The sequence below is a fragment of the Choloepus didactylus genome, chromosome 10, assembly GCF_015220235.1.
Source record: "Choloepus didactylus isolate mChoDid1 chromosome 10, mChoDid1.pri, whole genome shotgun sequence".
Taxonomy (NCBI): domain Eukaryota; kingdom Metazoa; phylum Chordata; class Mammalia; order Pilosa; family Megalonychidae; genus Choloepus; species Choloepus didactylus.
In genome coordinates this window covers 1,981,052-2,102,947 of record NC_051316.1, presented here as the reverse complement: position 1 = coordinate 2,102,947, position 121,896 = coordinate 1,981,052, and the positions used below count along the sequence as shown (strand labels likewise).

General features: G+C 36.6%; 1 pseudogene; it reads left to right on the top strand.

Moving 5' to 3' along the window:
* Positions 1–9,076: 9,076 nt before the first annotated feature.
* LOC119505588 lies at positions 9,077–83,999 on the top strand (annotated as a pseudogene).
* Positions 84,000–121,896: the final 37,897 nt, after the last annotated feature.

Sequence of the window (121,896 nt, the reverse complement as noted above, 5' to 3'; positions counted from 1 at the left end):
CTTAATTATCCTCAGGGTAGCATACATAAATAAATATCATTTGCCTGGTGCTTTAAATCCAAAGCGGAGATTTCAATGAGTTGAGTGAAATCTATTAAAAGAGAAAAAGTTTTAAGTTGGACCCTAGGGGAGCTAGTTAACTTCATGTAATAACAAAAACAAAAATAATTTAAGTTCCATGTATTGCTAATGGCAACTAGTTCATCAACACAACCTATCATTTCCTATTTATGTTGATATTTGTTAACCCCATTACATCTGGTAGAAACAAATAAAACTGGAAGTTCTCAAGTTAATGTATCAGGAGCACCATATTTTTTCATTAAATACGAATTCTCTTAAATGAAATTTTGGAAAATAAGTTGAATTCAACCATATTATTCACAGTTGTCTGCTTATACCTCACTCAATTTGAAGACATAATATTTATTCTGATAATATAAAAGTGAGTTTTATCAAAATGTGCCTAAATGTATATAAATTAATGCTATTTTGACAATGTCCACACTGGTAAAATTACTTTCAGTGTGTTTTGCTCACACATTTCTGTCATTGGAATAGTACTACAGCATAGTTCTGCACTTCAAATGATGATTTTCATGGATTTTCCAGTCAAAATTTCACACCATGCTCTCACTTCTTTGGGAATTGCTCATCATGAAGTATTGGGTGTGTTTTCTATGATTAAGTCATTATACATTTTAGGTGTGGATAATTCTTTTGTGAAAAATGTATGGCACAGTGAAAGTTAAGTGCATTAACAACTAGAGATAATTACATCTCAAAAGTTATTTCTGTCTGTGTACACACATGCCCTAAAACAATGTATCCCAGAGACTACAGTGACCTCCACAGACCTTGGATAATTTATTAGGCATTGAAATTTAAGCCTTGTCTTTATTAATGGCTATTTTACTGTTTTTACATATAATTTTGGCATATTGAGAAAAGTTTCAACAATTTGCAAATTAAGGCATAAATTGAATTTTCTTTCTATCTATTCCATTTCAAAATAGGAGTTTTGAGCATCTGTTTTGCTCCAGCCACACCTAGAGGGAGTGTAAATATAGTAATCACACTTTACTACAAAATGCTCATGAATTTTACATTCTAAGAGGGAAAAATACCTAATAAATACATACATTTATTGTAATTATATTACAATGTAATGATGTATCATACGAAGTCCCTTTGAGTTGAATGTAGTTGAGTGATTGTAGATGCCATCACTTACTGATGAAGTGAATCCATGAAATATCCCCACAGTAACAACCAGGCCAGTGTTTGCTTGACCGAACAACTGGATACCATTATTACCCACAATGACACATGAACTTAACCTTTACAGTTGGGGTATATATTGACCTTATCTAGCTTTTTATCTTTCATACATCTATATCTATGTATTGCACCTAGGGATACATTTATGTGTGTGTCTTTGGTTATAGGTATTTTAATGGAGGCTTTTCATTTATTCTTCCTTATTTGAAATTTTATAGTAACCTTTCAGGTTAGTAGTGGAGAAAACAGCTAGCCCTATTCTTAAGATATATAATTTAAAAGATCTATGGGTGAGACACTCAAAAGCTTGTCAGAAGATAGAGGTGCTAAATGAGTCTCAGCATGGCCATTGAATAAATGGAAAAATCCATTAGAGAACAACTCTCCATACCTGCAAGTGGGTATCAGGCATGTATTCCTAATCCAAAGATAACCAGAAATAACCCTAAAGAAAGAGAAAAGGAAAATAGAATAGTAAGGTATTTATAATTCTTTTTCATAAATTTATGGAATTTATGGGACTCTCAGATGCTCTCTTGAGCCTTAACATCAAACAAATTCTGTTTACTAGTTTCACAGGTAACATTTTTGAAGACATGAGCTCTTTATAAATACTGCTAATCACAGGAAACCTATAATGACTGTTTCCAAAGGCAATGAAGGTTGTGTGCTAAGGTTAGGCATCAAAGGGGAAAGGAGGGGTAAATAGACTTTTGTATACCTTTTAGATACAGGCAGCATTATAAGGGAAGGTGAAACTATTCTTTCAGGTTTCAGAACATTTGCCCAAACTCAACTATTTGTGGGTCCTTTTGGGCCACTAAAATCTTCATTGTATGTCCCCTATGACTTAATGTATAAATGATAATGAATTATCTGCTAGACTTTGCCTAAAATCCCTATGAGGAATTGCTGCAGGTGGAGCCATTTTAGTGGACAAAAGAAAGATTATGAACTTACCCAGCTATGTTTTCAGTGACCCATGGATAATCACATCAACCTGGCTATTTTTTAAGCTGACTGGAAAGCCTCTGAGTGGCATAAAAAATAAGGTCCCCTGTGGGGACAAGATGTATGGATGAACGTAATTTCTTCTCTTTAATAAACTTTTGGTTATCCATGTGAATACTCAACAGAAAGAAACCTATGCTGATGAGCAGAATATAACTGACAGACCATGCTTCTCAGCTAAATGCAGAGACAGAATTGCCATCCACCATAGAGCAAGTTGATGTGCAAGTGGATGTACAATCTGTCATCTCCTGGATCCACAAGAGGACATCCATGATCCCAACCTGAGCCTGCATGCATGGACTGTCATTATCATCAGAAGATCTGGAACAGAATGAAAAAATCTGTCTCATCTGCCAGACCCTGCCCAGGGACAGATTCCTTATCCAATGGGCTAGGACAATCTTAGTAGATAGACTACATTAGGCCTCTCATCACATCCAGAGTGTAAAACTGACTGCAATTGACACTTTCTCCAGGTTTGGTTTAGTTGTTTCCATGAATTCAAATTATTGAGGCCTTACTATCCAGGCTTCAGGATGATACTTGTTTCCTGTTTGGATTTTCTAAAATGTTGCATATAAAAATGGCCAAAAATTCGAGATCCAAGCTATATATATAGTGACCCAGTCAATGGACATCCAATGAACTTTCCTTTTTCCACATTACCTACATGCTACAGGTGTGATTTTCTTCTTTTAGAATTAAAGACAGGTTTCAGTGACTGATTGATGGAGACAAGATAACCCCAGTCTGGATTACCCATCTCAGGTGATCAGTCTAGGGTCTCACTGCAGTACTTCCCTAAAAGGGCACTTACTATGTGTGCCTATTTTTGATCAGAATGTCTGTCTTCCTAATTTAAATGTACAGCTTTCTTTACAGTTATTGACAAACTGGTCTTCATGGGGGCCCTGCAAGGGCCTTCCTTCCCATCCAATATAGCAAGAAAGACTTAAATAGATGGGAGACTAAGATAAATAATAACTTTCAAGATGTGAGAAATCTCAGTCCTGGTTTACACACAATTTTTCATTATATGTAGGTACCACCTGAAAGTAGACAGCTGTAGCATTGCAGCCTCTTTCTGTATCATCCATGAAAGACCATAGTGAAGATAATTTATCTGCATGAGCAGAACAAAGTATTGCATTAGCATGGTTATATAATAATTTATACTCATCTGTAATACTACATCAACTCTCAACACTTGGTGGTTCCCTAAAAGTAGTTGCAACGTGAAATCTGCAATCCTATTGAAGAATTTTCACATTCTGCTAAATTTAAAACCATTGATCTATTTAACATTTGAAATGGTCTCCTAACCATCATTGAATTTGTAACAGCAAGAATTGTTCATCTGGAGAATATTGATTCAAAGAGTGATACAGATCTTATGATTATGACATATTTCATTATATAGTACCAAAATAAATCACATGCATTAATATGACAAACAATGTGATAAGGGAATTCTTCAAGTATTTGGAAGGTGACATGCAAATGTGGAGAATGCAAAAATTCTAAAGTTTTAATTTTCATTTAAATTTCAAATATTTCCTTAACAACTAATTCTGTTACTTCTTTCCATTATATTGATTTTGGAGACAATATTTGCCAAGAAGCAGTTTGAATTAACTGTAGTCCATGTCTAAGTATTAATATATTTCATTCTTTTTTTGCACAACCTCCATATTTGATTCTTGATATTGGTCAATGTATTTACTGTATTTGCATTCTTTTATGTTCATGATTAGTATAGGTAGGAATTAGCCAAATTGGATGATCATGTCAAAGATACTCTTCTGGGATTTTTTTCCTTCACTTTTTCTTTCTGTTTTCCTATTTTGTCTTATTATTGAATTTTATTCTTTTCTTTCTATTTTATACCTTCTACTGTTTGTAGAATCACTTTTATCTGTTTTCATTTTCTTTTGACATTCCTCCTTTTCTAGTTTAAGCAGTTATAAATTTCAGCCTTGCAATGATTTATTTTAATTTAAAAATGTTGATGTATTGTATTCTGATTATAATTCAATCCAAAAATGCATTTAAATTTTTTTTCTTTGATTGCTTTTCTGACTCCCAGATTGTTTAAATGTGGTAAAATAATACATGCTGCAAAATTAAGTCATTTATATTCATGTAGAATTGTTTAATGGCTCAGAATGTGTCCCATGGGAAATCCTAATTAAAACTACATCTATATTGACTGAATACCTCCAGAATGTCTAAAATTAACAAGTCTGACAACAGCAAATGATGGTCTGCATTGCTTAACTTAAACTCCCATGCATTTGTATGATCATGTGAGATGTTATATCATTTTATATGTGTCAGTTTAGTCAAGATGATGGAAAATTTATGTCCAAAAATAATTTTTTGAGTACCAATAATAATTTTTCTCATAACTTATAAGTGGATATAGTGCAGACATCCATGAAGGAAAATTGGCAAATATATTGTGAGTATATATAAAATACAATATCACACCGAATTTTTAAGGAACATGCAAAAACATTAATTTCAGTTTGAATAAAGGGCCATGCATGAAAGAGTAAACTTTACATGACATAATTTATACAAACATGTAGAGGATAAATGAACCTATGGCAAAATAAATGAATAAATGCACAGACTGCTAGTTGCCTTTGGGAAGGGGATGTCAGAGAATGTACTATAGAATGGGCCAAGAAGTCACTCTGGGTTGATGGTAATATGACATACCATTTAATGTTTTGGGTTACACTGGTTTTATATTTGTGAAATAGTATTAATTTAAATTTCATCCTTTTAACAGTTTGTAAATGACAAAATGAAAGGACAGTTAATATGCATATTGAATAAATGGAAAAATCCATTAGCAGTAGATTCCTCATCCAAGCATGTGGGCCAAGAATGAGTATTTATTCACCATCAAAACAATACAAGATATCATGAAAGGAAACTAAAAAACAACAACAACAACAAAAAACAAAAGCAAAAACAAAATTATACTGAGAGTATTCCTGAGTGGGCATTTATGAGCATTTCTCACTTGGCTTTATTGTAACTCTCAAAAGTTTTCTCTACCCTTATCCTAATGCCAATTTTTCTAATTTACAATTCTGTGTATGTTGCACCAGACATAGGTCCTTCCAAATACCACAAATTACCGTAGACCAATAATCCCACCACAATCTTTTTGTTTTCATAACAAAAGACTAGGCTAACTAAATAGATAACTAAGAAGTTTTAGAATATGAACACAGGATGTCATCCATGATGGCATAAGAAATCCATGAGAATGTTTCTCCTTAAAGAGAGTTAATTAAAAGGACAGATTCAACTAACTTGGAACATTGGGAGATGACCAAGACTGGAGAAAGATCCACAAATGCAGAATCAAAGGAAAAAAACCCATACATAGGTAGGAGAGTGGGGCAGCCCAGGCATGCCAATCCAGACTTTTACCGTATGCATGGTCCACACAGCTTGAGTTACACAGCACTTGCCTGGTAGCTCAGTTTAACACAGTCATTGACCACAGAGCCATCCACTTCTGTTACTCAGAAACCTGTGTACATGCAGGCACAGGGTCCAAAAGCCACAGAGAAACAATGTGTGTCCCTTGCAGTTGACCAGTGCACATGCAAAGTGTTTCCCCAGATACAACTGACCCCTGGAGGATCTATTGCCAAACTCTGAGCACTTACAGGCTAGAGTTGCACCTAAATGAAAGATCAAGTGTTTCTGGACACTAATACCATGTGGTTCTGAGGGGGAGGATTTCTTAATATAGACATTACCAGTGGTGTAAAACAACAGGCAAAAAAAGAGGGGGGGGACTGAACTTTTGTAAGGCAGAGAGGAACAAGAATTGAAATCTGTAGTGAAAATGCAGCCTTGAGCTTTGGAGATAATGATAAAATAATAGCTTCTAGAGAAGAAAAACTGCATACAAACAAAGAGAATAGCCCTTGAAGAGAGGAAAATAAATCCTCTCCTGAAGGGGAAACAGTCACACATACTAGGGTAATAATAAAAGTTGCTGTGCATACCCAAGGAGTGAGGCAGGTGAAGAAAGACCTGAGAGAGTCTGAACTGGTAAACAACAGCTGCTCTAAGGTTCAGTATAAACTGGCCCAAGGGTTGAAGAAGAGCCTAAATGCACATCCTAGCTACAATAAATCCCTAGGCAAGAGAAGAACACTGATATCCAGAGTTAGCACATCAACATAACCAAATTACCAAATTCCCAAACATCAACTAGAGATCACAAATCATACAAAGAAACAGGAAGAGGTGGCTCAGCAAATGAAAGAAATTAAAAATTTGATTGTGTTAGTGAATACAAACTGGCATGAATGTATCATCATGCATAACAAATGGACATTACAAGACATGTGATTTTTCTAACTCCACCTTACATATGTTGGCAACCACTTTACATCTAGAAAGTGCAGATGTGGTAAAAGTTTTCTTTTAAAAGGTTGTGGGGGGGGGTGGTAACCTGAGAGCAGCATTTTCATTTTATATACATAGGCCTCCTACAAAGGGCCAATAAATCCTTCCAAAGGGTTGTGGGCCCTTCTAATTGGACAAATGTAGCATGTTATTCTACTGGCTTTCTCTTCTACTACCAAGCAAGTCTGGCTAGAACAAAGACTAATGAGCTGATGGCCTGCTAACAGTTTCACCCGGGGTCTTCCAGGGCTCTGCTCACCTTCAAGGCCCCTTAAGGCCTTTTCCATGGCTGTCAGGACAAGTTGGCATCTCTCGCCGGAGTAGCCACCCAAGGTCTTGGATCTGCATGGCTCCATGGCCTGCAGGGGTGGCTATGCTGGAGTACACGCAGACGCGTCTTCTGAGCCCTTGTCAAGTCCTTTAAGGGCCCTCCGTGGCCTCCAGTAACTGCCATTCTCCTCTCCCTGCCACACCCCCAGCCTGCAGGTTTGCACAGGGAAACTCCGCAGCCGGCTGGTCCAAGCTCTGCGAGGCTGCTGCTACCGCCACTGTCAGGACACCGTGGGGGGATGGGAGAGCAGGCTTCTGCCGCTGCCTCCGGGCCTTAACCCAGCCAGTGTGGGGAGGACTCTGGGTCTCTGCAGGGCAGGGTGCCACGTGCTGCCCGCTACCCCACACCCTCCCCTTCTTGGTAACCTGCCGCCTGGGCGGTGGGCCTAGTTGGTCGAAGGAACGCAGGCCAAGGTCAGCTGCCACGCTTGGTATAATTTTATAATTGTGTATGAGATAACGTGCTAATTACTGTTTGAGTTATTGGAAACAATATCCCATTGGATGCTGGAAGGTATGTTTTCTAAGCATTTAAAATTTCATCCGTTTTAATTTTAATTTTTATCTTTGGTAAAGTACATAACATAATAATATGCTGGTATGATATATGTAATTTATAAACAAATAATATTTTGGGATTCTTGCTCAATTTTTTTTTAATGCTGAGTGTGATGTCTATATTTTGGAGACCACTGACATAGAGGGTGGCATTTTAGTGTTTTGTGATTTACAGTGGTGAAAGGAGTCATAAATCTCACTGCCTGTCAGATCCCCACAATTCATTGTGTTGTATTTCAACATTATGAATGCAGTTTCATCATTATTGTGGTTTTCACTAGCAGCAGAGTTATATTTTAAGTGTTTCTGCCCCAATCTTTCTTTCAGGGTTAATTGAAACAGGAAGCAAGATGAAGCATTTCCTTGTGTCACTGATACTAACTGGGAAAAATTTATTTCCCTCTGTTTGGGGAATGAAAGAAATGCATAAGATTCAAACTTTGTTCCTTGAAAGAAGAATATCCAGAGAGCAATGGAGAATAGCCACAAGATTGGGGGCATGTAAACTGATACCAGGCTTCAGAAACTGGTGGGAGGGAGTGAGGTGTGAATGTGTATTTATATAGTTGGACCAATATTCAGGGCTCCCAGTGTTTGGCAGGATCTTCACACTGGAAATTTAACATCCATTTTCACCCTTGTATAAGATAAGGGAGAAAGAGAATTACTTAACCTTCTCATTGTGAATACTTTTAACAAATAAAGAAGGGTTAAGATGTAAAGTTAAGGTCCTGTTCTGCCCCACATTGACCTCACCCCCAATGTAGACTCCCACTCCTCAGACTATCAGCATTTTGTGAGTACTTAGAGAAATTTCTATAGCTATACAAGTACATATATGTAAAAGTGTGTGTGTGTGTGTGTGTGTGTATATACATATATGTGTATATATATATATCCTTTTCTTAAACAGATGGGAATCATAGGTATTGTATTATTCATTATGCTTTTCTTTACTTTGCAATGTTATTTGAATATTTTCAATATAAGAGAAAGTTTTATCTCATTCTTTCTAGATACTTCATGACATTCCATTATATAGATTTACTATAATTAATTTAGCTATTTCCTTGTTCAACATTGTGATATCCTTATGCATGTATCCTTGTACACATATAAGGGACATGTTTATAGAAATGGTATTACTGGTTCAAATGTATGCATGTTCAAATAGATGGTAGAGCCAAAGAAAAGTGCATCAACTTATCCTCTCATCAGTGAGAAATTTTCCTATTTCTTTCAAATCCTTATATTGTTTGGATTTTATGGCTAAACCTGGCATTTGATTTTTCTTCCAATTTGTTTTTCTTCAATGATAACTGAGGTTGAGCATCTTTTCTATAGCCCGTTGGCTATATGTATCTTCTGAAAGTAGGTAATTTTTAAACTATTACCTAGGGTAGGATCCTTTCCATTGTACTGATTGCACCTGTAACTGTTACTATACTTAGGGTCACCAAAGAAGTGGAGGTGGTGAGGAATTCATGCTTGAGTGAACTTTGGCTGTTCCATCAGTCTGATTATTGAGGAAACTTGAAAAGCTTCAATTGTGTGACGTGCCACCCAAACCTAACAGAGGTAATGGAATCGTAACATTGCACAGCCTTTCAGCTATTTAGTCAGCTGTTCCAAGATCTAAAGTGCCCTCTTTCTTCCCAGGATTTTACTTTGGGAAAGTGATTTGACTAGATCTCACATAACGCAGCCAGGAGTTTTAGGACCTGATTCCCAATGTGCAGAAAGAGACAATTATTTAACATTCTGACCTCAGGTTACAATAGTTATATCAGTGTGTTTAAGCAGGCATCAAATTGTCTGGGGATATACTACTGTTCACTATATTAACTTTCATGTTGTTTCATTATTTTCTAAGATTTTTCTTTGTATTGGATGGTGTAAATCTTGTGGCTTAAGATAGACAAACATGCAATATGGAGAAGTACTTGAAATAAAAATGTGACTGGTCGGCATATAAATTATTAAATGCAATATGTATAATATAGCTTTATCTATGTAGTGTTATCTAGATTGGGCCCATGTGCTATTTCTATGACTTTGAAACATCTTATATTTTTAAGACATTCAAATGGTCTGACTAGTTTGTATTCTGAGAAAATTTCTTTACTCTTTCCATCAGATTCTACTCTTAAAATTCACTGCATGGTCTCTATGGACAAGAAGCCAAACTTCTCTACTGCTACAGTCTTTTAGTTGAATGACAGAGAATCCACATTTCCTCTCATTTTATTCTGAGGCAGCTAGTATATTTTACAGTCTCCCAAATTCTTTTCTTCTTTTAAAGGCATTCAAGTTTAATATTTTTTAAAAGTCCAATAATTTTCAGGTGATAAAAATCTGAAATCCTGCAGACCTTAAAAAGAAATACAAATAATTTTTTAAAAAAAACTCACAGAGAAATTTACCATGTGTATCTAAAAATTTCAGCTATGCATTTGTTGGTTGCATTATTGTAAAATTGCTAATATTACCTACTATTCAAAAGCATTGAAATAAACATATTTAGAAATAATGCTCTTTACTAAAAAATGAGAGAGGATGAAGCATATATCTCTTTATGTTGGATTAATATTGATTAGTTATATTTTGTGGAAACTGAGATGTTTTAAAGATTAATTTTAACAGGGAAATCTTTTCCTACCTTTTAACTTCACACTGTATAATACTGAAGTTTTGCCTTATAATCTGTGGTTTTGAAACCTATATATCTGAGTTAAAATTTATTCATTTGAAGATTTCTTAGTTTTTGTTATAAGGGTACACTGACCAAAAAAAAATGTTTCATGGTTCTTTTCTTAGGGTACCCTCTCTGGTCAAATGGAATCATCTACTTTAAAAGTTATTATAAAAGAAAACTAATAAAAATAAATTGCATGCAATTATGGTAAATGATAAACTTACTGATCAGTTAGAAACTACAAAAGGCATAATTGCTTTCTGTGTCTGTGTAGTCAATGATGAGTTAGTATTGCTCTTTTGTTTATGAAAGAATATTTTTAAATGTATTAAGTTGTTCTTTACTGAATGCCATAAGAGAATTGAGTAATCTTGAATTCTTGCCAGAGAGAGACTTTGGCACTGAGAAGAATCATTTTTATTGCCATTTCATTTATTCACCAGCATTTACTGAAGCTCTGTTCTTCTTATGTACTCTGTTAGGCACAGAGTTTGTGGTGGTCCATGTTAGAAGTAAAATGATCAATAAAGCATACTGCCTTAAGTATTTTGCAAGCTTGGGGATGGGAGGGTATGGAGAGGCAGTCATGTAAACAGCACAGGATAATTCAAAGAAGAATGAGTAGTCATTAATGGTACAAATGATACAGTAGTAAGTGTGAACTTTAGAATGGTGTTTATTAATTGCCCATCTTCAGCTAAGGGCTTGACTACCCATAGTTGATCTAACATCATCTCCCCAATGTCTATCACCTCCTTCCCCATCTCATACTTCTCTTTATAGGGGTACTGATATTTTCCAACACCCCCTCCCCTACACTACAGTGACTGATCCATATAAGCAATTAGCACATGGAATTCCTCTCTCAGCACTGGTTCAGGAAAGGGCTTGCTTTTACGTCTGGGTGAGAGGACAGGAAGAGAGGTTTCCTGAGGGTTTATGGAAAGGTTTTTCCTTACTCTTCTGGGAAAACTTATCTAAATGCTCATTTCATTCACTCTTGTTTTGTATGAGGAAGCCTCATGGATCCGTGTGGAAGAACCAGCCTTAGACTGAATCTGACACTTCAGAAGGCACAGCGCAATGAGAGAAGGAAGCCAGGTCCAAGCCTGAAGCCTGTGTTTCCTCTGGACTTCAAGGTAACTGAGTCAACAAAACACTTTTGTATTTATGCCAGTCTGAATGGGGATTTCTCTTGCCTTCAACCAGTCTAAATTATACTCATGGGTTTTCTCTTTTAATCTTCACAATGAGCCTAAAAATGGATGACGCTACTGTCACCATTTTATGGTTGAGGCAACTGAGGCCTAGAATACTTAAGTAATTTGCCCCAAATTACTGTAGCAGTAAGTGATAAAGCCTGGACAATAGTAGTTTAATTCCAGGGACCACACTCCTAATCACCACATCCTACTCTTCCATATGCTTTGGGTACACAGAGCAAATGTTGGTAAAACTTAAAGAAGTGGTATGGTGGGAGCATTTGATCTGGGCCTATAAGGTAAAATATAAATCAACAAAGAATGGAACAGACACAATAGCTTTGGTGTAGAGGAGATAACGCAGCTGAAGCCAGGGTTTAGGCTATGTGTAATCCCTCAGGGGGATGACAGGGAACGAGAATAACAGGAAAGCTCCAGGGCACCTCAGATGTTAGAAGATGAAAAAGACAATGGTGTATGACAAATGGAGGAGTTAAAAGGAGGGAGGAGTTGCTGAAAGAAAATGGTGAAACAGTGGAAGAAGCAGAACAATTGAGTCTAATACTGACCTACTACTATTTCATTAGATATTGGGATGATGGTACTAGCAATTGTTGGACTGAAAAATAACATCACATTGATCTGTGTAGACTTCAGAATTGTCATTAATTATCAGGGAAAATCCAGGTTTCAATTTAGGAGAGAAGGTGGAGGAAGTGTTCACAAAAAGGTTGGTTGAGAATGTGTGTCTAAGAATTCAAATGAGCACAGCGAAGGTTTGGCAGGGGTATCCATGGGTGAGGATAATGGTGTTGCCTAGAACACAGGTGTGAGAGGGATAATGGACTGGAAGCATGTGCATCTGGATCAATGTACCAAAATGAGCAAGAAAAAGAATTGCAGGGGTAAAGAGACCATTGTCTGATATAACTGCATCCAAGATTTCATTTATATATGTGGACTCCTTCACAATTCTGATTTCCAGTGCATCAAATCCTGCTGGAAGAAGGAAGCTGAGGTGGCTATGGTAACCTGACAAACCTAAAAAAATACTGATATTCACAAACAGATGGTGGGTGTAGTCCTTCAAAAACAACAATAACATCAACAGGGACAGCCTCAACAGCAACAACCACAGTAATTTTAACTCCAGCCTCTGCAGAAGAACAGAGCTGCATATATTTTTTAATAATCAGTCACAAATTAACTAATTGCTACAATCCCTAATCCTGTTTTCTCTCTAGCTTGCCATTATCTGCAGATGTCAAAATAAGTAAAATAAATGGACTAGATTTCCTTCAGATGTTTGTCGATATTTACTCCTCTAAGAAAAAGGAAATCTGACAGCAAATCTCCTCCCTGGGTCATTACTTTGAAAACTCTTTTTATATTTGAATATCTGATGGAGACTTTTATTTTCTCCATTTTTCCTTTTCTGAGTCATTAAGTTCAGTGATTCCCCTGCAGAACTGACTAAAACTTCACTATGGGGACTTGATTAAAAATGCACATTCCTGGTCTCTACCCTAGATAGGTAGATTTATTTAGTCTGTAGTAGGAACCAGGAATCTACATTTTAAATGAGCTCCTCTCCTGATTGGTGTCAAGCCAGGCTTGAGAAATACAATGCTGGGTCCAGGATCATCCCCGGGAGTTGTGTCCTCCATGGCCAGGGACATGCCACATTTACACCCCCAGGAGTCAGGTCCCACATAGTGGGGAGGACAGTGAGTTTACCTGCTGAGGGCAGTGAGTTTACCTATTGAGTTGGTATGGCAAGAGATGCCACATCTGAACAACAAAGGAGGTTCTCTGGGGTGACCCTCAGGGACAATTACTAGAAGACTTAGCTTCTCCTTTGCAGTAACAAGCTTCATAAGGGGAAGCCCCAAGATTGAGGTCTTGGCCTGCTTACCTTGATTTTTATTTTGCATTATCTTCTCACACCTGCCTGTAGGTTTGTTAGCACCAGAGTTTTTGCTTATGGAGGATTACATGAGATCTGCATACCTGAGGGGATTTTTCCTTTCCCATTTCCCTTTCTCTTTGGCCCCAAATTCAGGACCCACAATCAGGAAATGACCCTAGTGATGAGGTGAAGAATGGGATGTGCTACTGGATGTGGGGCACTAGAGCAAAGACTGGGAATGCACTGAGATTCTCAGAAACCTCAGTAGTGTGTTAAACTACAAGGCAGGATAAAGCTTTAGTGTCTATCTGCATTGTGTTGCCTATTGTGCATACCACAAAACCTGTTTTCATGCAGTGTTTTGGTGTTGTAGAAGTTTCTAGTTTCATAATTATCATTGATTAGGGATTCATCAATAAAGGTAGACATTTCAACTTCTGACTTGGATCATAGTTTCCAAAAAGAATTTCTTGGAAAGTCTGGGTGGTCTTTCTTGATGAAACAATGCCAGGAAGCTTTAATTGTTTGGTCATATATTGCACACTGGCAGTTTGTGGGCTGAATTCACTCTTTAAATTGTTTACTTAAATTTGCTTCTTTAAATTTTTGATTCTTACCAGCACTGTGTTTTAAAAAAAAATGGATTATGGTAAAACAAACAAACAAAACAACCAAGAAAAGTCACCTAAAAATCCAAATTTCTGGATTTTCTTGCAAAATCCAAAGGCATGACAATTATTGTCCCAGTAGCAGAGAACAAAACACCAGTGTGTCATCATCCACACCACCACCTGGTCTCTTTCACTCATTGTTTCCTTCCAGGCTCTCCTTGGCATTGGAGCTTATGACCACAAACTTAAGATTATAAGCCATAAATTCAGACTGCCTGGGTTTAAGTACCCACTTCTCAGGTTATCCTGTGTATGCTGGTTTGAATCTGTTATGTACCCCATAAAAGACTGTTCTTTCAATCCACTCTTGTGAGAGACCTATTGTGGGTGGAACCTTTTCATTAGATTATTTCCATAGAGATGTCACCCACCCATTCAAGGTGGGTCTTAATCCTTTACTGAAGTCCTTTAAGAGGCCTGGGAGAGAGAGAGAGAGAGAAAGAGAGAGAGAGAGAGAGCTCAGAGAAGCTGAGAGATAGAAGTTGATAGCCATGCAAGGAAGCCATGGAAACCAGAAGTTAACTCCAGGAGTAGACAAGCAGACTCCTGCCATGTGCATTCCCATGTGACAGAGGGACTATGCCATGACCCTTTCTTCAGAGAAGGTATAGTCCTGTGATGCCTTAATTGGGACATTTTCATGGCCTTAGAAATGTAAATTTGTGGACTAATAAACCCCCATTGTAAAAGTCAATCCATTTCTGGCATGTTGCATTTTGGCTACTTTAGCAAACTGGAACACTGTACAACTCTGGGCAAGTTAATCTCTTTGTGTTGATTTGACATCTGCAAATATGGATGATGATAACAATATCTGTAACACTGGACTGTTAAGAGAGTTACATGAGAACAATACTTGTAAAGACTATGGGGCATAGTGTTAGTAGTAGGGGAGATGATGATGATGATGATGATGATGATGATGATAGATCAACTAGAATAGCTGCTTCATTATCAGCTTGAGTTGTTGTCTATGGAATGATCCCAGCCACTCAGAGAACAAATATTCACCAATTAAATGATTGGATGTTTCATGGCTTTCATTTTCTACTATGTAGGAGGATATTTAAAAGACATTCCTACTGAGTATTGTTATGTGTTGAATGAAGACAACAGTAAAATGAAGGATAATAAAGGGATATATTAACTTATTTTTCCCAATCCTTTTATGAAAAACTTCATGAATACAAAAAGAGAAAAAAAAAAAAAATAGTGGGCTGAACATTTATATACCCTCAACCTAAATTCAGTGTTAGCATTGTACCATCTTTACTTTATCTGTGTGTGTGTATGTGTGTTTTTCTTTTATTTGATTCCATGATTGCATTTTTGGTAATGGACCTTTCACCCTATATTCTTTTTCATGCCTCTTTTAAGAAATACATTTCCCTACAATACTGTTACAACCAGAGAAAAATAACCAGAATTCCATATTACTTATCCAATCACATGTAAATTTCCTCAATTGTCCTGTGATTATATTTTGTAAATTTCTTTAAGAAGGGTTCAATGAATGTTCTCACATTTCAATGAATTTTTAATCTAGAAGAAGCCTGCCATCTATGTTTTTGATTGGAGAAGGTGTGGGTTTACAGAACAATCATGCATAAAATACAGTATTCTCATCCTATTATTAACATCTTGCATTGGTGTGGAACATTTATTGCAATTTGATAGCACATTTTTACAATTGTTCTTTCCCATCTCTTTTTAAATTGTGGCATAATTGACATACACTGCACATATTTAAAATGTTCAACTTTATAAGTTCAGGCATTTATATACCCATGAAACTACCACCACAATCGAGATAGAAAAACATACACTACCACCAAAACTTTGTAATCCTTCTCTTTGGACCCCTTCCTATCTCATTCCTCATCCTCAGGTAAGCACTGATCTTCTTTCTGTCACTAAAGTTTAGTTTGCATTTTCTACAATTTCATATAAATGGAATCATAAAGTCTGTACTATATTGTGACTGATTTCTTTCCCTCAGCATAATTATTCTGAGTTTACTCCATGTTTTTGCACCTATCAATTATTTTTATTACCAAGTAGCATTCCAGTTAATGGATAGGTCACAGTGTATCCATGTTGATTGAGCCTCTGGGTTGTTTCCATTTTTTGGCTAATATGAATAAAGCTGCTATGAATATTTGTGTACAAGTCTATGTGGACATATGTTTTCTTTTGTCTTGGATATATTTCTAGGACTGGAATACCTGAATCATATAGTAGATTTGTGTTTAACATTTTAAGAAACTACCAAACTGTTTTCCAGTATGCTTATAACATTTTATATTACCAGCAGCGTCTGAGACTTCCAGTTTCTCCTTGCCAATACTTGGTAAGCTATGTTTTAAAAATTTTAACCATATTAATAATTGTTGCCTTTATTTTTAGTTTTTGTTTTTATTTTGTTTGATTATGTTTTTCATGACATTGACTTTTTTAAAGTTTTTAAAGTTTTAGCATTATTTCTTCTTACATTTTTAAATTGTGAAATATAACATATATACAGGACAGTAATAACTTTCAAAATATGATTTAAGAAGTAGTAAATTTCAAAGAATGTTATGGGTTACAGATCCACAATTTCAGTTATTTCCTTTTTGTGAAATACAGCATATATACAGAAAGGTGATAACTTTCAAAGTATAATTTAAAAGTAGTTATATAGATAATTTCATAGAATGTTATAGCTTGCAGTTCCACAGTTTCAGTTATTTACTTACTATGAAATATAAGATATATACAGAAAGGTGATAACTTTGAAAGTACAATTTAATGAGAAGCTATTGAGCAAATTTCAAAGAATGTTATGGGTTACAGACCCAACATTTCAGTACTTCCTTCTAGCTATTCTAATTCCCTTGCTTATATATGTATATAAATTTATATATTCAGTGTTCATAATCTTTGTTGAATCCTATCTTGCTACCCCTTCATCTTATTTAATCAATTTCTCAGTCTCCAGGGATGTCTAGGCAGTGACCACACTAACATGTTCATGTTGAAAAGGGATGTCAACATTATGAAGAAGGGGCTGCATCTGGATGATGTTCTTGAAGAGGCTGTTGCTTCTGGGTTTTGGGACTTATCAGGCATAGGAACAATTTGGAAGATTTAAGTTGCTGAAAAGTAAACTTAGTGTGTGAAACTTTTATGGAGTCTCAAATGGGGACCTAGGTATTTTGGGACTACCATTGGTTAGGGCTTGGCATACTGTTGCCCTTTGGGATATTTAGCTGGAGCTTGCATAAGAGTAACATGTAGGATAGCCTCTTGACTCTATTTGAAAACTCTTAGCCACTGTAACCTTATTTTGTTACCTTTATTTTTCCCCTTTTGATCAAGGAGGTATTTTCAATCCCTCAAAGACCAGGCCAAACTCATTTCTGGGAGTCATGTCCCAGATTGCTAGAGAGATTCAGTTCCCTGGGAGTCATGTTCCATGAAGGAGGGATGTTAAGGAATTTATTTTCAGAGTTGGATTTAGAGAAAGGCCACATCTGAGCAACTAAAGAGATTTCCTGGAGGTATCTCTTAGGCATAACTATAAATAGTCTTAGCTTCCCTTTTGTAGCTGTAAGTTTTATAAGAGCAAGCCTCAGGATCAAGGACTTGACTTATTAAGTAGGGGGTCTAATTTCACATAGCATATGTTTTGTCCAAGATAAACAGTATCTCACATTATCTTCACTTAGTTGTACAATCATCACTCTCAATTTTAAACAATTATCATAACATAAAATACCCCAAAGTTCTTATCAGCCCCTAATTATTCATCCCTGGTAAGGTATTCTTATTAAATATAGTATATAATATGCAATTGGTAGTTTTTTCCATATGTCATGCTGTTGCTAACTCTTTGTACCAATGTCATGCCTTAGAAGTATATCATGCTAACATTTATATTTGTAGTGCTAAACTGTGGGATACATAGCTTTCAGCAACAATTTTTGATCATGTTTGCTTCAATGTGGCAGTGATACTTATAATCCCATTAATGAGCAATCATCACTCCTGTTCATTTCCATACCTTTAAGTTCATACTCATTAACATGTCTGTACATATTAGGTTATCATTCCCCTTTCACTAGCTTCTATCTATAATTCCCCTATAGTCTACATTATAAGACACTGATTTTACATTGTCCAGAGAGTTCATAGCAGTGGTAACATACAATATCTCACCTATTGTGCCTCTCACCTTTATGTCTTAAAGTTTCATCCATGTTTTCAAATGTTTCATGACCTTGTTCCTTCTTACTGCTGCATTGTATTCTATCACATGTATGTACCACATTTTGTTTACCCACTTGTCTGTTGAAGGACACTTGGATTGCATTCATCTCTTGACAATTGTGAAGAATGCCACTATGAACATCAGTGTGCAAATTTCTGTTTGTGTCACTGCTTTCAGACATTCTGGGTACATTCTGAGAAGTGGAATTGTCTGATCATACAGTATCACGCTATCTAGTTTTGTGAGGAACTGCCAAAATGCCTTCCACAGCAGCTGTATCATTATACATTCCCACCAGCAATGAAAACTTTTTCAATTTTTCCACATCCTTTCCAGCATTTGGATTTCCTCTTTGTTTCATGGCAGCCATTCTTACTGGGGTGAGATGATATCTCATTGTTGTTTTGACTTACATTTCCCTAATACCTAGTGAAGATGAAAAATGTTTCATGTGCTTTTTGGCCATTTGTATTTCCTTCTTTGGAAAAATGTCTATTCATTAGTTTTGCCCATTTTATAATTGGTCTGTTTGTATTATTGACATTGAGTTGTAGGATTTCTTTATATATGTTGGATATCAGTCTCTTATCAAAAATATGGTTTCCAAATATTTTCTCCCATTGAGTTGGCTGCTTCTTTACTTTTTGACAAATTCCTTTGAGGTACAGAAGTTTTTGATTTTGAGGTGTTCCCATTTATCTGTTGATTTTTTCACTGCTTGTGCTTTGGGTGTAAAGTCTAAGAAGCTGACTCCTAATACTAGGTCTTGAAGATGTTTCCCTACATATCTTCTAGCAGTTTTATGGTACCTTCTCTTTTATTGAGGTATATGATCCATTTTGAGTTAATTTTTGTATTGGGGGTGAGGTAAGGTTACTTTTTCAATCTTTTGGATATGGATATCCAGTTCTCCCAGCCCCATTTGTTGAAGAAACTGTTCCATCCCAGTTCAGTGGATTCAGGGGCCTTATCAAAAAATCAGTTGACCATAGACCTGAGGGTCTATTTCTAAATTCTTCATTCAATTCCATTGATCAATATGTCTATCTTTGTTCTTTGACTAATGTGACATTGTATTAAGGTTCATAGTCAGTAAGTATAAGTTCTCCCACTTCATTCTTCTTTTCTAGAATGTTTTTGGCAATTTGAGGCCCCTTTCCCTTCCAAATAAATTTGATGACTAGTTTTTCAAAGTCTGTAAAGTAGGTTTTTGGAAGTTTGATTGGAATTGCATTGAATCTGTAGATCAGCATGGGAAGAATTCACATCTTAACAACATTTAGCCTTCCTATCCGTGAACAAGGAGTATCTTTCCCCCTATTTAGGTTCTCTTTGATTTCTTTTAGTAAAGTTTTTTCATTTTCTGTATAAAGGTCTTTTACATCCTTGGTTAAGTTTATTCTTAGGTCCTTGATATTTTTAGTTGTTATTGTTAATGGAACGTTTTTCTTGAGTTTTTCTTCAGTTAGGTCATTTTGAGTGTATAGGAACATTACTGATTTTTATGCATTAATCTTGTATCCTGCCACTTTGCTGAATTTATTAGCTGACGCTTACTTGTCAATTTCTCATGATTTTCCAAAAATATGATCATATCATCTGCAAATAATGACAGTTTTACTTCTTCCTTTCCAAAATGGATGCCTTTTATTTCTTAGTGTTGCTGAACTACTCTGGCTAGAACTTCTACCACAATGTTGAATAATAGTGGTAACATTGGGCATCCTTGTCTTATTCCCAACCTTAGGGAGAAGGCTTTCAGTCTATCACCATTGAGTACTATGCTGGCTATGGGTTTTTAGTATATGTCACTTATCATATTGTGGGATTTTCCTTCAATTCCTACCTTTTGAAGTGTTTTTTTTAATCAAAAAAGGATGCTGAATTTTGTTGAATGCCTTTTTTTAGCATCTATCAGATGATCATTTGATTTTTCCCTTTCAATATGTTAATGTGTTGTATTGCATTGGTTAATATTTTAATGTACCATCCTTGCATGCCTGGAATGAACCCCACTAGGTCATGGTGTAAGATTCTTTTAATGTGTCTTTGGATTTGATTTGCAAGAATTTTGATGAGAATTTTTGCATCTATACTCATTAGAGAGATTGGCCTGTAGTTTTCCTTTCTTGTAGTATCTGCATCTGATTTTGGTATTAATTTGATATTAGCTTCATAAAGTAAGTAAGGTAGTGTTCCATTTTCCTCAGGTTTTTGAAAGAGTTTGAGCAGGTATGCTGTGAGTTCTTTTCAGGAAGTTTGGTAAAATTCCCCTGTGAATCCATCTGGCCCTGCACTTTAATTTGTAGAAAGCTTTCTTTTTAAATTCAGTTTTATTGAGATATATTCCCATACCATACAGTTATCCATGGTGTACAATCAGCTGTTCACAGTACCATCATATAGTTGTGAATTCATCAACCCAGTCTATATTTGGACATTCCCTTATACCAGAAAGAATCAGAATGAGAATAAAAAATAAAAATAAAAAAGAACATCAGAATCATCCCCCCATCACACCCTATTTTTCATTTAGTTTTTTGTCCCCATTTTTCTACTTATCCATCCATACACTGGATAAAGGGAATGCAAACCACAAGGTTTTCACAATCACACTGTCACCCCTTGTAATCTACATTGTTATACAATCATCTTCAAGAGTCAAGGCTACTGGATTGGAGTTTGGTAGTTTCAGGTATTTACTTCTAGCTATTCCAATACATTAAAACCTAGAAATTGTTATCTGTATAGTGTGTAAGAATGTCCACCAGAGTGACCTCTTGACTCCATTTGAAATCTCTCAGCCACTGAAGCTTTATTTTGTTTCATTTCCCATCTACCTTTTGGTCAAGATGTTCTTAATCCCATGATGCTGGCTCCAGATATCCCTGGGAGTCATATCCTGCATTGCCATGGAGATTTACATCCCTGGGAGTTAGGTCCCACTCAGGGGGGAAGGCAGCAAGAGCACCTGCCAAGGTGGCTTACTTAGAGAGAGAGGGCCACAACTGAGCAACAATGAGGCAGTCAGGGGGAGACACTTAGGCACAATTATAGGCAGGTTTAGCCTCTCCTTTTTAGTAACTAGCTTCATAGGGGCAAGCCTCAAGACAGAGACCTCAGCATATCAAGCTGTCAGACCCTAATATTTGTGAGAACATCAGCAACAATCCAGGTGAGGAAGTCCAACCCCTCCACATCTTCCCCCAGCTCCTCAGAAATGCCCTGAATATATATTTTCATTCTCCACCCAAATCAGTTTGGGATGTGTTTCTATTTCACTGTAACCTATACAGACCTACCATACTTCACTCCCTATTCAAAGTTCCATGTAGTTGTGGTGTTTGAACAAACTGACTGTAGAAGTTATATTGTTTAGAAAATACAGATTGTGCACTAGATAAATGTTTCTTCCCTTGTTCTCACATGGAAGTTGAAGTTTTAACACGTAGTTTCAAACTTTACGCTTTGGCCCATTTTGCCCTAGTTTTAACCAGATCTGCTTCATTCATATCTCTAATTGAAATCTGGGCTCTTTTTCAGCTTTTTCTTTCTTTTTTAACAGTTTCTGTATGCAGTCATACTGACATTCATATCTGCCAAGCTCTAGCTCTGAGTTTCATGTGTCACACAGATACCCAATGTTCCAGGGACCAATCAGGTTATACACCAAGGGCACAACATCTCAGAGTTTGGAGATAGCCATTACAATTCAGTAATAGATTTGACTGCTATAAGAGCTTACAATCTAGGGACCATTGAATAATCATTTACATGTTGGACTGTGCGCTAAGATTCAATTCTGAGTTTACACATTGTAGTTAGTCCACATCAGTGAGACATTACAGTGTTTGCCTTTTCTCTGGCATACTTCACTCAGAATGCTGTCTACAGGATCCATCCCCCTCCTTGCATGTCTCACAACTTCAGTCCTTCTCGTAGTAACTCAATATTCCATTGCATGCATACACCACAGTTCACCATTCTGTTCCTCATTCAGTGTACCCTTAGGGCACCTCCACCCACTGTAAATCATGAATTCTGCCTCCATAAAAACCAATGTGCAAATGTCCATTCGTGTCTCAGCTCTCAGATCTTCCACATACATACCCTATAATGAGGTTGCAGTACCTTATGGCCCCCACAAACTTAGCTTCTTGTGGAAACACCACAGTGACCTCCAGAAAGGCTGCACCATTCTGCCTCCTCATCAACAGTAAATAGTTACATCCCTCTCTCCATGTTTTCTCCAGCACTTTTACCTCTATTTACATTTTTCCTACAATTTTATAGAGATACATTCACATAACATACAATTATTCACAGTGTACAAACATTTGTTCATGGTATCATTATATAGTTGTACGTTTATCGCCAGTCAGCAATTGAACACATTGATTACTATGATAAAGTGAGGTATTTTGGTGAATAATAAAAAAAATAAAACGATAGTATCATACAATACAATATATTAGTAAGGACAAAAAAAAGCCACTGACAAGAATCCCATATCCCTGCCTTATATCCCCCTCTCATACACATTAAACTTTGGTATATTGCCTTTGTTACATTTAATGGAAGCATATTGCAATTTTACTGTTGACAATATACTCCAGTTTGCTTTGATTATATTTTTTCCCAAATACCATCCCTTTTTCAACACTCTGCATGGTTGACATTCATTTGTTCTCCAACATGTGATAACATTTTTATTTTTGTACATTTAGCAACAGTCATTGGCCCCTCCAGTTTTTGCCAAGTTAGACAGTCCCTGTCTTTAATATCTGTCTTTACCTCTGGTGTCATACATTCCCCTACCCCACCTCTTTCAGCCTTATTCACAGACATCTTTGTTCCATATACTTACAATATTGTGTTACCATCACACAGTATTATGCTATGTATTTGTGGTTCTATACAATCAATCCTGCTGAACATTCTGTAGTCCTTCACCATTAAATGCCTGATCACTACCCTTGTTCTATCTCCTGGTAGCCTGTGTTATCAGCTCTGAACTCTCAAATATTGCTCACTAATGTTAGTTCATATCAGTGAGGCCATACAGTATTTGTCATTTTGTTTCTGGCTAACTTTGCTCAACATAATGTCCTCAAGGTTCAGCCACATTATTATATGTTCCATGTCTTTGTTCTGTCTTATAGCTGCATAATATTCCATCATGTGTATAGACCACAGTTTGTTTTCCATTCATCTGTTGATGGAGATTTGGGCTATTTCCATCTCTTGGCAATCATGAATAATGCTGCAATCAACATTGGCTTACAAATGTTTGTGTCTTAACTTTCAGTACCTATGAGTATATACCTAGCAATGGAATAGCTGGGTCATATGGCAAATCTATATTTAGCTTCCTGAGGAAACTCCACACTGTCCTTCAGAGTGGTTGCACCATTCTACGTTCCTACCAGCAATGAATAAGGGAGCCTCTTTCTCCACATCTTCTCCACACTTGTAATTTTCTGTTTCTTTTTCCTTTTTTTGTATAATGGCCATTCTGGTAGGTGTGAGATGATATCTTATGGTGGTTTTGATTTGCATTTCCCTAATAGCCAGTGAAGTTGAGCATTTGTTCATACATTTTTGAGCCATTTGTATTTCCTCTTCCAAAAATTGTCCATCCATGACTTTTGTCCATTTTTTAATTGGGTTGCTTTATATATTTGGGATATTAAATCCTTGTCTGATATATGGTTTCCAAATATTGACTCCCATTGTATAGGCTGCCTTTTTCATTTTTTAACAAACCCTTTGGGAAAAAAAAGTGTTTGATTATGAGGAGATCCCATTTGTCTATTTGTTCTCTCGTTGCTCATGCTTTGGGTGTAAGGTCTAGAAAACCACCTCCTATCACAAGATCTTTAAGTTACTGCCCTATGGTTTCTTCTAAGAGTCTTATGGTCTTAGAACTAATGTTTAGGACTCTGATCAACTTGGATTTAATTTTTTATAAGTTGTGAGGTAGGATAATTCTTTCATTCTTTGGGAAATGGATGTCCAGTTCTCCAAACACCATTTGTTGAATAGGTTGCTCTGTCCCAGTTACTTTGGCTTCACTGCCTTATCAAAGATCAAATGCCCATAGATGCCAGAGTCTGTTTCTGAACCCCCATTTCACTTCCATTCATTGGTATCTCTGGCCTTATGCCAGTGCCATGCTGTTTTGAGAACTGTAGCTTTGTAATATGCTTAAAAGTCAGGTAGTGTGAAACCTCCCACTTTGTTCCTCTTTCACAAGATATTTTTCATTATTCAGGGCACCTTGCCCTTCCAAATAAATTTGATTATTGGCTTTTCTATTTCTATCAAGTAAATTGTTGGGATTTTAATTGTATTGCATTGAATCTATAAATCAGTTTAGGTAGAGTTGACATCTTAATTATATTTAGTCTTCCAATCCATGAACATGGTATGTTCTTCCATTTTTTAGGTCCTGTTTGATTTCTTTTATTTTTTTTTAATCATCATTTTATTGAGATATATTCACATACCACGCAGTCATACAAAACAAATCGTACTTTCGATTGTTTACAGTACCATTACATAGTTGTACATTCATCACCTAAATCAATCCCTGACACCTTCATTAGCACACACACAAAAATAACAAGAATAATAATTAGGGTGAAAAAGAGCAATTGAAGTAAAAAAGAACACTGGGTACCTTTGTCTGTTTGTTTCCTTCCCCTATTTTTCTACTCATCCATCCATAAACTAGACAAAGTGGAGTGTGGTCCTTATGGCTTTCCCAATCCCATTGTCACCCCTCATAAGCTACATTTTTATACAACTGTCTTCAAGATTCATGGGTTCTGGGTTGTAGTTTGATAGTTTCAGGTATCCACCACCAGCTACCCCAATTCTTTAGAACCTAAAAAGGGTTGTCTAAAGTGTGCATAAGAGTGCCCTCCAGAGTGACCTCTCGGCTCGTTTTGGAATCTCTCTGCCACTAGAGCTTATTTCATTTCCTTTCACATCCCCCTTTTGGTCAAGAAGATGTTCTCCGTCCCACGATGCCGGGTCTACATTCCTCCCCGGGAGTCATATTCTACGTTGCCAGGGAGATTCACTCCCCTGGGTGTCTGATCCCACGTAGTGGGGAGGGCAGTGATTTCACCTTTCAAGTTGGCTTAGCCAGAGAGAGAGAGCCACATCTGAGCAACAAAGAGGCATTCAGGAGGAGACTCTTAGGCACAAATATAGGGAGGCCTAGCCTCTCCTTTGCAGCAACCACCTTCCCAAGGGTAAAACTTATGGTAGAGGGCTCAACCCATCAAACCACCAGTGCCCTATGTCTGTGGTCATGTTAGCAAACATGGAGGTGAGTTAGGCGAATACACCTGCATTCTCCACAGGCTCCTCAAGGGGGCACTACATCTTTTTTTTTTTCCCTTGTTTTTCTTTTTTTTTTTTTTAACTTTCCTTTCTTTTTTAAATCAACTGTATGAAAAAAAAAAGTTAAAAAGAAAACAAACATACAATAAAAGAACATTTCAAAGAGACCATAACAAGGGAGTAAGAAAAAGACAACTAACCTAAGATAACTGCTTAACTTCCAACATGTTCCTACTTTACCCCAAGAAAGTTACATAATATAGCAACATTTCTGAGAACTTGTTCCTACTATATCCATCAGAATTTAACAGACCATAGTCATTTCTGGGCATCCCCAGAACGTTAAATAGCTTATCTGTTCTTCTTGGATTATTTTTCCCCCTTCCTTAATTGCTCTCTACTGCTAGTTCCCCTACATTCTACATTATAAACCATTTGTTTTACATTTTTCAAAGTTCACATTAGTGGTAGCACATAATATTTCTCTTTTTGTGCCTGGCTTATTTCACTCAGCATTATGTCTTCAAGGTTCATCCATGTTGTCATATGTTTCACGAGATCGTTCCTTCTTACTGCCGCGTAGTATTCCATCATGTGTATATACCACATTTTATTTATCCACTCATCTGTTGAAGGACATTTGGGTTGTTTCCATCTCTTGGCAATTGTGAATAATGCTGCTATGAACATTGGCGTGCAGATATCTGTTCGTGTCACTGCTTTCCGATCTTCCGGGTATATACCGAGAAGTGCAATCGCTGGATCGAATGGTAGCTCTATATCTAGTTTTCTAAGGAACTGCCAGACTGACTTCCAGAGTGGCTGAACCATTATACAGTCCCACCAACAATGAATAAGAGTTCCAATTTCTCCACATCCCCTCCAGCATTTGTAGTTTCCTGTTTGTTTAATGGCAGCCATTCTAATTGGTGTGAGATGGTATCTCATTGTGGTTTTAATTTGCATCTCTCTAATAGCTAGTGAAGCTGAACATTTTTTCATGTGTTTCTTGGCCATTTGTATTTCCTCTTCAGAGAACTGTCTTTTCATATCTTTTGCCCATTTTATAATTGGGCTGTCTGTACTATTGTCATTGAGTTGTAGGATTTCTTTGTATATGCAAGATATCAGTCTTTTGTCAGATACATGGTTTCCAAAAATTTTTTCCCATTGAGTTGGCTGCCTCTTTACCTTTTTGAGAAATTCCTTTGAGGTGCAGAAACTTCTAAGCTTGAGGAGTTCCCATTTATCTATTTTCTCTTTTGTTGCTTGTGCTTTGGGTGTAAAGTCTAGGAAGTGGCCGCCTAGTACAAGGTCTTGAAGATGTTTTCCTACATTATCTTCTAGGAGTTTTATGGTACTTTCTTCTATATTGAGATCTTTGGTCCATTTTGAGTTAATTTTTGTGTAGGGGGTGAGGTATGGGTCCTCTTTCATTCTTTTGGATATGGATATCCAACTCTCCCAGCCCCATTTGTTGAAAAGACCATTATGGCTCAGTTCAGTGACTTTGGGGGCCTTATCAAAGATCAGTCGGCCATAGATCTGAGGGTCTATCTCTGAATTCTCAATTCGATTCCATTGATCTATGTCTATCTTTGTGCCAGTACCATGCTGTTTTGGCAACTGTGGCTTTATAATAAGCTTCAAAGTCAGGGAGTGTAAGTCCTCCCACTTCGTTTTTCTTTTTTAGAGTGTCTTTAGCAATTGGAGGCATCTTCCCTTTCCAAATAAATTTGATAACTAGCTTTTCCAAGTCTGCAAAGTAGGTTGTTGGAATTTTGATTGGGATTGCATTGAATCTGTAGATGAGTTTGGGTAGAATTGACATCTTAATGACATTTAGCCTTCCTATCCATGAACATGGAATATTTTTCCATCTTTTAAGGTCCCCTTCTATTTCTTTTAGTAGAGTTATGTAGTTTTCTTTGTATAGGTCTTTTACATCTTTGGTTAAGTTTATTCCTAGGTACTTGATTTTTTTAGTTGCTATTGAAAATGGTATCTTTTTCTTGAGTGTCTCTTCAGTTTGTTCATTTCTAGCATATAGAAACATTACTGACTTATGTGCATTAATCTTGTATCCCGCTACTCTGCTAAATTTGTTTATTAGCTCTAGTAGCTGTATCATCGATTTCTCAGGGTTTTCTAGATATAAGATCATATCATCTGCAAACGATGACAGTTTTACTTCTTCTTTTCCAATTTGGATGCCTTTTATTTCTTTGTCTTGCTGGATTGCCCTGGCTAGCACTTCTAGCACAATGTTGAATAACAGTGGTGACAGCGGGCATCCTTGTCTTGTTCCTGATCTTAGAGGGAAGGCTTTCAGTCTCTCACTATTGAGTACTATGCTGGCTGTGGGTTTTTCATATATAATCTTTATCATGTTGAGGAATTTTCCTTCAATTCCTACCTTTTGAAGTGTTTTTATCAAAAAGGGATGTTGGATTTTGTCAAATGCTTTTTCAGCATCTATTGAGATGATCAATTGATTTTTCCCTTTCGAGTTTTTAATGTGTTGTAATACATTGATTGTTTTTCTTATGTTGAACCATCCTTGCATGCCTGGAATGAACCCCACTTGGTCATGGTGTATGATTTTTTTAATGTGTCTTTGGATTCGATTTGCAAGTATTTTGTTGAGGATTTTTGCATCTATATTCATTAGGGAGATTGGCCGGTAGTTTTCCTTTTTTGTAGCATCTTTGCCTGGTTTTGGTATTAGATTGATGTTAGCTTCATAAAATGAGTTAGGTAGTGTTCCATTTTCTTCAATGTTTTGAAAGAGTTTGAGTAAGATTGGTGTCAGTTCTTTCTGGAAAGTTTGGTAGAATTCCCCTGTGAAGCCATCTTGCCCTGGGCATTTATTTGTGGGAAGATTTTTGATGACTGATTGGATCTCTTTGCTTGTGATGGGTTGGTTGAGGTCTTCTATTTCTTCTCTCGTCAGTCTAGGTTGTTCATATGTTTCCAGGAAATTGTCCATTTCTTCTACATTGTTCAGTTTGTTGCCATACAGTTGTTCATAATATCCTCTTATAATTTTTTTAATTTCTTCAGGATCTGCAGTTATGTCACCTTTTTCATTCATTATTTTGTTTATATGGGTCTTCTCTCTTTTTGATTTTGTCAGTCTAGCTACGGGCTTGTCAATCTTGCTGATCTTCTCAAAGAACCAACTTTTGGTGATATTTGTCCTCTCTATTGTTTTTTTGTTCTCTATGTCATTTATTTCTGCTTTAATTCTTGTTATTTCTTTTCTTCTACTTGGTTTAGGATTGGTTTGCTGTTCATTTTCTAGCTTCTTCAGTTGATCCATTAGTTCTTTGATTTTGGTTCTTTCTTCCTTTTTAATATATGTGTTTAGTGCTATAAATTTCCCCCTTAGCACTGCTTTTGCTGCATCCCATAGGTTTTGATATGTTGTGTTCTCATTTTCATTCGTCTCTATATATTTAGCAATTTCTCTTGCTATTTCTTCTTTAACCCACTGATTGTTTAGGAGTGTGTTGTTTAACCTCCAGGTATTTGTGAATTTTCTAACTCTCTGATGGTTATTGACTTCTAATTGTATTCCATTGTGGTCAGAGAATGTGCTTTGAATAATTTCAATCTTTTTAAATTTATTGAGACTTGTTTTATGTCCCAGCATATGATCTATTCTGGAGAAAGTTCCGTGAGCACTAGAAAAGTATGTGTATCCTGGTGATTTGGGATGTATTGTCCTGTATATGTCTGTTAAATCTAATTCATTTATCAGATTGTTTAGGTTTTCAATTTCCTTATTGGTCTTCTGTCTGGATTGATCTATCTATAGGAGAGAGTGATGTGTTGAAGTCTCCCACAATTATTGTGGAAACATCAATTGCTTCCTTTAGTTTTGCCAGTGTTTCTCTCACGTATTTTTTGGCACCTTGATTGGGTGCATAGACATTTACGATTGTTATTTCTTCTTGCTGAATTGCCCCTTTTATTAGTATGTAGTGGCCTTCTTTGTCTCTCAAAACTTCCCTGCATTTGAAGTCTATTTTATCTGAGATTAATATTGCTACACCTGCTTTCTTTTGGCTGTAGCTTGCATGAAATATTTTTTTCCATCCTTTCACTTTCAGTTTCTTTGTGTCCCTGTGTCTAAGATGAGTCTCTTGTATGCAACATATTGATGGTTCATTTTTTTTGATCCATTCTGCGAATCTATATCTTTTAATTGGGGAGTTTAATCCATTTACATTCAATGTTATAACCGTGAAGGCATTTCTTGAATTGGCCATCTTATCCATTGGTTTATGTTTGCCATATTTTTCCCTCTCTCTATTAATATCCTTTATTGTACCAATACCGAATCTCTTTAGTATTGAACCTTTCTCCAAGTCTCTCTGTCCTGTCTTTGTTTCTCTGTCTGTAGGGCTCCCTTTAGTATCTCCAGTAGGGCAGGTCTCTTGTTAGCAAATTCTCTCAGCATTTGTTTGTCTGTGAAAAATTTAAGCTCTCCCTCAAATTTGAAGGAGAGCTTTGCTGGATAAAGTATTCTTGTCTGGAAATTTTTCTCACTCAGAATTTTAAATATATTCGTGCCACTGCCTTCTCGCCTCCATGGTGGCTGCTGAGTAGTCACTACTTAGTCTTATGCTGTTTCCTTTGTATGTGGTGAATTGCTTTTCTCTTGCTGCTTTCAGAACTTGCTCCTTCTCTTCTGTGTTTGACAGTGTGATCAGTATATGTCTCGGAGTGGGTTTATTTGGATTTATTCTATTTGGAGTTCGCTGAGCATTTATGATTTGTGTATTTATGTTGTTTAGAAGATTTGGGAAGTTTTCCCCAACAATTTCTTTGAATACTCTTCCTAGACCTTTACCCTTTTCTTCCCCTTCTGGGACACCAATGAGTCTTATATTTGGACGTTTCATATTATCTATCATATCCCTGAGGTCCATTTCGATTTTTTCAATTTTTTTCCCCATTCTTTCTTTTATGCTTTCATTTTCAATTCTGTCATCTTCCAGGTCACTGATTCGTTGTTCAACTTCCTCTAGTCTTGTACTATGAGAGTCCAGAGTCTTTTTAATTTGGTCAACAGTTTCTTTAATTTCCATAAGATCATCCATTTTTTTATTTAGTCCTGCAATGTCTTCTTTATGCTCTTCTAGAGTCTTCTTGATTTCCTTTATATCCCGTACTATGGTCTCATTGTTCATCTTTAGTTCTTTGAGTAGCTGCTCTAGGTGCTGTGTCTCTTCTGGTCTTTTTATTTGGGTGCTTGGACTTGGGTTATCCATATCGTCTGGTTTTTTCATATGCTTTATAATTTTCTGTTGTTTTTGGCCTCGTGGCATTTGCTGAACTTGATAGGGTTCTTTTAGGGTTTGTAGACCTATTGAAGTCCTTATCTCTAATTTATCAGATCTACAGCTTCGTGGAGTACACTTTCTCTAACTAACCAGCAGGTGGCATCCACGAGCCACCTGTTCTCCACAAGCCAGTTCTCCCCTGCTTAGCCTTTTTGGTGAGTGGGGGAATGAGTGTTGTGGGGCCCAATTGGTGTACCAAGCTTGCGTGTGTAGTTGGTGTTGCCTGCCCTGTATGTGGGGCGTGTTTCTGGGCAGTCGGGGAGGGGGGGTGGCCCTAACAATCAAATCTCCCTGATGATCCTAGAGTTTTAAAGCTGCTGCAATAGTCTAATCCTTCAGTTCAGTCCTGCCACAGTTTGTCTCTGCCACTGACCCACAAGTCTTTGGTATTGGCGTATGGCTCCTGAGACTTGCAAGTGGGCCCCTCTTCCAGGCTGTGCACCCCAGGTCCTCTGTTGAGGGATGACTGTGCTATGTCACAGGTGAGTGCCGTCCCCCCAGGGCAGTTCTGGGCTGCTGGGCTGTGTAGGGAGGCTCCCAGTCTGCTCAAATGATGGCTGAGTGGGGCTTTGTTAATTCACACTGCTCCACCTTCCCAACTCTGGGACAATCAGCTGAGGTTGCAGGGAAGGCTAATGTCCATGCCCAGTTTTGTGGTGTGTGCCTGTTATTTGAAGCACTTCCGTCACACTGGGTTGTCTGGGGCAGCTCTGGGCTATGGGGCTGGCGATGGGCAGGAGTGTTTCCTGTCCACCATGATGGTGGCTGTGAGCGGACACCCCCCTTTTCTTGGGAAGTTGTGGTGTTTAGTGAATTTTCTCAGCCACTGGATTATTGCCTTTTGTCTCAGAGCTCTCTTAGTTCTGCTCTTGACTTGACGTGCCCAAATTGAAAGTCTTTGAAGCTTTCTGTATTGGGCTTCTTAGAGTAATTGTTTTAGAAAAAGAAAAAAGGATTAAAAAAAACAAAAACAAACAAACAAAAAAAAAGGGCCCTCCTCAGAGATCTAATGGGTTATTGAAATGCTAATAGACAAAGCAACCAGGGCCATTAAGGAAAGGTCCACAGGGCAGAGAGATCAGCTTTTCTTCAGGATTTGCATATGCGCCTCAAGGCCTGAGCTCCGCCCTTCCCCTTTCTGTGTTCACCAGAACTCCAAAAATCCTCTGCTTTTATTTTGGAGTTTTTCGTGTTTTTTTTTTTTTCTATGCCTGTCTCCTCTCTGCTGGGCTGGCTGCTCTCAGATTCTCTGATGTCTGGTCTCAGTCTATCTATGGTTGGAGTTTGGATCAGTAGAATGAGTTTCCGATAAGGGCTGCCACTGCAGTTCTCCCTTCTCCTTCCCGGAGCTGACAGCCCCTCCTCCCACGGGACTGAGCCTGGCAGGGAGGGGCGCGGGTCCCCTGGCTGCAAAAGCTTACAGATTTCGCTGATCTCAGCAGTTTGACATTTTCATGAGTGTTGTATGAAGTATGCCCAAAGACAGATTGCTCTGTGGTGTCTAGTCCACGCAGTTCCTGGCTTTCTACCTACTTTCCTGGAGGAGTAACTAAAACATACATCTCACCAGTCTGCCATCTTGCCCCGCCCCCCCGATTTCTTTTAGAAGTTTCTTGTAGTTTTCTTTGTATAGGTCTTTTGTGGCCTTCTTTATGTTTATTCCTAAATAACTGATTCTTTTGGTTGCTATTTTAAATGGAATTTTCTTTTAATTTTTTCCTTTTGTTGCACATTACTTGTGTATAAGAACACTATAGATTTTTCCATCTTGATCTTGTAGCCTGCCACTTTGCTGTATTCATTGATTAGCTCTAATAGCTCTGCTGTAGATTTTTCTGGATTTTCTACATATGTAATCTCCAAAGAGTGAAAGTTTTACTTCTTCCTATCTAACTTGGGTTCCTTTTATTTCTTTTTCTTGTCTAATTGCTCTAGCTAGAACTTCCACCACAATGTTGAATAACAATGGTGACAGTGGGCATCCCTGTCTTGTTCCTGATATTAAAGGGAAAGCTTTCACTCTCTCCTCATTGAGTACAATGTTAGCTGTGGGTTTTTCATATATTGCCTTTATCATATTGAGAAAATTTCCTTCTATTCCTATCCCCTTTGAAGTATTTTCATCAAGAAAGGGTGTTCAACTTTGTGAAATGCCTTTTCTGCATTGATTGAGGTAATCACATGGTTCTTTTGCTTTGATTGATTGATGTGATGTGTTACATTAATTGGTTTTCTCATGTTGAACCAGCCTTGCATACCTGGAATAAACCCCACTTGGTCATGGTTTATAATTCTTTTAATGTGCTGCTGGATTCTATTTGCAAGTATTTTGGGAGTATATTTGCATCTATAGTCATTAAAGAGTTTGGTCATTAATTTTATTTTTTGTAGTGTCTTTGTCTGATTTTGTTATTAAGGGGATGTTGGCTTCACAGAATGAGTTGGGTACCTTTCCCTCCTCTTCAAGTTTTTGAAGAATTTGAGCAGGATTGACATTAATTATTTCTTGAATGCTTGCTAGAATTCACATTTGAAGCCATCTGTTCCTGGGTTTTTCTTTTGGGGGAGCTTTTTGATGACTGACTCAATCCCTTTGCTTGTGATTAATTTGTTGAGGTCATCCATTTCTTCTTGGGTCAATGTTGGTTGTTTATGCTTTTCTAGAAAGTTGTCCATTTTGTGTAAATTTTCCAGTTTATTAGTATGTAGTTGTTGGTAATATCTTCTCATTATTTCCCTTATTTCTGCAGGGTCAGTAGTTATGTTTCATTTCTGTTTCTGATTGCATTTATTTGTATCCACACTTTTTTTTTTTTTTTTTGGTAGCCTTGCTAGGGGTCTGTAATGGTTAGGTTCATGTGACAAATTGGCAGGTGGTGGTACCTAGGTGTCTGGTCAAGCAAGCACTGGCCTAACTGTTGCTGTGTCAATGTTTGTGGCTGGTTAATAAACCAACAGACTGGTTTATTAAATCATCAGTCCATTGGCTGCAGCTGTGACTGATGACTTCAATGAAGGGTGTATCTTCCACAATGAGAGAATGCAGTCATCTGGCTTCAATCCAATCAGTTGAAGACTTTTAAGTGAGACAGAGAGAAGACCTTCACTTCTTCTTCAGCTGACCAATGAAGCATTTCCCAAGAAGTTCATCAAAGTTGCCAGTTCATTTCCTGAGGAGTTCGTTGAACACATTCATCAGCATTGCCATTTTGTTGCCTGAGGATTTTGTCAGACATCTTCATTGGAGTTGCCAGTTTGCTGCCTGCCCTAAGGAATATGGACTCATGCACACACACAGTTGCATGAGACACTTTTATAAATCTTATATTTATAGATATCTCTTGTTGATTCTGCTTCACTAGAGAACCCTAACTAATACAACTTGGTACCAGGAGTGTTTCTTGAGAACCATAATCTTAAAATGGACCTTTATAATTTGTTTTCTACTCTGATTAGATTCAAAGGCACTAATGACTCCATTTTCATTAATCAAGGGGGCACTGACAGTCCATGGGTGAGTTGACAAAGGAGATGTGCAAAATAGCACCATTTGGTTCTCCTAATCATACTCTTGTATGAAGCAACACTTTGACTGACAGTGTTTTTGACACCTTCACAGAGTTTTGCAGTTAGGAAGTATAATGATGTTGGCTGGTTGCCCTTAGACATGCTGGAAAAGTTGTAAGAGAAAGGAAGGAACTAAAGGCTTCAAATTCAAAACTTAAGCCTTGTATGACAGATGCAAAGGTTTTTAAGTGTGTCCTGAAAGAAAATCTTATTTCCTGTGGCCACAGACTTCAAATTTCTGAAAACCAGACCCAAAGTCTCATTGTGAAAGTAGCTGATTTACAATGTAAATGTAAATCTCAATCTCCTAGGATGTCTGCTTTTAAAGTAAAGGTATTGATTGGAAAAGAATGGGCTCCTGAAACTTGGGTTGGGGACATATGGATTGATAATAATGTCAGTGAGGACACTGGAAACATGGATTATGCTGAGTCATTGTTAGATATACCTGTAGTGGTCTGCCTTGAGGAAACAACCCACACACCTCCAGTATGCCCTGAGGAAACAGCTTTCCCACCCTCATTCTGCCATAAGAAGCCTGCCTTTGAACCTCCACCAAAAAAGATTAACCCTTCAGTGCCTGCTAATCCTGTAATCACCTCCCCTGAGGAAGCAGCCTTCACTTCTCTGGAGAGATTAATCCTGTTTTAGGAGATGAAAATGCAACAGAATGTCCTGAGGTAAAAGGCTGGAGGGATTCTTCTAATTCTTTTCATGACCCACCCCCACCACCAGTCTTTGATTCAAGACATGTAACTAAAGTCCCAACAGGCCCTGAAGGGTGAGATACAAAGTGTGACCCATGAGGAAGTATACTATAATCCAAAAGAACTGTATGAATTTTCCAACTTATACAGAAGAAACCAGGGGATTATGTGTGGGAATGAATAGTAAGGGTGTGGGAAATGGTGGAAGGAATATAAGGTTGGGTGAGGCTTATTTTACTGATATGGGCCCACTAAGCAGAGATTCTGCATTCAGTGTTGTAGCTCAATGGGTTCAAAAGGGCATTAACAGTTTGGGTGGTTGGCCAAAACATGCATTAAAAGGTGGCTGGCATTACCAGAGGTTGAAATGCTGGAATTGCCCTGGTATAATGTGGAGGAAGGCACTCAGAGGCTGAGAGAGACTGGAATGTTAGAGTGGATTTTCATGGAAGACCTGCTCACACACTCCTGGAATATCCAGAGGACACACCATTTACTATGACTGTTAAGAATAAATTTGTGAGGCCAGCTCCATCATCCCTGAAGAATTCTGTAGTCACCCTTCTCTGTAGGTCAGATATTACTGTAGGAACTGCTGTCACTGAGCTGGAATTCTTAAACACAATGGGAATAATTGGATGCCCAGTCAGCAGAAGCCACATGGCTGCAGTTAATCACCACATACAAGGTGGGCATGGCTACCATAATGGAAAACAGGCTCAAAGCATCAATCAAAATAATCTGACTCTCAGAGACTTATGGCATTTGCTAGTAGATCATGGAGTACCAAGTAGTAAAATAGATGGGCAATTGACTAAATTCTTGTTTGAACTATATAAGCAGAATTCTAGTTCAAGTGAACATGTTCTTTGAATTACAAAAACAGAGTCATGGCCCCTTAATTCTCAGACTTGAGACAGTTTACTTATCCAGAGCCCCTTGAATGAAAGGAAGGCTGGGTACTCTTGGGGAAGGACCCTGTTACATTGCCAAATATTTATACAGTTCATCTTCCTCCCCACCTTCCCCAGGGGGATGTATGGCCTTTCACCAAGGTAACTGTGCATTGGGGAAAAGGAAGTGATCAGATATTTTGGGGATTATTAGACACTGGTTCAGAAGTGACATTAATTCTAGGAGACCCAAAATGTCACTCTGGTCTACCACTCAGAGTTGGGGCTTATGGAGGTCAGCTGATCAATGGAGTTTTAGCTCAAGTCCATCTTACAATGGGTCCAGTGGGTCCCCAGACCCATTCTGTGGTTATTTCCCCAGTGCCAGAATGCATAATTGGAATAGACATATGCAGCAACTGACAGAATCCTCACATTGGTTCCCTGACTCATTGACTGAGGGCTATTATGGTTGGAAAGACTAAGTGGAAGCCACTAGAACTGCCCCTGCCTAACAAAATAGTAAATGAAGCAATACCTGATTCCTGGAGGGATTGCAGAGATTAATGCCACTCTTAAGGACTTGAAGGATGCAGGGGTGGTGATTCCCAAAACATCCCCATTCAACTCTCCTATTTGGCCTGTGCAGAAAACAGTTGGGTCTTGGAGGATGACAGTAGATTATTGTAAGCTTAACCAGGTGGTGACTCCAATTGCAGCTGTGGTTCCCAATGTGGTGTCATTGTGCAAATCAGCACATCCCCTGGTACCTAGTATGCAGCTATTAATCTGGCAAATGCTTTATTTCTCAATAGATGTTAGGACCACCAGAAACAGTTTGCATTCAGCTGGCAAGGCCAGCAGTTTACATTCACTGTGCTACCTCAGTGTTATATCAAATCTCAGGCCTATGGCATAATATTGTTCACAGGGATCTTGATCATTTCTCCCTCCCACAAGACATTGATAATATTCTGTTGATTGGACCTAGTGATCAAGAAGTAGCAACTGCTCTAGATTTGTTGGTAAGGTATTTGTGTGGTAGAGGATGGGAGATAAATCCAACAAAAATACAGGGGTCTTCCACATCAGTAAAATTTCTTGGTGTCCAGTGGTATGGGGCCTGTTGAGATATCCCATCCAATGTGATGGAGAAGGTGTAGTATCTGGCCCCTCCTACAACCAAAAAAGAGGCACAATGTTAAATTGGCCTCTTTGGATTTTGGAGACAACATATTCCTCATTTGGATGTGCTACTCCAGCCCATTTACTGAGTGACCAGAAAATCTTCTAGTTTTGAGTGGGGACCAGAACAAGATGAGGGTCTGCAACAGGCCCAGGCTGCTGTGCAAGCTGCTCTGCCACTTGGATCATATGATCCAGCTGACCCAATGGTGCTGGAAGGGTCAGTGGCAAATAGAGATGCTGTTTAAAGCCTTTGGGTAGGCTCCTATTGGAGAATCACAACACAGGCCATTAGGATTTTGGAGTAAAGCTTTACCATCCTCTGCAGATAACTACTCTCCATTTCAGAAACAACTGTTGACTTGCTACTGGGCCTTAGTAGAGACAGAACACTTAACCCTGGGCCATGAAGTTACCATGAGACCTGAGTTACCTATCATGAGCTGAGTGTTGCCCAACCTGTCAAGCCATAAAGTTGGGCATACACAGCAGCACTCCATCATAAAATGGAAATGGTATATATGAGACAGAGCTTGAGTGGGTCCTGAAGGCACAATTAAGTTACATGAGGAGGTGGCTCAAATGCCCATGGCCCCCACTCCTTCCACCTTACCTTCTCTTTCCCAGCCCACATCTGTGGCACATTGGGGAGTTCCTTAAATCAGGTGACTGAGGAAGAGAAAACTCTGGCCTGGTTTACAGATGGTTCTGAACTTTAGGCAGGCACAACCTGAAAGTGGACAGCTGCAGCACTCCAGCCACTTTCTGGGATGTCCCTGAAGGACAGTGGTGAGGGGAAATACTCCCAGTGGAAAGAACGTTGAGCAGTGTACCTGGTTGTTCACTTTGCTTGGAAGGAGAGCTGGTCAGAGCTGTGTTCATGTACTGATCCATTTTGCTAGTGGTTTGGCTGGTCAGGGACTTGGAAGGGACATGATTGGAAGATTGGTTACAAAGAAGTCTGGGGAAGGGATATAGGGATAGACCTTCCCGAGTGGCAAAAGTCATGAAGATATTTGTGTCTCATGACATTTTGTGGATACCAATCAACATCTTTCCACAGCAATGTCTCTCATGACCAATTGGCTCATGAACAAAGTGATCATGGTGGTAGGGATGGAGGTTATGCATGGGCTCAGCAACATGTACTTCCATTCACCAAGGCTGACCTGGCCACAGACACTGCTGAGTGCCCAATCTTCCAGCAGCAGAGGCCCACCCTCAGTCCCCAATATGGCAACATTCCCTGAGTTGATAAGCCTAGTACCTGGTGGCAGGTTGATTACATTGGAACACTTCCATCTTGGAGGGGGCAGCAATTTGTTCATACTGGAATAGACACATACTCTGGATATGGGTTTGCCTTCCCTGCATGAAATGTTTCTGCCAAAACTACCATCTGTGGACTTACAGAATGCCTTATCTGCCATCATGGTATTCCACACAGCATTGTTTCTGACTGGGGAACCCATTTCACAGCAAATGAAGTGAAGGAATGGGTATGTGCTCATGGAATGCCCTGGTCTTACCATATTCCCCAATACCCAGAGGCAGCTGGGTTGATAGAATGGTGGAATGGCCTCTTGAAGACTCACTTATTAAACCAACTAGGTGGCAATACGTTGTCGGACTGGAGCAGTGTTCTCCAGGAGGTTGTGTATGCTCTGAATCAGCATCCACTCTATGGTGCTATTTCTTCCATAGCCAGGGTTCATGGGTTCAGGAATCAAGGGGTGGAAAGAGGAGTGGCACAACTCACTATCACTCCTACTGATCTACTAGGTAAATTTTTGCTTCCTGGCCCTGCAAGCTTAAGCTCTGCTGGTTTACAAGTCTTTGTTCCAAAAGGGAGAACTGCTTCCACCAGGAAACATGATAATCCCATTGAACTGAAAGACTGCTACCTGGCCACTTTGGGTTCTTATGTCTCTGAATCAACAGGCAAGTAAGAGGATTACTGTACTGGCCTGGGTGATTGATCTTGACTACCTAGGGGAAATATCACTGCAACTACACAATGGAGGTAAAGAAGAGCTTTTCTGGAATACAGGAGATCCCCTAGGGCAGCTCTTAGTACTACCATGCCCTATGAGTATAGTCAATGGAAAACTGCAACAACCTAATCCAGGCAGGACTACCAATGGCCAAGAAACTTCAGGAACGAAGGTTTGGGTCACCCCATCAGGTAAAGAACCATGGCCAGCTGAAGTACTTACTGAGGGTAAATGGAATACGGAATAGGTAGTGGAAGAAGGTAGTGATAAATATTAACTACAGCCACATGACCCGTTAGAGAAATGAGGACCATGATGGCATGAATATTTCCTCCTTGTTTTGTTTTAGTACATTTGCATTTGTAAAGCAAATATCTTTGTTTTCTTCTCTGTCTTATCACCTTATCATATGGCATAAGCTGTACTGTTCATTTTGCTATACTTAAGCTAAAGGAAATCAATTTTAAGAGTTAATATCACCCAAGAACTTGCATCCTATTCTGGAGAGATTTAGTACATTTCTGGTTGTGTGATGCACAGTGGAGTATATGTCTGTTATTGTTCTCTACTTAGAGATTAAGTATGTTTTTAGGTGATGTGTATAAGTGTCAAATTGACAAGGGGTGGACTGTGATGGTTAGGTTCATGTGTCAACTTGGCCAAGTGATGTTACCCAGGTGGCTGGTCAGGCAAACACTGGCCTAACCATTGCTGCAAGGATGTTTGTGGCAGGTTAATAAAACAACAGGCTTGTTTATTAAATCATCAGTCAATTGACTGCATCTGTGACTGATTACATCAACAAAGGATGTGTCTTCCACAATGATTGAATGCAGTCAGCTGGATTTAATCCAATCAGTTGAAGACTTTTAAGTGAGACAGGTAGAGGACCTTTACTTCTTCAACTGACCAGCAAAGCACTTCCTGAGGAGTTCATCAAAGTTGCCGGTTCAAATTCTGAGGGGTTCATTGAACACCTTCATCAAAGTTCCCTGTTGGTTGCCTGAGGCGTTCATTGAACATCTTCATTGTAGATACCAGTTTGCTTCCTGCCCTATGGAATTTGAACTCATGCATACCCACAGTTGCATGAGACACTTTTATAAATCTTATAGATATCTCTTGCTGATTCTGTTTCACTAGAGAACCCTAACTAATAAAGGGTACATCAATTTTGTTGATTTTCTCAAAGAACCAGCTTCTAGTTTTGTTAATTCTCTCTCTTGTTTTCCTGTTATCATTTTCATTTATTTCAGCTCTAATTGTTTTTTATTTCTTTCTTTCTGTTTGCTTTGGGGTTTATTTGCTGTTCTTTCTCTAGTTCCTCCTGGTGGAAAGTTAATTCCTTAATTTTTGCTCTCTCTTCTCTTTTAATGTAGGCATTCAGGGCAATAAATTTCCTTCTCATCACCACCTTTGCTGCATCCCATAAGCTTTGATATATTGTGTTTTCATAGTCATTTCCCTCTAGGTATTTACTAATTTCTCTTTTAATTTCTTCCTTTACCCACTGGTTTTCCAAAAGTGCTGTTTAGTCTCCATATATTTGTGAATTTTACAATCTTCTGCCTGTTATTTGTTTCCAACTTCATTCCATTATGAGCTGAGATAGTGTTTTTCATAATATCAATATTATTGAATTTGTTGAGACTTGCTTTATGACCCAGCATATGGTCTATTCTAGAGAATGTTCCATGAGCACTTGAGAAAAACATGTATCCTGCTGTTGTAGGGTGTAGGGTTCTATCAATATCTGTCAAGTCTAGTTCATTTATCATACAATTTAACATCTCCATTTCCTTGTTGATTCTCTGTCTAGATGTTCTATCCATTGATGAAAGCGGTATATTGAAGTCTCCAACTATTACTATGCAGTTATCTACTTCTCTTTCAGTGTTCTCAATGTCTGCCTCATGAATTTTGGGGCACTATGGCTTGGTGCATAAATGTTTATGATTGTTAATTTTCTTGATGAATTGATGCTTTTATTAATATATAGTGCCCTTCTTTGTCTCTTTTAATTATTTTACTTTTGATGTCTGCTTTGATATTAATATAGCTACTCCTGCTTTATTCTGGTTGCTGTTTGCATGAAATATCTTTTTCCAACCTTTCACTTTCAGCCTACTTTTGTCCTTGTGTCTAAGGTGAGTTTCTTGTAGACAGCATATAGATGGGTCCTGTTTTCTAATCCATTATGCCAGTCTGTGCCTGTTTATTGGGGAGTTTAATTCATTAACATTTATGTTATTACTCTAAGGGCAGTACTTTCTTCTATCATTTTGTCTTTTGGATTTTATATGTCATGTCTTATTTTATCTGTGCTCTCTTTTTACCCTTCCTGAAAATCTTCACTTCTACACTATTCTCTAAACATTTTTCCCCTGTCTTCTCCTATCAGGCTGTAGCACTCTGCTATTTCTTGTAGCACCAGTCTCTTATTCACAAACTCTCTCAGTGTCTGTTTGTCTGAAAGTATTTTAACATCTCCCTCATTTTTGAAGGACAGTTTTGCCAGATATAGAATTCTTGGTTGGCAGTTCTTCTCTTTCAGTATCTTAAATGTATCATACCCCTGTCTTCTTGCCTCCATGGTTTCTGAGGAGAAATCTGTACATGGTCTTATGGAGCTTCCCTTTAATGTGATGGATTGCTTTTCTCTTGTGGCTTTAAGAATTCTCTCTTTGTCTTTGATATTGGACAATCTTATCAGTAAGATTTTTGGAGTAGGTCTATTGGGGTCTATTCTGTTTGGGGTGTGCTGTACTTCAAAATCTCTAATTTTCTATCTTTCATAAGAGTTGAGAAACTTTCAATGACTATTTCTTATATTATTCTTTCTGCCCCTTTCCCCCTCTTTTCTCCCTCTAGGACACCCATAACACTTGTATTTGTGCATTTCATGTTGTCACTCAGCTCCCTATGACCCTCCTCATATTTTTCCATTCTTTTCACCATCTGTTCTTTCATTTGTGTGAATTCAATTGTCTGGTCTTCCAATGCACTGATATTTTCTTCTGCCTGTTCAAATCTACTGTTGTATCCCTCCGTTGTCATTTTTGTCTCCTCCATTATGCCCTTCATTCCCATAAATTCTGCCATTTCATTTTTCAACTTTATGCGTTCTTCCTTATGGTCATCCAGTTTCCTCCTTATATCCTTCATCTCTTTTGCTATGTCTTTCCTCAGTTCATTGACTTGATTTTTGAATTGATTTAGCTTTATTTGAACATCTCCAATTAGTTCTTCCTTCAGCTCACTTAATTGGCTTAGCAATAGTTTCTTCAACTTCTTTGTCTCAGTTGAAGTATTAGTTTTTTCCTTTGGCTGGTCCATATTTTCCTGTTTCCTATAATGGCTCATTAACTTAAGCTGTCTAGGCATCTGCTTTTCTTAATTAGTGTATTCTGGAGGTTGTTTTCATTCTTTTGCCTAGGGTTTTCTTGTTGGTTGGCTTTGTTCTCTAACCCTTGGTGTTCAGTTCAGCCTATTCTAGATGTTTAACTTAGATTCTGGTTAGTTGATCAAAGTTTTTCACCTCTTGTTTTTCACTTTCTTGCCATGCTGTATGTAGCCTTCTTTTGTGGTGATCTCCTCAGATACGGTCAATCCCAGTCACATTTTCCCAGTCCAGAGAGGCCCAGGTCTCGGGAGGAGGGTATGGATTTTCCTTGAGAAGCAGACCCTCCTGTGAGGCCTTTAGAGTCTGTGCTTATCCTATGCTGTCCAGCAGGTGGTGCTTGCCAGCCTGTAGTTACCCCACCAGTGTAAGGGGGCATGGAGCCTTTAGTTCTTCCTGTGACTCTGACCCTGTCAGGGGCATGGCTTACTGAAGGTGTTTTCTGGATTCTAGCCCCTGGGCTCAGAGTTCCCAAAAGGAGGGCTACCGCTGGAGCTGGTCCATGCTCCCCTTTTCTTGGGAAGTTATGGTGTTTAGCAGTTTTTCTCCACCACTAGACTTATTGCTTTGTCTCTCAGAGCTATCTTAGCTCTGCTCTTACCTGGGCCCAAATTGAAAATCTGTTAGGCTTTCTGTAATGGGCTTCTTAGAATAATTGTTTTAGAAAAAGAAAAAGATAAACACAAAAAAATAAAAAGAAAAAGAAGGGCCCAGTATGGACTATTTACAGTCCTTCCAGATCTAATGGGCTATTGAAATGGTAAAAGACAAGGAGTTGAGGGTGATTAAGGAACAATCAAGAAAGCAGAGAAACTGGCTTTTCAGACAAGTGTCCTCACCCCCTGGTTTTGCATATGTGCCTGATACTGTTTGAGCCCTACCTTTCTCTGTATTATGTTCATCTGAACTCCAAAAATATCTGTTTTTATTTTTGGTTTTTTGTTTGTTTTTGCTTTTCCTAGCCCTATCTCCTCTCTGCTGGGCTGACTGCTCCCAGATTCTCCCATGTCTGGTCTCAGTCTATCTGTGGTTGGAGTTTTTGATCAGCAGTCTGAGTTTTCAATCAGAGCTGCAACTGCAAGTCTCCTTCCTGGTTCCAAGCACCAATGGCCCCTCCTGCCATGGGACTGTGCCTGACAGGGAGGGGTGCAGGCCCTGTGGCTGTGAGAACTTACAGATGTTACTGATCTCAGCTGTTCAACACATTTTTGAGTGTTGTATGACATACAACTGCTCTGTGGTGTCTGGTCCATGCAGTTCCTGGCTTTCTACCAATTGCCCTGGAGGAGTAACTAAAAAATGTAGGAAGCTTTTTGATGCCTGATTGGATCTCTTCTTCTTTTCTCAGTCTAGCCTATTCATGTATTTCCAGGAAATTATTCATTTCCTGTAAATTGCCTAGTTTGTTACTATGCAGTTGTTCATAGTATCCTCCTATGATTTTTTTATTTCTTTGTTATCCACATTAATATCCCCCCTCTCATTTCTGATTTTATTTTGGTCTTCTCTATTTTTTTACTTTGTCAGTCTAGCTATGTGTCAGTCTAACTGATCTCAAAGATACAACTTTGGGTTTTATTTATTCTATTCTTTTTTGTTCTGCATATCATTTATTTTTGCTTTAATCCTTGTCATTTCTTTTCTTCTACTTGCTTTAGGGGTAATTTGCTGATCATTCTCCAGCTTCTTCAGTTGTTCAGTTAGATCTTTGATTTTAGCTTTCTTCCTTTTCAATGTATCCATTTAGAGCTATAAATTTCCCTCTCAGCACCACCTTTGCTGCATCCCATATGTTTTGATATGCTGTGTTTTGACTTCATTTTCTCTAGATATTTACTGATTTCTCTTGCAACTTTTTCTTTGACCCACTAATTGTTTAGGAGTTTGTTTAACCTCCACATATTTGTGAAGGTTCTCGTTCTTTGGTAGTTATTGACTTCTAGTTGCATTCCATTACAGTTAGAGAATGTGTTCTGAATAATTTCAATCTTTTTCAATTTTTGATGCTTGTGTTTTGCCCCAGCATATGATCTATCACAGAGAATGTTCCATGAGTACTAGAGAACAATGTACATCCTAGTAATTGGGGATATAATGCTCTATTTTATTTCTATTAAGTCTCACTCATTTATCACATTGTTTAGGTTCTCAATTTCCTTATTTGTCCTCTGTGTTCTATCTATAGAAGTGAGGTCTCCCACACTTATTGTAGAAACATCTATTGCTTCCTTCTTTTTGTCTTATGACATCTTTGCATTTAACATCTATTTTGTCTAATATTACTATTGCTACCCTGCATTCTTTTGGTTGCAGCTTGCATGCAATATTTTTTTTTCAGTCCTTTTATTTTCTGTCTATTTTGGTCTTTGGGTTTAAGATAAGTCTGTTATAAACATCATGTTGATGGATAATACTTTTAAATCCATTCTGCCAATCTGTATCTTTTAATTAGGGAGTTTAATCCATTTTTATTCAATGTTATTACTGTGAAGACAGTTCTTGAATCAATCATCTTATCCTTTGGTGTTTTTTGTCAGATGTTTTAGAGATTTGTGTTTTCATGTTTCATTAATTGCTCCAAGTTCTATATCTCCTCTGGCTTTTTAATTTGGCTGTTTGGCTTCTCTATCTCTTCTTGTTTGTTCATGTGCTTTATAATTTTCTGTTGGTCTCAGGGCATTTGCTTTTCTTCCTAAAGTTATTTTGGGAAATGCAGGATTATTGAAAATTTATATGTATATATTATGTTATTTTGTGGCAGAACCACAGCATGCTGGAGGGTACTTTTCCTGCCTTCCCAGCAGATGGTGCTCTTGAGTCACTGCTCACCTGCAAGATAGCTTTCTACCAAGCTCAGTGGTTTTCTGAGTGGGGCCCAAACTGTGTAGAAATCCAGTCAGTGCATCTGTTATCTGCATACATTGGAGAGTGCCAGCCCAGTGAGTGGGAGTAGACCATTTGAAGTTTGGCAGGGTATTTGCTCCAGGGCACAGTGGGTCCTGCAATTACCAGGGCTCAGATTGGACCACTTGGGTTGTGGGATTGCCTCTTTTACCTTCCATTTCAAATGGACTGCTGTGGAGGAAGAGAAAATGCAGCCACCATAGGACTGCTGAATACCAACTTTCCTAATGGGAACTCCTGTTAAGGGTTATCCCCCCAGCCAGTGGCCAAGATAGGTGCATGGGGTGTGGCAAACTGCACCATCTCATGCTTGGCAGCTGGCTCAAGCCTCCAGTTTCTGGCAGCAGTCCTAGCCAAACACACCAAAAGCATTCACCCTATCCTTGCATGCCCTATCTGTCTGCGTGTCTATACAGGTGCCCACTATGGGTTGTAGAAGTCCTTGATCAGTTGATTGCACCCTGGAACTGCTATTCTAGGGTGCTTTCTGCCCTTTATCAATTTTTTTTCATAGAGGAGAAGATTGCTCTGCCTCTCCTAATCCACCATCTTCTGGGAGCTTCAACATTGGCTTTTTTTTTTCACTTGTATGTGTAATTTTATTTTTATTATTTTTTGTTGAGATTTTTATTGAGATTGTTCACAAACCAAGGATCTAAAGTGTACAGTCAATTGCCATGGAACCATCATACAGCTGTGCATCCATTGCAATTATTTTTTTCAATTTTTAGAACATTTTCATTACTCCAGAAAAGAAATAAAGACAAAAAAGGAACCTCAAATCCTCCCCTACCCTTAACCACTTCCCTCCATTATTGATTCATAGGATTCATAGTATTGGTATAGAACATTTCTTACTGTTAATGAAAGAATGTTAAAATACACTAACTGTAGTATATAGTTTGCAATAAGTATATATTTTTTACTATATGCCCCTCTATTTTTAACTTCTAGTTATAGTGTCATACATCTGTTCTGGTTCATGGAAGAGATTTGTAATATTTGTATATTTAATCACAGACATTGTACACCACAAGATTCACTGTTTTATACGTCCCCATTTTTAACTTCCAACTTTCCTTCTGGTGACTTACATGACTCTGAACTTAGATTTCTACCACATTCACAGACCATTCAGCACTGTTAGTCATTCTCACAATGTGCTGTCATCACCTCTGTTGACTTCCAGATATTTAAGTTCAACTTAGTTGAACATTCTGCTCATAATAAGCAACTGCTCCCCATTCTTTAGCCTTGTTCTATATCCTGGTAATATATTTCATGTCTATGTGTTTCCATATTATAACTAGTTGATATCAGTGAGACCCTGTAATATTTGTCCCTATATGTCTGTCTTATTTCATTCAATATAGTGCCTTCAAGGTTTCTTCATCAACCCATTTTTTAAAGATGGTTTTCTTCACACATCATACATTAAATCTTAAGTAAACAATTGTTGGTTCCCTGTATTGTCATGTATTTAAACATTCACCACAATCATGACTATCTCTAAAAGGACATCTCCATTTCTTCCACAAAGAAGGAGGAAGAGTCAAAGAAGGTAGAGAGAAAAAAATAAAAGAAAGAAAAACCAAACATGACATCTAGGAAGTGGCAAAAGGAAAGACAGCATTAAACCTAAGTAGAATAAAGAGTCAGAAAACATCACCAATGCCAAGAGTCCCACACCCCTCCCCTATGCCCCCATATGCATTTAGCTTTGATATATTGCCTTTGTTACATTAAAGGAAGGATAATACGTTTTCTGTTAATTATAGTCTGTTTGCATTGATCGTGTTTTTCAACCAATCCCACTCTATTCTTAACACCTTGCAATGTTGACATTCATTTCTCCTCCCTCATGTAAAAACATATTTGTACCTTTTATCACAGTCATTGAGCACCCTAGGTTTCACTGAGTTATACAGCCCCAGCCATTTCTTTCCTTTTTCCTTCTGGTGTTCCACATGCTCCTAATCTTCTTTCATTCATACTCACAGTCATCTTTGTTCAATGTACTTACATTGCTGTGCTACTATTTTCCAAAATTGTGTTTCAAACCTCTCACTCCTATCTTTTCCTTTCTGTCTGTAGTGCTCCCTTTAGTGTTTTCTGTACTGCAGGTATCTTGTTCACAAACTCTGTCATTTTCTTTTGTCAGAGAATATTTTAAACTCTCCCCCATATTTGAATGACAGTTTTGCTGGACATAGAATACATGGTTGGTGTTTTTTCTTTTTCAGTATCTGAAATATCACACCACTTCCTTCTTGCCTCCATGGTTTCTGCTGATAAATCAACTTAGGTTGAATGGTCCTTCTACTCTCTTAAGATAATATAGCATCATTTAATTTCTGAAGCACTAATTCTTAATTTTGTTTTAAGACTTCAATCTTCTTTCCAATGTAAATTAAACCACGAATATTTTTAAAGAGATAGCCTTTCTTTTGCTTAATTCCTTGCATCGTATGTCCTAAGTACATAGAAAGTGTATTGTGAAATGTTTGACACGTGTTCCCCCTCTCTATTTTAATAATGCACCTTGGAGTTATGAATACCTATCAGAAAACTCAGAAACCTCAAAACATGAATAATAACTTCTTTTCTGGCTTACTTTTTCCTTTTTCCTTTAACTTATAAATTCAGCAACTAAAATGAATTTCTGAACTAAATTAGTAGATATTTAAGGTTTGGCATTTATAACCTGGTCTCTTTGGGCTTTCCTGACTAATTGGGGGTAGAATACACCCTAGTTTCATTGTATTCTAGACTGTCATGATCCAAAAATCAGAAAAGGCTGCTGTGACTATGGTATGGAATTGTTTTTTCACTTTTTATTAATTTTATCAAAAAATGAAAAAAAAATAAATGTTTATAGTTAAAATAAAATAAAGGAAGAGGAAAACAAATCTCCCAAAATAAATTCATTGCTTCCAATAAGCCAGTGATCCTCACTGGCACACACATGTCCTGGGAACTGAAAATTATCAAATCTTTTTGGGGTAAAAATGGTTATAGAAAAGCTTTAACTTTAAAGAGTGGGGTATATAACAATAGGAATAATACCTTTCTCTTGCAGGATGCCAGATTTTCCCACTGGAAGTGGGCCACCATACTTCATAACTTGACTGGATATCAGATATCCTAATAATAAAACATCTATTTACTGAATGTTTTCCTATGTATCAATCATTGTACTTTGTATGCATTATTACATTTAATTTGTCAGCAGCAATTGCCTTAGGTTACTATTATTTTCTCCATTTTGATGAAGGGACTAAAACCTAGAGATGTTAAGAAACTTGATGAAGGACAAATAATCCATGTGTTCTACACTCTTGTCTTGGAAAAATGGAATGAATAGGTGTCTTTCAAGGTTTAAGTGTATATAACAATTTATTAGAAATTATTTTTGGACATTGTAAAAAGCTAAAAATTCCATTTTGCATGGCTATAATTGTTGGTTTGCAGATTTTTCACAATTTAATTTGCCTACTGAGAAATCCTTTTCCTACTGCTAAGGCTCATAATATCTGCAAACTCTAGAGCCTGGATTGAATTCTCTGTAAGATGCTTATTGACTAAGCCATATTAAACTCTGTGTTATTAAGAAAAATTCAGTGAGTTATGTTACTAAGTCTCATGTTGCTGAGGTAGAGGCTTAATGCTTGTTAATATTTTTCAGCTCTCTGTATAGTCACATCCATGTCTAATGTGGCAGCAGGAAAGAAAATGAAAAAGAGAGGATGTATAGGCAGAACAAATAATCTGTCAAGCCAACTTCCTTTAAGCATAAAAAGTAATTAATTAAAATTAATTATATTAAGTGTCCTGCATTTAATATGAGAACATCATTCAGAGTAATAAAGCTTTGATTAGCTTTCCCTCTAAAGAGAATGTTCTGTAGGCAAAACACAGGATGTCTCTTGGCCTTTGTTCATGTTGCTTTTGGAGTCTGTTGTGCACTAATCCATTCTCCTTAATGCAAAATTCCCATAGGCTCCTGAGGGTTGCATATGGTCAAGTTTCAAGAAGCTTCTGACAATGAGAACATCAAAAAAGGATTTTGATAAAGAGTTATCGTAATAGCTTATTATTATTACCACAACCCTGTAAGTTGGTTACAATGTAAATGATGATTATTTGACAAGTGAGGAACACAAATTTTACAGAAGTTAAGTAACTTGGCCAAGTAATTGTTACTATGTGTAGAGATGGGATTAAAATCTAGGACTGCCTAAAAGACTGAATAACTACACTTTAGTGTGCCTTTGCCTTTATAGGGCATTAAATAAGACATAGTGTTTTTATTTAAATGTTCTCTTTTTAAAATGAAAGTTTGTTCAAATCTAAGTTATAATTAAGCTGTTATGTATATTGAAAATTAAAAGTTTCAGAAAAATTAAAGACTCAAAAAGTTGAAAATTAAAAATGCATGTATTACATTAGTGTAAGGATCTCAGCAGGAAAGACACAGCACAATCATATTGGGTAATTTGAAAGAAGTTTAATAAAAGGATTATTATAAGAATGATAGGCAGGGTTAGGTAAACCACAAGGGATAGCACAGTACCCAAGGTTTAGAAATATTAGGGAATTACCACTCTTGGGATTGAAGGGTTGAGGAGGGTGTGGTTACTGCCCTAGAGAGAGAGAGATCCAATTTTGATATGGTGAGGTCTACCTCATAGGTGTTACATCTTTGGTTGGGAATGCAGCCAGCTAGCAGCAATTCTATGGGAATGGAAGAGAATGGGGATCTCATTCTCCTGCCTCTTGTGATTCTCGTTTGTGAAACCCAACTGGAAGCCAGAGGGAAAATGAGCACACTGATGCAGTTCATACAGGTCACCTTCTGAAGGCACAGAGCAGGGTTGAGAAGGAAAGGAGAGTGGACCTTGGAGGGACAATGTGAAGATAACAAAATATACCTGTTTTCCACTTTATCTTATCACTAACCACTTGTTCTGGTTTGCTAATGCTGCCAGAATGCAAAACACCAGAAATGGATTGGCTTTTATAAAAGGGCATTTATTTCATTACACAATTACAGTCTTAAGGCCATAAAATGCCCAAGGTAAGTCATCAACAATCAGGTACCTTCACTGGAGGATGGCCAATGGAGTCTGGAAAACCTCTGTTAGCTGAGAAGGCATGTGGCTGGTGTCTACCCAAAGTTCTGGTTTCAAAATGGCTTTCTTCCAGGACATTCTTCTCTAGGCTGCAGTTCCTCAAAAATGTCACTCTTAGTTGCACTTGGGGTGTTTGTCCTCTCTTAGCTTCTCCAGAGCAAATGTCTGCTTTCAATGGCCATCTTCAAACTGTCTCTCATCTGCAGCTCCTGTTCTTTCTTCAAAGTGTCCCTCTTGGCTATAGCAAGCTTGCTTCTTCTATCTGAGCTTATATAGTGCTCCAGTAATTTAATTCAGACCCACCCTGAATGGGTGGGGCACCACCTCCATGGAAATTATCCAACCAAAGGTCTTGTCCACAGTTTATTGAATCACATCTCCATGGAAACACCCAAAGGATTCCAAAATCTATTCAACACTAATATGTCTGCCCACACAAGATTGCATCAAAGATAATGGTTTTGGGGGACATAATACATCAAACTGGCACACTGCTTTATGTAAAGTACACCTTCTTACCCATTCTCTCCTCACATTACTATGTACTACGTCATTATCTTCTCCAAACTCTTTTCTACCATGGGAAAAAACCTCCTGTATTTATTTGTATATTTTGTAATTGTGTGTTTCCCTTCATTATAATATAAATTTCTAAAGGCAGGGACTTCTGTTGTGCCCATCTTCTTTTCCTTTAGGTATCTGGAGAGATTGTACTTCCTGGTCCTAGGTTAGGTGGAATCATCTGATTTTTTTTTTTTTTTTTTTTTTTTTTGTCCTTCTATGTCTGGCTTGTTTAGCTTAGCATACTGTTTTCAAAGTTTATCCACTTTGTAGCATGTATTAAAACTTTATTCCTTTTCATGGCTGAATAATATTCTATTACATGTATGTACCACATTTAATTTATTCATCTGTTGATGAACACTTGAGTTATTTCCACCTTTTGGCTATAAAATAATGCTATGAACATTGGTGTACAAATATCTGGGTCCCTGCATTCTTTTCTTTCGGGTATTTATGTAGAAGTAAGATTGCTGGGTCTTATGGTAATTCTATATTTAACTTTTTGAGGAACAACCAGACTGTTTTCCACAGTGTCTACATCATTTTTTTTTATCATCATTTTATTGAGCTATATTCACATACCACACAGTCATACAAAACAAATTGTACTTTCGATTGTTTACAGTACCATTACATAGTTGTACATTCATCACCTAAATCAATCCCTGACACCTTCATTAGCACACACACAAAAATAACAAGAATAATAATTAGAGTGAAAAAGAGCAATTGAAGTAAAAAAGAACACTGGGTACCTTTGTCTGTTTGTTTCTTCCCCTATTTTTCTACATATCCATCCATAAACTAGACAAAGTGGAGTGTGGTCCTTATGGCTTTCCCAATCCCATTGTCACCCCTCATAAGCTACATTTTTATACAACTGTCTTCGAGATTCATGGGTGGAATCATCTGATTTTAAAAGAAGTTTTAAAAGTGACTGAGTCATATCTAGGCAGAAACAGTTCATCAATGGTATAAAATCTTATAGAGCTATTTTCCTCATTATCATCATCACCAACATCATTCAAAATGGTTGCTGCTGTGTCAGCTGGTACCAGGAGTAAAAAGACCTGGAAGAGAGATCTAGTTGGCCATGTGGTTTGAGAGAGAAATAAACCTTTGTTTTTATAAGTCACTGAGATTTTGGTATTGTTTGTTATGAAAGTATAACATAGCCCTTCCTGACAGATCCATATGTGTGGAAAAAAATGAACAATTTTGTCCCTTTTAATATGAGAAGAGCCCTTGTGTAGCCTGTGATTATCTAAGTAGTTATTTTACATTGTTTTTAAACTTTAGCTAGTCAGTATGTCCTCTTCATGACCTGAAAATTCACAAAGTTTTGTATTCTATTTCAAGTTGAATGATGTCTGAATGTAACTCTCATTAATGGCAACACTCTGCATATTGGAAAGACACTATCCCTTGAAATGCTAAGTTTGAGTGAGAACAACACAAGAAAGATCAGAATCATGCAGGCAGCCTCTTCTTGGAGGACAGAAACTAATTTTGAATTTTGGATTTATCATTTTGATTTTTTATTCTCAAAAATAGTAAGTTATTTTAAGACAGAGAATGGAAGCTACATAGGCCTGTCTGGTCTCCTCTTGTTATTCAAGCGTGACTCTCATTCATGACTTTTATTTCTTGATAAATAGGGCTATAGATATGCACATTGCTTTGTCCTGAATGTTAAATAGGAAAACAGGTTCTTAGCATAGGAAATTTACAAAAAGTGTGAGAAAATTAGAAACTGAGTACATCAAAAGCCAAGACCTTGCTTTGATTGCCGATTTTACCTCAATTTCCTTTTAGCAAAAATATTTTTGATAAGTTTAAAGTTAAACAAAATTAATAAAAGTATTCTCCACCACAAATGTTAACCACTTTTGATGGGAGGGGGTTCCTTTGGGGACAAAAATAAGGATATAAGCTTCATCTGTCAGTTTAAATGAACAATTTACAAGCCCACTGCTTATCCCACACTGGGGAATTGTGGGATCAGACATGAATGTGGATTGATAAGTTCCCTATCTTGTGCAATGTGTCTAAAGACCATGTTTTATTATCCAGCTCAAGAATCATATATCCAAGTAGCCAGTGATTTTTAGGATAGGGTATTGGATGTAAGAAATATAGAAGACCTTTTCTAAGTGAAGTTACCATTGAGGATTCATTGGATGTATTCCTCTAAAGAAGAGGATTGAAAGCAATTAGAATCATACTGACTCCTGGCTAGGGCAATAAGACAATCAAATGAAATTGGAATAGAAGGGTTGTAAATAATACAGGGTGAAATATGTGTGCTGTGTAAGAAAATTAAAAAGACTTCATGTATGTTTTCTTTGGTGGAGATAAAGTGTCTTTTGGAGAAGGTGGTGGTCTTTGATTTTTAATGTAATATTATTGAAATATATTTGCATACCATACAATCATCCACAGTGTGCAGTTATTCACAGTTTCATCATAGAGTTGTGTATTCAACACCACAATCAATTTTTTTTAATATTTTCATTACTTCAAAAAGTAAAAACTAAAATAATAATAAAAATAAAATTAAAAGAGAACACTCAAAACATCCCATACCACTCCTCACTCATTATTTACATTTTAAAATTGAACTATATTAACATATTTTACAATCATCCAGAATATAAAACAGTTGTTCAGAGTATCATCATATAGTTGTGCATTCTTCACCACATTCAATTTTGTAACATTTTCATTACTCCAAAAAATAAAAATAAGAATAAAAATAAAAGTTGAAAGAACATTCAAAGTGTTCCACATCTCCCTCCTCCGTATTATTCATTTACTTTTTGTCCCAATTTTTTTCTACTCATTTGTTGATATACTGGGTATGGGATGTCTGAGCCATAAGGTTTTCACAATTGCACAGTCACACCATTTAAGCTGTATAGTTATATGCTCACATTCAAGAATCAAGGATTCTGGATTGCAATTTAACTATTTCAGATATTTCCTTCTAACTATTCAATAAACTAAAAACTAAAAAGGGATATCTAAATATCATATGAGTCACCTCCCAAATGACCTTTCCAGTCTGTTTGAAATCTCAGCTATTGAAACTTTATTTTATTTCAATTGTCCTCTCCCTTTTGATCCAAAAGTCTTTCTCAATCACATGATACAGAGTCTGGGCTCATTCCTGGGAGTCACATTCCACATTGCCAGGGAGATTTATAATACTGTGAGTCATGTCCCATGCAGAGGGGAGGGTAGTGAGTTTACCTGAGTTGGCTTAGAGAGAGTGGTCACACCTGAGCAACAAAAGAGGCTCTCTGGGGGTGATTCCTAGGCACAAATATAAGTAGAATTAGCCTTTCCTTTGTAATATCAAGCTTTATAAGGGCAAACCCCAAGATCAAGTGCTCATCCCCCCAAGCTGGTGGTTCCCAATGCTTGCAAGGATGTCAGGAATTCCCCAGCTGGGGAAGTTTAGTATTTCCATATTTTTTCTTCAGTCCCTCCAGGGGGCTTTGGAAATACTTTTTGTTCTCTGCTCAAATTACTCTGGTTTATATTGGGGCATCATGCTAACCAGAACAAACAACAAGGTCACACTCCCTAGTCAAGTTTCCATGCAACCATGGCATTTGAGTACCCTGAGCATACAAGTCAAATTCTGTATTATGCTACAGAAAATATAGATTTTGCACCATATTACCCTCACTTTCCTTGGTCCCACACAGAAGTCAACATTCCAAAACATGGTTAGTAACATCCTGTACCCTTTAGTGGGATCTATTCCAATTTCAACCAAGTCCAATTAATTCATATCTCTATTCAAAGTCTCATCTCCTTTCAGCCTCTCTAGTAGTTGATTCATGGGACATTGCCAGCACTCATGGTTGTCGAGCTCTGACCCTGAGTCCCACACAGACAACCGGAGCCCTAGGGACTGACCCCATCACACACAAACAGCTCATGAATAACTATGACTGCTATAGGAGCTTACAATCTAGGAACCTTCACACAAGCCTTCACCTTATAGCCCATGCTACCATATTCAATTCTCAGAATTTACAAACTGTTATTAGTCCATAGTAGTGAGGCTTTATAATGATTGTCCTTTCAATTATGGTTTACTTCACTCAACCTCCTGCCCCCATGGTCCATTAATATCACTGCACACCCCATAGCTTCATTCTTTCTTACTGCTCCCTCATGCAAAAGCATTCTTATATTTGTACATTAAATCACACATGTTGACTACTATAAGTTTCACTAAGTCATAAACTCCCAGTCTTTATCCTCCATTTTCCCCTCTAGTGTCACACAAACCCCTAACCTTCCTCTTTTAACTGGGCTAGAAACATGTCTCTGTCCACATTTTCTCAGTCTCTTCATCCCTCAGTGATCTGGACCTTGAAATTTCTCCCCTGTCTACCAGGTCTTCAAACAATAAGTGTATTTTTCACTGTTGTGAGATTTCAAAATCTGTGTCCCTGGCAGGAGGTGTTTTGTCTGTCAATTCTGTTCCTTTCCTACAGGGAGACTGAGTAAGGACATGGGGAGAGGGCCAGCTGGTCTGGGTTGGAAAAATCCTCCCTGATATTTCTTCTCATTCTTTAATTTGGCATTTCCAGTGTCTTAATCAAGTATATGTACTCCACAGTTTTAAACAATTCAGAATTGTCCCTTTTATTTCACTGAATCTCTTGAAAGAAGTTTTCAGTAGCTGTTTACATCACATTACATCACAAATCCTTATAATCCCACTTTCTCTTTCTCTTTCTCTCTCTTTTCCTTCTCCTCTCTCTCTCTCTCTCTCTACACACACACACACACACACAGAGAGAGAGAGAGAAGCACATACATCCTTTTCTGATTCTTTGAACACTGACTAATACAAATACTATAGTACATATTGATAATCTGACTCTGAAAGCAGTGTTCTTGACAGTGTCATGTGTAAGGAACCCAGTTAAGTTGATTCCTGTGCACTAATTTCCATTTTATCCCAACATGATGGTGTAAACTCAATAAATCCATTTTCCTGCTGTACACAGAGCCATCTTTTGAGAAAGCCACCCCAGCTCTTCACTTTTCTACCCAAGTTTCAGTCATTCTGTCATAATGCTCTATTATGGAGGTAGAACCATTTATTAAAACAGCAGATTGGACAAGGGATTAGAAAACATAAATGGGATGAATATGAAAGGCATCTGGCACTTCCCAGGTAACTCTTGCTTAGAAGTTAGTTGGAGTTTAATGCAAACATTTCATATTGAATATCATTAATCAAACTCTCACTTTTGCAAAGTATAAAAAGGAAGAAAATTTAAGTCTTTTAGTCAACGTTGTTATCTTTCAACACTGAACAACTCTTTGCATTTACTACTAAAGCCTTCTGAATAATCTGTAGTTGGAAGGACCAAAGTCAGTATGACTGTATTATTATGAATAATTTCACCTTCTTCTTTAGGATATTATGCATATTTGCAATTAGCTTTTGTCATTCTAGCTAACAGATTATTTTTGTTGCTGTTCTGTTTTTAGTGACCCTGAAGCTCTTTATTGGCTGGACTTGCACAAGTTCTTTATCAGTCTGTATTTCATCCACTTAATGGAGGGCTCTAAATTATTTCTGTATCTCATTTTCAGAAGACAAAAACACACAAAGCTACTCTTTGACATGCACAAGACAAATCAATGTTCACTATCTGCATTTATAGTATTATATATTGCTGATCAAAGTCTTCTTGAAGGTTTGTAAGACCCTTAAGAACAAAAAAAAAAAAGATTAAATTAGGCAATTTAGCAGTATTAGGAGTAAAATGTGCATGTGTGTATATGTCTGTAGTGTGTGTTTCTGTATTCAGAAAATATTTAAAGTATCTTCTGCCTTAATATTTAACTAACCAGACAATTCAGTTTACCATAATTTCTCAATGCTTAAGCATTCTGCATAATGTGGAAGATGTTTATATTAGCTCATAAAATATCCACTTAAAGTACAAAATGAAATATAATACTAGAATGGTTAATTTCATGTGTCAAAATGCCTAGATTATTGTGTACATGTGTTTAGTCAAGCACTGGCCTGCAACTTAATGTGACGGTACTTCAAGTTAGGATTTGCATTTATAGTCAATTGATTATATCTGATCAACAAAGGAAATTTTCCTTGGCAATGTGGGGAGTCTGCTCATCCAATCAATTGGAGGTCTTAAATAAGCAGAATTGAGGATTTCAGAGGTCAGAATTGGAATCTGCACTCAACTTCAACTTTGGTTCTAGTCAGAATTTCCAGTTAGCCTGTTTCCCCTGGGAAATTCAGTCCAAGGACTTATCATAAGGACTTACCTTCATTTTTATGAGTTTACAGCTTGAGGACTGCACTACCTAGTATGGACTTGCCGACCCCCACTGTCACATGAGACAAATCCTTATAATAAATCTCACTTTCTCTTTCTGTCTCTTTCCCTCTCCCTCTCTCTCTCTACACACACACACACACACACACACACACACACACACACACAGACAGAGAGAAGCACACACATCCTTTTCTGATTCTCTGAACACTGACTAATACAAATACTGTAGTACAAGAAGTGCATATCTAAATGTTTTCTTAGTATTGTTAAATCTATGTGTAAAAACAGTTTTAAATATATTTTTGTGCTTTTGTGATTTTAATTCTTGAGCAAGAAGGCAGTCTTGCACTTAATGTACTAGAAATAACCTTGCCTAAGAGAGTACATAATCTTGAATCTCTGAGTCTGTTAGTTATCTTACTACACTGATATTAGTAATTTAAGCATCAAAGTTCTTCAATGCTTCTTAGGAATTTAAAGCAAGTGTTGTTTCTGTTCTGATGCTTTTTGAAATGTGGTGATCCTGTGGCAAGGGTTTAATGGCATGTATTTTGTCAAAGCTTACCTTGGTGGTGTAGTTGGAACCTGTGATGGTTGTGTAGATGGGTTATTGTGACTTTGACACATAGTTTGTGGAGGATGTATGCAGTGGAATCTTTAAAAACTGTTTGAAATAGTATTTGGAATAAATCTAGTTTTAGTGAGGAATGTGAAACTATCCTTGGTGATTGGGCTGTTCGTTGCTTTTGGATAAGTCTATCTTATATTAACTCTAAAAGGGAATAATTTCATCATGGGAAGAAGACTTTAGCTAAATAGAGGCAGAAGGATGTTGTCATCCAATAATACTTATTCCGCATATGGTGAATGTTTGGAAAAACAACTCAGACAACTTTTTGTCTACATTTCACATACACACACAATGATTTTTTTTTTTTATTGTTGGATTGAGTAGACAAATCCTCCAATATGGGTTGTGCTGGTTTGGAGCTGTTATGTACCCCAGAAAAGGCCATGTTCTTTCAATCCATTCTTGTGGGTGCAGACCTATTGTTGGTGGGACTTTTTGATTAGGTTTTTTCAATTGAGATTGACTCAGCCCATTCAAGGTGGTCCTTAATTCTCTACTGGAGTCCTTTATGAGAGGACAGAGGGCAGAGATATCTATAGAGAGCTTAGAAAAATGCCCCAGAAATGCTGAGAGAACCCACAGACACTCAGAGGGAAAGCTGCATGAAATCAGAAGCTGAAAGCAAGGAAACTTGGGAGTGAAGGACCAGCAAAGGATTAGCAGATGCCTGCCACATGCCTTGCTGTCTGTCAGAGGAACCTGGTAGTGAAAGACCAGCAGACACCAACCATGTGCCTTGCTGTCTTACAGAGGAAGTCTGGATGCCAGCAGCCTTTCTTCAGAGAAGGTATCCTCTTGTTGATGTCTTAGTTTCACACTTTCACATCCTTAGAATTGTTACTTTTTACTTAATAAACTCCAATTGTTAAAAGCCAACCTATTTTTGATATTTTGCATTCTGGCAGCTTTATAAATCGAAACAGATTTTGGTACCAGGAGTGGGATGCTACAATTTGCAAATACCAAAAATGCTGGAATTGCTTTATAAATGGATATGGGGAAGATTCTGGAAAAATTGTGAGGAGTTTTATAGAAAACACCTAGATTGGTTTGAAGAGACTGTTGGTAGATGTATGTATGGCAAAAAGTACTTTTCATGAGGCTTTAAACAGATGATGAATGTGTCATTGCCAACTAGAAGAAAGGTGATCCTTATTTTAAAGTGGCAGAGAATTTGGCAAAATTGAGTCTTGATATCAGATGGAAGAGAGAATTTAACAGTGAAGATCTTGGATTTCTAGTTGATGAAATTTCCAAACTAAATATAGAAAATGCAACCTGGCTTCTCCTTGCAGCTTATATTAAAATGTGAGAGGAAAGAAATAAGCTGAGAACTGAACTCTTGGTACAGTGAAACCAGAAATTGTTAGTTTGGAAAACTCTGAGAATTTGGAAAATAAGTCTCCAGAGGATAGTGCCCCATGTGAGGATTTAACCAAACATGGAACCAGTCAGCCATTTCAGGGCAAAACAGTATTGTAGATGGAGTTACCAAGAAAGGATTTGTGGGAAGTCCTATTGTCTGGCAATTGGGACCCTTATGTGCTGCATGCTAAACCACCAAGTTTGTTGTGGGATCTGTATAATTGGAACCACAACCAGCCTGGCCTAAAAGGGAAAGAAAAGGGACAGACTGAAGGAAAAATGACTTCAAAGGCAGAACAATGGAAGATGAGGTTTGGAGTTTGGAAACCTTGGGCTAGGAGAGCAGATCCACCCAAGCAAGTGGAGAGAATGAGTTTGATCTGGAATCTGTGGAGGGTGGACATTCCACCCTGTTGATTAGGAAGAGTGTTACTATCCCAGGGATCTCAGATGCCTGGCAGTTTGAGGGGACTTGACCACCCCATTGTTCAGGAATAATGCTGCTGCCCCAGGCCACAGAGAAGTTGGAACATATCCCCTGGGGATTGGGGAGAAACTGGCCACCACCCCACTGTCCTAAGGGGGTTGTGTGTCCCAGAGATGGCAGAGAGTCCAGGTGCCACACTGATGCTTGAAGAGGGTGGAGCCAAGAACATGGTGGTATTCCCAAAGCTTGGAGGTGTTGGAACCCTCACATCATTGTTTGGAAAGAATAGGGCTGGGTAAGCACTTGGAGAGGGTAGGACAGCTACTGTCTCAAGACATGAAGTTAAAACATCTTTCTGTAGATCACTCTCAGAGTTTGAATCTAATGGTATTTGCCCTGCAGGTTTTCATAACCCTTTGGGATTTTTGACCCCTGTTTTCTTTCCAAATTTTCCCTATGGAAATGGGAACATTAATCCTATGAATGGCCCTCCTTTGTATATGGGAAGCATATAACTCATTCTAAATTTCACAGGTCCACAGCCAGAGGAGAATTCTGCCTTTAGATAGACCATGTCTGCTACTGATTTTGATAAGACTTTGTACTTATTTATTGTTACTGAAATGATTTAAGTTTTTGTGATATTATGATGGAATGAATGTGTTTTCTGTATGGAAAGAACATGTACTTTGCAGTTCAGAGGGTGGAATGTGCTAGTTTGCAGCTGTTATTTCTGCAGAAAAGGCCATGTTTTTTCAATCCATCCCTGGGATGCAGAACTATTGTGTGTGTGACATTTTGATTAGGTTGTTTTAATTGAGGTGTGACCCAGCCCATTCAATTGGGTCTGAATCCTTTTTTGGGGTCTTTTATGAGAGTATAAAAGGCAAAGAGTTTTGGAAAGTGCTTAGAGAGAGAAACACCCTGGAGATGCTAAGAAAGAATACACAGACTTAGAGCGGAAAGCACTGGAATATGAAAATGAAATCAATGAAACCTGGGAGTGGAGGGCCAGCAGATGCTGGCCATGTGCTTTGCTATCTGAAAGGGGAACCCAGGAGCAAAGGGCCAGTAGACACTGGCTGTGTGCTTTGCTATCAGACAAAGCACATGTATGCCAGTAGCCTTTCTTCAGAGAAGGTATCCTCTTGTTGATATGAACATTTTCATGTCCTTAGAATTGTAACTTGTAACTTAATAAATGCCCATTGTTAAGAATAACCCATTTCTGGTATATTGAATTCTGGAAGCTTTAGCAAACTAAAACAGGGTCCAATGAGAATGAAATTGAAAGTTGTACTCATACTCACAATAGAGAAGAATTTAGTACTTGTCCAAAAGGGTTTTCTTTTTTTGAAAATTAGTATGTTAGATTCATTGTGCCATTGGGCTTTTCCCTTCCTTCCCTGATGTATTGATATGTCTGTTTGTCTACTAGAAGAAGTAAAAGAACTATATATCATAAGTTTGTAACTATTTGACAAGTGTAAGTAAAGGGAACTTACACATTTTAGGAGAACTATAGAGCATAATAAGTATGCAGCAGTTTGACAATCATTAATTAAGGGGACCTATATATTTTAGGTCCTTTTTGAAAAGTGCCAAAAATTCCTAGTGAACTGTTTGCTCATATCACCCTCTCTCCCCCAAAAAGAAAATCAGATGCTATTGGTAATTTTTCTTATCATCTAGCTCACAGAACCCTAAGAATAGAGACAAAATTGTTTTTTTATTCTGTATTACCTTTTTAATAGATCTTGAGGTGTTGCCCAGGTTAGCTCTCTCCTGACTCCACCACCCAGTCACTATCTTTAGAATAAGGACAGTCATTCATTAGTTATTATGTTAGTGTTTGATTTCAGGTTTAAAGAATACATATTTAACTTAGCCCAGTCTACCTTATTGATGATTTACAGCTGAGTGCATATCCAAGAATTTCTTTCAACAAAGGAGAGCCTCTCTGCCCAGAATTGGGCCCCATCCTCAGAAATAGCCCATATCTGAAGACTGGCCAATATGGGGTCAAAGGCTTGGTCTCTTTGCTTCAATGTGGGTCATCTCTGAGGGACAATCCCAGCTTCAGAGCTCTCCATATTAGCTGAAGCCTCTGTTGCAACTGCATCACAGTTCCACTTCTCTCTCTGCATATTCCTGTATTTCTCTCTTCAATTGTATAGATTTTTAACTTGAAAGCACTCCCTAATAAACCACTTGAATGTCACTCTCAATCTCAGAGTGTGTTTCCTCAAGAACCTGATCTAAGGTAGCAGATTCTAAAATGAGATTTTGCAGCTGATCACCTGCTAGTAGGCTGGCAATGAGGATTCCTTAATCAATGGTTGGGATGGGGGATATAGATCATCTGTTGTACTATGTAATTGTGCAATCCAAAATTACATTTGCAGTGAAATTGCAGCAGATGCTAGTTGTAGAGAATGCAGTAGAAGACTCAATATATTAGGTATTTGAAGAGATTAGGGGAAGTAGAAATCATAAGACACGTGGAATTTGGTAGCTCCTGCTAGATGGTATGGAAGTATTAGAGAAAGTTAATGAAAGGCTGAGGGTGATTAATCATTGATTTAATTGTGAAAGTCAAAGGAACTCAATAGTAAGATGTAAATAGATTCTCCTCTGTTATATCAAGAGGAAAGAGAACTCTGAGTATCAGAACCACAACTGGGATCCCTGACAGCAGATCTGTAGAGAGGTCTGAATTCTTGAGGCCAGAAAATCTCCTATGCAAAGTGAGGACCCATGGTTGGGAAGGAGTAGGAAGGTGGGTCTTGGGATGTGGTCACTTGAGACAATATACCTGACAAACTTGAAACTTCTCATCTCCCTGAATCCTTTTTGCCTCCAGAAGTGACCGATTGTGTCCTATTAAAATCTAGCATCTCCCCAGTGCTTGAGACAATGTTTCAATATGCACATTGCAGCTTTCTTTTGGTTAGTGTCAGCAAGGTATATATTTTAAAAGTTAATTACTTATTTTTGTTAGATAAGTTGTGGGTTTACTGAACACTTGTGCATAAAATATTGTATTCCCATTTACCACCCCACCACCACCTTGTGTTGGTGTGGAATATTGCTACAATTGATGATAGCACATTTTGTAATTGTATTATTATTTTTAACAGTAGTTACCTTTGTTATAATGGATGAATGATTATTAAAATAGTAGTGTTAACTATCACCCATGGTTTGCATTAGCTGTGTTTTTCATCATATACCACCCTATTATTAACACCATATATTACTATTGTACATTTATTATAATTCACAAAAGAACATTATTAGACTTGCACTATTAACAATAGTCCATCCTCTAAAATAAGGTTCCCTATGTTATACATTCCTATGTTTTATCATCTAATTTTTTTCTGGTAACATATATGACCCAAACATTCCCTCTTTAACCACATTCACCTATATAATACAGTGCTGTTCATTACATTCACAATAATGTGTTGCCATCACCACCATCCATTTCTAACCCTTTATAATCAACTAAAAAAAGAAATTCTGTACAAACTAAGCATCAACTCCCCATTCTCTTACCCCAATCTATCCACTGTTAACCTATAGTCTATATCCTAACTATGAGTTTGCTTCTTCTAATTAGTTCATATCAGTGAAATTATACAATATTTGTCATCTTGTGTCTGGCTTATTTCACTCAGCATAATTTCCTTAAGATTCCTTCATATTCTTACAGGCATCAGGACTTCATTCCTTTTTATGGATGAGCAATATTCCAATATTGCATTCATATCCATTGTTCAGGAAATATGCCCTTTTCTTGTTCAGTTGTATTCTGACTCTTATAGGAATTAAAGAGTAGAGTAGTATATTGAGGATATAGTACTATTGGATTTTGAATTTCCCCTTTTTGTTACCCTTACTGATAATCTTCATTTCTTCACACTTCTACAAACCACTGTCTCCTGTCTTTTCCCTTCAACCTGCAGAACTCCCTTTAGTAATTCTTGTAAGGCAGGTCTTTTGTTGATGGACTCTCTCAGTTTCTGTTTATCTGTCAATATTTTAAACTCTCTCATTTCTGAGGGACAGTTTTGCTGCATTAAGTATTTTTGGCTGGCAGTTTTTCTCTTTCAATACTTTAAATACTGCTTTCTGGCCTGTATGGTTTATGATGAGAAATCAGAAAGTCTTATTGAGGAACATTTGTATGTGAGTAATTGCTTTTTTTCTTGCTGATTTCAGAATTCTATCTTTATATTTGGCCTGTAACATTCTGATAAGTATGTGTCTTGGAGTAGGTCTATTAGAATTTATTCTGTTTGGGGTATGTTACGGTTCTTGGACATGGATATTTATGTATCTCATATCAGTTAGGAAATTTTTGGCCATTATTTCTTCAAATATTCTTTCAGCCCCCTTTCCCTTCTCTTCTTCTGTGACACCCATAATGCATTTGTTTTTACCCTTTGTGCTGTCACTTAACTCCTGAGACTTTGCTCAATTTTTTCTGTTCCTTTCTCTATATGTTTTTCTGACTGTAGGATTTCATTTTTCCCATCTTCTAGTTTGCTGTTTCTTTATTCAGCCTTTTCAAATCTGTAGTTATATACCTTTAGTGTTGTGCTGGTTTGAAACTGTTATGTATCCCAGGTAAGGCTATAGTCCTTAATGTAATCTTATGGAGGCAGACATATTGTATTGGGATCTTTTGATTAGCTTGTTTCCGTGGAGATGTGGCCCATCCAATTGTGGGTAGGACCTTTGATTAAATTACTCCCTGGAGATGTGACCCCACCCATTCTGGGTGTGTATTAACTAGATCATTGGAGTCCTTAATAGAGCTGAAAGCAGACACAGACCCAGAGGCTTGGAGATGCAGGTAGATTCAGATAGAAGGACATTTGGGAATGTTAAGCTAAGATCTAAAATCCAGAGATTGCCCTTAAGAAGCCAAGAGAGGGCCCCCAGATGCTTAGAGGGAAAATTCCTGGGAGAACAAGCAAGGATGCACAGGAGCTGAGAGAGAGAAGTTAAGAGATACAAAATCCCAGAGACATTTTGGAGGAAGCCATTTTGAAACCAGAACCCAAGAGCAAGGGACCAGCAGATGCCAGCCATGTGCCTTCCCAGCTGACAGAGGGTTCCAGCTGCCATTGGTTTTTCCTCAGTGCCTTAGTTTGGACACTTATGGCTTTACAACTGTAAATATGTAACCTAATAAATCCCCTTTATAAAGCAAATCCATTTCTGGTATTTTGCATAATAGAAGCTTTAGCCAATGGCAACATGTGTATTTTTAATCTCTTCTACTTTGACTTTCATTCCCATAAGCTTTGTTAAGTTTCTTTTTATACTTTCAAGTTCTTTATTCTTATACACTGTGTTCTTAATATCCTTTATCTCTTTATTTATGTATTTCATCATCTCTTTGAATTGATTTAGATTTGTTTGAACTTCTTTAATTAGTTGTTTTTTTCAAACACTTAATAATGTTGAATGCAAATGGATTAAACTATCCAATAAAAAGATATAGATTGACAGAATGGATCTAAAACAATGAACCATCAATATGTTGCATATAAGAGACTCATCTTAGATCCAGGGAAACAAAGAAATTGAAAGTGAAAGAATGGAAAAAATATTTCATGCAAGCTACAGCCAAAAGAAAGCAGGAGTAGCAATATTAATCTCATATAAAATAGACTTCAAATGCAAGGATTTTATGAGACACAAAGAATGCCACTATATAATAATAAAAGGGGCAATTCAACAAGAAGAAATAACAATCATAAAGATTTACGCACCCAATCAAGGTGCCACAAAATACATGAGAAAAATACTGGCAAAACTAAAGGAAGTGATTGATGTTTCCACAATAATTGTGGAACACTTCAACACATCACTCTGTTCTATAGATAGATGAATCAGACAGAAGACCAATAAGAAAACTGAAAACCTAAACAATTTGATAAATGAATTGGATTTAACAGACATATATAGAACATTACATCCCAAATCACCAACATACACATTCTTCTCTAGTGCTCATGGAACTTACTCCAGAATAGATCATATGCTGGGACATAAAACAAGCCTCAATAAATTTAAAAAAATTCAAATTATTCAAAGCACATTCTCTGACCATAATGGAATACAATTAGAAGTCAATAACCATCAGAGACTTAGAAAATTCACAAATACCTGCAGGTTAAACAACATGCTCCTAAACAATCAGTGGGTTAAAGAAGAAATAGCAAGAAATGTTGCTAAATATATAGAGATGAATGAAAATGAGAACAAAACATACCAAAACCTATGGGATACAGCAAAAGAAGTACTGAGTGGGGAATTTACAGCACCAAACACATACACTAAAAATGAAGAAAGAGCTAAAATCAAAGAATGAATGGATCAACTGAAGAAGCTAGAAAATGTACAGCAAACCAATCCTAAACAAAGTAGAAGAAAAGAAATAACAAGGAATAAAGCAGAAATAAATGATATAGAGAACAAAAAAAAGAAGAAATAAATAACACCAAAAGCTTGTTCTTTGAGAAGATCAACAAGATTGACAAGTCCCTAGCTACACTGACAAAATCAAAAAGTGAGAAGGCCCATATAAACAAAATAATGAATGAGAAAGGTGACATTACTGCAGAGGCTGAAGAAATTAAAAAAATTTTAAGAGAATACTATGAACAACTGTATGCCAAAAAACTGGACAATTTATAGGAAGTGAACAATTTCCTGGAAACATATGAACAACTTAGACTGACAAAAGAAGAAATAGAAGACCTCAATCCACCAATAAAAAGCAAAGATACCCAGTCAGTCATCAAAAATCTTTCCACAAATAAATGCCCAAGGCCAGATGGCTTCACAGGGGAAATCTACTAAATTTCCAAAAAGAACTGACACCAGTCTTACTTAAACTCTTTCAAAACATTTAAGAAAATAGAACACTACGTAACTCATTTTATGAAGTTAACATCAACCTAATACCAAAACCAGGCAAAGATGCTACAAAAAAGGAAAACTAGAGGTCTATCTCCCCAATGAATATAGAGGTAAAAATTCCCAACAGAATACTTGAAATCAAATCCAAAGACACATTAAAAAAATCATACACCATGACCAAGTGAGGTTCATTCCAGGCATGCAAGGATGGTTCAACATAAGAAAATCAATCAATGTATTAAAACACATTAACAAATCAAAAGAGAAAAATCAAATGATTATCTCAATAGATGCTGAAAAAACATTTGAAAAAATCTAAAATCCCTTTTGGATGAAAACACTTCAAAAGTTAGGAATTGAAGGAATTCCCTCAATATGATAAATAGAATATATGAGAAACCCTCAGCCAGCATACTACTTAATTGTGAGGGATAGAAAGCCCTCCCTCTAAGATCAGAGATGAGACAAGAATGCCCACTGTCACCACTGTTATTCAACGTTGTGCTAGAAGTGCTAGCTAGGGCAATCTAGCAAGACAAAGAAATAAAATACATCAAAATTGGAAAAGAAGAAGTAAAACTGTCATTGTTTGCAGCTGATATGATCTTATATCTGGAAAACCCTGAGAAATCAATGATACAACTACTAGAGGTAATAAACAAATTCAGCAAAGTAGCAGGACACAAGATTAATGCACATAAGTCAGTAATGTTTCTATATGCCAGAAATTAACAAATTGAAGAGACAGTCAAAAAAAAGATACCATTTTCAATAGCAACTAAAAAAATCGAGTACTTGGGAATAAACTTAACCAAAGCTGTAAAAGACCTATATGAAGAAAACTGTATAACTCTACTAAGAGAAATAGAAGGGGACCTTAAAAGATGGAAAAATATTCCATGTTCATCGATAGGAAGGCTATATGTCATTAAGATGTCAATTCTACACAAACTTATCTACAGTCTCAATCAAAATTCCAACAACCTACTTTGCAGACTTGGAAATCTTGTTGTCAAATTTATTTGGAAAGGGAAGATGACTTAAATTTCTAAAAACACTCAAAAAAGAAAAATGAAGTGGGGGGACTTACACTCCCTGACTTTGAAGCTTATTATAAAGCCACAGTTGTCAAAACAGCAGGGTACTGGCACAAGGATAGATATATTGATCGATGGAATTGAATTGAGAATTTGGAGATAGACCCCCAGATTTACAGCTGACTGATCTTTGATAAGGCCCCCAAAGCCACTGAACTGGGACATAGTCTTTTCAACAAATGGGGCTGGGAGAGTTGGATATCCATATCTGAAAGAATGAAAGATGACCCCCACCTCATACCTATACAAAAATTAACTCAAAGTGGATCAAAGAGCTCAATACAAAAGAGAGTACCATAAAACTCCTAGAAGATAATGTAGGGAAACGCCTTCAAACCTTGTATTGGGTGGCCACTTCTTAGACTTTACACCCAAAGCACAAGCAACAAAAGAAAAAATAGATAAATGGGAACTCCTCCAGCTTAGAAGTTTCTGTAAATCAAAGGAATTTGTCAAAAAGGTGAAGAGGCAGACAACTCAATGGGGAAAATTTTTGTAAACCATGTATCTGACAGAAGACTGATATCTTGCATATATAAAGAAATCCTACAACTCAACGACAGTAGTACAGACAGCCCAATTAAAAAATTGGCAGAAGATATGAAAAGACAGTTCTCTGAAGAGGAAATACAAATGGCAAGGAAAAACATGAAAAAATGTTCAGCTTCACTAGCTATTAGAGAGTTGCAAATTAAGATCACAGTGAGATACCATCTCACACCAAGTAGAATGGCTGTCATTAAACAAACAGGGAACTGCAAATGCTGGAGGGGATGTGGAGAAATTGGAACTCTTATTCATTGTTGATGGGACTGTATAATGGTTCAGCCACTCTGGAAGTCACTCTGGCATTTCCTTAGAAAACTAGATAGGGAAATACCATTTGATCCAGTGACTGCACTTCTCGGTATATACCTGGAAGATCTGAAGCAGTGACATGAACAGATATCTGCATGCCAATGTTCATAGCAGCATTATTCAGAATTGCCAAGATATGGAAACAACCCAGATGTCCTTCAAAAATGAGTCGATAAATAAAATATGATATATACACACGATGGAATACTACACAGCTGTAAGAAGGAATGATGTCGTGAAACATATGTCAACATGGATGAACCTTGAAGACACAATGCTGAGTGAAATAAGCCAGGCACAAAAAGAAAAATATTATATGCTACTACTAATGTGAACATTGAAAACTGTAAAACAAATCATTTATAATGTAGAATTTGGGGGAACTAGCGATAGAGAGCAATTAAGGAAGGGTGAATGATAACTCAATAAGAACAGTTAAGCTATAGTGGGTAAATTTAGTGTTCTGGGAATGCCCAGGAATGACTATGGTCTGTTAATTTCTGATAGGTATTGTAGGAAGAATTTCACAGCAATGTTGCTATATTAGGTTGCTTTCTTGGGGTAGAGTAGGAACATGTTGGAAATAAAGTAGTTATCTTAGGTTAGCTGTTTTTTACTTATGCCCTTGTTATGGTTTGTTTGAAATGATTTTTTATTGTATGATTTTTTAAAAATATTTTTGATATAGTTGATTTAAAAAAGAGTTAATTGAAAAAATGAAAAAAATATATAGAGCCCCCTTGAGCTGGTGGAGAATGCAGGGGTGTTGGGCTTCCCCACCTCAATGGTTCCTGATGTGTTCACAGACATAGGGGACCGGTTATCTGATGAGCTGAGCCCTCTACCACAGGACTTGCCCTTGGGAAGACTGTTGCTACAGAGGAGAGGATAGGCCTCCCCATAATTGTGCCTAAGAGCCTCCTCCTGAAGGCCTCTTTGTTGCTCAGATGTGGCCCTCTCTAGCTAAGTCAACTTGGCAGGTGAAATCGTTGCCCCCCTCCCATGTGGGATCTGACACCCAGGTGAGTGAATCTTCCTGGCAACGTAGAATATGACACATGGGGAAGAATCTAGACCTGGCATCATGGGATGGAGATTCCATGGGATGGAGGTCACTCTGGTGGGCACTCTTATGCACTCTTATGCACAATATAGACAACACTTTTTAGGTTCTAATGAATTGGAATAGCTAGCAGTAAATACCTGAAACTATCAAACTACAACCCAGAACCCATGAATCTTGAAGGCAATTGTATAATAATGTAGTTTATATTGGCAGTATTCATGATTGACAATAGATTCAAAGAATCCAATATTCATAGATGCATGAGTAGATAAACATACCATTTTATAAACATATATGATGGAATATCATGCAGCCAAAAGACAGACTAAAGTCATGACACATGCAAAAATGTTCATGAACTTTGAAGACATTTTGTTGAGTGAAATAAGCCAGAAATAAAAGGACAAATACTGTATGGTCTTGCTAATATGAACTGACTACAATGAGAAAACTCTGTTAAATTAGAGAGCTCATGTTATGAGGAGATAGACAGAGGGCAGAGATTGTTTAATTGATGCTTAAGAAATACATATTTTTGAACAAAATTGATTGCAAAGGTTTGAAAATCGATAGCCCTATTCTGTGTGAGGTAGCAGAATACTGTAAGTATAATTAATAAAACTGAGTGTGAGTACATTTGAAAACAGTAAGGCTAGAGTAATGTATGTCACCAGAAGCAAGCCAGAAGATTCAGACTGGGACTCTACAGCAGAAAGTAATGGTGGCTAATTTTACAAATACAAGAAAGTTTTTATATGAACCAGAACAATGTATGTCACTATCACAAGGTATTAAAAATGGGATGGTATATGGGAAAATACAATTAATGTAAACTACATTCTTTACAATAACACTGTAATATGCTTTCATTAATTGTAACAAAGGCATTAGATCAAATCTAACTGTAAAGAAGAGGGGAATTTAAGGGAAGGATATGGGCTTTTTCTTGTTTTTTTCCTTCTTTCTTTTTGGAAGAAATTGGCATGTTATCATATCAATTTTGGTGGTGAATTAATAATTATTTGAGCCATTGATTGTGCAATTAAAATGGATTGTAAGCTGTGTGAATAAAACTGTTTTAAAAATTAACATAAAACTACAAGTGCTGGAGGAGAGGTGGGGAAAGAGGTATACCTATTCACTGTTAGTGGATAAGCAGAATTGTGCAGTCCATCTGGAAGGCAGTGTGGTGGCATGGAGTTGCCATATCATCTGGCAATCTTGTTACTAATTATATGCCCAAAAGAACTGAAATCATGTACACAAATAGACATTTCACACTGGTGTTCATGAAGGCACTCTTATGATGGCCAATGGATGGGGGTGGGTACATTGAATGAGTAGAAGAGTGAACTGTTGTGTACACATATGATGGAATATCATGCAACTACAGAAATGAAGTCATGCAGCAGGCAATGACATGAATGAACTTTGAGGACATTATGTTCAGTGAAATAAGCCAGAGAAAAAGCAAATATTGTATGGTCTATGATATTGTCTGCATGTAAAAACGTCAACATCTTTGTGAGACAAAAGAAAAAGTTGTTTATTTGGTACAAAATTTAAATTTTCTGTAGCACACTCTCTAATTTAACCTGAATGGTCAGTTGATATAAACAACCTAAATACAAGGAACTTGGAATAGGGAATGAGATCTTGTTATTCTGTATAGGTTACTGTAATACCCTGATATATATTCCAGAGTTTTTGAGGCACAAAATTTAAAAAATATTTACAAGTCTCTTGGACTGGAGAAAAAAGGTGAAACTATTAAACTTCCCCATCTAGGCAACTCCTGATATTCTACTAAACAGTGGGGACTTCCAACTTTATAAGCCAAGCCCTTGATCTTGAGGTTTTCCCTTACGAAACTAATTTCTATAATGGTGAAGCTAAGCTTACTTATAATTATGCCTGATTCAACACAATAGAATCTGTTTTGTTGCTCAGATGGTACCTCTCTCTCTATGCCAAATTGTGAAAATAAACTCACTCCCTTTTCCCCACATAGGGAATGACTCCAAGGGTTGTAAGTTTCCCTAGCAATGTGGGACATGACCCAGATATGAGCCTGCCCCTGGTATCATATGATTAAGAATGCCTTCTTGATAAAACTAGGGAAAATAAATGAAAAATTAAAGTTTCAATAGCTAGGAGATTTCAAATAGAGTTGAGAGGTCATTGTAGGGGTTATTCCTATGCAAACTTCAGCCAGATATTGCAATTTGCCACAGTATGCCAAGCCCCAGCTAACAGTTTTCCTGAAAACTCTAAAAAGTACACTGATCTCTAAGACTGTATGAAAGTTTTACTTATTAAGTTTATTTTCTTCAGAAAATTAAAGCCTCCAGGTTGTTCCTATGCCAGATAAGCCCCAAAGCCCAGAGTTACCAGTATCTCCAAGAACATCACCCAATTACTTACTCTTCCCTGTATTGTTGAAACCCCTTTTGAGGATGAACAAGTTAGTATTGCCATTGCCCAGATATCCCTAAAGATTGAAAGAAATATCAAGAGGGAGGAGTTGTAATGGAGAAGCTAGGACTTAAATTTTTATGATGACTGACTGATTACATAGATGTTTCTTTTAGGTTTCTAGTATATAAAAGTAGCCAGAAGGAAATACCTGATTTTGTTGTACTGTAACCCAGTAGCCTTGATCTTTCATAATGACTGTATAACTATATAGCTTCTACCTTGTGGCTGTGTGAGTGTTTAAGCCTTGTGACTGACAACACCTTTATCTAGTGAATGGGTCAATAAGTAGTAAAACAGACATGCATGAAAAAAAAAAAAAAAAGGAAAAAAAATATAATTATCTTCCCTGTGTAGTATTTTCAAGAAAAGGAAGCTAATACTGCCTTTGGCCCTGAGAGAGGAGTTTGAAGATAATAAAAACTAATTGAACACTAGGGAATGAATTCTCTGGAGGGCTGAAACTTAAGTTTCTTTCTTACTGTGGAGATGCAGAACAGGTGTTTACTTGGAATGAAAGCTCTTATAATTCACACAGCTGTTTGTGTCTTCCTGAGAAACTACAGAGGGTAAGGTTTAAATAAAATCACAATTCAGATCTAAGATGGTGGCATAGAGAGGAGTGGAAGCTAGTTAGTATCCCTGAAACAACTAATAAAAAACTGGCAACAATGAGTAAATAATCTAGAAGAACTGTGGAGAGACAAACATGACCATCCACTCATCATACACCAACCTGAATTGGGAGGAATGCCCAAGATCACAGCACAAAATCAGCAAGTAAAAACTGCAGATCCAAGCCAAGAGACCTCTCCCCCCACAGCCCAAGCTGAAAAGCCTCTTGGTGCTAGAGAGAAGCTCTCTCCCAGCAAGTGAGTATAGCTCAACAGAGCTCCAACTGGGGTTTTAATTAGTGAGTGTGGACTGCTCACTACAAGCTATGAATACCCAAAAAGCAGACACAGGCTTTGAGTGATGACTGACCTTGGAGAGCCAGAGAGTTGCCATGGACTAGCCCTGAAGGGGATTTCAGTCCCTGTTTCAGCTCAGTGGAGAAAGCCTCAGCCATTTGCATTTCCCATTGCTCTTGCCAAGACAAGAGTGGAGATAGCAAAGGCAGAGAGAGACCATTTAAATGCTAATGACCTCTCCCTAGGGGGTTTATCTTCTCTAAGAGGAAAGGGGAGGGGCCCAGCTCTACTACCACCTTACATTCAGAACCTGACCCCAAATCCTGGGGGAAAACAGCCATGGGCCACACCTCCTTACACCAATCTGGAGTTACAGGATGACAGGTGCCACCTGCTTGGCAGAAAAGCACAGTGACTTGAGGCATCACAGAGTGTACCAGTTTTCTAAGATGCACCCTGATACTGAATATTTCTTCCTTCTGGGACCTGAGCCCATTTTGGTCTGGGAAAACCTGATTGGGGTAACCAAGAAAACCATGCCTAGACAACAGAAAACTACAACCTACACTAAGAAAAAAAAAAGTTATGGCCCAGTCAAAGGAACAGACTTTCACTTCAACTGAGATACAGGAATTGAAACAAATAATAATCAGTCAATTCAAAAAGTTTAGGGAAGATATGGTAAAAGAGATGAACCATATAATTAAAACACTGGGCATACATAAGGTAGAAATTGAAAGTTCAGAAAACCAACTGGCAGAATCAATGGAAATGAAAGTCACAACCCAAGAGATGAAAGACACAATGGAAACATACAACAGCAGATCTCAAGAGGCAGAAGAAAACACTCAGGAACTGGAGAACAAGGCAGCTGAAAGCCTACACAAAAAAGAAAAGATAGAGAAAAGATTGGAAAAATACAAGCAACATCTCTGGGAATTTAAGGACAAAATGTAAGGCAAGAATGTATGTGTCACTGGTGTCCCAGAAGGAGAAGAGAAGGGAAAGGGGACAGAAGGAATAATAGAGGAAATAATCAATAAAAATTTCCCATCTCTTACAAAAGACATAAAATTATGGATCCAAGAAGTTCAGCATACCCCAAACAGAACAGGCCTATGGCAAGACACTTAATAATCAGATTATCAAATGTCAAAAATAAAGGGAGAATCCTGAAAGCAGCAAGAGAAAACTATACCATCACATACAAAGACTATGTGTGGATTTCTCAATAGAAACCATGGAGGCAAGAAGGAAGTGGGGTGATATATTTAAGATACTGAAAGAGAAAAACCACTAACAAGAATCCTTTATCTGGAAAAGCTATCCTTCAAATATAAGGAAGAGCTTAATATATTCTCTGACAAACAGACAATGACAGAGTTTGTAAACAATATACCTGCTGTACAGGAAACACTAATGGAAGCACTGCAGGCAGAGAGAAAAAGACAGGATTGAGAGGTTTGGAAAACAATTTTGGGAGATAGTAGCACAGCAATGTAAGTACACTGAACAAAGGTGACTGTGAATATAGTTGAAAGAAGAAGGCTGGGACCATGTGGAACACCAGAAAAAAAGAAAAATGATAAAGACTTGGACTGTGAAACTCAGGGAGATCTAGGGTGCTCAACAATTGTAATAATAGATACAAATATGTTTTTACATGAGGTAGAACAAATGAATGTCAACATTGCAAGTTGTTAAAAATAGGGTGGGATTTGGGGAAAAATACAATTAATGCAAACTAGAGACTATAATTTATGGAAGCATTGTATTATGCTTCTTTTAATAGGACAAAGGCAGTATACCAAAGCTAAATGCATATGGGGGGTGGGGAATCGGGAAATTGTATAGGACTCTTGGCATTGGTGATGTCTCTTTATTATAGTTTAGTTTAATGCTATTTTTCCTTTTGTGCTTTCTAGCTATCAAGTTTTGTTCTTTTGTTTGTTTATTTTTTCTCTCTTTCTCCTTTCTTTTTTTGCATCTCTGCCTTCTTTGACTCTTCCTTCTTCTTTGTGGAGGAAATGGAGATGTCCTTATATAGATAGTGGTGCTGGTGCTGAATACATAAATATGTGACTATACAGGGAACCAATGATTGTTTACTTAGGATGCAATATATGGTGTGTGAACAAAACTATCTTAAAAGAAATGGGTTAAGAAATCTTGAGGGCATTGTTTTGAGTGAAATAAGACACATAAAGTCAAATATTTCATGGTCTCACTGATATGAACTAGTTATAATATGTAAACTCATAGACATGAAATATAAGTTACCAGGATATAGAATGAGGCTAAAGAATGGGGACTGGTTGCTCATTATGAGCAGAATGTTCAACTAGGGTGAACTTAAATGTTTGGAAATGGCAGCGATGGTAGCATGTTGTGAGAATAACTACAAGGGGGGTGAAGGTGGTGTAAAGGGTAAGCTCAGAGTCATGCATGTCACCAGAAGGAAAGTTTTAGGCTAAAAGATGGGAATGTATAAAACAGTGAATCTTGTGGTAGACAATGTCCATGATTAACTATACAAATATTAAAAATCTCTCTCATGAACTAGAACAAATGATTGACATTATAACTAGAAGTTAATAATAGAAAGGCATATAGGAAAAATATACACCTATTGCAATCTATATACTACAATTAATAGTATTTTAACATTCTTTCATCAACGGTAACAAATGTAGTATACCAAAACTATGAACCAATAATGGAGTGGGGCATGGTTAGGGATATGGGAGGATCTGAGTTTCCTTTTTTTGTCTTTATTTCTTTTCTGGAGTAATGAAAATGTTCTAAAAATTGAAAAAAAAAATTGTTTTGATGGATGCACTGCTGTATGATGGTACCACGGGCAATTGATTGTTCTCTTTGGATTTTTGGATAGTTCTATGGTATGTGAACAATCTCAATAAAAATATATATAAATTTTTGAAAGTCACAATTCAGAGTGAGAATGAGTTCTAGATTTAAAGAATGCTTTTAGAAATTAGGGGTAAGTGAATTAGTAAATTTACTGATTAAAAACTCACTAAAAAGAGATATATTTTCAGGATCATCTGGCAACATACATAAGTATCTTACCTTTAAAATTATCATAATATTGAATCTCTATTTGGGTTAAATAATATAACACGTTTGAGTATTATACTAAAAAGTGGGTATTGGGATGACTTTGGACTACTCTCATGAATACTTTTGATGTGTTCCTTAGCTCTAGTTCATTTCATCTTTCCTTTCGTTTATCAATAGTGGTAAAAGTTCCGACTGTGTTAGGTACTGCCTTTTTAAATGATGATGAACTTACAAAAATATGCAAGAAAAATATTTGCCTTTCCAAAAACCTACAATCATTGGAAGTAAGTTAATTGCCAACATTTCCATTGATTGTGGTGGAGATAAACTATTTCTTAAATGGTTTTTGTTCTGTTTCATAAACTTTCTTTTTCATTTCATCCTTAAAATATTCCTTTGTAAAATGTGGTGCCCTCTTTTTGACACTGGACAAAGTTGGATTTATAGTCTGATTCACTCAAATACCAATTTGGAGACAATGGAATTTCAAAAGAGAAGAAAAGAGCTTTAATTGTGGTGCACAATACAAGGTGAACAGGAGGCTAAAACCTCAGATCTGTCTCCTAAAACTACAGCGACTTGGATAGTTTTATAGTATTCAAACAAAGGCAGGCAGGCTTAGGGTAATGAGCAAGGTGGTTATATCTAGCCTAACATATGTTTCTTCTTTAGTACTCATTAGGGGGCTACATTCAGTGGTACAAGGCTTCAGGGTTGTAAAATAAGATAAGAAGGTTTTATTGACTTTGATTACATAAATTGAGATATGAAGTCTTGGCAGAGCTAGTAATCAGTTACAATGAATATGCCATCATCCAAACATTCAGGTATCTGTGTTACAAGTATTTACTGCTTCAAAGGTTAACAGAAACTAGGATAAAATAAGAGTTTGCTGGCAGAGCCAGTTATTAGTTTTGAATACATGTTACATTATTTAAGAAACATACATTTACAGTCAAGGTCTACATATCTATTTAATAAAGCATTATTATTGAATCTTCCAGGCATATTGGTTGCTGTACAGTGCCTTACAGTAGTTATAGGTTTTGATTCTGCTTACTTCAAAAGTTACAGACTATAGTTCAGTGAGGTGTTCTATGTTTTAAATGTTTGCCTTCTGGCTACATCAATGGTTATCACACTTTTTGGTTTCAGTTATTTTAAGGATTGATAATGATTATATACATATATACACATAAATACATCAAGAATGTAATATGAATAAAAGCTAGTTTTATAAAGTAATTCAGTTGCTAATAAAAGATAATATTATTGTGGGTTTGCAGGTTACACTTCCAGGGATAAGGAAATTGAGGCAGATGTGGTGAGTTACCTGTGTCAGCTCACAGATGAGAAAGATGGAATACCAATTGTATTAGTTTTGGTTCTGTAGGGAAACAGAATCAACAACAGATATTTATAAATATAAGATTTATAAAGGTGTCTCACTCAACTGTGGGTATGCACAAGTCCAAACTCCATAGGGCAGGCAGCAAACTGGCAACTCCAATGAAGATATTTGATGAACTCCTCAGGCAATCCACTGGCAACTTCAATGAACTCCTCAGGAAATGTTTCCCTGCACAGCCAAATAAGAAGTGAAGGTCCTCTATCTGCCTCACTTAAAAGTCTTCAACTAATGTGATTAAATCCAGCTGACTGCATTTTCTTATTGTGGAGGACATGCTCTTCATGAAGGTCCTCAGTCACAGCTGCAACCAATTGATGATTTAGTAAACCAGCCCAGTGGTTTATTAACCAGCCACAAACATCCTCACAGCAACAGTTAGACCAGTGCTTGCTCGACCAGACACCTGGTTACCATCACCTGGCTAAGTTGACACATGAACCTAACCATCACACCAATTGATCTTATTTTTTTTTTTCACATCATGTTGGGACTCCTAATGTTAGAAAGAAATGGTTTGTGGATGGGTGTCAGTAGGAGAACAGTGGCAGAACACGAACAAGATATTTGAGAGGCAGACTTAGGGCACATTCTCTTCTGATAATTGCAGAACATGTTCATGGATGCTTTACATGTGCCATGTGCTCTTCTTAGGCCTTTACATCAATTTTTAAATTGTTTTCTTAAATTTCAAATAGTCCCAAGATCTATGTATTCAAATCTGTTAGAAATAAAGGATTTTTATAATATACTTTAAAGGAACATTATCACTGTTTTTAACAACCAATATGACTCTTTCTCATTGCATAACTTTCCTGGTCCACTCCACAGGTGACCATCATCCCCAAATTGCTGTGCATCATTCACTTTCTTCTGTACCTCTTTTCATATCAAATTTCTTATGATATATCATTTGCATAGATTAAACTTTATATAAAAGGATTCATGAATGTGTAACCATATGATCTTTGTTCATTCATTGTTCCATTCCTGAGGCTTGTCAGTGCTACTACCTGTCATAATGGTTAAAAGTCCTATTGTTTTTGCTAGAGTGACCATGTTTTGTTGGTGTTGCTTATTTTGTTTTGTTTGTTCCCTGATAATGTGTGTTATAAGAGGTTGTAATCAGTTTAGCAACAAGGGTTGATTATAATAATAAATACAGTCATAGCATCTTTTTATATATGGACTTGCTTATTCTTTTTTTCCAAATCTGGATGCTTGATGTCTCTTTTCCATTTTTTTTTGACTCAATACTCTCTTTTCAATTTCCAGCCATGGAACCAATGATTTCAAGGTTACTCTTGTTATGGAAATCAGGAACCTACCACAGTATCATGAAATCTAAGATTTAGAATACTGATGCAGCTAAGACAAAGAAAAACCATTATTTTAAAAATTGAATGTATATACTATTTCCTCTCATAAAATGACGGATTTTTTTAACCAGAAAAACTATGTAGAGTAGATAAAATAAATACAAATGAAAGCAGAAAGTTACAACTAATGGAAAAATGAATGCACTACAGGAAAAATATTTGAAAGCAGAGAACAAACTATGTAATTCATATTATAAATATTTTGATATGTTAATAAGTATAACTGAAAAATAAAAAGATGTCCAGATTATAAATCCATTCCAAAAAGATTGTTTTATCCCTCCTGCCCACAGGCTGTCACTTAGATTGCTCTGACTTGTGTGGCAATAAATAGTCCTGCATAACTTGGAATTCCAAAGAGTTTTTCACCATTGATAGATCTTTGTTAGAGTACATGTAAAAATCTTATAAAACAACAATTCTCTCTGGAACACATTTTAACATCACCTTCCTCCTGTTTAGGTGACATCTATCTTCAAAATTGTATCTGATCTTCCTTTTGAAAATAAAAAGTAAGTAAATTCAGTCCAAATTTCTTACTAGTTAAGAAGATACATCCTGTTTTCTCCTAGAAGCATATTTAACAGAATGTTCTTGAAGAAATTTCCATGTGATCTTATTAATACAGAGAATATTAGATGATGCAGTACTTAACATCTTAAATTACATTACCAGGAAAATACTATAGAATTTTATATGGCCATTTTTCATCAGGTTCTCTGTGACAAAGCAAGACAAGTGAAGAAAATTTTACATTAAAGTGTGAAGGAAATTGTAAAGCAATGAAGAGACATACAGTTACATATGCAATTATATAAATTCAGCTTGAATTAATAATGGAAATGAGAAAATTGAGAAGAATATTTGGTTTATATATTTGTTATCCAAATCTATTTGAAACTTTCATCACAGAGATTTCTTCAATCCTATATTGTTGAGATTGTCAGAATATTTATAATACAATCTATAAATAATCTTTATCTGTTAATGTGGGGGCAGAATTATCCAAAAAAATAAGATGCATGGAAAAATGAGTAAAAGTGTATTATGGTCTAATTGTTCTATGTACCAGGCCTGTTTTTCTGTTTATGGTATGATTATTTCTGACTAGGTTATAAGCTCCCCTCATATATTAAATTTCTTCATACATGTGTAATTTCTTTATACAATTAATTTGAATTCTGCAATAAAAATTAACATAATTGTAAGTTAAAAACATCTGTTTTCTTTAAATCAACTCATTTTTAATATTTTTTTTGGTCCAGGCATTCCATTTATTACATTCCACTCTGATAATCCTGGCATGTGAAATGTTCTTTCCTGTGATGTGGCCTCTTTTTCAGTTCTTTAAGCTTTTGACCAAATGTCACTAGATAAGTGTGGTATTCATTGATTTCTCTGTTCAAAGTTGAACTCTCCCCTTCAGTTCTCAAACTCTTCTTGGCCTTACATTTTTTTCCATAGCATTTATCCTCTTATGGTCACCATTATACTCTGCTTGCTACAATGTAGGTGTACAGGGGCTTTGAATCTCCTGATCATTTCTCTATCCCCATTGCCTGGCATGGAGATGGAACTCAATAGAATTAGTTGAATGGGCAGACCTTATCCACCCTTCAATTTCAGTTTCATGTCTATATATTCTCTACAGTAAATATTGGGCTATAGTAGCAAAGGCTAAGTTATTTGATTCAGATTGAAGACCTTTTTTCACCACATAACATTGCTTAGGGCATTTACTAGAAATTATAAACCAAGTATGCTAAACTATAATAGTAGTATCAGGCCAGCAGAGTTGTTATTGATACTTGTAGTAAAAGTACCTAATACCATGATAGCAGGAACATATTTCAATCTCTGTTATTAAGTCAGCTACATGGTGATTTAAGCTGAATTCCCATAAGAACTTATCTTTTAAGGAACCTCTGATATTTAGACACTGTCTTTTGTTTTGTTTTTTTCTTTTAATGCAATTTTATTGTAATATGTTCACAAACCATATAATCTCTCCAAAATATACAATCTATGACTCATAGTTGTACATTCATCACCACAAAGATTTAGAAATTTTCATTATTCCAAAAAAATAAAAAATATAAAAAGAATACCCAAAACATCCCATAGCCCTAACAACACCATTAGTATTTCTGGGAGTCATGTCCCATGTTGCCAGGGAGAATTACACCCATGGGAGTCATGTCCCAGGTATGGGGAAGGTAGTGAGTTTATCTGTAGAGTTGGCTTAGAGAGAGAGGGCACATTTTAGCAACAAAACAATTTCTCTAGGAGTCACTCAGGCATTATTAAAAGCAGACTCAGCTTCTCCTTTGCCTGAATATGTTTCATAAGTGCAAGGCACGAGATCACAGGTTTTGATTATTAAATTGGGTGTTCCTAATGTTTGAATGAATATCAGCAATCCTGCAGATGGGGAATTTTAATATTTAAACACTTTTACCCAGTCACTAAAGAGGAACTTCAAGTCCTTTTTTATTTTCTGTGTAAAATAGTATGGGATGTATTGGGGTATAATATTAACCTGTATAGAATAACAAGATCCCATTATCTATTTTAGCTTCCATGTAATTATGATTGTTTAAATAAATTTTCCATATATGTTAAATTAGTGTGCTAAAGAAAATTTAAATTTTGGACCAAATATAGATCTCTTCCTCTGGTCTCACACAGAAGGTGAGGTTTGAAAATGTAATTAATATCGTCCTTAACCCTGTGTCCTGATTTACCTTATTCTTAATCAAGTCCATTTCATTCATATCTCTAATTGAATTTTATCCCTTTTTCAGTTTCTTTAGCAGCACTGTTTGGAATAATGTTGACTTTCAGAGCTGTGGAACTCTATCTCTGACTCTCAGGTGTCACACAAATACCCAAAGTTCCAGGGAACTACCAGGTTTTACACAAAAAGCTCCACATCTCAGAATTTAGAAATAATAGTTAAAACTCTGTAATAGATGTGACTGCTGTAAGGGCTTAACAGTCTAGTTACCTTTACAATGGGCCAGATTGAACATTTTATACTTCTCAATCATTGATTGCCCAATATCTGTGCATGTTCTATCCCCTGATAATCTATGCTTTAAAATTCAATTCTCAGCATTTGCTAATTATAGAGAGTTTATATTAGTGACAGCATACAATAATTGTCCATTTGTTCTGGGTTATTTCACCCAACATAATGTCCTCAAGGTTCATTCACTTAGTGGCGTGCCACACATATTCATTCCTTCTTGTCACTGCTCAATATTCCATTGTATGTATATACCACAGTTCTCTCTTCCTTTCATCAACTGATGTACCCTTTCAAGCACCTCCATCCATTGCAAATCAAAGAAACTGTCTTTTGAGAAGTTTCAGTTTTGTAAAAACTACACCAATCATATAAAATATATATTATCATCTTAATTTTGCAAATTAGAAAAAGCATGCCCAGAAGCTGCAATTAGGAAAGTTTCACAATTTTGTAAGTGAGGCATGGCTGAATGAACCCATTTTTGCTGATTCTATTGTTTTGTTCTGATTTTCCTAATCCTCTGTATTGTATTTATCATTTACTTATAGAATTTTACAGAATCATGAAGCAATGAGTATATGTTTTCCTAATCAATGAACTGATATCCCTTTCTTTGGTTCTAGATAAAGAAAATAACCATCATGGCATGGGAGAATCAGACCATCAGCTTTGACATCATCCTATTTGGAATCTTTTATCAGAGCCCCACCCACATCTTCCTCTTCTCTCTGGTGCTGGGCATATTCACAATGGCCTACATGGGAAACACTGCCATGGTTCTCCTCATCTACCTGGTCACCCAGCTCCTCACCTCCATGTACTCCCTGCTCAGCCAACTGTCCCATATGTACCTCATGCTCATCTGCATTGTGGTACCCAGGATTGATTTCAACTACTTATCTGGAAGCAACTCAATTACTGTTGCATACTGTGCCACACACATTTTGTTCTATTCATCACTACTTGGCTCCAAATGATTCCTGTTGGCTGTCATGGCTTATGACCACTCTGTTTCCATTTGCCACCCACTAAGATACACCAATCTAATGAGACCAAAAATTTGTGGACTTATGGCTGCCTCATCTTTGATCATGGGCTCTTCTGATAGTATCTTGATGCTATAGCTCAATTTTCCTTCTCCTATTGTCAGTGCTGGGTAATAATCCACTTCTTATGTGATTTCCCTTCCCTACTAAGGCCTTCATGCAATTACACATCAATATTTGAAAAGGTTCTTTTCATCTTCTGTGTAGTAATGATTGCTTTCCCTGTAGCATTCATAATTGCTTCCTATGCTCATGTCACCCTGGCTGTCATTAGCATGGGATCTGGGGAGAGTCACTGCAAGGCTTTTGTCACATGTTCCCCACATCTTTTGTTAGTAGGAATGTACTATGGAGCAGTTTTGCTCAGATACATGCATCCCACTTCTCATCATTCTCCAACCCAAGACAAAATGGTGTCTGCCTTCTAAACCATCCTCACTCTTATGCTCAATCCCCTCATCTATAGCTTCTACAACAAAGAAGTAGCCAGAGCCCTCATGAAGGTATTAGGAAAGGGCAAGTCTGGAGAGTGAGTTGCCTAATTATCTTCCTATTATGCTCTCTGTTATTTACTTTAACATTTTTCTTTTTCTTCTCTCTCCTATAATGTAACATCCATGGTATACAAACGTTAGGAATAGCATGTTTATTAGCAGCTATATAAGTCTATATTATGTTACATGTAATTCAATTATGACTACAATACATTGCATTTTCTTGAATAAGGACATCATTGGCTTAAAATATATATCAGGGGTTTGTGGTATATAGCTTGGTAGCAAACACAGTTCTTTCCCAAGTTATAAACCCCAACTTTTGTTGAATCATTTTGAACTCATTTCAGAAGTAGAGTTGGTGCTCTGGGTTTTTCTACATTTACTCAGTATTTCATGGTGACATCTTTATTATTACAGACTCTTAGAGGATGTTGGTGTAACTTCAACCCAGATGACATTTTTCAATTATCCCTTTTAGTTTCTTCCATCACAAAAATTTCAATTTTATAATATTTTATAATATTCCAGATGTCAATTCTTTTTCAAATTGTCAAAACCCACCTAAGCACCATAACTGATTCAATAATGAAATAAACTCATTTTTCAGATACAAAACAGTCTCAAAGGGCTGAAAATTAACAAACAAGATAAATTAGTCATTGATAATTTTAAATGTTTTTAATGACTATGGATTTTGTTGATATTCATGAGATAGATAAAACTGTCTGTGTTTCTAAGATAAATGTTACTTAATAAGCACATTTTTTATTCCCACAAATGAAAATAATTTAATTTCAGTTAAATTTAGGTACTATTGAGCCACAAGACGATAACATCTTGCTAAAATTGGAAATTGGTTGAACATTTCTGTTCACTGAATAGGAGCAAATTTTACAGAAATTGCATAACATTCTATAGTATATTTCAAGATGTTGTGTTTATTATGGAAAGGAACACATCCAAGATGGAGATAAGTGGCTAAGTAAAAATTTTCACAGAAGTTTTAAAGAAACTATTAGATTTCATCTTATATGTACAATAAACATCATTTACCTTGATATATATTTGGGTTGAATAAGGGAAATGCAGAGAAAATATTCAATCGTCCTAATTATTTTCCTAACAATTAAGTCAGGAAAATTGCATGATTATATTATAACCTCAACAAAAACATTGATATACAGAACTTATCAGTAGACTAGAACTCAGTTGACTAAATTAAGAAATTGATTTTTATAACAACTATATCTAAGCATAATGTACTTTAAATTAAATTGCATATATTTATATCCAGTATATATGATTATATTGAGATGATGTCTTAATTCAAATCAAATGCTTATATTTTTAAAAAAAGTAATCCATAGAGCACTGTTTATTTTTCACAAAGTTAGCAATATGTAAATTTGTGAATAATGTTAACATTTCAAATCAATTGAAATTACTCTTATGGAAGATACACACAGACACGATTTAAATTTATATGGTCTATGGGCAAACTGAAGTCAGTCTCCTGTCTTTCTTTCCAGTTTGAACATATCCCCAGGATACAGGACAATTTTAACTACCCTTGGGAGTTGTTTTACATCTTTCAAAATGAATGGCCACTTCTCCTCTAAACTGATTAATCACTAATAATTTAACACTTTCTTGCATTTTATTTGCATCTTTAAAGAAAAAATGTCACCTGACATTCAACTGAAGGATGATTTATAGCTACCTTGGTAGGAGAGAGACAGTAGAACTCAATTCCAAAGAAAATAGAAGGGTAATTGAGATTTCAGTTAGGTTAAGGCATTGGAAAATACCAGTAGGCAACCTGGCAAAAGAGTGGATGGGCAGGTCAGGCATGAGGTTGATAACTTGGAATAGTATCTAAAGTTGTCTTTTTTCTTTACTTTTTCCCCTAAAGTATGAGTAAAGTTTCTCTTCAGTCTCACAACTGCAAGATTAATTTCAAAGTAGTCATGGGTGGGGCAGTGGGGGAACAGGATTGGGAAGGGAGCTATTAGGTACATTTGAGTAGGGCCACAAGATTGATAAAGAAAAAGAGTAATAATGGTCTTTTTGTAAATGAGGAATTCAACTGTTGTGGGCATAGATTATACCTCATATGATGTGGTATTTCTTAAAATGCTTAGAACAATAAAAATGTTCAATAGATTATCATATGTAAAATAATTACTATCCCTCTGATTACTGTGAAGTCAAACTCTGTTCCTTATTTTAACTTTCTTTAATATCCCTGTTTTTATGCGTTTATTAAAATGATTAGCATAGGTTGATGCACACACATTCTAGGGACCTGTATCATGGACACACCTTCTTGAAATTCTCTAGAATCAATGGTTATTCCCATCTTCCTCAGATTTCCAGCCCCTGATATTGCCAAGATTATCATACTCATAAAACTCTCACATACTTCAGTCTTGCTTATTCTGAATGTGATTTTATACGTTAAGATTCAAGACTATTAGAAATATTATGAATTATTTCCCAATCATACCTCTTAGTCAACAATATGACACAGAGTCCATTTATATTTTCTTGATTTAATTCACATATAACAAGATTAAAAAGCAATCACATAATGGGGCAGAACATCCATATTGGTCTATACATTTTGGAGAATTAGGGATGATAGTAATTCAAAAGTAAAAAATTCATTTCTGTAGTTTTGGCAATTATGTTTCATATCCTTACTGTGCTGGTTTGAATGTCCCCCAAAATGCCATGTTCTTTAATGCTATCTTGTGGGGGCAGATATATTAGCGTTGATTAGGTTGTAATCCTTTGATTCATTGTTTCCATGGAGATGTGACTCAGCTGTGAGTGAAACACTTAACTGGGTTATTTCTGTGGAGATATGGAACCCATTCATTTAGGGTGAGTCTTTATCACTGGTGTACTATAAAAGTGCTCACAAACAGAAAGACTTCAGAACATCTGAGAGTGACATTTTGGAGATGGCCATAGAAAGCAGACTTTTGCTACCAGTTTGGAGATGTTAGCCCAGAATTTGCTCTGGAGAAGCTAAGAGAGGAGAAAACACCCAAAGAGCAATATTTTGAAGAATGCACAGTTGCTGAGAGAGGAGCTGGAACACAACCTGATATCAGTAGATGCCAGCTGTATGACTTCTCAGCAAATAGAGTTTTCCTGCACACCATTGGCCTTCCTTCAGTGAAGTTATACTCAGGTTAATACTTAATTTGGACATTTTCATGGGCTTCAGACTGTAAATTTGTATCCAAATAAACCCCCTTTATAAAAGTCAATTAATTTCTGGTATTTTGCATTATCAGAGATTAGCAAACCAGAACAGTTCCCTTAAACGTTTTACATGCACACACATATACACACACACAGAACATCCTTTTTGTGTTCTTGTAAGACACTTTAGGTCTGGAATCTTCAAGGTGTTGCCAGTCACAATGCAATTCCCCAAGGATGGGAGTATAAAAATTTCCTATAACAATCTGGGTCAAATCAAGAAATAGACAACATGAAATTTGTTAAAAAAGAAGACATTTAATATAATACTAACTATAATAAAAGAGTAACTAAAGGTATAGATAAATACTATAAGGTATTAGAAATCAGGAGGAGAATACCTACGTAAAGACAAATTTGGAAGGGACGCATACTTCATTGAAAAAAGTATAATTCTGCAGCAGTGAAGTTCACTAATTTTGTTGGGCTAGAGATGATATGGAGTTGCTGGGTAAGCAAAATGCAACTCTCCAGAGTGCAGGTTGGGGAGGAGGGGTTCAGCAATCAGGGGTTTGGTACTGCAGTGGAAGTTCAAGTACCTATGGGGACCAAAGGCCTTCAAGGCACATAGATCACAGATGATGGGGTTGAGAGGTTTGCATAAGGAGCTACAACCTTAGTGGATGAGCTTCTGGGTTACAAGTGGTTGCATACATGCTGCCCAGGGGCTTGCCAAGGGAATATGATGCATTGCTCTGTTTCTGTGTCTACTGAGCAGTGGAAACAATGTGGCTATGCCAAGTCTGCTAGGTCAGGGGAAGGTGTCAGGGCCCATAGCTGGGACAAAAATACTAGAAATTCTGACAGTCAAACCTTCAGCCTCCTTAGCCTGCACCAGAGATACCAGGAAAATTCTTCTTACTAGCAATGTCTCTCTAATGCCCTCTGCTAAGATAACTTAATGTAATATTCATGTTAAAGGAGAAATATTTAAAGGAATTATGTTGTTTCTCACAGAGCTTATATTAAAGGTGTATACAGAACTGAAAGGCAATAAGATGATAACTGACATACCACCATTTTGAATACTCAGCTTCCATATGTGTCACTGTGCATGCATTTGTACTCCTTGAAGCAAAGAAAATAACTCTTTATGTCTGCAAACAAAATATATCAATCCTTCTTGCAGGGAAAGAAATTCTCCCTCTTCCCCAGAATGAGAAGATGCATATTCCCAAGAGCCATTGCATCCATTGTGGATTATATGATTCTTCCTCAAATTTAGTCATGGTTTCACTGAATATTCTATTACATGAAAACTAGGTCATAAAGATAAATTCCAATTATTTACATAAAGATACAGATGTATTATATGTATGCATACATACATGTATATTTATATATAATTTTGTATATTAATGGAAATAAGGGCAAAGAAGATGAGAATGATAAGCATATACAGATTACATCTTATGCTAAAAGTATAAAGAAAATATGAAATCTATCAAAGTACTCATTTCTGTAATTGGTTCCATGGACAAAGTTAATACCCATAGTTTTCTCTTTCAACTACCCATTTAGCCAATCTCTCTGTCCATGGACACACAAAAGGCCTATTACACTATCATGGCTTTCACACAACATTGCATCAAATCAGAGAACATATTTCCCAGCAAAGGAAGTGCGGCAATGGGTTCACACTGAAACTGAATACTTAATAAGCCCTTGTACCATTCAATAAGCCCAGCTGATCCTGGGTGATGAGAAATATGGGAAAACTTGTTGATTTCATGAGTGTGAGCCCTTTGCTGCACAACTTCTGCTGTGATATGTGATCCTTGATCCAATGCCATGCTGGATGGAAGACATGATGCTCAATAGGCATTTTATAAGTTCACAGATTGTGATGCTGGCAGAAGCATTACAAGCAGGGAAAGCAAGCCAATATCCAGAATATATGTCTGTCCCCATAGGGACATATTGAGGAATCTGGCTCCTGGACAAATATCTACATGTGATTTTTCAGGCCCAACTATAGACAGTTGCAAAGACTTCACCAGACACAACTCATGGTGGAAAGCTGAACTGTCTACATAATACTTGCTGCTCAGCTTCCAGGGAAATTTGCATTCAATGACACAGGACTTCTGGCTGTTCATAATCATGCACATATCTTTATTATTAGCTGAGGCTTCTACTTTCAGATGCCTCCCTATCAGCAGCTCAAATCAGACATAGTCTTCATGTACTTTTTCTTGTTTTTTTCTCTGCTCTAGTCTCAATGTTTAGATGAGTGCTTTGGTTGGACAGTCCTTGAGTAAACATAGATTGAAACATGAGCAACTTTATAAATAAAAATTAGACCTTAAAGGGGCATGTATAAAGGGTCAAGGAAAGTAAATATCCATGATAAAATAAGATAAATGGACAAGAATGAAGACTTTTGGTGATGGAAGACAACATAGAAGGAAGGACAAGGCAGGAGGGAAGAAGTGATTAGGCTATCAGCACTAAGAAAAGACTGTCTTAGTATCTCAAGATAACTATTTAAGTAGCATATATTTGTCTTGGTAGAATTTGGATATAGGAAAATTAAAGAACTTGAAAAGAAAAGTTCTGAACTATAAAGAAGAGGAAAGAGAGAAGTCATATAAAGGAAGCTATACCTAAGTTAAATGCTCACTGAAAAGAAGACATGGATCTGCATGTGATAAAAGAAGTTAATCCTTGAAAATGGCTATAATGGGAAATTTCAACTTGTAAATAGATTACTACAACTAAAAAGTGTTTTAAAAAAAGTATTAGTGGGAGGTGGGGCAAGATGGCAGACTGGTGAGCTGTATGTTTTAGTTACTCCTCCAGGAAAGTAGGTAAAAAGCCAGGAACTGCGTGGACTGGACACCACAGAGCAATCTGTCTTTGGGCATACTTCATACAACACTCATGAAAACGTGGAACTGCTGAGATCAGCGAAATCTGTAAGTTTTTGCGGCCAGGGGACCCGCGCCCCTCCCTGCCAGGCTCAGTCCCGGGGGAGGAGGGGCTGTCAGCTCCAGGAAGGAGAAGGGAGAATTGCAGTGGCTGCTCTTATCGGAAACTCATTCTACTGATTCAAACTCCAACCATAGATAGACTGAGACCAGACACCAGAGACTCTGAGAGCAGCCAGCCCAGCAGAGAGGAGACAGGCATAGAAAAAAAACAACACGAAAAACTCCAAAATAAAAGCAGAGGATTTTTGGAGTTCTGGTGAACACAGAAAGGGGAAGGGCAGAGATCAGGCCTTGAGGCGCATATGCAAATCCCAAAGCAAGGCTGATCTCTCTGCCCTGTGCACCTTTCCTTAATGGCCCTGGTTGCTTTGTCTATTAGCATTTCAATAACCCATTAGATCTCTGAGGAGGGCTGTTTTTTTTTTTTTTTTTTTTAAATCCTTTTTGCTTTTTCTAAAACAATTACTCTAAGAAGCTCAATACAGAAAGCTTCAAAGAATTGAAATTTGGGCACGTCAAGTCAAGAGCAGAACTAAGAGAGCTCTGAGACAAAAGGCAATAATCCAGTGGCTGAGAAAATTCACTAAACAACACAACTTCCCAAGAAAAGGGGGGGTGTCCGCTCACAGCCACCATCCTGGTGGACAGGAAACACTCCTGCCCATCGCCAGCCCCATAGCCCAGAGCTGCCCCAGACAACCCAGTGTGACGGAAGTGCTTCAAATAACAGGCACACACCACAAAACTGGGCGTGGACATTAGCCTTCCCTGCAACCTCAGCTGAATGTCCCAGAGCTGGGAAGGGGGAGCAGTGTGAATTAACAGAGCCCCATTCAGCCATCATTTCAGCAGACTGGGAGCCTCCCTACACAGCCCAGCAGCCCAGAACTGCCCTGGGGGGACGGCACTCACCTGTGACATAGCACAGTCATCCCTCAACAGAGGACCCGGGGTGCACAGCCTGGAAGAGGGGCCCACTTGCAAGTCTCAGGAGCCATACGCCAATACCAAAGACTTGTGGGTCAGTGGCAGAGACAAACTGTGGCAGGACTGAACTGAAGGATTAGACTATTGCAGTAGCTTTAAAACTCTAGGATCATCAGGGAGATTTGATTGTTAGGGCCACCCCCCCTCCCCGACTGCCAAGAAACACGCCCCACATACAGGGCAGGCAACACCAACTACACACGCAAGCTTGGTACACCAATTGGGCCCCACAAGACTCACTCCCCCACTCACTAAAAAGGCTAAGCAGGGGAGATCTGGCTTGTGGAGAACAGGTGGCTCGTGGACGCCACCTGCTGGTTAGTTAGAGAAAGTGTACTCCACGAAGCTGTAGATCTGATAAATTAGAGATAAGGACTTCAACTGGTCTACAAACCCTAAAAGAACCCTATCAAGTTCAGCAAATGCCACGAGGCCAAAAACAACAGAAAATTATAAAGCATATGAAAAAACCAGACGATATGGATAACCCAAGCCCAAGCACCCAAATCAAAAGACCAGGAGAGACACACCTAGAGCAGCTACTCAAAGAACTAAAGATGAACAATGAGACCATAGTACGGGATATGAAGGAAATCAAGAAGACCCTAGAAGAGCATAAAGAAGACATTGCAAGACTAAATAAAAAAATGGATGATCTTATGGAAATTAAAGAAACTGTTGACCAAATTAAAAAGATTCTGGACACTCATAGTACAAGACTAGAGGAAGTTGAACAACGAATCAGTGACCTGGAAGATGACAGAATGGAAAATGAAAGCATAAAAGAAAGAATGGGGAAAAAAATTGAAAAACTCGAAATGGACCTCAGGGATATGATAGATAATATGAAACGTCCGAATATAAGACTCATTGGTGTCCCAGAAGGGGAAGAAAAGGGTAAAGGTCTAGGAAGGGTATTCAAAGAAATTGTTGGGGAAAACTTCCCAAATCTTCTAAACAACATAAATACACAAATCATAAATGCTCAGCGAACTCCAAATAGAATAAATCCAAAAAAACCCACTCCGAGACATATACTGATCACACTGTCAAACATAGAAGAGAAGGAGCAAGTTCTGAAAGCAGCAAGAGAAAAGCAATTCACCACATACAAAGGAAACAGCATAAGACTAAGTAGTGACTACTCAGCAGCCACCATGGAGGCGAGAAGGCAGTGGCACAATATATTTAAAATTCTGAGTGAGAGGAATTTCCAGCCAAGAATACTTTATCCAGCAAAGCTCTCCTTCAAATTTGAGGGAGAGCTTAAATTTTTCACAGACAAAGAAATGCTGAGAGAATTTGCTAACAAGAGACCTGCCCTACTGGAGATACTAAAGGGAGCCCTACAGACAGAGAAACAAAGACAGGACAGAGAGACTTGGAGAAAGGTTCAGTACTAAAGAGATTCGGTATGGGTACAATAAAGGATATTAATAGAGAGAGGGAAAAATATGGCAAACATAATCCAAAGGATAAGATGGCCGATTCAAGAAATGCCTTCACGGTTTTAACGTTGAATCTAAATGGATTAAACTCCCCAATTAAAAGATATAGATTCGCAGAATGGATCAAAAAAAATGAACCATCAATATGTTGCATACAAGAGACTCATCTTAGACACAGGGACACAAAGAAATTGAAAGTGAAAGGATGGAAAAAAATATTTCATGCAAGCTACAGCCAAAAGAAAACAGTGTAGCAATATTAATCTCAGATAAAATAGACTTCAAATGCAGGGATGTTTTGAGAGACAAAGAAGGCCACTACATACTAATAAAAGGGGCAATTCAGCAAGAAGAAATAACAATCATAAATGTCTATGCACCCAATCAAGGTGCCACAAAATACATGAGAGAAACATTGGCAAAACTAAAGGAAGCAATTGATGTTTCCACAATAATTGTGGGAGACTTCAACACATCACTCTCTCCTATAGATAGATCAACCAGACAGAAGACCAATAAGGAAATTGAAAACCTAAACAATCTGATAAATGAATTAGATTTAACAGACATCTACAGGACATTACATCCCAAATCACCAGGATACACATACTTTTCTAGTGCTCACGGAACTTTCTCCAGAATAGATCATATGCTGGGACATAAAACAAGCCTCAATAAATTTAAAAAGATTGAAATTATTCAAAGCACATTCTCTGACCACAATGGAATACAATTAGAAGTCAATAACCATCAGAGACTTAGAAAATTCACAAATACCTGGAGGTTAAACAACACACTCCTAAACAATCAGTGGGTTAAAGAAGAAATAGCAAGAGAAATTGCTAAATATATAGAGACGAATGAAAATGAGAACACAACATACCAAAACCTATGGGATGCAGCAAAAGCAGTGCTAAGGGGGAAATTTATAGCACTAAACGCATATATTAAAAAGGAAGAAAGAGCCAAAATCAAAGAACTAATGGATCAACTGAAGAAGCTAGAAAATGAACAGCAAACCAATCCTAAACCAAGTACAAGAAAAGAAATAACAAGGATTAAAACAGAAATAAATGACATAGAGAACAAAAAAAACAATAGAAAGGATAAATATCACCAAAAGTTGGTTCTTTGAGAAGATCAACAAGATTGACAAGCCCCTAGCTAGACTGACAAAATCAAAAAGAGAGAAGACCCATATAAACAAAATAATGAATGAAAAAGGTGACATAACTGCAGATCCTGAAGAAATTAAAAAAATTATAAGAGGATATTATGAACAACTGTATGGCAACAAACTGGATAATGTAGAAGAAATGGACAATTTCCTGGAAACATATGAACAACCTAGACTGACCAGAGAAGAAATAGAAGACCTCAACCAACCCATCACAAGCAAAGAGATCCAATCAGTCATCAAAAATCTTCCCACAAATAAATGCCCAGGGCCAGATGGCTTCACAGGGGAATTCTACCAAACTTTCCAGAAAGAACTAACACCAATCTTACTCAAACTCTTTCAAAACATTGAAAAAAATGGAACACTACCTAACTCATTTTATGAAGCTAACATCAATCTAATACCAAAACCAGGCAAAGATGCTACAAAAAAGGAAAACTACCGGCAATCTCCCTAATGAATATAGATGCAAAAATCCTCAACAAAATACTTGCAAATCGAATCCAAAGACACATTAAAAAAATCATACACCATGACCAAGTGGGGTTCATTCCAGGCATGCAAGGATGGTTCAACATAAGAAAAACAATCAATGTATTACAACACATTAAAAACTCGAAAGGGAAAAATCAATTGATCATCTCAATAGATGCTGAAAAAGCATTTGACAAAATCCAACATCCCTTTTTGATAAAAACACTTCAAAAGGTAGGAATTGAAGGAAACTTCCTCAACATGATAAAGAGCATATATGAAAAACCCACAGCCAGCATAGTACTCAATGGTGAGAGACTGAAAGCCTTCCCTCTAAGATCAGGAACAAGACAAGGATGCCCGCTGTCACCATGGTTATTCAACATTGTGCTGGAAGTGCTAGCCAGGGCAATCCGGCAAGACAAAGAAATAAAAGGCATCCAAATTGGAAAAGAAGAAGTAAAACTGTCATTGTTTGCAGATGATATGATCTTATATCTAGAAAACCCTGAGAAATCAACGATACACCTACTAGAGCTAATAAACAAATTTAGCAAAGTAGCGGGATACAAGATTAATGCACATAAGTCAGTAATGTTTCTATATGCTAGAAATGAACAAACTGAAGAGACACTCAAGAAAAAGATACCATTTTCAATAGCAACTAAAAAAATCAAGTACCTAGGAATAAACTTAACCAAAGATGTAAAAGACCTATACAAAGAAAACTACATAACTCTACTTAAAGAAATAGAAGGGGACCTTAAAAGATGGAAAAATATTCCATGTTCATGGATAGGAAGGCTAAATGTCATTAAGATGTCAATTCTACCCAAACTCATCTACAGATTCAATGCAATCCCAATCAAAATTCCAACAACCTACTTTGCAGACTTGGAAAAGCTAGTTATCAAATTTATTTGGAAAGGGAAGATGCCTCGAATTGCTAAAGACACTCTGAAAAAGAAAAACGAAGTGGGAGGACTTACACTCCCTGACTTTGAAGCTTATTATAAAGCCACAGTTGCCAAAACAGCATGGTACTGGCACAAAGATAGACATATAGATCAATGGAATCGAATTGAGAATTCAGAGATAGACCCTCAGATCTATGGCCGACTGATCTTTGATAAGGCCCCCAAAGTCACCGAACTGAGCCATAATGGTCTTTTCAACAAATGGGGCTGGGAGAGTTGGATATCCATATCCAAAAGAATGAAAGAGGACCCCTACCTCACCCCCTACACAAAAATTAACTCAAAATGGACCAAAGATCTCAATATAAAAGAAAGTACCATAAAACTCCTAGAAGATAATGTAGGAAAACATCTTCAAGACCTTGTATTAGGAGGCCACTTCCTAGACTTTACACCCAAAGCACAAGCAACAAAAGAGAAAATAGATAAATGGGAACTCCTCAAGCTTAGAAGTTTCTGCACCTCAAAGGAATTTCTCAAAAAGGTAAAGAGGCAGCCAACTCAATGGGAAAAAATTTTTGGAAACCATGTATCTGACAAAAGACTGATATCTTGCATATACAAAGAAATCCTACAACTCAATGACAATAGTACAGACAGCCCAATTATAAAATGGGCAAAAGATATGAAAAGACAGTTCTCTGAAGAGGAAATACAAATGGCCAAGAAACACATGAAAAAATGTTCAGCTTCACTAGCTATTAGAGAGATGCAAATTAAGACCACAATGAGATACCATCTAACACCGGTTAGAATGGCTGCCATTAAACAAACAGGAAACTACAAATGCTGGAGGGGATGTGGAGAAATTGGAACTCTTATTCATTGTTGGTGGGACTGTATAATGGTTCAGCCACTCTGGAAGTCAGTCTGGCAGTTCCTTAGAAAACTAGATATAGAGCTACCATTCGATCCAGCGATTGCACTTCTCGGTATATACCCGGAAGATCGGAAAGCAGTGACACGAACAGATATCTGCACGCCAATGTTCATAGCAGCATTATTCACAATTGCCAAGAGATGGAAACAACCCAAATGTCCTTCAACAGATGAGTGGATAAATAAAATGTGGTATATACACACGATGGAATACTACGCGGCAGTAAGAAGGAACGATCTGGTGAAACATATGACAACATGGATGAACCTTGAAGACATAATGCTGAGCGAAATAAGCCAGGCACAAAAAGAGAAATATTATATGCTACCACTAATGTGAACTTTGAAAAATGTAAAACAAATGGTTTATAATGTAGAATGTAGGGGAACTAGCAGTAGAGAGCAATTAAGGAAGGGGGAACAATAATCCAAGAAGAACAGATAAGCTATTTAACGTTCTGGGGATGCCCAGAAATGACTATGGTCTGTTAATTTCTGATGGATGTAGTAGGAACAAGTTCTCTGAAATGTTGCTATATTATGTAACTTTCTTGGGGTAAAGTAGGAACATGTTGGAAGTTAAGCAGTTATCTTAGGTTAGTTGTCTTTTTCTTACTCCCTTTTTATGGTCTCTTTGAAATGTTCTTTTATTGTATGTTTGTTTTCTTTTTAACTTTTTTTTTCATACAGTTGATTTGAAAAAAGAAGGAAAAGTTAAAAAAAAAAAAAAAAAAAGAAAAAAGACAAACAAGGGAAAAAAAAAAAAAAAAGATGTAGTGCCCCCTTGAGGAGCCTGTGGAGAATGCAGGGGTATTCGCCTACCCCACCTCCATGGTTGCTAACATGACCACAGACATAGGGGACTGGTGGTTTGATGGGTTGAGCCCTCTACCATAAGTTTTACCCTTGGGAAGACGGTTGCTGCAAAGGAGAGGCTAGGCCTCCCTGTATTTGTGCCTAAGAATCTCCTCCTGAATGCCTCTTTGTTGCTCAGATGTGGCCCTCTCTCTCTGGCTAAGCCAACTTGAAAGGTGAAATCACTGCCCTCCCCCCTACGTGGGATCAGACACCCAGGGAAATGAATCTACCTGGCAACGTGGAATATGACTCCCGGGGAGGAATGTAGACCCGGCATCATGGGATGGAGAACATCTTCTTGACCAAAAGGGGGATGTGAAAGGAAATGAAATAAGCTTCAGTGGCAGAGAGATTCCAAAACGAGCCGAGAGATCACTCTGGTGGGCACTCTTACGCACACTTTAGACAACCTTTTTTAGGTTCTAAAGAATTGGGGTAGCTGGTGGTGGATACCTGAAACTATTAAACTACAACCCAGAACCCATGAATCTCGAAGACAGTTGTATAAAAATGTAGCTTATGAGGGGTGACAGTGGGATTGGGAATGCCATAAGGACCAAACTCCACTTTGTCTAGTTTATGGATGGATGTGTAGAAAAGTAGGGGAAGCAAACAAACAGACAAAGGTACCTAGTGTTCTTTTTTACTTCAATTGCTCTTTTTCACTGTAATTATTATTCTTGTTATTTTTGTGTGTGTGCTAATGAAGGTGTCAGGGATTGATTTAGGTGATGAATGTACAACTATGTAATGGTACTGTAAACAATCAAATGTACAATTTGTTTTGTATGACTGCGTGGTATGTGAATATATCTCAATAAAATGATGATTAAAAAAAAAAAAAAAAAGTATTAGTACAACACTTTTAAACATTTTTCATTCTCAACTCCCCATTTTTAATTCCAGGTATTATATGTCTATTAAAATACCATAAAGGCAATAAAAAAGATGTTAACCCTTAAAGTATAAACAAAATTTTGGATTGATGAAGAATGAAGTCAGTATTCACCTTTTTCTAAATAGATTGTAGGCCCATCAAAAACAACTCTGTTAAGCAAAAGAGCAAGTAGATACTTCACAATTTCCTCTCCATAACAAAGCACTAGAAATGAGAGCAAAGATATTGGAAAGCTAATCAACACATATCTCTGTTCTAAGAAAGTAGAGGAAGCCATGACTAACAAGGATTTATGAGAAACCCTGAAGAAACAATGTTTAAGTTAAATTCATTAAAACACCTGTTTTAAAATGAGAATTCAGAATAATTAGAGAAAGACAAATATGTTATGTCATATGAGCATAATTGAATTTCTCATATAGAAGGAAAATCCCACATATCCTTGAAGATAAATCAACTAGTCACTATGCCATTAAATTTAATTTTTGGAATTCCTCATAAATTTAATGGATGGACTGGATAGCAGAATGGAAGCAAACTAGAGACACATATGGATCTGGACTTTCAAAACTGGCTTCTTTTCAATAAATAATTAAAAGACAAATAGAATATAGAAGAAAGTTATAATTGTGAGTCAGTTCTGATGATAAAAACATATTTCTGAAATGGGTCCAGCAGGAGGGAATAGAGAGAGGAAGGAAGAAGAAATTCTAAAGCAAACACATGGGAATAAACAAAATGACAGAAAAAATGAAAAGATTTTTCAGAGCAGAAGAAATGGTCCAGCAGATCATGTGGTACAATGTCTGCAAAAGATATCTATTAATGATTTCACCCAATGCCATTCGCACAAGCTGTTACTTCATCAAGAATTATACTTTGTTTTCCTCTGTCTGGTGACTTGCTTTAACCAATAGAATGCAGCAGAAATAATTCTGTGCCTGTTATGGAGTTCATATTTAAGAGGTTTGGCATGTACTACATTCTTTAACTTTCAGCTGTAGACCATCACATAAAAAAGAACAGTGACATACCCAGATGTTCATTGTTATAAACACAACTTCATAGGTATAAAATCTTTGAGTTATCTCTTGTGTTTTTCAGGCTATCCTAACTGTTCCTGTCAAAACCACATGTTGGAGAAATGAAGCTGCCTCATCTGAATCTGGCCCATTACCCAACTCCATGTGTAATGGGCAGTAAGATCATAGTCTTGGGCCACTAGATTTTGATATAGATTTTACACAGAAAGAGACAACTTAAACAGATGCTATTTAAAAAGTTAATATACATGTAAACATGCACATACATTCACAGAGAAACATATTCTATAGTGTGTTATAAAACATCATGATGAAAAGAAAATTTGTGAAAAAATTCATGACAGAATAGAGAGTGGAAGAGATTACCTTTAAAAAAATAAAGACCAGATACAAATTGGATTTCTTATGAGCAATGTTGAATGCAGTGGAAATGTTCCACCATAGTAAAATTTTATAAGGAAATAACTTGGATCCCTTAACAAAATACCCATGTAACCTATGTAAGAGGGAGGATGAAGTCATACAATTTTCAGATAACCAAGGAACAGAAAATATATATTTTGATTTTGGGAAAATGGCAGTGTAGGAAACCCCAAGATATATAGTCCACAAACCAGAACATTTGTCAAACTGGGAGAAACTGTATGAAACAACTATTTTGGAACTCCAGAGTCCAGTAGAATACAATATAGAATCCAAGGGAGAGCAGAAGGAAGAGACTAGTAAATTAAGGGCAGCATGGGGCCACTTTGTGCACCATTTGTTGGTTCCTGGAATTATTTCAGCTGGGAAAATCTGACATAGAAAATTTTTTCTGGCATACAACCCCTTCCAGAATTTTCCAGTCAGACAAAAGCCACATGAGACAAGGAATGGTGTATAAAAACTGGTAGGTGGATAGCTTGGGGCAAAGGCTTGCCTGCTTTTAACACCCTGGAGAGGGAGGTCCCTATTGTGGGAAATAGAGGAAGCATACAGCAGCATATGTGAACAGGCAGAGGAGGAAATCAGTGAATTAGAAGACAGGAAAAATTAATACTATGGCCAGAAGAACAGATACATAAAAGAAGAGAAAACAATGAGCAGTGCTTCAGGGCCTGGAGAGCAGAAAGCATATGTACATATGAATCATGAGCGTCCCAGAAGTAGACAAGAAGGGAAAAGGAGCAGAAAGAATATTTGAGGAAGTAATGACAAAAATTTCCAAACTCTTATGAAACACATAAATTACAAGACCAAAAAGAACATCTCTGTCAGCTGGGAAGGCATGTGACTGTTGTGTGCTGGTCCTTGGAAACAATCTAATCAAAAGGTCTCACCTACAAGATTGGATTAGAAGAACATGGCTCCTCTGGGGTTCATAATAGCTTCAAACTGGCACACAGGAGGGAACATTACCTAACTGATTCTATGATGCCAACATCAGTCTAATAAAAAGCCATATAAAGATAGTAAAAGAAAAGAAACTTACAGACCAACTTGTCTTATGAACATAGATGTGAACATAACAAACAAGATATATACCAATTGAATCCAACAGCACATGTAGGAAATTATATGCCTTGATCATGTGAAGTTTATCCAAGGTATGCAAGGATAGTTCAACATAGGAAAATCGATTAATTTAATGTACCACATTAACAAAATGAAGGAAAAACACATGATCATCTCAATTGATGCACAAAAGAGAAAGGAATTTCACAAAATCCATCATCTTTTCCTGATAAAAACACTTAGAATAATAGTAATAGGAGGAAACATCCTCAGCATGATAAATGGTGTATATGAAATACTGCTAACATCATACTCAGTAACGAAAGATTGAGAATAAGTATGCCCACTGTCACCACTGTTATTCAAAATTTTATCACAAGTTCTAGCAAGAGCAATAATGCAAGAGAAATAAATTGAAATTATCCAAATTGGAAAGGGAGAAGTAAAATTTTCAATATTTGCAGATGACTTGATCCTTTATATACAAAGTCTGATAAATGAACAACAGAGCTACTAGACCTAGTAAATGAGTTCAGCAAAGTGGCAGGGTACAAGACTAACATACAAAATTAAGGAGTGTTTCTACCCACTAGTAATGAGTAATCTTAGATGAAACCTAGAAAAATAAACCATTTACAATAGCAACCAAAAGAATCAAATATTTCACAGTAAATTCAACCAAGGATATAAAGAATGCACACATGGAAAATTACAAACATTTGCAAAAGTAATCAAAGAAGATTTAACAAAAGGGAAGTACATTCCATGTTCCTGTATTGGAAGACTAAATATTGTCAAAATATCAATTCCAACCAAAATGAAAAATGGACTGAATTTAATCCCAGTCAAAATTTTAACAGCCTACTTTGCAGAAATGGAAAATCATTAAATTTATTTGGAAAGGTTAAGAGAGTCCAGATCACCAAAGGGATCTTGAAGAAAAGAAAGATTTTGGAGACTCAAAATTCCCGATTTTAAAATTGTTGTAAAGCCTTGGCAAGTCCTGTGGACTTGGAAAATCTACATTATTCAAGCACATCAGCAGAAGGCAATGTGCAGATGAAGCCCTGAAGGCTCAGCCTAGTTGTCATTGCTGTGTAGGCCCCCAAGTCTTTCATGTGACACTGGTGGGGTTAAAGATGAGGGTAGGAAGGAGGCCCATTAATAACTGGGTGAATTTCCTGATAACCAAGTGGTATAGAGGCTTAAAGCATTACATCTGATGTATTGAAATGGGTAAATTTGCCAGAAGTATATATTAAAATTCCTATCAGTTTCACTTGAGAAAAGTATACAAAAATAATTACAGAGACTGAATCAATAATCAAAACTTCCCAACAAAAAGTTCAGGACCAGACAGACTCCCTGATTATTTCTACCAAACATTTAACGAAGAATTAGCATCAATCTTTTTCAACCACTCCCAAAAATTTCAAGAGAAGGAAGCACATCCTAATTCCTTTTATGCAGACAGTATATCTCTGATTCCAATGACCACTAAAACATCACAAGAAAAGAAAATGGTTAACAATTTACCTCATGAATACAGACACATTCATCCTTAGGTAAATACTTGCAAATCAATATCAACAACATATTAAAAAGTTTACACAGGGTGACCTTGTGTGAATTTTCCCAGGAATTCAAGGGTGGTTCAATACATGACAATCACTGAAGGGAATACCATAATAAATTGATTGATAGGGAGAAAAGCCAACTATCTCAATAGATATAGAAAAGAGCATTTTATTTGTATAAAAGACAAATACAGAACTCTTTATAAAAATGCTCAGAAAAGTAGGAAGGGAAGGGAAATTTCTCAACATGAAAAAGGTCATTTATAAAAAATCCAAAGAATTGTTTTTGATGGTGAAAGACTTAAAGATATTTCCTAATGGCCAAGAATGATGCAAGTATGACCACTACACAACTGCTATGCAATCATGTAATAGAAATTCTTGCCAGAACAATGATGCAATGAAATAAGTTAAAGTTGTGGTAATTGGAAAGGGAAAAGGAAATGATATATGTTTGTACATGACCTGATGCTATATGTAAAAAAATCTGAAAGAATCCACAAGAAAAGTATTAGAGCTAATAAATTATTTCAACAAAGTAATAGGGTAAAAGATCAATGCAAAAATCAATTGTTTCTGTACACTAGCAAAGAACAATTGGAAGAGGAAGTTAAGAGAATATTTCAATTTATGTTGGCAACTAAAAGATCTAGGAATAAATTTCAACAAAGATAAAAAAGATGCATAATGAAAGCTATAAATCATTGATGAAAGAAATTAAAGATGACATAAGTAAATGGAATGACAACCCATGAACATGGTTTAGAAGAGTTAAATCTTTTATATTAATATTACTGAAAGCAATATACATCTTTAATACAATCCCATCAAACTTCAGGCTGCTTTTTATGCAGGGGAGCAAAAACAATCTTCAAATTCATATAGAACTTCAGGAGGCCCTAAATAACCAAAACAAATGTGATAAAGAGTATGACTGGAGGACTCATGCTTCCTGATTTCAAATTTAACCACAAAATTATAATAATCATAACAGTGTGGTACTGGAATATAGATAAATACATCAATGGAACAGACTTGAATTCCAGAAATAAACCCATCCATTTTAGCCAATCAGTTTTCAACAAAGGATTTACATACATTCAGTGGTTAAAGACCAGTCACTTCAACAAATGGTATGGAAAAACTGGATATCCACAGGTAGAAAACTAAATGTGGACCCCTACTGACTAACAAATTCACAGAATTAGAAAGCAGATTAAAACTTACCCAGGGAATGGAGGAGAGGCAAGGGAGAGTGTTTCTTTGTAAAGATTTTAGAAGTATATAAAAAAATGGAGTTAGGATATTCTAAAAGAGTCATAGATTCAAAAGATGGATTTAAAAATCCTAGTTATATATAGTTCAGAGAGAGACATTTAAAGTTGCAGAGAAATATTTATTATTTGAATAAATGATAAAATATTCAGATCCACTAATATTCCTACTATATGGATTGGTAATCAATAAAAAGGCAATACAATTTTAATTGCTAAGTATTTCATGATGAAAACTGTATGGCAATTAAGGAAAGTTGTCATAGACATGTAAGTTTCTGCCATTCCCTAATGGCCAGGAATGACCACTACTCACTGCTAGTGAGACAGAATGAGATAACGTATATGAAAAAGATGTATTAGTTAGGGTTCTCCTTGGAAACAGAATCAATGAGAGATGTCTCTTATTATCAAATTGTAAAAGTGACTCACGCAACTGCGGGAGCGCACGAGTCCAAATTCTGCAGAGCCGTCAGCAAGCTGTCAACTCCAAGGAAGACGTCCGACGAACTCCTCGGGAAACGAACCGACAACTTTGACGAACTCCTCAGGAAACGAACCGGCAACTTTGAAGAACTCCTCAGGAAATGAACCGACAACTTTGACGAACTCCTCAGGAAACGAACTGGCAACTTTGACGAGCTCCCCAGGAAAAGCTTCACTGAGCAGCTGAAGAAGAAGTGAAGGTTCTCTAACCGTCCGGCTTATAAGCCTCCAACTGATCACCCGGACCAAATCCAGCCAATTGCATTCTCTCACTGTGGAAGCACGCCCCTTGATGAGTCATCAGTCAGCTGCAGTCAATTGACTGATGATCCGACAAACCAACCAGCCTCAAATAGCCTCACAGGAATTGTCAGGCCAGTGCCCGCTTGACCAGACAGCTAGGCCACCTAGCCAAGTTGACACATGAACCCAACCATCACAGTTTCCTTCCCCTATTTTTCTACTCATCCATCCATAAACTAGACAAAGTGGAGTGTGGTCCTTATGGCTTTCCCAATCCCATTGTCACCCCTCATAAGCTGCATTTTTATACAATTGTCTTCGAGATTCATGGGTTCTGGGTTGTAGTTTGATAGTTTCAGGTATCCATCACCAGCTACCCCAATTCTTTAGAACCTAAAAAGGGTTGTCTAAATTGTGCGTAAGAGTGCCCACCAGAGTGACCTCTCGGCTCCTTTTGGAATCTCTCTGCCACTGAAGCTTATTTCATTTCCTTTCACATCCCCCTTTTGGTCAAGAAGATGTTCTCCATCCCACAATGCCAGGTCTACATTCCTCCCCGGGAGTCATATTCCACATTTCCAGGGAGATTCACTCCCCTGGGTGTCTGATCCCACATAGGGGGGAGGGCAGTGATTTCACCTTTCAAGTTGTTTAGCCCATTTTACAATTGGGTTGTTTGTACTATTGTTGAGTTGTAGGATTTCTTTATATATGCAAGATATCAATCTTTTATCAGATACATGATTTCCAAATATTTTTTCCCCATTGAGTTGTCTGCCTCTTTACCTTTTTGACAAATTCCTTTGAGGTGCAGAAGCTTTTAATTTTGAGGAGTTCCCATGTATCTATTTTTTTCATTCATTGTTTGTGCTTTTGATGTAAGGTTTAAGAGGTGACCTCCTAATACAAGGGTTGAAGATATTACCCTTCCTTATCTTCTAGGAGTTTTATGATATTGTCTCTTATATTGACCTGCTTTGAGTTATTTTTTGTGTAGGGTGTGAGGTAGGGGTCCTCTTTCATTTTTTGAATATGGATATTCAGCTCTCCCAGCCCCCATTGTTGAAGGAAACCCCATATCAAAAATCAGTTGACCATAGATCTAGGGGTCTATTTCTGAATTCTCAATTTGATTCCATTGATAAATATGTCTATCTTTGTGGAAGTGCCATGCAGTTTTGACTATTGTGACTTTCAAGTAAGCTTCAAAGTCAGGAAGAGTTAGTTCTCCCACTTTGTTTTTCCTTTTTAGATGTTTAGCAATTTGAGGCATCTTTCTCTTCCAAATAAATTTGATAACTAGATTTTCCAAGTCCAGAAAGTAGGTTGTTGGGATTTTGATTGGAATTGTATTGAATCTGTCGATGAGTTTGGGTAGAATTGACATCTTAATGGCATTTAGCCTTCCTATTCATGAACATGGAATATTTCTTCCATCTTTTTAGGTCCCCTTCTATTTCTTTTAGTTATTTTCTATGTATAGGTCTTTTACAACCTTGTTTACATTTATTCCTATGTACTTGGATTTCTTTTTGCTTTCTATTGATAATGGAATCTTTTTCTTTAGTGTCTCTTCATTTAGGTCATTTCTAGTTTATAGGAACATTACTGACTTATGTTCATTAATCTTGTACCCTGTTACTCTGCTAATTTTTTTATTAGCTCAAGTAGTTGTGTCATTGATTTCTCAGGGTTTTCAAATATAAGATATCATCATTTGCAAATAATGACACTTTTACTTCTTCATTTCCAATTTGGATGCCTTTTATTTCTTTGTCTTGCTGGATTGCTCTGGCTAGCACTACTAGCACAATGTTGAATAACAGTGGTGACAGTGGTCATCCTTTTCTGTTCCTGATCTTAGAGGGAAGGCTTTGAGTGTCTCACCTTTGAGTACTATGCTGGCTGTGGGTTTTTCATATATGCCCTTTATCATATTGAGGAAGTTTCCTTCAATTCCTACCTTTTGAAGTGTTTTTATCAAAAAAGGATACTGGATTTTGTCGAATGCTGTTTCAGCATCTACTAAGCTGATTATATGATTTTTACCTTTTGATTTGTTAATGTGTTGTAATACATTGATTTTCTTATGTTGAACCATCTTTGTACACCTGGAATGAACCCTATTGGTCATGGTGTATGATTTTTTTTAATGTGTCCTTGGATTTGATTTCCAAGCATTTTGTTTAGAATTTTTGTATCTGTATTCAAGAGGGAGATTGGCCTGTAGTTTTCTTTGCTTGTAGCACCTTTACATAGTTTTAGTATTAGAGTGATGTTAGCTTTATAAAATGAGTTAGGTAGTATTCTATTTTCTTCAAATGTTTTGAAAGAGTTTAAGTAAGATCTGTGTCAGTTTTTTTTTTTTGTTTTTTTTTTTTTTGAAAGTCTGGTAGAATTCCCATGTGAAGCCATCTGGCCCTGGACTTTTCTTCTAGGAAATTTTTGATGACAGATTGGATCTCTTTGCCTATGATAGTTTTGTTGAAGTCTTCTATTTCTTCTCTGGTTGGTCTAGGTTGTTAATGTGTTTCAAGGAAATTGTCCATTTCCCATAAATTATCTACTTTGTTGGGCTACAGTTTTTCATAGTATCTTCTATTATTTTTAATTTCTTCAGTAGCTGCAGTCATGTCCCCTCTCATTTATTTTTTGGTTATTTCATTCTTCTCTCATTTTGATTTTGTTAGTCTAGCTAAGGGCTTGTCAATCTTGTTAATATTCTCAAAGAGCCAACTTTTGGTTTTATTTATTCTATTGTTTTTTTGTTTGTTCTCTATATCATTTATTTCTGCTTTAATCCTTGTTATTTATTTTATTCTACTTGGTTTAGGCTTAGTTTTCTGTTCATTTTCTAGCTTATTTAGTTGTTCCATTTAGTTCTTTGGTTTTAGCTCTGTCTTCCTTTTTAATGCATGCATTTAGAGATATAAATTTACCCCTAAATACTGTCTTCACGGCATCCCATAAGTTTTAATATGTTGTGCTCTCATTTTCATTCATCTCTAGATATTTAGAAATTTCTCTTGCAATTTCTTTAACCCACTGATTGTTTGGGAGTGTGTTGTTTAACCTCCAGATATTTGTGAATATTCTAGATATTTAATGGTTATTGATTTCTAATTGTATTCCATTATGATCAGAGAACATACTTTGAAAAATTTCAATTATTTTTAAGTTTATTGAGGCTTGTTTTTATGCTCCCACACATGATCTATCCTGGGAAAGTTTCCATGAGCACTAGAGAAGAATGTGTACCCTGGGTGATTTGAGATTAAAGCTCCATAAATATCTGTTAAGTCAAATTCATATATCACATAGTTTAGGTTTTCAGTTTCCTTATTGGTCCTCTGTCTGGTTGAACTGTCCATAGGAGAGAGTGATGTATTGAAGTCTTCCACAATTATTGTGGAAACATCTATTGATTCCTTTATTTTTTCCAATGTTTGTCTCATGTACCTTGGGTACCTTGATTGGGTGCACAGACATTTATGACTGTCATTTCTTCTTGTTGAGTTGTTCCTTCTATTAGTATATAGTGCCCTTCTTTGTCTCTTATGACTTCCTTGCATTTAATGTTTATTTTATCTGAGATTAATATTGCTACCCTGGCTTTCTTTTGGCTTCAGCTTTCATGGAATATTTTTTCCATTCTTTCATTTTCAATTGCTTTGTGTCTCTACATCTCAGATGAGTCTTTTACAAGCAACATATTGATGGTTTGTATTTTTTAATCCATTCTTCTAATCTATATCTTTTAATTGTGGAGTTTAATCCATATACATTCAATGTTATTACTGTGAAGGAAGTTCTTGAATCAGCCATCATATACTTTGGTTTTTATTTGATTGATGTATTTTTCCTCTCTCTCCTTATTTCCTTAAAAGTACCCTTACTAAAACTCTTTAGTTCTGTCACCTTCTCCAGACTTCTCTCTCCTTTCTTTTTTTCAGAGCCAGTAGAGCTCCCTTAGGTATTTCTATTAGAGTAGGTCTCTTGTTAACAAATTCTCTCAGCATTGGTTTGCTGTGAAAATTTTGGGATCTCCCTGAAATTTGAAGAAGAGCTTTGCCAGGTAAAGAATTCTTAGCTGGCAATTTTTCTCTTTCAGAATTTTAAATGTCATACCACTGCCTTCTCACCTCCATATTTGCCACTGAGTAGTCACTAGTCTTATGATGTTTCCTTTTTTTTGTGGTGAATTACTTCTCTCTGGCTGTTTTCAGAACTTTCTCCTTCTTTTCAGCATTTGACAATCTGATCAGAATATACCTAGGAGTGGGTTTATTAGGAATTATTCTCTTTGGGGTTCATTGGGCATCTATGATTTGTGTATTTATGTCATTTAGTAGGGTTGGGAAGTTTTTCCCAGCAATGTCTTTGAACACTTTTCCTAGTCCTTTACCCTTCTCTTCCCCTTTGGTAACACCAATGATTCTTATATTTGTGTGCTTCATGTTGTCCATCATTTCCCTGAGATCCATTTTAATTTTTTTGATTTTTTCACCATTCATTCTTTTGTGCTTTCACTTTCCAACACACTATCTTCAAGTTGACTTATTCATTCCTCTATTTATTCAAGTTTGGTGTTATGTGACTCAAGAATCTTTTTAATTTGATAAACAGTTTCTTTTATTCCCATAAGATCCACTATTTTTTAATTTACTCTTGCAAATTCTTCTTTATGCTCCTCTAGGGTCTTCTTGATGTCCTTTATATCCTAAGCCATGATATTGGTGATTGTGATTACTTATTTAATTTATTGCACCAAGTTATACGTCTCCTCTGTTTGTCTTTTTTTTATTTTGGGCATTTGAGTTACCCATATCTTCTGGTTTCTTTGTATGCTTTATAATTTTCTGCTGTCTTTGTCCCCTTGGCATTGGCTTATCTTGATAGGGTTATTTAAGGATATGCAGGCTTATTAAAAAAAATCTATAATTAGACAGAGCTACAGCTTGGTGGAGTGCACTTTCCCTGACCTACCAGGAGATGGTGCTCCTGAGCCACCTCTTACCTTCAAGGCAGATCTCCCCAAATCTTCTGTGCAGCAAGTGGGGTCCCAAACCATGTGGAAGTCCAATCAGTGTACCAATTTTCTGTGTGCAGTGGGGACCACCAGCTCTATGGGTGGTTGGGTGTGCCCATGCAGTTTGACAGGGAAGACAGCTCTAATACCCAGTACTCCCAGCCATTCTCAGGGCTGCAGCTGGAATATCCTGAGGCTGCAGAATGTGGCTAATCCTTCCACTCAGATTCCCCACAGTCCCTCTCTTCCATGGGCCCACAAAACCCTGGGATTGGTGTAGGGCTTCTGGCACTTTGTGCAGCATGCCTGCCTCTAGCCTGTGCACAACACAGGATTTTGTGGAGGAGTGTGCATCATTACAAGCCAGCCAAATCCCAAATTCCCTTAAGGAAGCTCTCAGCTTTTGTGCTGCAAAGGGACATCTCAGCCCATGGCAAAGATGGCTGCACTGGGCATGGAAACTACCCATGTGCATGATCATCTGCCTGCTGCAGTGGCCCATCCTTAGCTGGAGGGTCCTTAGCTAAAGGTATGTGAAGGATTATCACCCATGCCATATATTGAGGTGGGTGCCCAGGTTGGACACCAACCAACCTCCAAACATAGTCTCTCAGTTTCTCCAAATGCACAGTTATTATGGATGTAGAAGTCCCTTCCCAGCCAGTGGCACCCTGGAACCACTATTCTGCAGAACTTTCAGTCTTTTATCCAGTGTTTCCTATGGAGGATTTTGCTCTGTGTCTCCTAATCTGCAGTCTTGGATTTCCTGCCCCCCTTCCTAGTCTGTCTTGAGAGATCATTCTTTCTGTTAGGGTATATTTTTATTCAGCATGTATCCCCAAACCATCATCCAAAAGGCATAGTTTAAAAAGAATAAATGATGGCATTTATTGTTTCAAATTTAATTTCTTACATACCAACTCTGTCATTCTCTCTCCCTTTTCCTTGTTTCTTTATCATGCACACTAATAATTATTGAAGGACAAACTGTTTCAAACTTTGGAATAATCAGCTCAGTGAAAGTAAGGGCTTTAACTTATTCACCCTCTGTTCACAAAGCCCAGCAGACTGATACATAGTACTGCTCAATTATATTTAAACAATAAATGCCAACTCTAGAATTACACTCATAATTTGTTTTAATATTTGTTTGCTTTATCACCTCTTTTAAATATTCTTTGTCAGAAGTTTTCCTCCATACTTTCACATTTGTTTAAGTTAAACAAAAGGCATGCAATATGCTTACAAAGGAAGGCTGTATTTGTTTTAAATGAGGTTACAGATATTTCAATTTAGTTACCTTTTCAATTCTATCAGTTAATATTTGATTTAATTGTTGGGTTTAATAATTATTACATATTGTCTTTCATAGTTGAACATAAAATATTTCTATCTCTTGCCATCTATCTTTATATTGATCTATCAACATTCTATCTATACCTGCATTCTTTTATTTAAAAAATCCCTTTTTCCAGTTAAGTACCTGTTTTTTCTCTTCCTTTATATCATTATTTTTTCTCCTGGGAAATACTAATCAACAGTTTGGACTCTGCATTATTTCCACACTTATTAACTTCTCTTTTGGGATTTTGAAAGCTGTTCTGAATCTTGAGAGAGCTTTTTATATCTTTCCTTCTAATCACTGTTTTGAATTGCTGTAGCATCAAATTTATGGATTTTAAGTATTTGACTTGTAATTCTTGTGTAGCTTGTTTCTTTGCAAAGGTTTATTATATTGAGCTTCCTTTTTTTACACCATTTCTTATAATATGGCTTCCTTTCTTTCTCATTTTTCTATAATCAGTTTGTACTTTTGTGTGGCTATTTATATCCCTCTTAATAAAATCATATATATATTTTTAACAGTATTGCACTTGCCAAGGCAGCTCTCAAACTTTTTCTGTATCTGGCACTTTTCAGAAATGGACATTTCTTCTTTTACTTTTCTGTTTCTCTTTTTATCTTTTCTTTTCTTGCTTTCTTCCTTCTTTTTTTTTCCATGTATTTCATTTGCATTGTTTTATATGTCCCATGCTAAAATTTTTCTTTGTGTTTTTTCTTCCTTTCCTCTTCAGGACAGCTAAATCTTCAATGCTATATACCTGTTAGGAAGACAGTGGTATATAACTCCCATTACTACTTTTTCTCTGTGTGACATATTACAGTATTTCTTTCTCAGGTTATCTGATCCTCTGAACTAATGGAATCAATTAATAAATTAGAATTCTCAAGATTTTGCCTAAAAGGCATGTATATGTGTGTGTCATATCAAAATCCATGGAATTACCACTTTTGGGTATGGCGTTATGTATCACTAGAGATATATGATCACATGTGAAAACATCACACAGACTATTTCATAAATTAAAACTTCTGAGGATAGAGATGTAGCTCTCCATTTTCTGAAAAAACAAAACCCAGGTCCTGAATCTGGGGTCAGAGAATGGTAAAGATTTGAAGTCTCCCTCTACCATTTTTCAGGTGTACTCAACTTCTTGAGGAGATTCCTTCATAGGTTTGGTGCTGATGATAATTATTTTTATTTCTTCTTCTTCCTTTTTAATATTTATTTTTGAATTACAAATTCACTTTCCTTTTATTAATGGGGATCCTTATGATATCTTTGTGTGGCTTTTCATGTCTTCATGATGGTGAGATTTTTTACTGTATCCTGTCTATCCATTAGTATGTTATAATTATGGAGGTAGGGACTTCAGAAGACAATTTTAGCCAAATTCCAAAAGTTTCTCTTCCATCTACTTAGCTACATCATATTCCACTTCTCCATTTTTCCATTCAGCAAAAGATACTGAAAAATTCAGTCCAAATGATGGCTTGATTCCAATCTCTTTGTCAATTTGTATACAATTTCCACCATTTACAGCTTTAATATTGATTTTCACATGGAGAAATAATCTACTATATATAATTTATAATCTTTAACTAAAGGGTAGTGAAATACTATTTCTTCAGACATTTCCCCTCTAATTGAAAGTGACAATATAAAAGCACAGTGTACATGTATAATTATAAGATGTGATTTCTACCCATTTTTTTCTGCCACCAAGGACACTCTAAATGCTCAAATCTACATTTCTCTTGCATGCATTAGATTGTAAAAGCTCTTTTAAAGTAGGGAAATGAAAGTTATGGTAATAATGTACTGCATATTTTACAAGGAAGTGGAGATTAGTAATTATTCACCACAGAGGAATTTAAAGAAAAGCAGAAACAATATTGGAAGAGTTATTTCAGTTTTCTAGAATTAAACCTATGGTGCTTAGATATGCAAATCCTAGCTTTGGCAATAAAGGACCAAGGTGACATACCTGATACCTGAAAAGTCAATTATTCTTCTTTGTGTTTTAGAATCCAATTTATTAAAAAAGTCATTAAATTATAACATATATTGTTAAATCCCTTCCCCCATTTAAAATTAACTCATTTACTTTCCCAAATAAAAATCTTTAACAGTCAGTAAAATGTAAACACATATATTGAACAAATGAGAGTAATATTGGTGGGCAAAAAAAAAATTGGTGGGCAGCATCCCATGTAATATTGCATGAAATTATCAATCCCAGTTTAATATTAATGAAAACAACAAATCAATCTTAAATCTACACTCACCATAGGTAAACCTTCATTAATGCAGTATTTATCCAGGGAAAGTCATCTAAATTTGCATCAGCATAGAAATGAATGAAATATTTATTCCTTGAATAAATGTTTATTAAACACTATAAGCCAGTGTTTTAGGATCTGAAAAGGTAGTGCTGAACTTATATGCAAACACACACTTTCTGAATCATAGAAGAAAAATAAAACATAGCATGTTCTTAGTAAATTTGCTACAGTGTAAGCACTTGAAGGTATGATTGAAATGTCTGCGACTCCACCAATTATAAATATTATAATTGTTTGAAGTGAGATACAAATTACATAGGGGAAATTGTACTTTTAGAGACAAAAAATACTTAATTTGACCAAACATGTACATAAACATATCTGGTATATATATCTGTGTAACCACAAGAGAGGTGGTGATTGATAATTATAATTGACAGATGATAAATAAACATATCAATTAATCACAAAATGGGTTCAGGTATATAGTGAAATTTAATAAACAGTATACTAGTCAATTATCTATATATTACTGTAATGAATAGAAGATTATCTGCAGAATATTGTTTTTCATTAATTCTTTGATTTTTCTGGGAAGAGGGTTCATTGAACAGTTCAAATACATATATTTCACTTGAATAAATAAGTATGGGGATTTTCCCCTGGAGTAAACAAAGGAAAAATATCCCCAGAGATGGAAAACACTGTGGAATGTATACCACACTTAAACTGAAACATTTTTAATTAGGTGGCCTCAGGAGATTAACTGAAATGGCTAAGAAAAGTAACAAAAAATCAAAGGAATCTCTTTGAGCCTGTAGAGTGGAGAGCTGACTGGAACATCACTCACATCCTATAACAAGATCAGAAGCTGAACAAATTGCAAATTAATGACTTGTTAAAAGCATGCTGAAATTAAGATTGCAGTGCAAATGACTATCTTCTAAATCTAAAGGGAGAAACAGAAACCAAATTGTTGTTTAACTGTGGCAGAAACCTCACATAACATACAAGTAAAAAGATTCAGTATTCACACAGAATTTTAATGTTTTGCTAAATGTTGAATGTGGTCTATCAGGAAAGCATGAAATATCTAGGGGTCAACAGAGGGGGATTTGGGCTCTCTTCCACATGTGTCCTCCAAGAAGCCCACCAGGTTCTCAAACATACAATGAGGGGGAATCCTAAGCAAGCATCACCCATGGCGCTGCTTGGGGGAGATGATAAGCAGCCACTGTGACTCTGCTTAGACCCTTTCCCTTATAGTTTCTATGGAACAAAACTAAACCTTCAAGGAAGGATGATAGAAAGGTAATAGAAGACAGCTGCAGTGGGAAATGAATGTCAGCTACCTGTGAAACTATGCCCAGACCCATCTCCATTATCTCTATTACGCAGAAAAATCCTCAGATTTAAGGGTGAAGAACCACAAGAATATAGCCTAAGGTTCCTTGTGGAAATCCATGCAATTGTGAGAGTGGAATAGGGGGGAGAAACTGTGGCCCTGAGCAGTGGTGGGAACACTTGCAAAGGCCACAATCCAGAGACCCAAGTTCATACTACCTGCCTAAGACCAACTTCAGTAGAAGATCAGAAAACACCCCCCCCCCCAATTCCTTGCTAACAAGTGTGTAGCATACATTGCAGTGGAATACAGTTGTCAGAGCTCCAAAAGATAGATTGTCTCTCAGGACAAGTGCAAAGACAAGGAGAAAAGATGAGCAGGAATAACCAAGCCAGGAGGGGTAAGATGTTCAGAAAAACACTCTGGCAAATTAGCCCACAAAATAAAAGCAAGGATCACTAAAGAAATCTGAAATCCTTAATGACTGATGGTAACCACAGAAAGAACGAACTTCAAACATACTCCAGACATGATTAGATTAATGCAAGTCCACACTAATGGCTTACCAAAAGGAAAGACATGTTCAACCTTGAGCATAATAAAGTATATATATATGTTTCTCCATATGAATTGTCTTAATTTGAATTTCTTTCAACAGTAAATAATGGGATGTAGTACAAGTGGAGATATGCCAGTAAACACAAAGCAAGCAATCATCAGAACTGGAATCTGGTATAACAGAGATATTGAAAGTATCAGGTAATGAAATTAAAATGGAAATAACCATGATTAATATATAAAAGACTAGTGGAATAGGTAGATAGCATGCATAGTTTTATGATCACAATTTCAGCAGAGAGACAGAAACTATGAAAAAGACTAAAATGGAAATGCTAGAAATAAAGGAACAAAAAACTCCCAGGAACAATAATGCAGAGTACTTTCCATGGGGTGTGTTGGACTAAGCACAGCCAAGGAAGAACCAGTGAGCTTGAAGCCAGGTCAATCTGTTTCTCCAAATGTAATCCAATATCATCTAGTTCATTCTAGCTTTCTCCATGTTTTAATTTCTAACCTCCAGTTCCAGCAGTGAGAATACAGCTCCCCATATCCAATATCCAATTTTTTTTCAATTCCAATGTTCATGAAAAGTAGTTTTAGAATTTCTAAACTATAACCCTGTGGGAATCAATTTTACCACCTAGAGCACAGTACTTAGGTAATATTCTTTTTAACTTTATTCTTAGAATATATACTAATCTCCAAATTATTTAGTTAGCAACATTTTATCCCACCCTTCTCAGTTAGGTTATACCATAGTATAGTAACACATTTAGATTATTTTGTAATAATGTGAATTCCATTCTAACATCTCTGTATCTTATAAATAATTTTTAAAATTTGCAGATATTAAAGTTCAATCTTTTAATGTAACATACTATGAATTTTGTACAATACATAATGTCATGTATCTACCACCACAGCATCATGCAGAACAGTTTTATCACCCCTAAACACACATTTTCACCTCTTCAATTAGTCCTCCTTCTCAAATTACTGACAACCACTGATCTGTTTAATTTCTTTGTAATTTTACTTTTCCAGGATGTCAGCATACGTAGACTTTCAGTTTACCTTCTTTTCCTTGGATATATGGATGTAAGTTTCCCCCACATTTTGGGTGTTTTGAGAGCTGACATTTTTAACCATTGTATAATATTCCATTGTTGCTCCACAGTTTGTTTGCAATCCATTTATCTATTGAAGGACATATGGGTTGCCTCCAGTTTTGGATGACTGTAAATAAAGCTGCTATTAAAAAGTACATGTAGGTTTTATTGTGGACAGAAAAAAAATATGGTCTAATAATTTAAATTTGTAATAATTTTTAATAGAATTATCTATAATGACTATATATTTTAGTACAATAAATATTACCTTTTGGAGAGATATGTGATGATTACAGATGAGCTTCTATCAGTGATATCACTATACCTCATGGCAAGTGGTAAATGTCAACAAGTATATATTGCAAGTTATGCATTGCTCATAAGCTTTTATTAGAAATGGAATCCATTTGGCTTGGAATTAATTAAATATGTAGTTATTATTTGCTTATTGAAAAATTTTATATCCTTCAACAAAGATTTTATATGAATATTTCACATCAGTTATTCCCTATTTTAACTATTTTCCTAAATTTAGATGCAGCTAAACATCAAGAGATTTAAATGTATTTCATTATCATACATAATATCAATTTACATAATTAAACCAATTTGTTCATCAAAAGTGTCTTCTTAACAGATTTTCTTTTAATGCATGCAATGACTCTGATGTTGAGCTGACATCACTTTCATATTTGGAAAACCTTCTGCCAATAGAGACATTACCTTAATGAATATTGCTTCACAAATGCTTTCATGCATACATGGAGAAAGTTGAAATTGAAACTAAGGAAAACTTAAACATAAGAATTTACCTAAATGGTGTCAACTTTCTTAGAGTGATATGTGAATACATTTCCAGCAAATTTTCATGATTAAATCTTAATATTTAGGGAGATTCTTTTGAAAATGACCAGCAATTTTGGAGAAGCTCCTATTGATTGCTCGGCATCTTTGTGTCTTCAAGTTTTCATGTTTTGCCATAATGTAAACAACAATCAGGCAAGTTACAGAATGCCATAAATTTTTGTTCAAAATGCAGATTCATTGTTGATTATTCATTAAACATGAAGTTTCTTGCACTCAGTGCTGCTCTGAAGCTTACTTCAAAATAAAAACTGATAAATATCTGACAACTGCTGATGGTGTTGGGGACTAAATCATGTCCCCACACAAAAGTATCAACCAGGTCTCAACCCCTGGTCCTGTACCCATTTGTAATAGGACCTTTGAAGATGTAATTAGTTAAGGTGTGACCAAAATGAATGAAGATGGCCCTTAATCTAATATGCCCAAAGCCATTATAGGCAAAGTAAATTGAACACTGAAAGAGGAAGCCATGAGGAGCAGCCAGAAGATGGGAGTCAATGGAATCCTGTAGAGAAAAGAGAAGATGCCGTCATGTGCCTTCCCATGTGACAGAAAAACCAATGAACCCCTATGATTGCTGGCCAGCCAGAACATACTGACCCTGGCAAAAAGGAACATTTTAACCTCTGAAACTGTTAGCCAAAACATTCTTGGTGTCAAGCCAATCCATCATATGGTATTTATTTTAGCTGAGATTCCAAAACAGATGTTCAAAATACAAATATACAACAAAAGGCAAAATGAATAAAATCATGTACCAAGACCATTATGTGACCAGTGGGTGCCATATTGTCTGATACTTCTCCCACTAGTGCCAACCCCTACTTTCAAGACTGAAAGAAGTTAGCTCTACCTAGCCACTTCTGTCATGGCCCAATTGCATCTGAAAAGAATCAGGAGAATAGTGTAAGGTTGTTGTTTATTGTCACTCAGATTTAACCAGATATTAAAAGAAAATAATAGTCATTATATAGACATCACACATACTTCTGGACAATGTCAGTGCAGAATCCAGAAATTAAAACTGCAGAACTACCAAACCAAGCCTAGTCATTTTAAAACAATAAAATTTTAAGTGAAAAAATCCAGGAAATTTGAAACTTCAAGGGTTGCCAAGGCAAAAGGTGTAAATCCAAACTCTAACAGAATACCAGGCTCATGGTCACCCTGGTTTACACATCAGTGTGTGAATGAAAAGAATAGTTTTCCTTTGAGGAGACAGCAAAGGGCATATGGAGACCAAATTAATGTCATGAAGAAAGTTCTAGGAAATAAGCCATAAATTAACCAGGTATAACTTTTCTCTGGTTCTTAATCTTAATATTGAAATAAATAACTCACTTTTGGGGAGTGGATTCATAAAACTCTCATGATGGTCTTGGTAATTCTCAAATATAGCTTTAGTTCAAAACAATAGCAAAGTATTCTTAGTTCTTGAAGTTTCTCTTTATCATCATATTTATGCAAAGCATTATAGTCTCAAAACAAATGGATAAAGCATGGTTGTTCCGCTACTCTTGAAAACTAAATTCTTAATAAGCTTCTAAGGCTATACTACATATTACCAGTTGTTACCCAGCTGTCTTTAAAAAAAATGATGTACAGATTGGGAAAATCTGTGCACTAATCAGCAAGCCACATGCTTGAAGGTATGATATTTCATTAATTATACATAAACCTCTCAGTCTAAGAGACACTTGATGAAATTGTCATTTATTATCTTAAATGTCTAACACCAAACAGTGATTAGCATTAAGGTACTCAGAATGGTAGTTAATCATCACTTGATATAGAAATATTCCAGTAAATAAAAAAGGACCCAAGGCATTGGATATAATAGAGTACCTACTAGGTTTTCATGATGCACATTCAGGATGTGGTACTACAATCACATAGAAAACACTGCATCAATATGGTTAATAAAGTAAATGTTGAATGCATTAATAACAAATGATCAAGTACAAATTTTGAATCTATGTGAATACAATTTCAGTAATTTAATTTGTCTATGATGGAATCTGTCTGCTGGGCATTAACAACTACAAGGTAGTCTGAGATTTCACCTGTTTACAGTAAACTTACAACCCAGTTAAGGATACAAAATATACACATGTGTGGTGAGTCTATCAAATATTTTGTCATTCTGACTGCTTTATACAAAGTGGATAAGCAATATTCACTGAAGGAGCTATGTGGTGATCATGAGATATGAGTTACAGTGCTTTACCTAATCTGTAGACCCTATAGATTTAGAAAAAATGAATTAAAGTAGGAGAAGAGATTTGAGTTAATCTACTCTAATTTTCACAGAAATCATTTTTATATAATCCCCAGGAGGTCATCCATTTCCTTATAAAACATTGCTAGCCTATGAGAAATGCATGTGATTACTTAACAATTCAAACCACTACAGTTTTATGTGTTATAATGTTCATATATTTTCTTTCTACTTGGAATTCTAATAGTCCACTATTTGTCCATAAACTCTGGAGACAGACCCCCCACATTCCTGTCCCAACAAGACCACACACTGATTCTCTGACCTTGAACACATTGCTTAAATGCCCTGTGGCTGAGCTATCCAGTTTTTCAAAGAGGAGTTTAAAAAATAATGTTACATAACACAAAGAGGATGAGGATTGTTAAATAGCAAAATTCATTGGTTGTTATATAATGAATAAATAAATCTTATTGCTCATTGGAATTATTTTCAACTGCAATATTATTTAGATGAAATGTAACTCATTTTTTGTGAGATAAATTTCAGGTTCTTAAAAAGTTATTGGTCTCAGCCATTCCCTTAATATGGACCTACTATTTTCAGGCTACATCACTTATTCTTCAAGAGCACTCATCTTAATATGCCCTATAGGCACATTTTCATTGATACATTATCATTATGTCTTATCCTATGTTTCTGTAATTATTTTTAATTGAGCTCATTGTGGGACCCAAGAATAACTTTGCATATATGGGAAATTTTTTCCCATATTTACTCTATTTCTACCCACGCAGTGAAGCATACAATGCTAGTGTGTTACCCAAATACTATAGTTACCTCATATGCAGCTTGTATATAGTTAAAATGACATGAAATTTGACAGATGTATAGGTATAATTAGGTAGCAAGCACCAGTGAATTATAGAATAAAGGTTAGAGAAGTTTTGAGCAAAGTTTTAAATTACAAAGTCAGGTGTAAATATGGAGGATTTTTTTGGAAATACTTTGAGGCAATAGATTGCCAGCCTAAAAATGAGTCCACAAGGCTGAGTTTTGGGAAATAGTGAGAAGAAAATGGACTGATTCTAGATTTAAGAGTATTTGAAAGCAAGACAACAGATAATGAAAAGCCTGGGGTTGCCACATTATTTAAAGCAACACCATATTTCACAATAGAAAAGTGTCATTCTTGAAATATTGATGAGGAAGATGGTTCTAAGTGGGGGGGGGGAAGCAAAGGAATAATTCCCATTGCAACAATAAAGAGAGTAACATGGAGGAAAAAAGCATATATTGAAGGAGCTAATATCAAACAAAAGACATTATTTAGAAATTTGTTGTAGAATTTTATTGCTTCAAATGTATCTACTACCTGGATTTTTGCTTTTGAAATCTGAAGTTCCAAATTTGTTTTGCAAACCACTAAATCAGGGTTAAGTTAATTTTGGAGTCTCAATTTAAACATATGTAAAATTAAGATTTACCTTTTTGGTTGGTTGTGAGTTTCAAATATGCTGGGCAAAGTTATCAGTGAATTTCAAGAGTATATTGTTGAATACTAAAATATCACCATTTTTTGTTTCTTGCACCTAGGAACTAATATTTTTGTAATTCTAAGACAATGGCATAAAGCAGTCACCCCAGAAGAGCAACTAAGTTCAACTCTGTCATGCCTGAGGGATCTTTTCATGAGTGTAGTGCAGGTTCCAACTACAAAATAAAAACAGCCTTGGACTGTAGAATATTGCCCATTTGAAGGCACAGTGCTTACTGATCTACAGTTGTGCTCTCCTTTATCAGTTGCATATGCGATCTATAGTTGATGTTCCTCTACACCTGAGGTCCTGATAAGATTAAATAAGTTACACAGAATCCCAGAATTATCATCTTTCCTAATATACATCTTATTTTATCTGCATGTAGGAAAGAATGATGTATTATCACATATGTATTTGCATTCATTGATGACTTTACTTAAAGGCCTAATAACATATTAGTGATATTTTAAAAGCAGGTCACTAATCACAGATAAACCATTACCAGAATAGTCCAAGACATTTGAAAAGGGGCAGTAAACCAGAAAATTCAGAAGTGGCAAAAGGCCCTGGTTTATACAAAGAAATGTGCCTCATATGGCATCAAGGAGTTTCATAGTCTCGGTCCCTTTATCCTTTTCCAAATCATTGAGATAAAGCACAAATAGGGAATTATAAGATACTATACTCACAAAAAATGTATTCAGTTAATCCTAAATATTGAATACATTGTCTTAATTCCTGAAGAACATTTTGGCTATCCTTTCGAATTTGAGCACAAGCTCATTGCTCCAGATAAATAAGGCGACTTCAAGAAAACTAATTATATATTAATACTGAAAAATTTCTAAGATAGTATGCTATTCAATAAATGTAAATGTATCAAAAACATTCAGTAAGTTACATTTAATAGCAGAATGAAGTAATAATTAATACATGTGCTCTGGAATTAGATTTTATTTATTTGAATATGGGCTTTCCCTTACTGTTTGTCTGACTTTGGGCACTTTCTTAATTCTCCTGGACATTGGTTGTCTCATCCATAAAATGGAGAGCTAAAATATTACCCCATGGGAAATTTATGAAGATTAAATGAGATACCCTGTTGTGAAATGATAAATTCAGTACAGTCAACTCACAATTACTAAGAATATGCCAAACATTCTATTTATTGGCTTAGATGAAGTATAAGGACCAATTCTCCACACTAATGTCTATTTTTCTAAATTATGAGGACATGACAAAAATAGAGATATTTGTTTTGTTTTGAAATTTGTAAAATGTAAATTAATAAGAAACTTGAAATTAGAGCAGAAAGAACTTGTCTCAATGAAAGTAATTCTAGATCTTGAAAAACCTGTCAAAAAGAGTGAAATTCAGGAGAATATTATGCAAAATTGGAGAATAGTATTAGTCAAAGCTGGTAGGAGGGCATAAAAGAAAAAGTAAAATAAAGATGATTTGGGCATCACTGAACAAGGTAGGTGATCAACTTCTTTCATTTTTTTTGCAGACAAAAGGATTTACTTGATAGGAAAGAAAACATCTTTCTTACATTATCTCTGAAGGCTTGTTTGACTTGCTGGTTTCTCAGAGTGTAAATGAAAAGGTTTAA